The sequence below is a fragment of the Megascapheus bottae genome, chromosome 30 (assembly GCF_031878675.1).
Source record: "Megascapheus bottae isolate mThoBot1 chromosome 30, mThoBot2.hap1, whole genome shotgun sequence".
NCBI classification, from domain to species: Eukaryota; Metazoa; Chordata; class Mammalia; order Rodentia; family Geomyidae; genus Megascapheus; species Megascapheus bottae.
The window spans coordinates 13,932,206-14,074,408 of record NC_143538.1 but is presented as its reverse complement, the minus strand read 5'-3'; the positions used below and the strand labels follow the sequence as shown (position 1 = coordinate 14,074,408).

Sequence of the window (142,203 nt, the reverse complement as noted above, 5' to 3'; positions counted from 1 at the left end):
TCCTGGTGTGGTCCTCAGGTCCTGGGGTAGTCTTCACCGGTCCTGGTGTGGTCCTCACAGGTCCTGGTGTGGTCCTCAGGTCCTGGTGTGGTCCTCTGGTCCTGGTGTGGTCCTCACAGGTCCTGGTGTGGTCCTCAGGTCCTAGTGTGGTCCTCAGGTCCTGGTGTGGTCCTCACAGGTCCTGGTGTGGTCCTCACAGGTCCTGGTGTGGTCCTCAGGTCCTGGTGTGGTCCCCACAGGCCCTGGTGTGGTCCTCACTGGTCCTGGTGTGGTCCTCAGGTCCTGGTGTGGTCCTCAGGTCCTGGTGTGGTCCTTACAGGTCCTGGTGTGGTCCTCACTGGTCCTGGTGTGGTCCTCACAGATCCTGGTGTGGTCCTCACAGGTCCTGGTGTGGTCCTCAGGCCCTGGTGTGGTCCTCACAGGTCCTGGTGTGGTCCTCAGGTCCTCGTGTGGTCCTCAGGTCCTGGTGTGGTCCCCACAGGCCCTGGTGTGGTCCTCACTGGTCCTGGTGTGGTCCTCAGGTCCTGGTGTGGTCCTCAGGTCCTGGTGTGGTCCTTACAGGTCCTGGTGTGGTCCTCACAGGTCCTGGTGTGGTCCTCACAGATCCTGGTGTGGTCCTCACAGGTCCTGGTGTGGTCCTCAGGCCCTGGTGTGGTCCTCAGGTCCTGTTGTGGTCCTCACAGGTCCTGGTGTGGTCCTCACAGGTCCTGGTGTGGTCCTCAGGTCCTGGTGTGGTCCTCAGGTCCTGGTGTGGTTGTCACAGGCCTGGGTCCTTCCCTCAGGCCCCAGATCCCTACCAGGCAGTGAGTGGTGATCTGGGGCCCCTCTCAGGAGTAATTCCACATTTAATGCCTCTTTATGTGGCTTTAAATTTGCCCTTGGTAGGTTTTTCCTAATGCTTTTAGACAAGCTTGTTTTTCTGAAAATCAACACATCTCTTTTGACTGTTTCCATTGTCTTTGTTACTGTTTTAATTTTAAAATAAGTTAAGCTTATTCCTGTCCCCTCCCCAAAAGCCGGCGTGGGCCCCCTGCCACCAGGCAGACAGCTCACTTCACACCTGTGAAAGCTGCCTCCCCCCACCCCCTGCTCCCGCTGGCTGGGGCTAACCCCCCACTCCAGCATGGGCTAACTTCACCTCCCCCTCTGGCACGGGCTAACCCCCTGGCGGACCCCAGAAGCTCGTGACAGAAATCAAGGCGCCACACCACAGTACTTCCTTCAATATTTTATTTATATAGAAATACTTAAAAAATGAAGTAGCACCAGTACTTATGTTTTACCTTTATTATGTAGAACTTTAAATGTCAGAAAAATAAAACTCTTGATACAATTTCAATCTTGTCTCAGCAAATATAATATTAGTATTTGACCATGAGGTTAGAGGCCCTTTATCATAAAATAAAATATACTTTGTTTTTAAAACTTTGCTCCGTAAAGTACATTTAAGCTCAAGTAACATCACCTACATATACATAAACAAGTGGTAAACAAATGTATTAAAATAGAAATACTAAAACTATAGTGGTGCAACAGAACTTTTGTAACTTGCACGGAATTCTATTGATACAAATGTTAGAAAGCATCCACAGTTCTTTTTGACGTGTTTATGTTTCCATTTCGTTCTTTTTCATTTTGTAATAATATAGAATAAAATATGCTTTATATCACGGAATAGAAAATATGCTGGGTGAAGATCTAGAAGGTTTGTCTGAACTTATAAAAATCCCCACCCCAACTGAATACTGTTAAAACGTGACATCATTTATGGTTTGCAATCCTGTCACAATTGTGTTGAATATTAAAATAATACAGTGTTGTTTGCCATTAAGGCCATACTAAAAATAAAAAAGATTTAACCCAGCTACAAAAAGTTCACTGAACTTAAATTAAAATACTTGTAAACATCTTTGCAATATGAAATATAATTTTTCAAGTCAAAAAAGAATAAAATACTTCAATCTGTATTAATGCAATTTCTTTTTAAAACTTTAAAGGTTCTTCTTCCCTTTAATATATAAGAGATACGGTTCAGTTTTTCACTCATAAAGCTGCAGTGCCCTGTGTTCACAAGGAATCCTGGCCCTCACGGACACGCCAGGTGTCCGCGGTGTCCGGCAAGCGCATGGAGGAGCACCAAGCCCCCAGCACTCAGGACCCACCACCGAGCCCCCAGCACCAATCACCGAGCCTGAGCCCGCAGCCCAGACTCGGCTTCTCCGCCACCACCAACCCCTCCTTCCCGGCTGCTGTTCTCTGGATGCCGGGGTGGACGCAGGGGTGGACGCTGGGATGGACATGGGGGTGGACACGGGTGGACTCGGGTGGGCACCCAGGTGGACAGAGGGGTAGACACAGGAGTGGACTCAAGGGTGGATGCCCAGGTGGACTTAGGGGTGGACTCAGGAGTGGACTCAGGGGTGGACACAGGGGTGGATGCCCAGGTGGACTTAGGGGTGAACTCAGGAGTGGACTCGGGGGTGGACGCTGGGATGGACATGGGGGTGGACACAGGGGTGGACACCCAGGTGGACTTAGGGGTGAACTCAGGGGTGGACACAGGGGTGGATGCCATGGTGGACACAGGGGTGGACTCAGGGGTGGACTCGGGTGGACACCCAGATGGACTCGGGAGTGGACGCCCAGGTGGACTCAAGGGTGGACACTAGGGTGGACTCAGGGGTGGACACCAAGGTGGACTCGGGGGTGGACTTACGGGTGGACTTGAGTGGACTCAGGGGTGGACTCGGGTGGACTTAGGAGTGGACACAGGGGTGGACTCAGGGGTGGACACCCTTGTGGATGCAGGGGTGGACACCGGGGTGGACTCACGGGTGGACGCCGGGGTGGATGCAGGGGTGGACTCGGGTGGACACCCAGGTGGACTCGGGGGTGGACGCCCAGGTGGACTCAAGGGTGGACACCAGGGTGGACTCAGGGGTGGACACCGGGGCCCTGTCAGTTCCCTTGTTTAAAAACCAAAAAAGTGGAGCGGGTTCCACAGCTTTCCCAGCTCCACTCGGATCTCAGAGTGTGGGCGCCGGGGAGGGGGCACCGGGAGAGGGGAGGAGGGGGAGGAGGACGGAGAGCAGGACACGGAAGGGAGGCTGAAGGGTCCAGAGGAGGAGGCTGGAGGGAGGAGGCCAGAGGAGGAGAACGGGGAGGACGGCGCTCAGGAGAAGATGCGGATGGCCTGCGTCACCGCCGCTTGGCAGGCCGCGGGGGAGGAGGAGGGGGAGGACGGGGAGGAGGAGGAGGACGGCGGGGAGGACGGCGCTCAGGAGAAGATGCGGATGGCCTGCGTCACCGCCGCCTGGCAGGCCGGGCAGCGCGGCTCGCGCCGCTGGCAGATGCGGTGCGCGCACTCCAAGCAGAAGAGGTTGTGGCCGCAGGGCACCAGCGCGGCGGTGACCGCGCTCTCCAGGCACACGGCGCAGTCGCGGCTGCCCTTGCGCCGCGGGCCGGAGGAGGACGAGCAGGAGGATGAGGAGGAGGACGAGGACGAGGAGGAGGACGAGGACGAGGAGCTGGAGGCGGAGGAGGACGCGGCGGCGGCGGCGGCATCGCAGGTGTCCCCGGCGGGCGGCAGGGCGGGGACCGGCGCCCCGAGCCCGGCGGCCAGGGCGAAGGCCAGGCCCGCACCACCCGGGTCGCTACGCACGCGGCGGGCCAGGCGGTGCTCGGCGGCGGCGGCTGCGCCCGGGGCGGGGAGCAGCGGCGGGGAGCGGCGAGGGCCGGGGCCGGGGGCCGGGCGGCGCGGGCCGGCGGGGGCGGCGGCGGGGAAGGCCGGGGCGGCGGCGGCGGGGGCCGGGGCGGGGGCCGCGGCCGCGCCCGGCGAGCGCTCGAAGGGCGCCCAGAGCAAGGGCGCGCCGGGCGGAGGCGCGGGCGCCGGGTCGAAGGCGGGCGGCGGCTCCGAGCCGTCGGGGGACGGCGCTGCGGCCTCCCCGGCGAAGGCGAAGCCGAGCGCGGGGCTCGGGGGGCTGAAGTCGGCCAGGCGCGGCGTGGCGGCCGCGCTGCCGCCCGCGCCGCCGAAGTAGGAGTCGGTGGAGGCGCTGCCCAGCGAGCTGGAGCTGTCGTTGCGGAAGCTGGCAAAGGGCCGGCGGCCCGGCGAGGCCTTGCTCCAGAGCGCGCCCGCGCCCAGCGCGTCGAAGCCCACGTCCGTGCCGTTGGCGTGGAAGTCGTTGCCGTCGGGCCGCTCCACCAGGACGCCGGTGCGCAGCGCGATGTGCGCCTCGATCTCCTCCCGCGCGCGGTCCACGTTCTCGGGCATGCCCGTGACCTCGAACACCGGCTCCTTGTCGCGGCTGGGCGTCACGATGTAGGTGTGCGTCTGCTGCTGGATGCGCTTGATGGTGGCGCCCTTGGGCCCCACCACCAGCCCCACCACGCGGTAGGGCACGCGCACCTGGATGGTGGTCTGGCCGGGAAGTGCGGGCGGCCCGGGCGCCGCGGCCCCGCTCAGCGCTGCGCTCTTGTGGCGCGAGGCGCGGATCATGGAGAAGTGCTCGGCCGCCGAGATGATCTCCCGCCGCGCCATGGCCACGTCCTCCTTGCGGCCGGTCACCACGAACACGGGCTCCTCGCCGCGCACCGGCGTCTTGATGTACGTGTTGGTCTTGGCGCGCAGGGCCTTGATCTTACAACCTGGCGGGGGGGGGGGGGGAACGGAGAGACGCGCGGGTCAGCGGGGCCGGGCCGCGCCCGCGGGGCAGCCCGGTCCACCGAGGGGGCGTCGCCCGCGCCCGCCCCGCGCGCCCCGCCCCGGCCCCGCCCCGCATCTGCAGCCCTCGGGGGGCCAAATCCCGGAGATGCGCTGGGATCCGGCCGGGCGCCCCTGGCCTTGGAGACCGGGGGCTGCAGAGAAGCTGGGCGCCGCGGGGGACCCCGCGAGGGCCGGGGCAGCGGTCCGGGACCCATTGTTCGTCCCGGACCCGGACGGCGCGCCGCCTCCCTCCCCGCTGCCCCCGCCCCGGGCCGGCCGAGCCCCCAGGAGCACAGACTCCGGCGCTCCTCCGGGGGGAGGGCGCTCCGGGGCCGGGCTGGGGTCCGGGCAGGCGGCGGCGCGGCTCCCGGGGGCCGCCCGCCCGCACTTTCTTTGTCTGGGGCCCCGCGCCGCCCGCCGTCCGTCCCCGCGCCCGCCGCGCCGCGGACCCACCTTGCCGCCCCACGATCTCCGCGACGTGCTCGGAGCTGGGCACCGGCACGCACTCGGTCATGTTCACGCTGCGCCGGCGGGGCTCGCCGTAGGGCGCGGCGCCCTCGTCGTCCAGCCCCAGCAGGGACAGCTGGTCCAGCGCCAGCCGCAGGGCGCTCTGCTCGTCCGGGCTCTCCCCGCCCCCGCCGCGCTCCAGGTCCGCGAACAGCGAGCTGGGCATCGCCGCGCCGCGCGCCGCCGGCCCCGGCCCCGGCGCCGCAGCCACAAAGGCAGCCGGGAAGCGGGCGGCAGGGGCGGGGAGGCCGCCGGCCGCCCGGGGCTCCGCGGCTCCCTGCGCCGGCGCAGCGGCAGCCCCGCCGGGGTCCCCACCCCGGGTCTGCGGGCGGTCGGGGCGGGGGCAGAGCCCGAGCGGCCGCGCGTGGCCCCGAGCGCCCGGCTGGCTGGCCACAAAGCCGCGCGAGCGGAGCGCGAGCCGGGCGGCGGCGTTTCTTTAAGGCGCCCCTCCCCGCCGACCCCTCCGCGCGGCGCCCGCCGCCCCCTCCGCTCCCGCAGCCCCCTCGCCCCCGCCCTCGGAGCCGCCTCCTCCGCCTCTCCGCCGAGCTCTGGCGGCCGAGGGCCTGGCGGGGGCCGACGTCGCCGGCACCGGCGCTGGGGGAGGCGATTGGCGCGCGCAGGGCCGGGGGCGGGCGGAGGCCGGGGCCGAGCTCCGCGCGCGGGCCTGGCGCCGCCCCGACGCCGCCCCGGCTCCGCGGGCCCCGCCCGCCCCACGCCGCGCCCCCCGCGGCCGCGCCCCGCCCCACGCCGCCCGCCTCCCTTTGTTGTCTGGCGCGGGGACTCGCGTGCGGCCGCCCGGGGTCCCGGCCGTCCCCGGGCCCCGCGCCCCGCCGGCTCCGAGCGCGGTTCCCGCGGCCCCGCCGCTCCCGAGCGGGCCTCCCCCCACCCCCCGCCGGCAGCCGCCCGTCCCCCGCCCCGCGCGGCCGGAAGACGACTGGAGCCCGGGCACTCGGGCCCGGGCCGGCGCGGGGCCACCCGCGCGGGAGCGCACGAGACAAAGGCGCGCGCCCCCGCCGCCCGCCCCGGCCCCGGCCCGAGCCCCACGGCCGCGCCCGCTCCGCGGGGCCCCGCGGCCCGGCCGGGCATGCGCGCTGCGGAGCGGAGGAGCGGGCGCTCTTTGTGCCGGGGCCCAGGGAGGGCGCGACGGGACCCGGCGAGCTGCGCCCCCTCCCGACCGCTCGGGCCCCGGGGAAGAAAGGCGGCTTCGGGCCAGCGGGGCTGCGGCCGGCCGCGCGCGCCGCCCCCGGTTCTGGACGCCGCCCGGCGCTCGGCGCTCGGGGCGCGGGGCGCCTGCAGGGACAGGGCCCCCCTCAGTGCCCGCCGGACCCGGGGAGTCGCGAGCCCGGTGAGGGGGGGTAGAGCCCGCCGCCCGTCCTGCGCAGAGCCGCCCGCGGGCGCGCGCGCCCGGCCCGTCTGCACAAGGGAGGCTGGTGGATTCCGCCACGCGCGGCGCCCGCCGGCCTCCTGCTGCCCCGTGGGCTTCCCGCGCCGGCTTCGCTCGGGCAGGCCGGGCCTGTGGGGCGTCCCGGGTCCCCGCGCACCACCAGCAGACACTCCACACCGCCCCGCCGCTCGTGACCCAGAGCGCAGGGAAGCCGCCCTCGGGCCGGCGTGAAGGGAGGCCCGTCCTGGGTGTCCCCGGGCCGGAGCCTGCGGCCAGGTCTGCCGAGATCGCTGTGGAGAGTCTCCGCGGGCCTCCGTGGGTCCCCGAGGGCCTCCTTGGGTCTCCGTGGGCCTCTGTGGATCTCTGAGGGTCTCCGTGGATCTCCATGGGTCTCCGCGGGCCTCCGTGGGTCTCCGCGAGCCTCTGTGGGTCTCAGTGGGCCTCCGTGGGTCTCCGTGGGCCTCTGCGGGCCTCCGAGGGTCTCCGTGGGCCTCCGTGGGTCTCAGTGGCTCTCCGCGGGCCTCCGTGGGTCTCCGCGAGCCTCTGTGGGTCTCAGTGGGTCTCCGTGGGTCTCCGTGGATCTCCATGGGCCTCTGCGGGCCCCCGAGGGTCTCCGCGGGCCTCCGTGGGTCTCAGTGGGCTTCCGTGGATCTCCGTGGGCCTCCGTGGGTCTCAGTGGATCTCAGTGGGCCTCTGCGGGCCTCCGAGGGTCTCCGTGGGCCTCCGAGGGTCTCAGTGGGTCTCCGTGGGCCTCTTCGGGCCTCCGAGGGTCTCCGTGGGCCTCCGTGGGTCTCAGTGGGCCTCCGTGGGTCTCCGTGGGTCTCCGTGGGACTCCATGGGTCTCAGTGGGCCTCCGTGGGCCTCTGCGGGGGAGACCTCCGTGGGTCTCCGCGGGCCTCCGTGGGTCTCCGCGAGCCTCCGTGGGTCTCCATGGGCCTCTGCGGGACTCCGTGGGTCTCAGTGGGCCTCCGAGGGTCTCAATGGGTCTCCGTGGGCCTCTGCGGGCCTCCGAGGGTCTCCGTGGGAATCCGCGGGCCTCCGTGGCTCTCCGTGGGCCTCCGTGGGTCTCCGTGGGCCTCTGAGGGTCTCCGTGGCTCTCCGTGGGCTTCCATGGCTCTCCGTGGGCCTCCGAGGGTCTCCGTGGGCCTCCGTGGGCCTCCACAGCCCCAACATGGTAAAAATCGCACAGCCCAGTCCTGTTTTTAAGCAGGCAATCCCTCCTGGCCCTGCGGTCTCCTTTAATGACTTTCCCTGACACCAGGCAGGTGCTCTAAGGATTTGTCCTTGTGGCCACCCTCTCTCTGTTTTTTATTAGTATAAGGGAAGAGTGTGCAGTGTGATCTGGTGGTACAGAATTTTAAAAAACAGTCTTACAATATTAACCCAAAAACCCCACTGTTTTTTTCCAGATGCCTAGAATTATTCCATACAAATTTTGCAAAATAGCTGGCAAAAGAAATAAGTTGTCCTGGCAGAACAAGCCCCCCTCTGGGGTACCGAGCAAGAGGAATGCCCTGCGCAAAGGAGCAGGTGATGGGGAGAGGGTCTGTCCTTCTGTCCAGTCCAGCCAGACAGCTGCCCTCCTCCCTCCCTCCCCTCTTCTCTTCCTTGCTCCCTGATTCTCAGAGAAAGCCCTTTGTGCCAGGCACTGCCTGGACCCTGGAGTTGGGAGTTATGGAGACAGCTCTGGGGCAGTGGAGAATCTAGCCAGCAGAACAGTGCTGACGGCTCACAAATGAATGACAAGGAGGAACAAACGCACGCGGCAGATAACATGTGTGGATTTGTGGGTTTCCTGCTGAGATGATGAGGAATGCAAACCTGGTTTCCTCTTGAAGCCAGGCCTGTGTGTTTCCAGACTCCCAAATGGATGCATTTCCTGCAGCTAACCAGACACTCATGAAGTCAACTCCGCTGCGTCACTGTTGCAGTAAAATGACTTAAGAACTTCATGGGCGCAAGGCCTTGCAGGGTCCCAACACAGTTGTCCCAGGGTAGAGCCCCAACTCACACCTGCGCCCAAACGCCCCTTTCCTCTGGCCCCACACCAGGTACTCAGGATTTCCATGGCCCCTTCTCATCAGCTTCAGAGGCTGTGAAGGGGAGATGTGGAGCCCCCTGGAGCTGGCAGGAGAAGGGAAGCCAGGTGAGATGGCACCGTGACAGGCCAGCTCCACAGCTGACAGCATTGGTGAGGGGGTCCAGGTGGGGCCAGCGTAGGCATGTACGTACTCAGCAGTTCTGTGGCTCCACATCACACAGAAGCTGTGCTGCCCTCCAGCTGTACCCCGCTCCCCCTTCCCCCACTGCAGCCACACCCCCACCACCCAGTGTGAGACAGAGCACAGACCCCATGTTCTCATGGCTGCCTCAGACCAGCCACCACCAGCTCCTGCCCAGAGGAAACCACGGGAAAACCACATAGCTGCCTCCTCCAGGGCAGGGCTCTGTCCAGGGCTTGCTTATATACATCCATCCACACACACGCACGCACACGCACACACATGCACACACTTTTTCACTTAAGGAGTTGTGGAAATAAGAAAAGCACTCCTCTATCCATCCGTTTGTCCCCTTTGCTCTATCACTGGCTCTTCTGCCCCTGCCCTCTGGCTCCTCCCCGCTTCCTTCCTGTCTCTAAACATAGACGTGGATTTACATGCACACGCCATTGCGCTCTTATTACTTTTTAAATTTAGTGCCTCGGTTGCTCTTCTTTTCGATTGTTTCTACCGTAGGTACGTGTATTTAACGTTGGGGGTTGAGGGCCTCATCTTGCCAGGCAGGGGCTCTACCACTCAAGCCACACCTCCAGCCCGTCTGATCTGGTGAACATCTGGGAACGCGTGTCTATCGATGTCCTCTCAGCAGGGTTCTTCGTATCCACTGCCTAAGAGCGCAGACCTGTCCCGAAAAGCCATGCTCCGTGACCAGCTCAGTGCTGGTAGCAGACTTTTTTTTTTTTTTTTTTAAGTCAAGTGACCTGGTGAAATGCTGTCAGCACTTTGACTCTTCTGAGGAGCAAAAATGACGATGTCAACACCCTGACCTGTGACATCAACTTCCAGACCTGCATGGTCTTCTGCCACAGCAGCATGCTGACTCCAGGTACTAGCCAGTGCTCCCTGCTCCCTAGGCCTCAGGCCAGTCCACACCTGCACCCTTCCTTCAAAGGCCACTGCCTTCCAGAGCTGCTCAGAGGATGGCAGCCACCAGGTGGTGACAGAGCCCCGGGACCGATGGCTTCAGCCTCCTCTCCCTGTCTCCTGCCCCATGAGGTGCTGAGTCCTCAGGGACTCCCATCTGACACTGAGGCGTTTCTCACTGTGGTAAACATCAGCATTCCGTTCCATCAGTGTGCCCCACGCTCTCCTGAGCACTTGCCCCTCACAAGGGGTCATGTTTGGACTCGCATTGTCCTCCATCTCAGGGGGGCGAGGCAGAGATCCTGGTGGCGTGGCCGGGAGCAGGGAGCGCAGGCCTGCGTGGAGCCGGCTGGCTTCCTCTCCCCAAAGTCCACCAGGCCCAGGCCCCCCGCCCCGGAAGCCCCTCACAGCCAGCCCAGAAGGTGGGTCAGGTAAACCCGGGGAAGCACAGAGGGGCCTGGGTGGGCACACTGGACGTGGTCAGCTCCCGGGTGAGGACGCCTGGCAGCTGGGGCCTGGGGTTGGAATTTCTCACAGGCCCCTCAATAGTGCCCAAGCCCCAATGCCCAGTGCTGCATCTCACCCTGGAGGCAGCCATATGCAGTCTGTCACCAGCTCTTACATGCCTTCTGTGTGACACCAGAGAGGCGAGGACCCCAACCCCAGGCTGTCCCTCAGGGGGACCACAGAGGCGAGGGGTTGGATAGTTCAGAACCTTCTTAAGGCACTCAAAATGCTAAATCCTATTTATTTTGAAGCTGATTAAGAGGTGATAGGGACAAATTGGAGCAGGGGAACAAAGCTTCTAAAAAGCAGCCCAATAAATTCACCACTGACATTCTTGGAGGTGAATGTTTTAATAAAAGGCCGTGACTTTGAAAAGGCAGCCTACAAAACGAATGGCCTTGCGTGGTAAGTACAATGAAATATTCCCCAGTACTTGAGTTTTCTAGAAGCTTTCTTGGAGACAGACATGGGGAAAAAAAAGTGGGGAAAACTCAGAACATGACATAAGGTCATGTCTTTTCTTTTTCGAATTTGGGGCAAATAAAAAAAGAAACATCTAAATGTGATGTTCAAACAACGCTTTCCAGTTTGATCCAGTGCTTCCTCTCTGCAAGTGTGCCTGCCGGTGAAGCTGCGGGCTCACTGTCCGTCCTCTCTCTCCACTCTGGGTTGGAAAGGCCACGGTCCCTCTCCTCACCAGTGCTCTCCAGATGGACGCGCCTTTCCAAATGAAATCTGGTTTCGTCAGTTCACTTCTTCCACCTTTAGTTTAGAATTAGCTTGTGACTCAAACCTAACAAAATACACAACTGGAACACTAATTTGTACACCCGCCCCCCAAAAAAATCCCACATCCATTGTAAAGTGGAGAAAAACCCATCACAGCAATGCCTTGTACCATTTTTCTGAACATTATTAAACAATAGTAATAGTTCACAAGTGACAGATGCATTTTCATCTATAAATCACCAAGTAAATAAACACTCCAAAGGGGAATATATGTGTAATTCTGAGCAAAGGCTGGGTATAACCTCAGACATGTGTCAGAATCGCCTGTCATCCTAGCTGCTCAGGAGGCTGAGATCTGAGGGTCGCAGTCCACAGGAAAGTCTGTGACACTCTTTTCTCCAATTAACCACCGAAAAAGCTGGAAGTGGAGCCGTGGCTCAGGTAGTAAAGCACCAGTCTTGAACACAAAGACTCAGTGACAGCACCCGAGTGCGTGCTTGCTCACACACACACACACACACGCGCGCGCGCACGCGCACTCACGCGTGCGTACATGCGTGTGTATTTTGACTGGATTTTCATTTGCCCCTGGGATGGGACCATGGAGGTGATCTGGGAGAACACTGACGGTGTAGCATGAGCTCAGACACCAGCACCCACCCCCAGCAAAGCTGAGAGGAGGCAGTGGAGTGACTGTTCCTGGAAAGGCTCAGGCAGGACTGATATGGAAGGCACCAACGGGGCTTGGGAGGAGTGTGAGAGCAGATGGCTTAAAGGCTGGCCGGGTCCCCAGGGCAGCTGCACTCAGAGCTGTGTGGTCTCTGTGGTGACTCAATCAGAAACTCCGGTGCTACAGGGAAGACATCCTAGGGGTGGACCTGCGGTGACCAGGCCACCGGATTTACTAGTGGAAGAGCCAGGGAGGGGCTCGCACGGTGCAGTCTCCGCACCGAGTCGCCCTGACCACACACATCTATTAGTGTTGATAGACAACTTCTCGTCTGGAGCCAGGATCAGCTAAAAAAAACTGTGTTTGAAAATAGGTTCTTCAACATTCTCTTTAAAATATTTCTAGGAATCAACTTTATTGGAAGGGAGTTCTCAGAAAGATCGCAGTAGATTAACCTCGCAATGGCACTTATCCAGTAGAAAGAGAAGGGATCTACCAAGAGGAGGAGCTACTTATTTTTGCTGAGGGTTCTCTGCTTTTCCGCGTGCTCCACAATCTTTTCTTCCACGTAGAGGCCTTTCCGCTTCCGCACTGCGTTCATGTACTTCCGGGCCTGGTTCTCGGAGTCGGCCTTCTCCCCAAAGTGCAGGTACTCCTCCTCGGTGGTGGGCACCCAGAAGGGGTCGCTGGGGATGACCTGGTAACAGAAGGCCACAGGGGTTGGGTCAGGCACGGGCAGCTAACTCCATGAAGTCCCGGTACTGCAAGATCAGGCAGGACAGGTGACAAGGACGGGTGCACAGCCATGGCCCAGAGGCAGAGGCCACATGCGGTGCTCCTTAGAGCCAGCTCACAGCAGCAAGCAAGCAAGAGCAAGACCCCGTGTGCTCTGACTGTGATCTGACAAGCCCTCCCACTGCCTACAGAGGCCAGACGCCACGAGCCGCCCTGTGGTCAAGTCCAGTGGAGGCGGGAGGACCACAGGGATCAGGGGTGCTGTCTTCCCCCCTGGACCAGGAGCCCTGTGCTTCCTGAGGGGCAGGGAGGGAGGAGGGAGGAGTGCCACGACACTCCTGCTCTATTTCAGTGGCTTGTAGAGTCATGGCCTCACTGGGTAGCCCAGGCTGCCTCTGAGTTCGGACCCTCAGCCTCCCAAATGCAGCACTGGAGCCTGTCCAGTCAGAATTAGAAAAACTCATTGCTCTTAAGAGCAATGAGTGGCTGGGCAAGAGACAGCAGAGGCTGGAGCCCTGCCCAGGAGCCAGGAACACCCTTGCCCCGGCCTGGCTCTGTCCCACCAGGCAGATGCCTGGCTTTCCCTCACCCCTCCCAGCCTGGGGACCCTGGGGGGCCTCCCGCCTCAACATGCCAAGAAGCCCCAAGTCCAGGGGGTGGCATGCACCTTCCTGGGTCTGTGGGGCCAGCAACCCCTCAGGCTAGAGCAGGGCTGCCGGCTGACTCACTGGCTCACAGAGCTCATGGGCCTGGAGCAACCCAACAGGCTGACACAGATGCCATCTTCCAGTACATAGGAAGCTCCCAAAGCAACCACCTGCTCTCAGCATCAAAGAGCAAACCCCAAGCGCCAGCTCCCGAGTTCTGTTTTCTGCCCATTTCCACTGTGATTGTGCGAGCAGGGGCACACCCTGTGCACATCTCTCCTCAATGCCCATCTAGGGGAAACACGGGTTGAGTGGAGTGCCGGGAGCCACGTGAGCACGCATGTACACCAGCACTGCACATGCCGTGTTCTGGGAGCAGTTTTCTTTCTGTGCCTGCCATTAGCCCCCCTTTCCTTTTTTTTTTTTTTTTTTTTCCCCAGTCCTGGTCTTGAGCTCAGGGCCTGAGCACTGTCCTTGGACTTTCTCAAGGCTAGAGCTCTACCACTTGAGCCTCAGCACCACTTCTGGCTTTTTTCTATGCATGTGGTGCCGAGGAATCGAACCCGGGTCTTCATGCATGCTAGGCAAGCACTTTAACCACTAGGCCAAACTCCCGGCCCCATCTTTTCCTTTTTTTTCACAGAAGGGTAAAACTTAGAAAGAGAACTTATGGGATTGCTGACTTCAAAGGTTTCTTCATGGAAAATGCCTGTAATTTTATTTTCTCTGTATTTTTAAGTACTCTTTCTCAAAAGCTCCTGATTGTGAATTATATGGCGTGGGAGAATACAAACGAACCAAAGTGCCTTGGAATGAGAAGCCAGATCTCAATACCATGTTATTTCTAAACTTATCTGAGGAGGAAGAATGGAGACAGCCAAGACATCGCAGCTCAATGACATTTAGTTATAATGTCATTTTTAAGACTTTCACAGGCTTGAAGCTTCTGGAAACAGGGCTAGGACAGGTGGCCAAGGAAGACAGAAGGATGGCGCAAAACTGAAGCAAGACCTTTCTCTTAAAAATATTTTTTCCCTACAATTATTATTAAGAGGCTGTTTTTTAATAACAAGCTGTAGCTAAGCCAGAAACCAACATTTAAAAAAAGCTAGTAGGTATATAAGATCAATTTTCAGCCTTTTTTTTTTTTGCCAGTCCTGGGCTTTGAACTCAGGGCCTGAGCACTGTCCTTGGACTCTCTCAAGACTAGCACTCTACCACTTGAGCCTCAGCACCATTTCAGGCTTTTTCTATGCATGTGGTACTGAGGAATTGAACTTGGGTCTTCATGCATACTAGGCAAGCACTCTACCACTAGGCCAAACTCCTGGCCAGCTTTTTTCTTTGTATTTCTGAGAGCTAAGGGAAACTGCAAACCACTATTATGCCACATAACAAACTCCATGAGGAAGGCCAGCCAGTTTTACACAGGTGGCCCTGGGCCCACTCCCGTTTTAGACGGATGGGCACAGGGATTCCTGGGTTCGGGAAGCCCACAATCATATGGCAAATATGCCACACCATATTCCCTCCCAGCCACCCCAAAGTCCCTGGGGAGGGTCATTGAGGGGACGCTGATAATTATGGCTCCATGCCAGCCCTCGTCAGACTACATTTCCCAGTCTCCCTGGAGGGTGATATGGGCACATGACTCGGACGAAAGTGCTAAGTGTGTGACAAGTTTGTGCCTTAGAGGGAGTAATTCAGGTGTGAAGGAAGGAGGTGGAAGATCAACTCTTCCCGACCCATGTTACAAGGTGATACATCACTTTCAATGATAAAGTTAGCTATAAAATGACCACTCATTTATACAAATTCAATCGAATCATTCTAACAGCGACAGCTCTGGATGTTTGTGCTTGCAGACAGTCCCCAGCATCACACACCAGCACCTCTTCGTGGAGATCACAGGTACTGTATGAATCAGGAACTAGTGGCTCATGCCTCATCCCAGCTACGCAGGAGGCTGAGATCTGAGGATCCAGATTCAAAGCCAGGGTAGGCAGGAAAGTCCATGAGAGTCTTCTCTCCAATTATCTCTGTACAGGCAGGAACTCTTCCTCCTCCAACTCCCTGCCCTGGAAGGTTCATTTTCCGAAAGATCTGTGCTTTTGGCTTAGGAATCTAAACTATGTATTTAGAGGGGAAGAAAAGAAATCCTCTGTCTTTGTGTTCTAAGCCCCACACAGTCTAAGGACCAGTCAACCTGGATAAAAATATCATTGCAAGGCAATGGCATGGCAAGCTTGGCCTGCTCCTCTACGCCTCTTTGCAGGAAGCAGGTCTACAAGAGGAGGGAAGGAGGATGGAGACTCCTCGCCTTACCTCCCAATGGCTGAACACCAGCTGAGGGCTGGCCAGGCCACTCGTCCTCTTCCTGATTTCATCGGCAAAGCCAAAGCTCTCAGCCACGGGCAGCACGGCTTTGATGATGAACATGTCAGTGCCTTCTTTCATTTCTTCCTGAAGCACTCGACCTTCTCTCTTTGACAAGACAGCATAGACACGCCCTGCAGAGCAAAAAACACTTCACATCCATCAACTGGTCATGCAGGTGGAGGCACACAAAGATATGACTGCTGGCACCACTAAGGAATACATTCATTCTCCTTGATTTTGGGGAGCCCAGTAAAGCATACTTGTAGAGAGAGACCTCGGAAAAGAGTGTGGGGCTGGCCCTGACTTTCCATGTGAGCTACTGCTACAGTGCAATTCCCAAACACTGCTGAAAGAAGATCAGCATATCTCTGCCTCGTGAGAGGAAACGGTGTCTGTTCAGTGCCGTCTGAATGACCTCTAGGGCCATTTGTCCAAACACAATTGATGCATTTCAGTGGAATGCAGAGCAGGAGGTATGTCCACAGGACAGCAATGGAATGGTGAAAAGTCAACCAATTCTAAGAATGGCTGAAGGCCTGGGTTTGTGGACAGATTTCTACTGGGCAGAAAACTAGAGCATGGTGGTAATAACATGCAAGGCATCTCACCCTCACTAACTGGATGTCAAGACCAGGTAAGATCCTGTTTTCTCCTCAAGAGTCTCACACGTGGGGCCTGCCTTCACAGACCCTCAAGGCCCCGCCCCACCCCCCCTTACCGAGGACATCGCTGGTGGCCATGATGTCACATGTGTACATGGCTGCCATCAGACGCTGCGGCTTCACCTGCAGTGCATAGCGACAAGCCTCTTTCATGGTGGCAATCAGCTGCCCTGAGAAGGGCCCGTAGCAGTCCGCGGCCACGGCGTCCCCTTTCTGGGAGGCCGTCTTCTCGGAGAGCTCCCTGCAGCCATCCTGCTGCTCCTGATCTGGGTCCCTGCTGAGAGGGGTCTCACCTTCCCCCTGCCACTCTCCCGTCACCACATCGTCTTGTTCTTGACTCTGCTCCTCACTCGTTCCCTGGTCCTCGAATCTACTCAGGTCCCATTTCTCTAAGACAAAGCAAACACCCATGAGGGGCTCCTCACACATGGGGCCGGAAAGGGCTGCCAGCTGGAAGCCACTCACGATGCTATTGCCAAAATCCCGGTATCTCCTGGCTTCCCCAGAGGCTCTGCCTGCGGGGCCTGTCCAGACCGAGTTCTGAAAGTCCTCACTCTGATTGACTAGGATGTTGGGCCCACATTTTCTTGGCCCGAATGACCAGATCTGGTCCACGGTATTCCGCCATTTCCTTCCTGTTAAGTGCTGCTCCAGTTTTCCTTTGAACTCCCGGATTTTCTCTTGAGTCTTCTGATGAATCACCTGGGTGTTTTTGCCCTCATTCATGGCGGAGGTCAAATGCTCCATGGAGCGAATCAAATCACAGTTTTCTTCCAGGAGCTGAGTGACCTCTTCTGGAAGGGGCAGGGCTCGCACGCTGAGCGTAGCCAGCTTGTTGGGCGTGGTCATGGTGATCAGCCCGTCTGAGTCCACTTGGATGCCTTCAGGGACTCGGTTCTGGTCCTCTCGGGCTTGGTGTATGACAGCAACCTTCTGTTGTTTGCCTATTTCTTCATTGACCATGTCCACCTTTGGGGGTTTGGTGATTGTTTCTCTGAATGGAATAATGGGTTCAGACACGCTGATGTGAATCTTCGCAAACCTGCAAATCCAAGGGGAATGATGGATGGTTATGGTTGACATGGCAGCAAACCCATCAAGGATGGCACGAAACACGGAATCGTAAGAATTATTTTACATACACAATTTGCAACTCAAAAACTCCTTTCCCTTGAGGTTGAGAAGATGGCCTCTAACAGAACTCACCTTCTGGGAGTACTCTGCCTGTTCTGGAATTGCATTGCTTTGTTCACAAGCTAAACAAACCATTTCCTTAGATAAAAATGTTTCAAGTGGAAAATGAATGTTGTGATGGAATTCGACAAATGAATTCTCTAAAATGAAATTTGTCAACTCAGAGTCTAGAGAACAAAGGCCCAGAGGTGAGAGCCCTTGGCCCGTGAGGCTCCCTGAGAGGGAGCGAGGCCAGCATAGTGCATTCCAAATGAAATCAACAGAAGCGTTCAATGTCTTCACTGTGACCACCACGAACCACCCTTGAAATATGCCACCTGCACCTGCAAGGATTTACCTCACTTAAATCTGCACAGCCACACTACTGAGCATTTGGAATGCAACTAGTATGCCTGAGAAGTCGATTTTTAAGTTTATTTATTTTAACGAGTCCGATTTAAACCACTTCCTGTGGGTACTGACTGCTGACAGCACAGAGCTTAAGCTCCACCTGGTACCAAGTTGAGAAGGCCCCTCACACTCTCCCTCCCCAAGTCAGGTTTAGCTCCAGCCCTGCCTTCCTTCCAAGTGAAATGCTAAACTCACACCAGGCAGAGTCTGGAAACTGACCAGCTGCTGTGTTTGCTCTAGTTGTTGTTGGCTCTTGGCAGTGTCATTCTGCGTGCGTGCGTGCGTGCGTGCGTGTGTGTGGCAGTGCTGTTCTGTGTGCATGCACACACATACACAGGGAAGTATTACTCAAAATGGATATGTCTGACTACTGAAAGTTTTTTAAATGTTTACATTTGATTTTAGATTTCTCTTTTCTCCATTTTGTAAATGCGGGGCAAGAATCTTATTATTGGGTTTTATGTCTTTTGATCAATTTGAGACGTTTTGAAGGCTGAGCTACAGATACCTTTCTGAAAATGACTCGGATTGATTTTAGAATACAGAATCTGAAAGGGTATCAATGTATGGGAATTAATGCACCATTTATCTGGCAAATATCATGTAATCCTTCTATTAATTACAATAAAAAATATATTAAAAAAAAGAATACAGAATCTGAGATGTAATATAATATGTGGAAGAAAAATAAAAACATGAGAAAAGGTGACTTCCACTAAAGTATGGTTTTGTGCTGTTTTCCACTTTCAAGGATTAGCTTATTGCAATGCTATGCAGTTATAGAACATACAAGACAGATTTTGCCTGATATTATACTGACTTGCAATTACTCTGATACTCAAATCTGGCATCATGACAGAGAACTATATAGTTCAGTCTCGTCAAAGAATTGGACATAAAATCTAATCATAATGAGGATGATAAAAATAAGAAGTGTATGTGCATGCGTATTTTATTTGCTGATGATCACTTATTACGTATGAGGTTTTATACTAAGAGTTTTTACCTGCCTTATTTCTTTACAGTACAGTAGGATCATGACTGAGTTTAGGGCAACCCATTTCTCTCCACAAAGTATTCCCTACATGTAAGTGGTTTGGGCTACACTGAAAATTCCCATAGACTTCTCTCTCCACCTGGAGAATTTTAACCAACCTTTCCTTTAAGTCATCCAAGCATCGCTGCAGATGGACTTCTCCTGCTGTAACCAAAACGTGTTCTCCTGTCTCCTGAATTAAGATCTGCACGCAGGGATCTGCTTGGTTCAGCAGCTTCATTCCTTTCACGAGCTGCGGCATCTCACCTATGTCAGCACACGAACACTGGTAAAACACATTCCGAGGACAAAGATATGCCAAAGACCGTGGCACTAGATATCAAGGGGACATGACAGGAAGTAAATGCTGAATTTTCCTGCCTGGGCTGGCTGCACACCTCCATCCTCTGGATCTCAGCCTCCTGAGTAGCTGGGAGTACAGGCCATTGGTGCCCTCCTAAGAAGTAAACTCGGTGAAGGCCGAGTTTTCTTCCTAATTTTGCAGTGATGCGAAGAGGCCTTCTGGTACCTGATCCGAACATACACTAACAGAAGACGCTCACTAGCTCATGCCTGACTCCAGTGCTCACTTGTCTTACTGCTTCAAATCCTCAGCAGACAGAAAGCACCAGAATTATGCTTATGAATTTACTTCTTAGGATAAATGTGACAGAACATTTCCTTAAAGAGGATGCTAAAGTCATAAGCCGGCAGAAGCAGTATTAAACTGTTGCGAGACTTCCACAGGGCTGCTTATGCAGGTGCGTCTGTGGAGCTGCTCCGTGCAGGACATCGGGTCCAGGGGGCATCAGTGTTCTCAGGGCACGCCTGAGCAGTGTTAATGAACCTGGTCTCGGGCTCTCCTAGGGGTGACTACTGTGGCACGTGTTCCACTAGTCTGTCCTGCCATCCTGTAATGGCACGCTGCCCAGATGTACTACTTATGATCTGCAGCCATGGCAAATGGCTCTAAGACGAACCCCAAGTTCAGAGTTCAGTCCTCCAACCATCTGTAATAGGGTTGGAGGGACAGGGGCCTTCAATGGCTAAGGATGCCTTAGAACTCGAGGGGGGATGAGACGAAACACACAGGTCCAGACGCAGTCTATGGAGAAACACCCTTTCACACACTGCTTCTTTGGTTCCCTTAAAATGAGGCCTGAAGCTTCCTCCCAGGAACCAGAGTGGCAAAAGCACAGGAAGGAGGGTTCGATGGGTGAAGTGTGGTCAGAGGAAACAGACGGAATGGGACAAGCCTGAGTCTAAGGGTTCACTGTCATATGGCCAGGCACATAAGTGCTGGAGCCAGGGGCTGGCACAGAGGGGCAGAAATTGGATTCCAAATAGAAAACGCTCAGTACAATTCCAGAACAAAGGGCAGAGGACTCATCCTGAATCGAAGAGCCAGCCCAAGGAAGAGGTAGCCATAATCAACAGAAGCTTTGCTGAGTACATCCCCAAGCCAGGATAGCAGAGATATAATGGAGACCATCTCCATCCTCAATGAGAATGAGGTCTACCTAGACACACAGTACCTAGTCATGCAGGCCACACACCTAAGACAGAGTGAGAGGCCCTTCTATGGGCTGCTGCTTCTACGCACGTGCACACAAATCACCACAGCCCCGCTGAGAAATCCTGAGACGTGCGGTCATGAATGCACACATTGAAGTGAGCGCACTCTGCTCCTCTTACTTGGATGTTTCGGCTCAACGGCCACTCTCACGATCGGGGCGGCTTCAAAGCTGAGTGGTATGAATGGAGGACAGGACGGCAGGCTGCACAGGGTGGCAGACTTCAGCACAAAATCCTGAAGGCCTCCTATCCCTAGGGGAAGAACAAGACCCACAGTGTGAACTCAGTGCACCTGTCCCAGAGCCAAATACTTCCAACATCCCCTGGCTACAGAGTGGTTCACTTAGTGCAGCTTCACTGTAAGGCAGGTTAAAAAAATGTAAATAGCGACCCCTCACTCATTGTGGGAGCTCTGGTCCAGAGACTCCACGGTAGATGAGAATCCACAAAGCAGCAACAAGCAAACCGCTGCTGCTTCAAGGATCCTCCCTATCGTGGGGGGATTCTGGACCATACCTTCTGCCATGGGTGAGGGTCACTGTACTCACCTGTGTAGTGCACTCTGTAAACCTGGATGCTTGACTGCTGTCAGGAACATAAATGCTGCTATAGTTTCTGTTGGCCAGCATCAACTTAGTTACAGCACACCTGCTATGTGTATTGGCTGTGGGGTGGCGAGAAGCTGGGAAGCAGGCACCAGGAGACACAGAGATAAAATCTAGACTCCTGGTTTAGACACTCAAGCCTTTGTATTTATATGGTTTTAAAATATTGTTTATATTATTTATGCAATAAAATAATTTTTCCTCCAGATGTTAGTTTCCCTTCTTATTTTATGCTCTCGCTCCTCCTCCCCTCCCCAGGTAGAACTTCTTGGAGACTTTTCTGTTTGGTATCTAAGTTTCAAAAGCTTAGGAAGTTGGGCTTTCACAGAACTGACTAATGTTCACCCAACTTCCCATGAGTCTTTCAGTGACGTGGTTTTAAGGGTAGAAACACAAAGCAAGTAGGGGTGGGATGACAAGGCCAAACGGATAAGCAATCTATATATTACAGTGCAACAAGCACTCCAATAGAAAAGCCGAGAGAGAGCCTAGGAGATTGGGACGGGCTGTGGTGGCAGAGGGCGTGGAGGTGGGAGTGGCATCCAGTCTGGGCTGAAGTCCAGTGCACAGGGGCACACAGGCAGGACTGGAGCTGCCTCCGCTCTCTGCTTGTCTCTGGTCTTGGGCAGGAGAACCTTGGAAGTACAAGGACCTCTTGCTCAGTAAGGGGAACTGTGGTGGTGACGGTGGTCACAAAGCAGTCATTTTAATGGCAGCTTCATTAATATCTATCAAAATTACACCTGGAATGTGGTATACATCCTGTATTTGTGTGTAATAAGATCACTGTAAAGATTGTACTTCCTCGTGAGCTTTGTCTCCTGTCCAGTGACCTAAACTTGTATTGTGCAGCATGCTGCAGGCTGTGGTTTCTTTCAACTCTAATGACTTAAATAAACTGGGAAAATGTGTCAGCACACAAGAAACACACAGCACTTAGTCTAGTTGAAAGCAATGTTGGAAACGTGTTTTAAGACAAAAATTTGAAAAAGGAAAAAAAAGATTTGGCTTTGCAAGAAATAACAGCCTTAGCCTACCTGAAACCTAAATGTTTCCAATTAGAAGCAGGGAACAATGGCTCCTGGATGAGATCAGGGCAGAGATGATCAAAGGAAGAGGAGGCCAGGAGAATGGTGGGGGGAGGAGGGGAGGAGGGCACCAGAGGAGGCCCCTCCCACTGAGAGCTATTTTAGTTCCCTGTGGATCCCATGAAAGGAAAACACAGAAGGGTCAGTTCACAGCTCCTTTCTCCAGAAAGCAGCATAGGCTCAGAGGATGCAGGGAAGGCAGTGACTGTGGGTGAGGCGACAATCAGAGATAATAAAGGGAACCACAATGGAGACCTACCAATGGGGCTAGATTAACTTCATTTAAAAAGTATGTCTCCCACCTTTTACAATGTATGTTCTTTAAGATTATAACCTGCCATATAGGAAGGTAGTAGATATAGGAAAGAAGAGACCGAAGATGTACCCCACAAGCCAGTGGTAGCTATCTCTGGACAGAGGGACAGTGGATAGCTCTCATCATACTGTCTTCCAAATTTAAACAAATGGTCTCAATAAATATACTAATATATGTGCGGTTTTTTGAAGTGTCCTTCCTGGGGCTTGAACTCAGGGCCTCGGTGCTATCCGTGAGGTTTGTTACTCTACCACTTCAATCACAGCTTTACTTTTGGCTTTTTGGCAGTTACCTGGAGATAAGCATCTCATGGACTTCCCTGCCACCCTAGCTTTGAACTATGATCCGCATATCTCAGCCTCCTGAGTAGCTAGGTTCTAGGTATGAGCCCACAGGCACCCAGGCACCCAGACTACTTTTATAACGATTTTCTAAACAGATGCCTAAAAAGCAGTCTGTTGTGGCCTGAGTATCATGTCACCCTGTGTCACTGATCAGGGAGCTGTAAACCCTGGGATCATGCTGAAAATGGGTCACATTAGCATTTTTCAGCTCAGGCCCCAGAAACAATCTATGGCTTACTTGGTTCCCTGGGTGTCTGGTGTCCACAGAGGGAGTTCTGAGTTCCCAGCTGACAGGGAGCTGGAATGCTTCTTAGGTGGATCACGGTCTAGAATGGGCACTAGGCAGCCTGACCCTGAGTCCCCAGTCTCCACTTCATACACAGGGCCCGGGAGGGAGGAGTCTCTGCGCTTTTTTCTTACTATGACAAGAGGGGTGGGGAGGGGAGTTGGTTTTAGGTCATGGAAACCATCTAAACTTCATTTCCATCCCAGCTGTCTTTGCCCTGTCTCTTTCGCTACTTTCCTAGCTGTCCTTATACATAATATACTTTCTACACTGTGGCAAGTCACACACATTCGTTATAAAAGAGAAAGAAGAAAAAGAACAAAGTTCTAAAATTTCCAGGGCTGCTAATTTCTTTTTTTTCCTTTTATTCATTTATTTATTTTATTGTAATTAGTAAAAGGGTTACATGATATTTGCCAGATAGAAGGTGCATTAATTCACATAGGGCTGCTAATTTCTAAGATTACTTTGAGTAGTAAAGCTCTCTTTTAGGGAAAAGAAAGTTTAGAGTTTCATCATTCAAAGGTAACCTGTCTAAAAAACACCTGGAAATAATTGCCTACTCTAATAGACATTACTTCCAACTTACCTATTCTTAGCCTTTGAAATAGAGAAGCAAGAAACAGACTGGATGGATCAAACAGTACAGATAAAAGCATCTGAAAAGCACGCAGTGCTATAAAAATACAAGATGGACCTGGTTTTACCAAGCTCACTCATTTCAACAATTCCTTAAGGCTTACAGGAGGGCAGAAAGCAGGGACCAGCTCAGCGCCTCTCAGGAATCAACTCTTCCCATCACACTCCCACCATAAAGGAGGCTCAGACAGTGGTCCAGGTCTCACTACAGGCCACCACATGGTTTCCTAGAGGATGTTCTGAAACCACGTGGTCAAGTCTGAACATAAATTTTCAAGTTGGGTGAGATCTTTCTGGCAAAGAACTTTATATTTCTAGCTGAGTTAAAAGATACTACTCATGAGAACTTTTTGAAAAGTCTGTTGAAGTAAAGATAATTAGAAGGGCTGCTTTCTAAAATAACAAATACAGTAAGAATAACGATGTGTTCTGAGGCCAGGAACCTGATTCAACAAGTCAGGCACAAGCAGAGGAACTTTCTTTAGTGACGACAAAAACCAGAATCTCGTGCAGATAATTAACTGTTAGTGATTACCACGATCACATGGAACTGTGCTTTCATAAGCACTGCTTTATCTGGGTTTCACCACATTGTAAGCTGCACAGCCTTGCATATTATATACAGATAGAGGGCTCAGCAACAATAATGGGCCTGAGAATCTGTCAGAAGAGAAAGTGATAAAGTGTCCAAGTGCAGAGACTGCACATATTCACAGTGCACTGTGCCTTTCCTGAGGCACTGTTATCACACACCCCGTGTGTAAGTGGAGAAAACCCCAGAAGGACATACAGCTGGCCTACTTGTGAGACGAGAACTGGCTGCAGACATGTTCCTTCATTTCTGTTAAGTGTCTGGATTTTGCAAAGAGCATGAATTACTTTAGAAACTCATGAGTGAAATAATGTAACAGATACACTTGTCAACAAAGAACTGGTATTACTTTTACAACAAAAATTCAAACTATGTAACTGCTTAAAAAATAAACAAGACAATCCAGAACTGTGCTAGGATGCGCCAGTGCTGGATCTAAAACTCAAATGGTGGGCCTTTTAAAGATCAAGCACACTTGACAGAGGCCTCGTTGCAGGACAGAAACCTGACTCAACTAGGGTTTCTTGAGCACCCGCAGATGCCATGTTAGTGTAGACACCTTCCAGGATCTCAGCACTAGAGTGCCTAGAGCCACCCTGACATCATCCTATTAAAAACCCATGCAGCTTTGCCTACAGACAGCCTCTGTGCTTGGAATACAAAGTAAAAAATAATGACATTTTCTAGCTATCACAGATTTTTATCATGGTGGCACTTTGCATGCATCTATGAAAACAGAATAATAAGATGGATTAAAACAGCATATAATTTATGTTTGCTACTAAAAAACAGGGGAATCACAGGAATCTATAGCAGTTACATTTAACAACAGTTAACTTGTCCTCATTTCACCTAACCTGAAGATACCTAGCTGTAATAAAATTTGGCAGAGGAAAGAGACTCATTTTATCAAGCACTATGAATAGTCTATCACAGTACAGACCGTATTTTGTAACTTGAATTTTACAAAATGTCATTCTTCCCTCCTCTGGCTAATAACTGACAGTTACCGAACACACCTAGCTTTCCACAATGCTGCAGTGTTCAACATTAACAGCACAAACCCAACTCTTTGGAAACACACAGCTTTGTCCACTACCTGTGCTCACAAACCCTGTGGCTTCCTTCAAACTCTTTGCATTGTCCAGTCACCCCCCTGAAGATGCCCTCTCTTCCTCCCACCCCAGAGCAGCGCCATGCAACATGGTCTGCCTCCTGGATACCGGGCCGGCTACTCAGCCTGCCTGTCTAGACACTGGACCTCTGGCAACCCCTCTGCCTCGGTGCTTTGACAGCTGCTGTGTGGTCTACTCAAAGCACAGAAAAGAGGAGGGTCTCCCCGAGTTGGGCACGGAAAGCACTGGTGCCAGGCAGACTGAACCCTGGACCAGGCTCAGTCTCAGTTCATGCCACAAAGATTTTTCTTGAGCCACTGTGTTTTTTTTTTTTTTTGTTCAGAGACACAAAAGTGAAGCAGGGTCATTCTCTAAGAATTTACAGAGCCCAAGTCTTAAATTGGTGGAATACAAATGATAACATCTTAGTGTAATGCTTAAAGAATGAGATGAAATAAGAAAAAGGCAGCTATTAACAGAAGCAGAAACGGGAAATGCCTTCCAAGCCATTAGAGAACTGGTATGGTCAAATATATACTTTAGCCATAAAATAAAACCAGGACAAACTCATATCCATTACAACAGAGACCAAAGAATTCACCATCGAACCAGTGTTTGTAAGAGTGAAGGCAGGGAGAGAAACTTCTCAGCGTTACAAAAGAGACCACAGAATCCACCATCCAACCAGTGTCTTAAGTGTGAAGGCAGGGAGAGAAATTTCTCAGCGGCGACAGCAGGCACCAAGCAGGGCATCCTGAGTAAGCCAGGCCAGAAGCCCCCTCACTGTAAACATCAACACCCTGCTTTTCCAACATGGAGGAATGGGGAAAGCAGCTGCAGCAGGTGGCTTCTTCTCCACATCTTCATGCTCAGTTTTTAGGCCTAAAACTCAACAAGGCAGCGAGACACAGAAAAAAATCAATAAAAACAGGGTACACAGAGTGTCCCATGCCTGCACAGAACAGAGCTGTGATTTGGCCACATGCTCCCCCGGGAATGGGGACTGGAGCTCAAGGCCTGGAATTCATTCTTGGCCTTTTCAGCTCAAAGCTGATGGTCTACCAGCTGAACCTCTCCTCTGAAGTTTGGTGGTTAACTGTAGATAAGAGGATCCCTGGCAATCCCCATTTCCTGAGGAAACAGGATAGGACTGACAGACACGGGACACATCAGGGCCTGCCACATTTCTGGTCATGGCACTGAGAAATAACTTTACATCCTACAGAATTCAATATAACACATCTAAATTACCTATGACTGTGGCAACAACGGTCACCTACCACCTAATGGTTCTTTTTTGTTGTTGTTGGTTGTGGGACCTGAACTCTGGGCCTGGGCGTTGTTCCTGAGCTCTTCGGCTCAAGGTTACCACCATATCCCTTGAGCCATGGCGCCACTTTCGGTTTTCTGATGGTTAATTGTAGATAAAGGTCTCACAGACTTTAGTCCTACCCTGTCTTTGAGCTGTGGTCCTCAATCTCAGCCTCCTGAGTAGCTAGGGTTACAGATATGAGCTACTGCATCTGGCCCTGCTGGTCCTTTAAAAAAGATAATTTTTTATTTTAGCATAACCTCAACCTAGTTCTAACTATAAATTTCTTTAACTACATATCTGATTTTCAAACTTATTATTATTTAAGCCTACAAGTATGTCAGAAATGAATAGAAATCAGACTTTCATGGGCCAAACTCAACTCTAGTAACTATTGAAGGTTAAAGAAGGAAGATACTTTGAAAGTCTAATGAGAGGCAGACTTGCTGGGCAAGTTAAAATTCTCTCAATCTTAGTTTTATCATATGCAAGATGAAGATGAAAATTTATCATTTTGTCATTTCCTTCTTTAAGAAAAGAAAGGAAAAGAAACATAACTGGCTGAATATCTGACATGCAGTAAGTGCTGGTGAGATACAGTTCAGGGCCTATTTTAAGTACACTGGTAACGTGGCATTTCTATACTACCAATTAACAAAGGACATACAACTATTATATAATAAGTCTGCTAATTATAGCTTTCTGTTGAGACCTAAAAGAAAATATTCATTTTTCCACCCTTCCTTGGGGGATTGGGAACCTGCCTTTAAATTTCAAAACATATCTAATTTCTTCCAGCCAGTAGAGAGTCAAATAACAGAATGAATTTAGATATGATGGCAAAGGAATAACAACTTTGCTTCATTTGTGTACTTGAATTTGACCTAAGTTCTTTGAAATACAATCATCAATGCAATTATGTGCTGAGCTGCTGTACACAAACGTACAGCCAAGTGGGAATATAAAACAAAACTCTTGACAAGTTGCTTCTAATTGCCAGAAGATTGGGGTATTGGTGATATTTCATATTTGGCTTTATTACACTCTGGGCAGCACATATTTGCATAACAATGTGCTTTCCACCTAGAAGCTACCAAACCCAGAGGAAACCAAAGGGAGAAAACATGCAATTGCAACAGGCCTTTAGTACCTGCAAGAAAGGTAGGAGAGGAAAAAGGGAAAACAAACAGGGTGAGGGGGGGGGGGGCGGGCAAAACAAATAGACAAGGGAACTTCAGCTTCACACAAGCTGAGCTGATTTCAGTTTTCCAGCCATCTTTCTGCCTCCAATAACACAAACTGCCTGCTACCATGTGCAGACCTTGGGCTGACAAGATCTCAGACTGTGGCCACAAAACTTCAGCCCAGCCAGCTGTAAAATCCACTCAGCAGTCCAATCCCTTTCATGGTGGCTTAACACTCTCACAATACCCAGTTGGAGGACATACATCTCAAATGTGGATACTGGGATGCAGACCACTGGCAGAGGAACCACACACAGCCTTTGTCCCTTCTGTGAGTCATGGGGAAGGCTGCCCCCTTGTGTTCAGCCCATGAAGTTGCAGCTCTTGCAAGAAAAGAGATGCAGATGTCTTTTATCATCCAGAGACAGAGAACAGGCAGCTGGCTCAACCTCTGCCAGCCCAACCCAAGCCTATGTGTCAATAGGACTGCCCCTGGCTTTCCAACAAAGAGCTAGTGCTTCCAACCTGCCCTGAGCAGGAGCTGGCTACGCTGGACCTCTCAGAGGCACAGCCACGTGGACCTTCGGCAGCCAATCAGATCAGATCAGAGCTGCTTACACTCCTCATTGTGTGTGGAGAGCTCTGGAGAGATGAGATTTCTGCTTGGCTGTCTGAATGTCACCTACAACAATCTACAGATAGGTGTCTGGGCAGAGAAGGCACTGAAACATCAGAGCCACTTAGAAAAGTGTGGGGGGGTGCAATACATGAGTAGTAGAGAAGACAGGGAAGACCCTGGACAGCCAGCCTCCAGGGAAGGGAGTCAGGGGGACCAACAAAATCTGACGTGGAGGTGGATCTGGTCAGGAAACTCCACAGGAGCAAAGCCGTGGAAGCTCCTCAGGGAGGAGCAGTGCTGGTTCAGAAGTCAGTGTGCTCGTCTGGGGCTTAAATCCAGTGCCTGGACACTGTCCTTGAGCACTCTACCAACTGGAGCCACAGTTCTTTGGTTAACTGGAGATAAGAGGAGGCCCATGGGCTGGCTTTGAACTGCAATCCTCAGATCACAGACTCCTGAGCAACCAGGACCATATGTGTGAGCCAGCAATGCCCAGCTGGCTATTTAATTTAAAAATTATTATTTTCTCTTTTCTCATCAACTGAAACTATTAAAATTACAGGGGACTAGCAAAACTGCTTGTTTTTTTGTGGATTAAAATATTGTCTGCAGGGGAAAATGTAACAGTCATTAAAAATAAATTCTCAAGTAAGTAAACTATGTATTAGAAAATATCATAGTCTTTAAGGGCCATACACTGCTGAGATTTCTCTACAAATAAATCACATCAAATTTGCCAATAAAACTCTTCCAACCTTTTCCTCCCAGGCCACGCCTCATAAGGACTTTCTCCCTGTTCTATGTTCACACTCACACAGCTTCAACCCACACTGATGTGACCAGCACTGAATTACTATTGGCCCAACCAACCAGCCAGGCAGAACTCAAATCCACTCACTAACATACAAATTAATATTCATTATTCTCCTCATGCTGTGAAAAGAGGAATGTCATGTTCTCTCAGAATACATCCACGAACTCCTAAAGGTTCAGCCATATGGAAGAGATCTCAAAGTAGATAGGAAAAGGCTAAAGATTTGGATCCTAATTGAATTTTCCCTCACATTTTCTCAGGAGCCAGTAGCAAACACGTATTTTAAGATATTCCCAGTCAGAATTCAACAAAAGACTATTGTGTGCTAAGCACAATGAAGTCTCTAGTTACATCCAAACATCAGGTTGGAATTAGATGATTTTAAACTTTAAATCAACTATTTCCAGACCACAAAATCCATTCCATACTTATCAGTATTCCAAATGAGTTATAGTTGAGTTCAAATGTGAAGTCTGCATTTCTCAGGTCCTTTAGACATGGACTACGTAACACTAAACAGTCTAAGAATGCCATATAATGTTCTCATTTCCTTCTCCAATGATTCTTTTTCCATTTGCACTGGGCAAGTTTACCGACTCTACTGTTTCTGATGAAAACCATATGGGCATCCGCCCTATTACTTTCTACTACTCTCTTCTGAGCAGCCTTGCAAGGCGCTCGCAACCACTGTGAGCATCTCTGCCTTCAGTGTGATGGGCCTGCATGACCGGCGCGTGGCTGCTCCAAACACACCCCATCAGAAGGTGGAGCTGCTGGCCTCCTCTGAGTCTGGCCCAGGCACCGGGACTCACTTGCGGGAGGCAGCACAGGAGATGGGCTGCCCTGGCCCCCTGGGAGTAGTTACCTGGTATCCTGCATGCCAGGCTGGAAGGAAGGCCTCGATTCCATTCCTAACCAGGGTCCCAGTGTTCATTTACTTGTAGCTACAAGTCTTATAGGAGATACCTGGCCTTGCTCCTCACTTTGTCCTAAAGTGGTATGATGGACATACCACTTATTCTTACATGGTAAATATGCCTAACAGGGAAGTGTCTAGTCACTTCTGCCCAGCTCCCACCATCACCCCACTATTGCTGCAATAAGCACTCAGTTCATAGAAAAAAAAATGAATAGCTGATAAACTGGTAAGAGGCAATATTCAGAAGACTAATTAGAACATGGAGGAAAAGCAATGAGCAAAACACATTTCTGCATCAAAGAAGTTTAAAATTTGAGACCAGAAATGTCTTAGTCATCTGACAGACTTCAGAGAAATTCCCTCTCTTTTTTCCCAAATATGTGGACCCCCAGAGGCCAGAGTGTTAATGAATCATGGAGCAGGAAGTATGTGTACAGAATAGGAAGTAACTCATTCACACGCTGATTGGTCAAACACCCAAGTTCAAGAGATAAGAAACTAGTGCCAAGTTACATGCAAGATCAAAGCTACTATCTACAATAAAACTTCTAGAGCCATGCTGGGAAACGTGGGCATGTGTGGATGTGACACGGGGACATACATACCGAGCACATTCCCAGGGGGCACCTCCTCCAGCTCCTCTAGCTCCCGTCCCATCAGGAGATACAGGTGCTCCAGCACACAGCATGACATGTGTGGGACCGGAGGCAGGTCGTCCAGTGGAGTGGAGAAGCCAGACGGTACCTAGGAAAAGAAAAGTAAGGAGGCTTTGGAGACCAATAATCAGTATCAGTTAAGATACGGTGTAGCTCCTTTTCATGTAGACCTGAAACATGTGATTTGAAATGGAGTAATAAAAAAATGCCTCATTCTATGAAGAAAATTTGCAATACTAAAACCTCTCTAATACAAAACAAACACACACACACACACACACACACACACACACACACACCCCAAAATCTGTCTAGACTCATGCTTAATCATCAGCTTTAAGTTAGCGTGTCTTGAGAAGGATGTGTTTGCTAGTCCCAGAGCCTAGTATTTATGAGAACCACTGGACAGTTACACCAGTTCTGGAGGTGACTGGGCTGCTAGGATAATTCAGTATTGTCATTATAGTTTATATATATATATAAGTTTTGATCTTATGATAATGTTCATGCATTCAACCAGGGCTGGTGGCTTAGTAGCACATAATCAGCAAAAATGTCATGAAAAAAAGCCAAACACCTGCTGAAGTAGAAAGGGACATGTGGTAAAATATTAGGAACATTGAAAAATGGCAGAGCTCACACAGCAAAAATGTGCTGCAAGTGTGGTAGATTTATGCACTCCCCCTACATCACATTTAATCATAAGAAGCTATCTTCTGGAGTGATTCAATATTCTTCAAAAAGATACCCTCTATATAAATTCACATGTCCAAAAAATACTTCAATCAACCAATGTATCTTTGGTACCCAAAGGCCCTCGGCATACTGCCAATGCTAGGAAGAGGGAAAAAAATGCCTCAGACACAACTACTATAAAGATAACTAACTAGCATAGAGTGACTGACAGTTATAGAGGCAAATAGTCCACGACGATGCAGAGGACAGAGCTTACTGTGCTAAGGTGGAACAGAAAACCTCCTGAAAGTGGTGGTTTTTCCAGTGCCTGATGATATAAATGTGCATGTTCTGATATAAATGCAACTCCACAAAGTAACTCTAAAGATACATAAGGGGGTTTACACCTAGAGACTCACACCAGGGGTTTCACACCTACAGAGTCATACCTGGGGACTCACACCTGGAGGTTCATACCCAGGAATTCATACCTAGGGTTTCGTACCGAGGACTTACACCTAAGGTTTCATACCCAGAGAGTCACACCTGGGGGTTCACCAACTCTCTATTCACTGCACAGCAACTCTGAAACGTTCTCACAAACAGCAGTCCAACATTTAACTTTTAATCCTTACCTGTTGCAAAAATTCAAGTGGACTGTACTTGGGCCCCAAAACAAAAATTTTCTTTCCTCTTCGAGCCACACCACTGAACACCCGAGCAAATGCAATGAAAGACTCTTGGCTGCTCTCTTCCTGGGGCACGGAGGTAGGAGCCTCACCCTCCCTTTCCTGTTCACCAACTGCCAGAAACAAAGGTACAGTAAGTATCAAGCCCTTGTCTTCATTATGCAGAGACTGCTGCAACAGTGAAAACACTGGGTACGTTGGCTTCAATGACATGAAAGAACACCAAGAACGTAAAGAAAAGTGGACAAAAACTATGATGAAGCTAAAGGGTACAGGTCCCAGCTGGCATGAAGCTGAACACTTGCACCCAGCCTGCTCCGAAAAGCTGTACGTACCTTTTGGCTCGTCCCCCTGTGGGCTTGCTGGACGGGTGCCCCCGTCTGGACTGGGCTCTGCGGGCACCTGGCCCTGAGTGGCGAGGAGCCTCTCTGCATGCCTCTTCCTCGCACGCTCCCGTCTCTGAGCAATCTCTTCTTGTGTGAGAGGCCTAGAGGACATCACCATGCCACATCAAAAGAGGGGAAGCCGCAGGGACTGTGCGGCTGGACGAGTGCGGATTGGCCCCAAATGACCCAGGCAGAGGCCTCTCCAAGGCTCTCCCTGGCTGGGGCAGACAAGGGCCAACTCTGTAACATGGCACCTTTTGTAGACACCCAAGGTCCTCAGAAAGAGTCAGAGAGCAGAGGGAAGGAAGGGAAAGTGTAACAAGGCGTGGAATACCATGTAAAAAGCCTCCGTAATAAATTGGCATTTTCCCCCTACGTGTGTGGAGAACAGCAGTTAAAAGGAAGGGTAGAAGGCACTGATTTTAGGTTCAGAAGTACTCAAGCAGGTGAGGCTGTGTGCAGGAGGACGGGTTGTCGGTGGGGTAGTCAGCAGCAACCATGTTTCCTCTACCTCCTCCCCCTAGGCTTAACAAGGCAGCCGTCCTTCAGGCAGCTCTCCACGTCTACATTCTTGCTAAAATACAAAGAGAGGATCTGCAAGGGTGAGCACCACCTTCCATGAAGCTTCCTACACACATTCACCACAGTGCAGCAAGGTACACAGAGCCCTGGTCACACTCGGGAAAATTTCAGTCATTTGACCCAAACTCTCCCAAACACAGATCTCAAATGGAAGTGCCAAATTCCATAGCTTTCTAGCACAGCCCCTCTGCTCCTTATCACCAAGTCTGCAGGAGACGACCAGGACCTAAACTAGTCAGGGAGTCATAAGAGATGAGGAGAAGGATTCATATAAAAGACAGGTGATGCAGGGCACAGAAAGCCCTCAGTAAAGACTTGGAATGTGAGAAGAAATCCCATGCCACACCTGCCACATATGCATACCCAGTACACACAGAGGCAGAGGTTCCAGACACTCCAGTCTCACTGAGGTAAAGGAGAGGAAACAGGAGGCTTGGGCTGCACCCTTCCCAACATGCTCCTAATGCCAACTGTTGTACACCACTACTGCCACTCTCCAAGGTTACATCAGCTCCTGGGGGGCAACCCAGGGGAGGTTTCAGCAGCTGTCTCCCATACACACGTCTGAACTCCAAGAACAAGGACTATTTCTAACTGGCCCGTTATGAATGCTGTGAAGAGAAGCGGAGGCATCGCTGTGCTCCCCGACTCCCTCAACGCCCCCTTGGCCCAGCCCTGCCCCCTCCCCCCACCTTACCTTGGCTTATTCTGAGGCAGGGCCTTTGCATCCACTGCAAACATTTTGGAAACGAAGATAATGACTGGAGCAGTGTCCTCATGCCCACAGTTCATAAAAGCTAAACAAACAGCAAGCAAAGACATCACCATTTTGTCCCAGCATCAAAATCCCAGATTTTCTGTGGTTGAAGCAATTGAACTGTTTAGAATATAGCATCACCTGAATATGTGACATTTTACAACTACAATAAACGTCCACTAGAAAAGACTGCAAGTAATGAACAGGAGAGAAAGAGCAAGGGCGTAGAGAGAGATGAAGAAAGAGAACCAAGCAGACCCGGCTGGAGACACTTCCCTCAGACTAGAGCCATGGGTCCACCCACTAGGTACCCCAGCGAATGGGCCCCTGGTTCCAGAAAGAACAGATGTAATTCAGAATGATACCAAAGGTCAGAAGTCAATAAGGTAGTTAAACAAAAACCAACAGTGTTTCCAATCCCTTACCACACAGCACATTAAGAAAGAAAATAGACAAAACTAATATGTCAAAATAGAAATAAAATGTTTTAGGAATAAATTTAAGGATTCGGCACTATAAGATGTGAACTCTCTCTAAATATTTAGTTTAATACAAGTTTATATCAACACAGTGACTTTTTTTTCCCTTAATGTATACCGAAGGCACAAAGCCACTGGCTAGTCATTTTTTTTAACCCATTACCCCAAATCAAAACAAAATTCACACACACACACACACACACACACAGAGTAAGAAAAACTCCAGGAAATAAGCTTTGCCAGGAAACCTCTGGAAGGCTCTGAGGACCAGCACCCTACTTCCTGCAATACACAGAAAATACCAAAGGAAGGCAAGAGCAGCAGCTGGGGCTGTAGTCAGAATACATTACACCAGCTAGGTGAGAGGTGACAGTTGCTTGGCTCAGGGAACCAGAAGCGGAAATGCAGGGAAATAAATGGATCCTGGATGTTTTTCAAAGGAAGAATAAATAGGCTTTGCTGATAAGACTGGGTGGGTGTAGGCAAGAATGAGATATGAGCCACGGTGGATGCCAACATTTTTGGAGGATGGAGGTGCCTCCAAGATGGGAATAACTGGAAAGGGTAGGCTTCTGCTCCAGGTAAGATGGACAGGTCGGTTTGAAGTATTTCTTAGACTGCTGAGGGGAAGAGAGAGCATTTGCCAACTGGACATAAGAAAGGCATTCAGGGAACAACTGTGTGTTGCACACAGAGGTGTGGGAAACTATGAGCTTGTTAATATCCATTCAAGTCTTGAGACTATATGAACTCACACAGACGTGACTGCAGCTAAAGCAGGTGAGGTACAAAGACAGTATGCTCCTGGAGAAATCCCAAAGTTCAAGGGCAAGCAGACAGAGAAGAAACAAAAGGCAAAGAACCAAAAGAGATAAAGGAGGTAGAGGAAAGCATGCAGAAGTGATTGACTGGTGGCAGTGGAGCAGACTGGGGAGCAGAGCTTGGGAAGAAGCGAACATGCCCAGCACCCCAGAGCCTGGAGAAACCCCAGCTTCCCGCTCAGGACATCCAATAAGCAGCACAACTCCTGACCCCAAGGACACAGCTGCAGCAGCAATCACAGTTCAGGGATGCCATTCCTGCTGACAGGAGGAGAGGACAGGGTAATTATGAAATGAATTGAGCTCAGAATTGGAGTTTGGTCACCTACCCATGGCCAAGCAAAGGGCTGGGTGAAGAAAAACTTTGGTGGTGGTGGTAGAGACCTGGAGAAATGGCTGTCTGTGAAACTGCCTACTTGTGGACATGTGACAATTCAAGTTTCTTTGTAGTCAGTGAGTTGGGCTGGAGCCCCCCCTCCCCGCCCCCCCCCTCCCCACCCCGTGCTGACAACAGTCAACACACGGTTCACTCTGCATGTTCATCACCACCTCACCTGCTTTTAGGGCTTGGGTTTCTGGTGGAAGGGAGTCAAACGTCTGCGATCCCGTGCATATTAGCCTCTCCACTCTCTCCGATGTCATCTCAAGAGGACTGGGCAGTTTCTGACACACCATTGCTGAAGCCTGTCATTAAGGACCAATACTGAGGCAGTACTCTGGACTGGAGTGTGTTATTTCTTACTTGGACTGGGACGTAAAGCAAAGGATACCGAGGACTGCGTGGGATATGGGGAGCCACTGGCTGCAGATGGCATTGATTTGGACTTTTGGGTCTGAGTGTCGTGCCTCCCGGGCTCCAAGTTTTAATCCTAAAGAAGTCACTATTTTGTCAATTTTTTCCTTATCCCTGCAGTAAAAATGAGATGGAAAAAGGTATACACAACTATGAACAAGAAGTAACAGAGCTCAGTACTAATTTGACATGTTATTCTTCTTCCCTAATGTGCTGCTTATCTGTCTGCCTGCCTGCCTGCCTACCCAGCTAACTACAATAAAAGGATCCTGCACAGCAGAGGCTTCCTATCCTCTCCTGTGACCCTTCCAAGTGAACTCCTTTAAAAGTGCCCTGGAGTACTCTTCTGCTAGGTTAAGGGGAGTTGCTTCACCAAGGAATGGTAAGTTACAATGCGACTGTGGGAATAAATGAGAAAGTCAGTCATAGTTTTTTCCATGTTTCTCATTAGCAACTTAAGATGTCAAACACCTTTCTTCTACTACAATTACTACTTTAAAAACTGGGTTTGTGCTGGCCGCCAGTGCCTCACGCCTGGAATCCTAGCTACTCAGGAGGCTGAGATCTGACGATCAAGGTTCAAAGCCTGCCTGGGCAAAAAAGTTCGTGAAGACTCTTATCTCCAATGAACCACCAGAAAATTGGAAGTGGTGCTGTGGCTCGAGGAGAGCAAGTGACAGACTTGAGCTGAAGAGCTCAGGGACAGAGCTCCAGGCTCAGAGTTCAAGCACCATGACCAACCAAAAAAAAAAAAAAAAAAAACCAAAAACAACTGCTTTTGTAAAAGCAAAAGCCCTCTGTCTCTGCCCTTTCAACTCCTCACCTGAGCAGGTGTAGACTATTTCAGTTCAGCCCACCTCTGCCACCCTTCGCTGGGGCCACATGTGTACCGTGGGCCCTGTCATCTGCTCAGTGTCCCCATCTTTCTAAACTTCCTAAGACTGATTCATCAGTGTGGAAGGAAACCAAAGACCATTTCACAAGTCTTACTTTTTCAAGACAGCATCATACAAGCTCCATATATTTTCCAGGATCAACTGTACAAATAAAGGTTTTTTTCCTTTCGCCTGTACAAAAGAATACATGGGTTTAGGTTATTGAACTCTTATTAGGTATTTTCATACTATCCATGTTAGCTCATGTCAGTTCAGAAATGTCTATTCAATAATAAGATGAAAGTAGATGTAAGAATGCTGTAAATAGTTATCTACATTCTATATCAGACCTGCCTTGTCCTCTGGAAAACAACGTAACTACCTGGACCCAGGACTCTATTCAAATAATTCTTATATGTAAGATTCATAAGCCTTTCTCAATCAAATATGACTACATATAAATCCCCTCATGGACTCACCCCTGAGAACTAAAGCTGAAGTTATATCCACTGAAGGTGTTACAGCACAGGGTTTGATGAGGAAAGGGCCCCATACCACATTACCTGGTCAGCCTTCATAATCTTCTTAGCTTTCATGTTTATGTAATAATCTCCCCACAAGGTCTTCAAAAGAACTTCCTTTTTGATGCCAATTTTCTGACTATAGATTTTGGCAAAGTGCTCAATTCTGGAAGAAAACCAAGAGCTGTTATTAATGACAACCATAAACCTAGATAACACTTGAGTGTTTCTGTGCCATGTATTGTCCACAATTCTTTCCATTTATTACAGAAAAAAATAATAGCATTTAAAGATATTACACTGGTACTGCTATCAATTATAGCAGTGCTCAGGTCATTCACTGTGGGCAAACACATGCAAATGGGCACAAAACAAGCACAAACAGAAATCTTATCTTTTATCTTCAGAAATCTTATCTTTTAGCTGGTGGTGGTGCCATGTTGCTCATGCCTGTAATCCTAGCTACTCAGGAGGCTGAGATCTGAGGATCAAAATTCAAAGCAAGCCCAGGTACTAAAGACCCAGAGACTCTTATCTCCAATTAACTACTAGAAAAGTGGAAGTGGAGCTGTGACTCAAGGGGTAGGGCGGTAGCTTTGAGCTGAAGAGTTCAGTGACAACACCTAGGCTCAAGGGTAGGGCAGTAGCCTGGAGCTAAAGAGCTCAGGGACAACCAACACCTAGGCCCAGAGTTCAAGCCCCAAGACCGACAAAAAAAAACAAAAAAAACCTTTTCATTCATTCATATGTGTATACTGGTCCTAAGCCTAGAACTCAGGGCCTGGGTACTGTCCCTGAGCTTTCTGCCCAAGACTAGTGCTCTATCTCTTGAGCCATAGCTTTTTCATTAACTGGAGATAAAAGTTTTATAGAGTCTCATGCCTGGGCAGACTGTGAACTGTAATCCTTAGATCTCAGCCTCCTGAGCAGCAAGGATTGCAGACATGAGCACAGGCGCCTGGCCTTTTTGTTCCACATGTTTATTCACATCAACCAGTCCCTTCTCGCACTATTATTTAGCGCTTTTACTAATGCATCTGTCACTGGTTATAATTTTTCAGTAATACTGGCATTTGAATTCTGGGCCTCGTGCTCGCTAGGCAGATCTGATACCTAAGCCATGACTCTAGCCCTTTGTGCTTCCCTTATATTTTGAATAGTCTTGTGCTTATGCTGGGGTAGGCCTAGACTGTGAGCCTCAATCTATTTACTTCCCACAGGCTGATAGGTGGGTACCACAACCAGCTCATTTTTAACTGGTAGAGAGGGGATCCAGCTAACCTTCTCTCACACAGAAACAATGGCAATCTGTAGGGCAGCCTCTCCATTCTTGAATTCTACTTTAATTCATTTATCCCACAGAGAAACTAGGTTTTCACAAGAGACTCGAACCATTTTATTTATATTCCAAGAGTTCACTAATGTAGTGGTTACCATCTTCCTAAGTGACAACCTGTCCCTTCTCTAGCCCTCCAAGCTGTCAGGGGACCCTATCAACTATGGAGACAAAGTACAAATCCTCTGAACAGATTCTTAATTTCTACTTCAATGTATGTCCATTGCATAAATTTATTAAACTTTGGTATAAGCATTCAAATACTAAGGAGACTGTGGTTATTTAACACTTATTACAAACATGTCTGTTGACATATGGAAGTCAAACTGTCTTTGATAAAGGGGCAAAGGCAGCCTACAAAAAGAACCTTTTCACCAGAGGATGCTAGAACAACTAAACAGACACACAGAAAGAAAGTGAACCTAGATACAAACCGGGCACACCCTAAAACTAAGTTAATGTGGAACAGAACTATGAAATTTCTAGAAGATGAATCAGGAGGAAGTCCAGGTGACCGGAGGAACCGTGATGATGCCTTAGAAGACGACAGGAGCCATCCACGACCACTAAGTGTATAATTACCCTAAAATAGGAAGTCTTAAAGAATCAGGTATCTACACAGTGCACAAAGAGATGTGGATTTTTGGATTTTGGTTTTGTTTTTGTTTTGCCAATCCTGGGGCTTGAACTCAGGGCCTGGGCACTGTTCTGAGCTTCTTTTGCTCAAAGTAAGCACTCTACCGCTTGAGCCACAGTGCTACTTCTGACCTTTTCTGTGTATATGGTACTGAGGAATCCACCCAGGGATTCATGCCTTCTAGGCAAGCACTCTACCACTAGGCTGCACTCCCAGACCCCAGGGAGGAATGACCATGGCTGCCAAAGGATTACCCAAAGCCCCAGCCGTCGATTGCACTGGTGAAGACTACGTTGCCCTGCTCTGGGGAGAAGTACAGGTGCGAGTCATCGGTGTCCTCCAGGCCAGTGCTCCAGTCATACAGCTGCTCCCCAGGTGCGGAGCCGGCATCCATGTGGGATTCCACCTCCCTCTCCGCTCTTTCTTCTAGGACTTTAGATGTAAAAAGAGTTCCTGTCAGTGCATTAATCTAGGAGAGAGGGTGAAAGGGCAGTGTCATTCAGATGACTGACAGGCATCCTCACCGTGGGAGCTGAGCGGAGGTGACATTTACTGCCAGTGGATATCATACACACCCTAACTCTAGCAAAACCAGCTAACACGTCACTTTTGCAATGCCTGCCATTTCAATGTAAATACTAACCTGTGCCAACTGGCATCCCTAAGAGCCCAAGGTGTCCAAACCCTGAAACCCAAGTTTTTTTGTTTTTTTTTGTTTTTGCCAGTCCTGGGCTTGGGCTCAGGGCCTGAGCACTGTCCTTGGACTTTCTCAAGGCTAGAGCTCTACCACTTGAGCCTCAGCACCACTTCTGGCTTTTTTCTATGTATGTGGTACCAAGGAATCGAACCCGGGTCTTCATGCATGCTAGGCAAGCACTTTAACCACTAGGCCAAACTCCCAGCCCCTGAAACCCAAGTTTTAAGGTGAGTCACTCTCCTCCCTCACTCCTCCCATGGGCTGTCTAAAATTCCCACCACTCTACTCAGGCTGTCGTCTAACTCCAGTAAGTCATCTTATTTCTTACCTCAGGGAGCCCACTCGCAATTCCTGCCTGACCCCACACCCCACACCCCAACCCCGAGTCTATACAGAGGGCGCTTGCCAGGTGGGTTTTCTGTACCTCTACCCCATTTCCAGAAGGCCTGGGTCCACCTGTCATCCTCCTCTGCCCACCTCTGCCTTTCCCCCCTCGAACCCTAAACACATTCCAGATGACGAATTACACTATGGCTTCCCACTACCTTGAAGAATTGCAAAACTTCATGCATCGCGTAAAATCCAGGCCCTCAGAGTTCTTTCTCCATCTCCTGCCACTGCTTATCACAATTCTTCAGCTGCAGTAAACGACTTCCTTGAGGGAAACTCTGTGCCATGCTCTGGCTTGCCTCTGGACGTGGCACACCACATTCCTTCTCTGATTCTCTACCTGGTCTCCACTCTCTTCCTTCTGTCTCATACTGCTAAGTGGCTGTCTGCTGTGCTCTCCAGTCATCCCCAGAGCATGGCTCATTCCTTACAAACATTTCCTCAATTATGCATCTTCTTTAAGTACTGAGAGCTCCTCGAATAGGAAACTTAAACTGTCCAGCTAATATTTACAACTTCCTGCTAAAAAAGGACACTTGGTCACTTGGCTCTTTGTCATGCATCTAGAAAAATATTTTCTGAATAAATCCCTATGTAAGATTTCTTCAGAAGGTAGGTAATAGAACACTACAGAGCCTCCTAATATTGCTTCACTCAGGAACTGAACTACGAACCTTTAAACAAGAGCATCCACCAGCTACCCTTCACCATAGAGAGCTAAGGGACCTCCAGGGTGCCAGCTCTGCTGCCTCGATCACAAGGGAGAACCCCACCATGTGGGAACTGCAAACAGTTGCACAGTCTTCCTCAAATGCTTCTCTGACCCCTAGAGTTTTTAAAATACTGAAGAACACACACCTGTTCTAGAATATTCTTGAGATGAGAATAGGCCTCCTGTGGGGTGAATTTTAGTTCCACTATCAAGCGGTCCAGCTTATTAATCACCAATACTGGACGAATGTTTTCCAGCCAAGCTTGTCGCAGAACAGCCTGTGTCTGATAATACAAAGAAAGATGCACCACTTAGGAGATGCGCTTGATCTTGATCATCAACCAGCACGGCTCACCATCCCACGGCTGCAGCAGGCACACGGTACCAAGGTACTACCGACAGAATTACCTTTGCCTATAGGACTGACAGTTCAAGGATGGGATGCACACAGGAAGTAAAGAAGGCAAAGTGACAGTGGAAATTGTGTGTCTACAGACCTGCCCTCAAGGAATTAAACAAATGATTACTCCCACACTTATCTTTCAGATCACAACCTCTTCTCTTAGAGGTAACCACCAGCTTGCTATTCTATGGTGGTCAGATGACTCATCCTGTCAGGATACTCAAGACCCCACATAGACCGAGGCTGTACTTCTTAAGTTAGGGCACTTGTGGCCCATTTGCTGGGAATGGATGAATAGAAACACACACTGGATTAAGGACACGGAAGATTAGGAGAGAGAAGGAAAAGGTACATGTGGGGTGGGGGACAACTGCAGATTTAGGAGACAATTTCTTCTACCTATGACATTCCTTCCAAAGAATCACTGCCACCATCACAATCTCTGTCTCTAAAATCCCTTCGGAACTCTGAAGACCTAACTCTATTACTAAATGTGAACTAGAAAGCCAACTTTGTAACTGTTGGGGTGAAGTCTAAAACTGCACAGTAATCAACAGTTTCTCCTCTTTCCCCATCTTCTCCAGTCAGGCAACTGTCTCAATGTATACCCTTTACCTGTGGGCAGACTCCTTCCACCGCATCCACCACGATGATGCACCCATCACAAATCCGGACAGCAGTCGACACTTCAGAAGAGAAATCCACGTGTCCCGGGGAGTCTATCAGATTGATCAGGTACTCCTTGCCATCTGGAATGACATTTCGAAACATGCAGTTTCCCAGGCATTCTAGGATAAAGGAGACTCTAAGAGAAGTCTGAATAAACTGAAGGAGCCCCAGGCTGTAGTCCTCCCGACAGGACTCCAGACAGCAATTATACAGCTCTATCCCAAAACTTCACACTGCACTGCGTTCTAGTCAGAAGTTTTAATTTTTATATGATCCCTATGTGATACTATTAATGCTCATGTTATTAAGAAATTGAGACTCAAAGAAATGGATGACTGTGGGCCGTAAAAGCTCAAGCATGAAGCTCATAGAAGGGCCGCTGAGCCAAGTGCCAATGGCTCACACAGTAAGCCTAGCTATTTAGGAAGCTGAAACCAGAGGACATCAATTCAAAGCCAGCTGGAGCAGGAAAGTTCATGAGTCTCATCTCCAAACACCCACTCCACTGTACCCTTTGGGTGTTGGTTATATTCAAGATAGGGTCTGCTTTATGCCCAGGCTGGTCTGGACTTTGATTCTCCTATTTAGACTTCCCTTCATCACCACAGATGCACCGCCACAACCACCTGCCGGTTGAGATGGAGTCTCAAGGGGCTGGCTTCCAACTGTGATCCACAGATCTCTGCCTTTCAAGTGGCTAGGCCTATAATAGGTTTGAACCACCACTTCCAGACCATTAATGCTGATATTATTTTTAAAGGTAAACTATTTGTTTGTCCATATACATTTATTTTACTTTGGCACCTCCCTTTAGCTTAAGAATTACTATGGTGCTGAATCCATTTAAAGGATTCTCTCCAGTGTGCCCTAGGTGACACCGAACAGTAGCCACAGCCTCAGCTGGTATGTGGAGACTGCCATTGGTGATACAGCAGCAGATGCCACCAGCGCCATGTTACAAAGCAAGTGACGAGGTCAAAGAGAAGCTAGGGACCTTTCTCAAGGACATTTAGCTAGAACTCAAACTCGGAGCTTAACTGTCTTAAGATAAAATTCAAATTGGCAGAGAAGTCCAAACCTTCTTAACTGCAAAGACCATGCCTTCAAGCACTCTATACAGCGTGGCAGTAAACGTGATCCCATCTGCCAAGATCCCACAGGAAGTGAACTCCTGAAAGAGCAGGGGAAGGATTCAAAAGTGTGTGGGGTTTGGTGGGAAACATCGCCATCCATTAGCACCAGGCGGCCTGGCTCAGCACCGCTGCCCCTGGCTCAAGGTCTTTCCAAGCAAACTTCTTTCTAAGGCATGAGGCTCAGGTACACGGAGCACAAAAGGCCAACCAGAGGGGGCTGAGAACATTCCCAAAGAAAGCTCCACTTAAAGGGAGCAGAACCTTGTCTCCAAACAAGTTAAAAACAAACGGCCTTGGCCTATGCTCAAGTGGTAGAATTCTTGCCATGAGTGAGCCCCAGGATCAGAAAACAAAACAAAATGAGAGAGAAAAAAAAAAAAGGTACAAGAAAAGCAGTATGAAGATGCGAGGACACAAGAGAGAACACCACCATAAAGATAGCGTGGATGTGGCGATGTTTACCTTGGAAGATCTTTAGCCTTCAGTTTGTCAAGAGAATAAGGAGTCACAAAGAAACACGGTGTCTTTACACCATAAAAAAGGCCACATTGTGTGGTTTACGTCTTGGGCAGAAACCAAAGCCAACAAAGATGTGGGACATGCTGGCCCCACATGAGCAAGCCCAGGGGCTGTGGTGGGATAGAACGGCTGTGGGAGGAATCAGTCGTAGCCTGAGTCAACTGACTTCTAACAGATGCTGAGTTCAAAGGAATGGGCTGGAAATGCAATGGCTTAGTTCCAAGAACTTGCTCTCATTAGAGGGAAACAAGGGCCATTCCATCTCACAAGGGTATGTGGACTGACAGCCACACACAAGACACCCTCAGGGTCCTACTCCTCAGTCCTGGCCCCACCTGAAAGCTCACAAGGTAAAGCCTTCACTGTCCTGAGAGAATATAACCCAACCTTTTAGTAAAACGAGGGCTTCTGTCCCAAAGGAATAATAGCCAGGATCACAGGGTCATGTCCACACAGACAGAAGCAAAGGACAGCTATTGCCCTAAGTAAGGAGGACTTTCTTGGTACTCGATGGCTTGTGTGACAGGGAGTCCTCTGACCTGTCTTGAGAGAGTATGCCCAGAACCCCAGAGCTGAATCCAGGGCATGTGTGAACTCTCTACCTGCTCATAACCAGTAACTCAGGTGTTTACAAAGAAGAAACTTAACTTGGTATCTGTGCAGAAAGCTGCTCCACCATTCTTCCTTATGTTTGGAGTAGCGCCAGGCTATACAGGTGGTAGGGGCCCTAGGGCAAGTCCTGAGAGCTCCTCTGAAGTGTCTAACAGTCCATACCTCTGAGTGACACTGACGCTCACTACATTCATTATATCTGATAGCATTTCACCATTTTCAAAAAGGCGCCAACATGTCAAAAATTATACCAAATCCTAAAGAAACAAATACCCCCAGGGCAGCTGGAGCTGAGCTGGAGTGAGGCCCTGCCCTCATGCTGGTTGGGGAAGATAAGCTGGGGTGGTAAAACTTACATCCCACCCAGACTACCTCATGTACCAGCAGTGGCTCATATCAACATCCTGCCAAGAACTAATATATTAATCATATTTGACAAGACTTGGAATAAACTATTTCACAGTGTGGGTACATTTGCACATATAAAATTACATGTAAAAGCTACCTATAAAATTGATACATATGAACTGGTGGTAAAAGTGATTTATTTTTGTGTTTCACTATCTATCCTATAATGAGACCTACTGGATTTTCTATACAAATATAAACTGACAATTTTGTTTTTAATCTTTTCAGAAATCAATTGGAATGAAGCCCAGTGGCAGACGCCTGCAATTCCAGCCCCTCAGGAGATGGGGTCAGAAGGCCTGCCATTGAAGCCAGTGCCAGAGACTCAACACTAACAAGGTGAGCCACAGGCCAGTTCATTCGGAAACAAGTCTTTATTGTTTGCTTCAAATCATGAAAACATACATGTTCATGCACTTTTCTAGCAGTGTAAAAGTAAACATTCGGAAAAGTACAATGTTGCCGCGCTCCAGTTCCTGGAGAGGACGCTGCTATGGCTGCTCTGTGCCCTTTCAGTGCCTCTATCCACACACGTCTTATTTAAACCACTCGTATCTCACAGGAAAATACTCTCTTAACACGCTCCATCTTCTTTGTAATTACTCACAGATTATACATAATACTTCATCGCATGCACATATCCATTTACTTAGCCGTTCTTCCACTGGCATTTATGTGGTTAGCTACTTGTTTTTTGGCAATAGTAAGTTTTTGGTGTGCATCAGTGAACACAGACCTCACACACTCGTCGACTACTTCTACCCGAGAAATCCCTAGAACGTCACTGTCTTCATTCGGGGATGGCAGGCTACCACTACGATGGCACGCCACATGTACTGTGCGGGCCATGGGGCAGAACAAGCGTGCTGCCAGGAAGTGTAAGGCCGCGGGCGACCAGCCAAGTCCCAGGCTCTTGACTCCTGGTGAAGAATCCACAGGTGTGACCTGCCAGTTCTTCTGCCCTCCAGAGGTCCCCATCTGCATCCCAGCTTGGCCAGCCTGACTCCCACAATACACTGTCTGGAGAAGCCAGAATGAAACACAGGGAGTATAAAGCAAAGAACCGGGGCATGCAATTAATTCAGAGAAGACACCTGAGAACACACAGTGAGTTTTCTTCAGAACAAAAGCTGGATTACCTTGGGCGTAGTGCAGTGAAATGGCGCTGGACTTCATGGTGATTCCTCGGACCTGCTCGTCCTCCCTGCTGTCCAGGTACCGCAACTGGAACAACACAGCAGTTACACCTTACTTTCCAAAGAGCTAAAATGTCTCAGATCATGTTCCGACTGCTTAAAATACACACTGCAGAGCTTCTTGTTATGTCATTAGGGGATGGGGCTGAGAGGAAAGCTAGCTGCGGGGAAAAGGACACACACGTCACAACTGATGGGTCAATCACGAAACATCGTTAGTTCACTTTCAAGTATGACATGTGCCTACAATTTTTATGCTTGGTTGCTATCATTCACTGATCCTTTCTATAAAATTTGTTTCATATTTCACTGACTTCTGCTTTCTTGTTATTTCATTTTCTTTAGTTATTGCAATTCTTCTAACTTCTCCCAGAAAGTACAGGTGCTTCATTATTGTACTCAACCTTGAGCTAGCTCCCTAATGCAAATGATCTCATTGCAGTTATACCTGCAAATCTCAGCTGATTCCACTTGCTTCTCCTTGCTCTACCATAACTGTTTACTGGTAAATGTGCAGATTAAATACTGGATTACCTGAGATTTAGTAAAGATTAAAATATCTCCTTATTTTTCTACTGCTAAATTAATCATTCCATGTCCTTCCAACTCACAACAGACACAGACCTTTTTTGCCAGTCCTGGGGCTTGGATTCGGGGCCTGAACACTGTCCTTGGGCTTTCTCAAGGCTAGAGCTCTACCACTTGAGCCACAGCATCACTTCCAGCTTTTTCTATGAAGGTAGTAATGAGGAATTGAATCTGGATCTTCGAGTATGCTAGGCAAGCACTCTACCACTAGGCCATACTCCCACCCCTGAAACAAAGATCTTTTAAATCCATTTTCAAAAGCACTAGTTTCAGTGACAGCTGAGCTTAACAAACCTTCCTATGGTACTTAGAACTTTGAACTCTAGTTTTCCAGGCATTGTATAATTTGACAACCTATCAGCTTAATTTCTCTCCCAGCAGTCCCTGGGCAAATGCTTCATCCTAATTAAATACAATGCACAAATTAATCTTTATCCACCACTTGATGACTCCAAACCTCCCAACTCACTTTGTCAGAAATTTCTCTCAATGATTTAATAGTTAACTTGTATGCACTCATCCTTATATATTACTAATAAATACCAGCATAAAGCAATACACAAATAACTATCAGCATCTACTTCATCTAGTTTAATGGAAGGGCAGCTCCTAAGCTGCAAGAAATATGTTTTATAATTTTTTAGATCATCAAAGGACACATGAAGTGGCTCTAATATTCCAACAAATAGTCATCAAATGCAACAACATACCTTGCCTGCCAGGCGGCTGGAGATGATTCCATTACTAGATATAAGACAATCAGCAAGAGTCGTTTTTCCTGTTGAAATAACATTAATTAAAATCTGTGTTTTAAAGAGGTTGGAGACTGATTCACCTATGGATTTAATGTCATGTCCTAAGAATTTATGTAGCAAGGATTTCTTATTGCCATATGACACAAAAGGGACATGTTATGTTTTACAGACTTTTGTGCAGAATATTACCTAGGACATGAACTTTACAGTTCTATATAATCTTATCTCCTTGTGGAGCTCACAGCCCTATCTGGATTTTCTTTTTTTCTTTTTCTTTTTTTTCCTAATGGTTCCCTACAACCAAATAAAAATGTCAGATAGCACATTCACAATAAAGTATTTACCCTCCTGCCAAGGGATTCTCACATCATATTTAATCCTCACATCTTATAAGGTAGCTGTGATTTCAGTTCTATTTTACACATGGTATATATTGAAGCCCCAAAATGTAGACTTCAAAATGAGACTTTTTTTTTTTTTTTTTTTTGCCAGTCCTGGGCTTGGGCTCAGGGCCTGAGCACTGTCCTTGGACTTTCTCAAGGCTAGAGCTCTACCACTTGAGCCTCAGCACCACTTCTGGCTTTTTTTCTATATATGTGGTACCAAGGAATCAAACCCAGGTCTTCGTGCCTGCTAGGCAAGCACTCTACCTCTAGGCCAAACCCCCAGCCCAAAATGAGACTTTTAGGGCCAGGAGTGTAGCCTAGTGGTAGAGAAAAGATTGGAAGTGGTGTTGTGGCTCAAGTGGGAGAGTGCTAGTTCTGAGAAAGTTCAAGGACAGTGCTCAGGCCCTGAGTTTGAATCCTAGGTCTGGCCAAAAAAAAAAAGAGAGAGAGAGAGAGAGAGACTTTCAAACTCAAGTTGCTTAACTGCAGAGCTAGAGCACATGGCTTCTCTTCCCACTTGCTCACCTCGAGGATGGTAAGTGAGCTTTACTTCCCTCACTCATTGCAATTGCTGGGCTGTGGCCAGGGGAAGGAGGAGGAGCCTATGCAGGAGCAGGCTGGGCAGGAATAATGCTGTGGTGGTACAGCACACATGACGACTAGTCATCTGTGCCCTGCTCCTAGGCTGCAGCTCCTTCTCCCTCTGCCACTTACCATGAGGCCCCTAGCCATCCTCTTGAGGTGGGCATCGCTGACGTCAACTGCTGTGTCAGGCTTTTTCTAACCCACCCCAAAGCTCTCCCTCCTCTGGTTCTTCCAGTTCATACAATCCACACTTCCTTCATTCGTCTTTGTCACCTCTAAATTCTCCTCTAGAAATGGGCAGTGATCCATTCATAAATGTCTGCCTCCTCTGTACCTAACAAAAGACCTCAAGCTTGGCAGATTTTCAACCAATGCCTGATAAATTAAAAAAAAGGATACATAGAGGCTCTGGGTGCACTGTTGCCAGAGCTACAGAGATTCTGCCCACAAAGCCATTTAAGGAATGTCCATAATTTTAACCGAACATCGAGTTCTGGTTTAAATCATGGCATCTTTTATGGAAGAACCCCACACATTAGCTCACTTCTCTGACATGGAAAACCTTTGGAAGGACTCAGACTCGCATCTTCACAGCAGCCTCCAGGGCCCAGCATCAGCAGGAGGCGCAGGGACACAGACGTCCTCTACCGACCAAGGAGACGCGGTCGTTTAGAGGGCTGCTCACCGTGGTCGACGTGAGCCAGGACACAGATGTTCCTGATGTGGGCGGCGTGCTTCTGCAGCTGGACCGTCTTCTCCACGCTGGTGAGCACCATGGTTCCTTACTTCCCCTGACTCGGGAGGGAGCGGCACAGGGCGGAGGGTAAAGGCCGGGCTCGGGGTCCGGGGAGCGGAACCCTCCTGCCCCGCCGCCGGCCGCCTCACCCGGCGAAGGTCCGGCGCTCAGCCGGGCGAGGCGGGGCTCGGGGTCCAGGGAGCGGACAGCTTCCTCCTCAGCCGGGCTCGGGGTCCAGGGAGCGGACAGCTCCTCGCCCGCCGCCCGCCGCTCCCCGCCCGCCGCCCGCCGCCCCTCCTCAGCCGGGCGGGCTCGGGGGCCCGGCAGGTGCGGCGCCTACCTTCCGTTCCGACCCCACCCAGGGCGGCCTCGGCTCCGTTCCCCCGCCCCCGCGGGACCCGCGCTCGGTTCTCGGAGAGCCCGGGCTGGAACCCGCGGCGGCGGCGGCGAGCCCGGCCGAGCCCCGTCCCCGTCCGCCGCCCCCAGCGCCCCACACTCACGGCCCCCGACTCCGCGCACGTCCGCCGGCAAGGCCTCCGCACGCCCGGAAGCAGGGGCGGGGCGCGCGCACGCACGACCTCTGACCCGCGCGCGCCGCGGACGCCGCCGGAAGTGGGCGCCGCGTCCGTCTCCCGGGAGGCCGCGGTCGCCTTGACGACGGCAGGCGTGGAGGACGCGCCGAGCCGGAGCCGCGGGCCGACGCCATGAGGACGCGGTGTCTGTGTCAGATTTGTACCTGCGGGTGAGGACGGGCCGGGCCCGGGGGCGCAGGGGACGCGGGGACGCGGGGGTGAGGACGGGCCGGGCCCGGGGGCGCAGGGGACGCGGGGACGCGGGGGTGAGGACGGGCCGGGCCCCGGGGCGTAGGGGACGCGGGGACGCGGGGGTGAGGACGGGCCGGGCCCGGGGGCGCAGGGACGCGGGGGTGAGGACGGGCCGGGCCCCGGGACGCGGGGACGCGGGGGTGAGGACGGGCCGGGCCCCGGGACGCGGGGACGCGGGGGTGAGGACGGGCCGGGCCCCGGGACGCGGGGACGCGGGGGTGAGGACGGGCCGGGCCCCGGGACGCGGGGACGCGGGGGTGAGGACGGGCCGGGCCCCGGGACGCGGGGACGCGGGGGTGAGGACGGGCCGGGCCCCGGGGGGCAGGGGACGCGGGGGTGAGGACGGGCCGGGCCCCGGGACGCGGGGACGCGGGGGTGAGGACAGGCCGGGCCCCGGGGCGCAGGGGACGCGGGGGGTGAGGACGGGCCGGGCGCGGGGGCGCAGGGGACGTGCGTGTGAGGCAGGGCCGTCCCGGACGCTCCGGTCCTCGACGCCCCCCTCCTGGTCAGGCCTCCCGGCACGTCCTCGCGGTGTCCCCCGAATGCCTGCAGGGCCACGCAGCTGGGCCCGGCGGGGCGGGGTGGACGGATGGAGGTGTAGCGCGCAGCCTGTGCAGCCCCAGTGTGCGCAGGCTCCAGTCTGCGGCCTGGGGACCAGACCCGCCCCAGGCGCAGCTCCGCTCCCCCAGCCCCCCAGTCCCCATGCCTCTAGCCAGGCTTCTCTGCCCTCCGCTGCACTGTGGACCCAGGGGTTACGGCTTTATTCGCTGAGTAAAGATGAGCAAGCCCAGCCCTTCCTATGTGCAGTCCTCTCCCAAGCATGCACACACACGACAGGATACCTGATGAAAAGATAAATTTACTTTTGAGGTGCAAGAAGAACAGCCCCAGGAAATCTTTTCAGTTATGTGGGGGGTGCCTGGGGGAATTCCTTTTTTCAAGTGGTGGGAAATAAATGCTAAGAGCCAAGCCTTGGGCTGTGCAAGGGGAATCTCTTGGTGGGCTTTGAACAAAGGTAAAGATTTCCTCCAAAAGGTCCCTCACTGCAGCTCAGTGTCTTCAAGAGTATGCCTCTGCTACTTTGTCGTCTTAGCTTCAAGAATCTCTGACAAAGCTAGAAATCCCGAGTTATTTGGAGTACTCTGATTAAAATGCAGTAACCACACAAAATATTTTGCGAAGCGGAATAATCTTTTTTGCACAGACGGCATCACTGTCCGCAAGGAGCCACAAGGATTTACGACTGTGCTGACGTGTCATACCCCACAACTGAGTATGTGGAAAAGTACCCCACACATGGCAGTGTTCTTCCTCCTCCGAGCCTTAAACCCAAGCAACAGTTTCAAGGATACCGTGGTAAAATGGAAGGAGTAACTATATTTAAGTAAATATTGAGCAACTATTTTGCTTTACATTTCTCTCAACTCTCTGATCTTAATAGTTTTCTTACCATTTAAATTTAGCTATTTAGGTGATTTAAGATGAACCAATCCAAGAAGCAAGAAACTAATTAAACCACAACCTGAGGGAAAAAAAAGAAAGATGAGAATTAAGTTAGGCTTACAAAAACAGGAGTGAAAAAAAATATTGTGCTCGTGTGTACTTTCTGATCTCACAAATACCTATAAGCTTGTGAGAGCTCCTGACCTGCTATGTCGGTGTCTACTCTTAGTATCTGATCCGTTTCTGTCCTCGGGCATATCATGGTGCCTTGACAGCTAGTACAAGAGGCTCGACTCTATCAAGAAAATGAGAGAAATGAGCAGTTCATGAGGTAGAGGTACATTCCAGAAGAGTAGCATACAACAGGAAAGTAGCACAGGGAAGTTCAGTTCACCTTTTGACAACTGGTCACTAAATAGGACCTTTTAAATGAATTCAGTGTCTTCTTTCAAATTATCAAGTATGAGCATTTTACTATGTTCTTAGACTTGTCATGTAAGAAAAAAAACTTAGCAATTTTCAATACTAAAATCATTGAAATAAAAGAACTTGTGAGGCTATGTTCCAAATGTGTAAATACGTATTCCAGGTCAGACTATCGTCGTCATGATGTAGTCCAGCCACCTCGCCGCATACCAGAAGGATATAAGCCGAAGCAGGGGAAGATGGATTTTGGTACTACCTATAAACAAGATTTTAATTATTACAAAGTGCAGCCTGCGGCAGCAGTCCAACCCTTGGAAAAACAACCTAAAAAAGTAAAGTTGGATACGGTCCTTAAAAAAGGAAAGTTGGATACTGTCCCAACCTATAAAGGTAACTTACCATTTCAAAATGGAGTCCAAAATCCTAAAATCTCCGGATTTGACATTTAAGGTGAACTTAGCTACCATGGTATAGGGAAAAAATTTCTTCTCTTTGGTCAGAGTGGTATTGTATAGCAAACCCTGAAATCAACCAGTCAAACACCATCCCCTAGTAGAACTTCTCCACATCTGGTCCTGTCTACATTTTCCCATCTCATTGAATGAAGAGATGGGTTGACAATATGTTGGCTATGTTAGCTTAGTCGCTCTGAGTCACAGTTCCTTAATATTCCCCTAGAGCAGACACCAGTCTCCCACTCAGCCCAAGATAATGCCAATGGAATGAGGTGAAGGTGCCATAGCCACCACAAAACCCAAACATAGCCTACTAGGATTGGACTGACTTAACTGCCAATCCCTGGAGCCCTGCAGGTGATGATGTGTGCATTTTTGTATATGAATAACATCTGTACTACACATGATGCCTATAAATTATACAAAGAAGAAAAAGGCAAGAATGAGAAGGGAAGGAGGGACAAGAAGGCAGGAGGAAGTAGAAGGAATTGCCAAGAGACATGTCTACAGCAAACACTAAGCCTCAGCCTCTCAACTATGCAGTGCGGATCCTGGCAGAAACACCTGCAGACGAGCAGTTGTTCTTATTAAAGAAGACCGTATTCCAGTAGACATCATGGAGACTTCAGCCCATACTCTAGTACATCATCCATGCCAGGGCCTGCGTGTTTATTTTAAGCCCAGGATTTTTGGGCTCACCTTATCATTCTGTGAGTTATAGTTAAAGCCTAGCCAGCTTGTGGAGATGGAACTGTAGTTTCCTGCACTGTCCCCACCTGCCACATAATGTGACTTCCACAGTGAGGTCAGAGGGGCCACTGTCTGGAGGTGCGGTTACTGCAGGTAAGAGGGTAGATGGACAGAGGGAAGTGGAGATGAAGAGAAAAAGGAGCAAATACAAAGGGAAATCAGAAATGCGGCACCTATGTTCATGTTTAGATTTCCAGGGGAAATGAGTTGCTTGACAAGAGACCGATGTGGTTCTCAGAGGATGTAAAGGTGCTTTGTTGTTTGCTTTGTTTTTCAAGATGACTATAGACATTGGGACCTTCAGAAACAAGAACTCTGTAAGCCGGACCACACCTACCATCCCCCGACAGAGAAGTTTGGAAACGCAACTACGTTCCAGGATGACTTTGTTCACCACCCGATGGAAGCCAGGCGGAAGTGGGCACACGGGTCCCCGGTGAAGCCCAGCAGTTTCAGCAAGCCCTTAGGCCCTGGCTTCTTCCAGGGTTTCACCAGCTACTCGCTGGACTTCACCCCAAAGCATCCAGAAGCCTGCCCAGCCAGTGACCTCTGTCCCCAGGGCTACAAGTTTGAAACCACAGACTCCCGAGGTCATAGGTTCTTTCGCAAGGTCACAGGGTAGGGAAATCGGGTCCATTTAGGGAGGCCCCCAGGAGCCTGATTTTTAAAGCGTAGAAGGTATTTAGATGTTTAAACCAATTGGGAAATGTATTATAGGAAATCAGAATCTTAACAATTCACTTGAACTCCTGTCTCAGCCAAGATTGCCCTCCCCGAATTCCTGCAGGTGCAGTCTGCACAGTCCAGGTTGACCATCACCCCGCCCAGCAGTCGCTCGTCCTGGGAGGGTCAGCACCCACCCTGCACAGTCACTCACCAGCTGCACTTGGTCAAGACAGCACCTAACAGGCACTAAAAGGGATTTGTGGATTCCTCTTCCAAGCAAACAGGATTCGCTTTCTTCTAACTTCAAGGTCTTGCCCAGTGTCAGCCAGGTCAAACCACTGCTCTGCTCAAGTCAGAGACAGGCTTCGTGTGGCAGGGCTCAGCTCTGAACACGCGGGAGTCAGGACTCTCAAGTTCAAGTTCTGATACCATCACTTCTAGTTCGTGCCACCATAGCCCTGTGGTCATGTCTCCGAGCTTCTGTGTCTTCATTTTTAAAAGCAGACATCTTCTGCCTACCTCACAAAAAGTTTTTTCCAGACTCAATTCTATGTCTTAATCCATAAAGTAAACGTACAGATGAAAGGATTGGTAAATCAACTGCCTTTGCCATCTCAAACTGGGATACTTACCATCTCAGTCATTTCCTAGCTTGCAGCAAGGACTGTAAAATAGCCTGGCTTGCAGTTTGCTCTGGGCCTATGAATTGTGTGGATGTGTGAGTGGAGTTTTGCCTCTCCCGCTTCACAAACACATTTCACGGCTGCAGAGAAGGCCTTGGGGTGGATGACAGTGTGGGCAGAGAGGCCTAAGTGCTCTCTGCAGTAGTTTTAGGAGAAACCTCAGGGGCTGCCCTGGCATGTCCAGAGTCACTGTTTAGAAGCAGCACCACGCCCAGTATGGGGCAATGTCACCCTCGTTACCTTCTGTATGAAGGTCAGTGCTAATAAGGAAGAAAAGGAATGAGGGGAAAATATTACATTTACAAATGCTAAAGAGTTCCCAGTAAGAACAACTTTTAAATCAGTGATTGCACTGTGGTAGAATGTGATTGTTTTTAAGTGAACCTTAGTCTTTTATGACTTCAGAATTATTTCAAAATATACTTTATTGAGAATAAATTCATATTTGTTTAAAATATTTCTAATTTGAAAGTAATCTGCTCTTGTGCTTACATTCACTAGTGAAAAGCACATGAAATTTTGTATTTCTACATGGCAATAAAGCACTAATTAAATGAGTTGACTGTAATGAAATCATTTGTGTCTAGTTTTCTTCAGAAAGAAAGCATTTTAATAAATTCCTATGTTGGTTACAGCTATGCTTCAGTAGATAGTCTTTAGTTTAAATAGAAAACCTTGCTATGTAATCAAATTAACAGCTGGGTACTATTCCAGCTCTCTCACAGTGCAAATGCTGAACTCACTGAGACTGCCGCTGGCCCAGGAGAGGGTGGTCAAGGCAACCCAAAACAGACAAGCCACCAACATTTATGAGGTGCCACTAAATGACCAAAGGAAATTTATTTCAGAGTTTCTTAAAGATCATAGAAAAAGGAATATAACTCATCAAAACAGTAGTAAAAATACAGTGCACGGGAATGTCCTTTGAAGGATACTAAAAGCATATAGCAATTGAGTTAGTTACTTTTAACCTGATATACAAAGGCAAAGCAGTGCAACAAGAAATTTTGTTAGTAATAAAAATATATGTTCCATGTCTTTATTACATATTGTACAAAATAAAATCTTGCACCTTTAAGTCATATAAATATGTACAGAATATTTCACACATGATCTTTCCTTGAGCTTAATAACTCCTTCATCAGTCCAATGTGATGGGTGACTACCGAATCCTGGGCTGTGTCCTCCTCCTGTCCCTGACCCCTGTCCACTCCCAGCCACCAAACCTCCCCACCCGGTAGTGCCTGCCCCAGTGTGCGTGCAGCTGAGGTGAGAATGAAGCAACTCCAGTCAAACCTAAAGCCACTGCACGTGCTCTTATGGATGAGGACAGAGGTCCTAGGAGCCTGCCTGCCCCCAGGCAGCTGGCTGGGCACTGAGGAGGATGCATGGCTGCTTGCTTACGCCATCTGAAGTCGTAACTGGCAGAATGCCAGCCAAGTTCCTGTGACCACACTGGCTTTAGAACTCACCCTTCAAAGCTAACCTGCCACACATGGACCAAAGGGGCCTCAGCCCTTCACCTGTCAACACTGCACTGACCTCAGTCTAAACCCAAACCCACCCACTCCTACCTGGTCCTAGCCCCTAAAGCCAACTCTGGCCTTAACTCTAGCTTTACTCCCTTTTTTTACTCACCCAAATCCAAACCCTGAAACTAACCTTTAACCCTTTTCCCTAAAGCTTAACCCAGATCCTAAAAATATAACAATTCTTAAGTTCTCTAACTTCCAGACTAACCCTAATTCACTTTGGATTTCTTGGAAAAATCAGCTCAAATTAAATATCTGCTATAAACAAGCTTTTCAACTATGTTTCCTAATATTTACTTTCTTATAAACTTTCCAAAATAAAAATCCCCAAGACTACTATTTTATCCATAAATTAGGTCTAATAAGACATGTATACTTTTTTTAGTACTTAGAGAAATTCTGTTCACAGCTCTTAAAAACAAAGCGTTGAATATATTACAAAATCAGTAGAGAAGGCTACAGTTTCCTCTCTGATTTCCAAGACATCTCATCCTCCACAGACAGGCCGAGCCGCAGAGTAGCAGCCACAACTACTCTGCTTGTTCCCAGGAATGGCCTGCACACATGCCCAGGAGACTGTTCTCTTTCACAGCTAAATTAAGGATCTGTCAGGGAGAATGTCATTAGAGCCAATACCCAAAAAGCTACTGGCCAGAGCTTATGAAGCTCTTGAAACTCCATAGCCTGAGAGTAGAGGAACCTGTGGCTTGCTGAGCTTCCCGAGTCTTCCGAGTAGATTACTCTCTGCCAGTTCACAGCTCCCAGCAAGGCCTGCCCTGCTTAGGGCCTTGGCCACTTCCCAATCACACAACTTGCTGAGGGCCCAAGTGCATGTGGCATACGCTGTGATTTTTAAGAATTCACCCTGAAACACGTCATTTACAAGGACTGAATTCAGAATTGGTGGTGGGAAATGTCTCCACATTACCCAATCTCAGCGTTGCTGTTTTCTCCTCGGCCCCTGAGCATGGAGTCTGGAGTCTTCAAGAAGGGCAACGATTGCTCTTTGGTCCTCGGATCCTCACACGGCATCGCACCACTGGCGGTTTAGCCGTCTTGGCACGATCTGCAGCAGCTCTGTTTGTAGAGGTCCAGAGAACACAGATGAAGTTGCTTCACGAATGAACAGTACTGAGTTGTGTCGGTGCAGTCTCCTACAAAAACAGGAAGAAACGCACTGTGTGTGGGCCACCAGAAGTCCAGTAAATGGCTTTTCTGGAAACCATAAACTGAGGTCACAGTGTGAGAAGAAGCCAGACTGTTGCTGGTTCAGGCTACTGGAGTCAGAAATGCACCTGGCTCCTTCTCCTCTCAGCCACACGGCACCTGCTGGCATGCTAGGTGCCCCCCCCCGCACCCCGTCTGCTGCTGCTGCTGCTTTGAGAGCTCAAGGCAGTACGAGATCAGCTTCCGCCAAACCCCAGAACCCCCTCCCCCAAAGTTTACAAAAGCTGTGCACCTGCTGCCTAGAAAACAACCTGTATGAAGCCTGACAAACTATTTCAGGACACCTGCTGTCCTACACAGGCCATGTACTCAGCTCTGTCTCGCTGGAGGAGACAGCCAGGCAGGAGGGAGTGGGTGGAGAGCCACCTTAACAGAGCACGTCAGAAAGTAGTGACGAATGCCACTGGGCACCCCCACTAAATCAGCCTCTGCCTCCCTAAGACCACTGTGTCTGAGACGCTGCACCCAGGGAGGCGCTGCTCTCCTAAGCTCTCACAGCGGCCCCTCCCAGGACCCAGAGCAGGCTGGCACCAGGTCCGGTGTGGAAGCAGCATGGGAGGGCAGGAGGGCACGTACTGTCACAGGTAGGTCCCAGGCAGTGCCTCCACGAGGGTGGTCTGCGTGTCTGCACACAGTGTCCCTCGGCCACAGGTTGGCAGGTCTTGGCATGGACACAGTGGACTTTCCGAGACTGGAAGCCACGGCCGCAGGCTGCAGTGCAGGGTTTCCAAGGTCCTGGGCGCCAGCAAGCATCACAGGCCCCCACCGTGCAGTTCCCCCTCCAGGGCGGTCTGGAAGGGAACACAGGAAAGGAGAAGGGGCAGGTGTCATGGACTTTGGGGGATGAGGGAAGAGAATGGGCGAAGCATAGCCAGGGTGCCAAAGTAAACATTCAAAGATGCAGGGGGAGGACCGCAAGTGATTGACGGCCTGGCCCAGTGCAGGGGGCTGGACCAGTAAACCACGCACCCCCCTCCCTGGACAAGCACCTCCCTAAGGGAGAGGTCACAGGGTGGAAAGCAGTACTCCAACTCGCCTGCAGGGGGAGACTCCATCCAAGGGTTAATTGAAGCAAGCCAGGTCCCCCCACACTTCCTGAGGGATGGAAGTAGGGGAGGGCTGCCCTGTTAACAACGGCTCTGGGCTTTGGGCCCCAAGATGAGTCACTCTAAACAGAGACCAATCCTCACACCAGAAGTCAGGCTGAATCAAAGGAGCATGTCGAAGGAGACTGCGCATCGTCTTATTACCGAATGTCTTCCCTTCCTTGCGCCAGCCTCTTCAGGTTGAGTTTTCTTTTATGCTAGCTAAAAGCAGCCACCTCCCTGCTTTGATGGAGGCCAAGAAGTCAAAGGTGGTAGATGGGGAAATAGCTGCCCTTTTTCAATGTTAGCCTCTCCCTTTTTGGGTGCTTTATGTTTCACACTCAACTGTATCAGAAATACCACATGTTGGCTCACATGTACTATTGAGGAGAACATTGGAAGTCATAGTGGGGCTTTTCAATCATGAGAAGCAGCAGGAAGGTAGAGGATTGTGCCCTGGGGTGGGTCTACCTCTTCCTGGCATCACAGTCTGGCCCGGAGCTGCTGTGGGGTCCACACACAACATGACGGCGTTGCGTGCCCCCGGCACGGCCCATGCAGCGTGCAGGACACTAGGAGGAAAGCACAGGCGAGTTGAGCTGTCGGCTTATACTGAGTTGGGTGGCTGCACACCAGCAGCCAGGGACCTGCAGTCCCACAGGCAGTTCAGAGGCTCAGAGCACAGCTCTGCATCTGCAGACCCACAACCCGCCCTCAGAGCTTCCATTCCCCGCTTAGCTCCGCAAAGAACGTAAGGTACTGCCAAGTCCTGCCTTTTCTGCTCTGTGCAGTGTTACACTAAGGTCAATTACAGGAAAAAACATGTAAAGTTTCATGAGCAGGTCTTAAACTTTTACATAGTCACAATACCCATTACTTTTATAATTTATTTCATGTTTGGAAAGGTCTTTCTTACTTCAATAGTTCTGTTTGCACTTAAAATTACTTTTACAATAGGCTGTTTAGTCAGGTGGACATTTCTTCTGGTATGCATTGGTTTCATTTTTCCTATAGGAGGCAGCTCCTCTCATACCATGTCTTTGTCTAGCTCTGTAATTCATGTGCCGTACAAATCTCCACTTAATAAACGCAACATAATGGTTTTCAGAGTTGCCTTACCAGAGTAGATTTTATAAGATTCTCCTCACCCCCAAACAGCGCTAAATGCTCACCCACAGTTCCTCTCACCAGGTCTGCTTCCAGGCTACAAGTGGTACAAATCAACTCTACCTCTAGACTTCCTATTCTGGACACACGGGAGCGATGTAAATATGGCCCCTTGGCCGGCCTGCCCTGGTGGGGAGGATGGTAGACAGACGCCGGCTGACCTGGCTCTCCAGCCTGGGAAGCTGTTGGCCACATGGACGGAGGGAACACGGCCTCCTCCCTGGAGGCTGGACTTTGGAGCCGCAGGCCTGGGGTGGCACCACCTCAACGGTGCCATTGGCTCTCTTCCTCTTGCAGGTCACCTGTCGGCTGTGGAACCCCTGGCCGCAAGGCACGGAGCACTCTGACCATGCGCTGGTAAACCACCTAGGAGGGAAGAGGCCAGCGCCTTCATGAGGCTAAGCACTGAGACTTCTAGGGCTGCGGGAGGCTCCAGGGCCTGGGCTCACCCCAGAGAGACCCAGGCGAGCAGAACCCTCTCTGGGAGGCTCCGTTGGGATTCAGAACACAACAACACTGAACCTGGGTGCGGGCTGGGTGCTGGATAACCTTTGTGGCACCTTGGCAGCAGTGAGGGAGAGGCTGGCATACCTGGCCGGGCAGTCCCGGGCGTCACAGGGCCGAAACCGGGGCCGTGGCTTCTGGAGGTGAGCACAAAGGGCCTCGCTCACTGCTTGCCCAGTGGCCCCCACACACCGGGGCCTCTGAACACGAGCTCCCGAGGGGCCACAGCTGGTGGAGCAGGGTGTCCAGGGACCAGACTCCCAAAAAGGCTCTGTAGGAAGGAAAAGAAACACTATGACAACTCCAAATAAGAAAGGATGGAGAGGGCAGCCCTCTGCCCTCTGGTGAGCTGCCTGTCTGCACTGTGCAGCACACACAGAGGGCCCAGCAAGGGGCAAGGGGCCCTTCACATCCTGCTTTCTCCCAACCAGCTTCTTATAACAGCAGCAGGGCGGTGGACAGCAGCTGGGAGGCGTGGGGCTGGCAGAGGTAAAGGAAAAAGAAAAAGAAAAAAATCCAAAAGAAATGATGTTTCCTTTAGAAAGGCGGAAGCTAACCCTGCCGACAATCACAGCTTCTCTGTGTTGGACTTCTTCTAAATAGCCATTCCTCCCCTGCTGACACGTGCTACAAGACAAGACCGGACACGACGATGACAGGTGTGTGCAGGACCACAGACCGTGATCACCGCAAGGAGTGGACAGCCACCGGCGGTGCCTAAGTCTCCTTCTTGATTTACTTTGTCTTACATGGCACATGGCACCATTCAGAACGGTGAAACAGATCCTCAGGATTACAGAGAGGGAGGAGGGAGGGAGAGAGAGAAAACAAGCAAACGAACCTCTTGGTACAAGGTCAGACATTCCAGAACTCATTTTCATCTAATTAATCTGTTCATCCCGGAAAGTAAGTGACAGTGTCCCCGGACGTCTTCAAGGATAGAGCTCTACCACGTGAGCCACAGCAAGGTGGTTTATTTTTTATTTACAGAGGTACAAACTGAGCGAAACCAAGTGCCTTGCCTAGCTCCTGCGACCTGCCAGCCCGACTGGAACCTACATGTCGGATTCCAATTTATGCAACATTTCACAAGAACACTTGGGTATTCAAGGTAGGACACTTCCACTTTTCTTTCAGAATGTGTTGCCCAGGTGTATTGACCCTCCACATTTCCTTCCTTCACAAGGACTCCATCCTCTCTTCCTTGTTTGTCTCTACTTTTTCATCCTGCACTCACATTCTTTCCTTCTTTTGCTCAGAACCAGGGAACACACCTGGAGATATTAAATGTTTTATGAGGTGAAGAAATAAAAATTTAAAATGTGCCATCTTTTTAATAATAAAACATTCATATTTCCGATGTCCAGTTTTATGAGGTTTCACAATTGTACGAACTTAGTAAGTGAATCTAAGCAAGCTGCATAACATTCTTCTCCAATCTAGGAAGTCTGCTCAATCTGCAACGACCGTTGACAAGTACATAGATATGGGTGCATATAATAATTAGTGGTAGCATTATGTCCAAAACAAGGATATGAGTTCCTCTAAGCCAGCAGTCCTACCACGTGATGCCATGTGATCCGCAGCTCAGTGCGGTCCCTCCTCTTTGCTCCTGTTCCACCCTAGGAAGTGGGGCTGGAAATCAGCTCCTACCATTGCTCCCATGTCATACAAGAGCTCAGAAGGACGCCCCGTGCAGATCATCCCAACGGAGCAGAATGTGCAGTCTCAGGGCTGTGTCTGTGTGGTTTCTGTGCACTTTCTGCTCATGCGCTACCCGGAGCTGAGATCAGCAGGGAGGCCTTCCTGTGAATCTGGCATTTTGGACTTCCTTAGCAATACCTTACTATTTCTGCCTTCTGAAGGGTTTTGCAAGCTTGGAATACTCAGATCGGACTTCCGCTGCTCCATGATACATGAAAACATGGATATGTAAGGGAAGGGTTTTTGTTGGTGGTGGTGATCACCATGGGACTTGAACTCAGGACCCAGTCACTGTCCCTGAGCATTTTTACTCAAAGCTAGTGCTCTACCACTTTGAGCCACAGCTCCATTTCTGGGTTTTTGGCAGTTAATTGGAGACTTTCTGCCCAGACTGGCTTCAGACTACAATCCTCTGATCCCAGCCTCCTGAGTAGCTAGGATTACAGGCGTGAGCCATCAATGCCCGACTAAAGGGCAAACCTTTCCTCAGTGTTTACTGGGTTGGCAATAGTTTTAAACTGGAAAAAAAAATCAACATCCATATCGCACATAGCAATGCACACCGGGGTTGCAGCTCTGGACCTCCTCAGAAGCAGACCCCCCGCCCCCAAAAATGCTTTAGTGTGGAAGGAAGAAGCCACAGCACCAAGGACTGAGGAGCATGAAAGAAGCTGGCCACATGCCTAGGAATTATTTCATGTGTTGTGGAATGCAAGACTCAGAGGGCCTTTGACTTAAATCCCTTTCTTTACATGTCTTACAAACAGGAAATCATACACACACATACACGCGCGCGCGCACACACACACCGCCCAAACTTCTCACCTTGAGGCGGGAGACCGGTTGGGTCACTGCTGTTGGGTCTGTGTGTGACGGCCAGGGGAATTTCCTTTTGATGTCCTTTAGGAAACACAACATGGCTGCTTGGCCATCTTCCTTCTGAGAAAACAAGAAATAACACAGTACCAATTATCAGTCATCTACTTTTCATTCCAGCCCGAGTGTTATACAGACAACTCCTGGGAAATAAATCCTTTCTGCTAGAACGCTGTGGCCCAGATGCTATGGTGCAGGTCTGCAGTATGGACGGAATTGGAGACTGTGCACACGGGGGGCAGCTGAACCTTCCCACACTTCTAGTCTGAAAGGGGAATAAGAATCCTCACTTGCCAGGCACGGTGGCTCATGCCTGTAACCCTAGCTACTCATCAGGCTGAGATCTGAGGACTGAGGTTCAAAGCCAGCCTAGGCACTAAAGAACATAAGACTCTTATCTCTAATTAACCACTAGAAAATGGGTTGAGGCCCAGAGTTGAAGCCCCATGACCCCCCCCAAACACACACAAAAGAATCCTCACTAGCACTCCAGGAGAGCCTTGGAGGAGCCAGACAGGTGGCAAGAGCCTCCCACCACCCATCTCACCTGCACCCGAGTACCAGGTACTCCCCTGAGCCCAGGACAGCAGCCCTTGCCCAGCAGATGGAGCTCCCCTGAGCCCAGGACAGCAGCCCTTGCCCAGCAGATGGAGCTCCCCTGAGCCCAGGACGGCAGCCCTTGCCCAGCAGATGGAGCTCCCCTGAGCCCAGGACGGCAGCCCTTGCCCAGCAGATGGAGCTCCCCTGAGCCCAGGACAGCAGCCCTTGCCCAGGACAGCAGCCTTTACCCAGCAGATGGAGCTCCCCTGAGCCCAGGACGGCAGCCCTTGCCCAGCAGATGGAGCTCCCCTGAGCCCAGGACGGCAGCCCTTACCCAGCAGATGGAGCTCCGTGGCTGCCGTGGCCTCACCCAGGGCATTGGCGGCTGTGCAAACGTAGGTTCCTTCATGCTCAAGTGAGATGTTCTGCAACAACAGGGAGCCATTGAGAAGCAAGGAAACACCATCGCCCAGGGGTCCTCCTCTCTTCAGCCACGTGACAGTGGGCTGGGGGACACCTGCGGAACAAATACAAACACGACAGAAGCAATGCCTTTAAGAACAGTGCCACAGAGTCACGTGAAAAATACATTGACCATGAGCCTGCAAAATGCGATTTCTCCCTTGGGTCTCGTCCCTGGGTACCCAACCCACTGAGGAACCAATGGGGATGGAGCTGCCTGCCTGGGAAAGCAGTTGGGCAGTGAGCCAAGAGTTGCCAAGTAGGAGCTGGTGTAGATGAGTGAGCCCGAGGCAGAGCCAGAGAAATTTCTCTCCTGTGGTCAGTAAATCTTTGGCAAACAACTAACTAGAAGTGATCTAGGTATCTGGAAACATGCAGCCCAAAGGAAGACTTGCAGTCTCTACAGAAACGTGTTGCTGTTCGCTGATGCCTTTGTGAAAGGGTAATTTCAGGAGACAAAAAGAAGCTGTGCACGCTGAGCCAGGGCCACTGTGGAGCAGAGCAGGGGAACAGGAGGCGGCCAAGCTAAGTCTCAGCTGGGCATCAGCTCCCCCACAGTTCTGTCACCCACACCCAACAACCACTGACTGTGTGACTGTCCCCATCCAGAACTCCACACACAGTGAGGACAAAGGATGTTTGGAAACTGCAGCTTCTGGCTTTTAGGAAAATGTACAATCTTCACATTCTATTATTCAATAACATTTTTAGAGTAGCTAGGTAAAATCACTATTGGTATCTTTGTGGGTTGTGCAAAATATATTTGGCTATCACAACAAAAAAAAACCATGAGTCTGTCTGGAGTTGTGACTGTTAGGTATAGGGTCTACAGAAACAAGTTCATTCAAGAAGAGGAAAGAAGCACACTACGGAAAACAACAAAATGGCAGGAAACATGATACAGTTCTCCATTGTGATTTTAAATATCCACAGGCTTAACTGCCAACCAAAAAAGACAGGGAGGAGCAGCAGACTGCAATAAAAACCAAAATCCAACTAAATGTTATATCCACAGACAAAAAACAAAACAACCGGGGGCCGGGAGTTTGGCCTAGTGGTTAAAGTGCTTGCCTAGCATGCATGAAGACCTGGGTTCGATTCCTCGGTACCACATACATAGAAAAAAGCCGGAAGTGATGCTGAGGCTCAGGTGGTAGAGCTCTAGCCTTGAGAAAGTCCAAGGACAGTGCTCAGGCCCTGAGCTCAAGCCCAGGACTGGCAAAAAAAAAAAAAAAAAAACCAAAACCACCTAAAGCTAGTAAACCCATCACTAAATGGGCAATGGAGCTAAGGCCAGACTTCTCAGAAGAGGTGAGAATGCAAGGAAAGGCATGAGGAAGTGCTCATCCCGCCTGTCCACAAAGGAAATACAAATCAACACAGCTCTGAGATTCCAGCTTGCCCAGTTAGACTGGCGAACATCATGAATTCCATCAACGAATGTTGGCAGGGACACAGGGGAAAAGGTACCCCGTTCCTTCGATGGTGGGAATGTAAATTAGTACAACCACTCTACACAGCAGTTTGGAGGTTCCTCAAAAAACTAACCAGCCCTTCCTTCCACCCCAGCCACGCCACCCCTGGGCATCTACCCTGAATATCACAAGCCAGGATGCCACAACTATAGACACGTCTACCTCCACGCTCACTGTCACACTGATCACGGTAGCCAAGCTGTGGGGACAACCTAGACGCCTTACAATAGATAAATGGGTCCAAATCATGTGGTAGCTATTCACAATGGAATTTTACACAGCCATAGGATACTAATGTCATTTGCAGAGACATGTCTAGAACTAGAACAAATCAGGTTAAATGAGGTAGCCAAGCTCAGACAAATGGCACTGTTCTCTCACAAGTGAAGTAGCTCTAACATGCACCAGGACATGACGAAGTGCACAGGATTCCTGGCACTCACCCCTGTGAGGCCCAAGAGGGGCTGCTGGAGAGGAACACCCAGGGCAGCGCCTCTGTGCATCTGTCCACACAAACTTACTTATCAAGATGAGCTCCAAGAAATGGAAGCAAGAGCCCTTTGTTCTTTTTTGTTGTCTTTCTCATGTGTCTTAGGGAGGGCGAGGAGAGACCCAGAAAGGGAGGGACCAAGGTGAACGGGTGCAGCAGGGACACTTCACAGTCACTACGTTGAAAATGAACTACACGACTTGTGGGCGGGACTGGAAGGAAAAACTGAGGGTGAGCAACAGGAAAGTACTCATCACCTGACTTCATCACCGCAACGCCCTACTTCACCTTTATAAAACCATAAGAAATAATAGGAAGCTGCTATAATTAGGGGCAAGTATTTCAAGAGCAACTGAAAAGCTTTTGAATTGAATATACCACTGATGGTCAGAAATTCCCATTTGCAATATGAAAACGTACTTTTTTTGTGGGTCATGGGGCTTGAACTCTGGGCCTAGACACTGTCCCAGACTTCTTCAGCTCAAGGCTACAGTCCTATCCTTGAGCCAAGCCCCACTTCCCATTTTTTCTAGTCATTCATTGGAGATAAGAGTCTCATGGTCTTCAGTGCCTGGGCTGGCTTTGAACCTTGATCCCCAGATCTCAGCCTCCTGAGTAGCTAGGATTATAGGCATGAACATGTACTTCCAGCTTGTGAGCGAGGTGACAGGTATGTGTCTAGGCAATGAGGCCTGGGCAGAGAAAACTGAGGCAGCCTTCTGTCCCCTGAACTTCCAGCCTCAGGCGTCAGGGAAACACGATGGATGACCTGTGGTGAGCCTGTCAGGAGCAGGACTGTCTCCAAGACACGGGCTTTCCAACGCTGCCTAACCTAGCGAGGTTCTTAAAGAGATGAACCCCACAGAAGTCTGAGTTGACTGTGGCTACTGGCCACGAGAAAACACTAAATCCATCAAAGCTTTGTTTAGAATGGCACACAACTCCAAACGCCAGTCGTACAGCCTGAGCTGCCGAGTTCCTGGGCTCTGAGTGCCTGAAAGATGGCAGCCAGGTGAGGCACAGCCTGGTAGCACAATGTCCAAGAAGAGCTGAAGCTGTGTGAGGCAGGGGGGGGGAAGCACCCTCAACCCTCAACTTTATGGAGAAGGAGGCGAGAAAGGAGGAAAGACGAAGGTGGAAGAGATAAAAAGGGGGATAAGGGAAAGGATGAGAAAAAGAAGGAAGAAAGAGAAGGGGGAGGGAAAAGGGAGAAGAAAGGAGGAAGAGGAAAAAAGGAGAGGAGAGAAAGGAGGAGAAAATGAGGAAGATGCAGAAGAGGAAAAGGCGGAGGGGCTCCCCCTCTTCCCGCTGCAGCTCAGCCTGGCTGAGAGACAAGACTGGAGCCAATGGCTCCGGGCTTGTAGTCCCCATAGGTCCTTTCTGGAGGCCGTGCTCTCAAGAACAGTTTTGTTAAATCCAGGCCCTGAACCCAGTCTTCTCATTGGCTTGCCTCTCTTCAAGCCCGACTTTTATACCCTGGGGAACCAGGAGGTTTGAGGAAAGGTTTCTTCCAGTAGAAGTCTTTGTTTCAAAATCCTCTGTGGGTGGAAGGCAACATAAACTGGAGAGTTTGTAGCAAGGAACCTGCTCTTGTGGCCATCTGCTTTTCTCCTAGGCTGCCTACAGAGCCCTTGGCTGCCTCTGTAAGGAGGGGTGGTCTTGGCCTAAAACCCTGGTCGCTGTGGGTGGAGTCATTTGGGAGGCTAGAGAGGTTTGTCAAAGGTCTGAGTATGCCGAACGTGGCAGGACTTCCAGGGGATGAAAAGTAACGCCTCAGGGGCCAGCAAGTTTCCACGGCTGTGCCCTGGATAAAAACGTCTACAGGAATGGAGGGGGGGCAAGGGAGGGCTGAGGCGGGTGCAGCCTTTGTCCCCAGGGTGTGTCCTCCTTTCTCTGCACCCTGCTGTCGGGGAGAGAGCGCTCATCTCATGGGGCGGCCCCTCAGAACGCAGGGATCTGGCCCCCCACCCCCCCGCAGTCGAGCCCAGTCCGTGCAGTGGAGGTTGAAGGCACAACCCATGTTCAGCTCGTAAGACCTCAATTTTGAGTTCTACGTATCTATAAGGAGCTGATAAAAAGCCATTCACCCAACTTCCTCACCCTGCAAAACGTACACAAAATACCAGTTTCCCTGAGCCCAGGTTAGGACAAGGACCTAGAGTGTCGCTGGCTAAGGTGAGGTGGGAGAAAGCAGGCTGAAGGGTGAGGGCTGAGGCTGGAGGTTCAGCAGTAGCTCAGCACATGCAAGGCCCTGGCGCTACCAGAAACAGAGGGAAAAAAAAAAAAGGAGAATCTGTCAGAAAGATGTGTCCTGTTGTAAACCCATCAAAGACCCACTGAGGACAGCAGGACCCCCAGCTTGGTCCAGCCCACAGCCAGTAGCCAGTCCTGCCCTCCCCTGCAAGCTGCCCTCCCCTGAGGCCTGCCCACAGCCAGCTCTGCCACTCAGAACAGTTGGCTGATAGCCACAGTCACAGGACACACTAGACTCAGGAAGTCCTTTGTCCTGCACATTCTCCTCACAGGCTGGTGTGAAGTCACTCCTGGGAGTTAACCTGTCCGAGTGCACTGAAAGTGAAGTTTCTGAGCCATACGGTTGAGGGACCAGGGTACCCTCATTACCCGACAGCTGGCCACATGCCTCCCTCCTGGCCATGGTCACAGTCAACTCTTTCAGGACGCTGTAGGGTCACACTGGTCTCACGGGACACTGGAGGGTCACACTCACCTCTCACAGGACACTGGAGGGTCACACTCACCTCTCACAGGACACTGGAGGGTCACACTCACCTTTCACGGGACACTGGAGGGTCAGATCTGCTCCCAGGGCTGCCTCCACAGTGCTGCCGACCACAGTTGAGAGGTCACTTTGTTCTGGTTTGGTGACATTGTTCTTAGCAGATGAGATGACAGGTGCCTCTTAATTCAAAGGGAGCAGGGGACTTGTTAGACCCGGCTGAGCTTTGCCCGGGTTTTTTTTTCCCCACAAATGGAGGCTTTCAGGGATTATTGCAACAACCCTAGACACAGCGGGGATGGTTTGGCTTTATAGTTGACATTAAGGATGACTCCCCTTTGGTGGTTTGAAAAGAGCAGGCGCTCAGTTGAGAAGAAGCAGAGACGTTCACGCAGGCAGCCCTGGAAGAGCTGAAGCCCAGACAGAACATCCTGGGGATGGGGTTACGGCCTTCTGGGCCAGGATGGAGAGGCAGCACTGGGGGGGGAGAATGGGGAGCAGACCCTCCCATCCATCGTCTCCACTTCCAGGAGCCCCTCACGCGGAGCCCAGAGCCAGCAATGAAAACATCTCCCAAGTGTGCTCCAGGGTCCTCGGGGAAGTCTGAATTAAGCATTTTAATTAATAGGAGACAAATGCCCATGTGAAAGTTTCATGGAGACAACGATAACAAAATTACAGTCAAGAATCCACCCAAAGACTTTTAACTCCCATGTGTGATCCTTAGTGAATAAATTTGTTCACAGACTCCCTCGGCAAGCACACTCTGCGTGTAACGCACAATTGGTCTGTGTGACGCAGACAGTGGGATGTGGGGTGGGGTCCAAGGGGGACATATGATGTCATCTCATACCTCCTGAGGCAGAGGTCGGGGTGGACTCCAACAACCTGCCTCAACAACCCTGCCAGAGGACTGTGACAGACTGTCACTCTGTAAGAACCGTCACTCTAGAGTTCAATGGAAAAAAACAACAACAAGGCGAACGGAGACACGTGAGCATCACCTGCCCAGAGCACAGGAGAGCGCTCCACGCCCGAGCCCAGACGAGCAGCCACGAAGCATTCGTATAGCCCTTGTTCTGTCCTGGTCGGGTTCCTGATCTGAATCTTCTCAGCTCCATCTATGACTATCCTGTAGGACAGTAGGAAAAAAAAAAAACCCGCATTATTCAAGTAACTGCAGGGAGCTGCAGCAGGTGTGAATGGAGAGCAAAGGTGGGGAGGTCTGCAGTGATGACACGCCGGCAGAGGGTGGAGAAGCTACATGCCAGGCCAGCAAGGACAGCCAGCCCCGCTCCTCACGGCTTCTTGAGTACCAATGATCCTGCAAATTGCACTCTGAGAATCAGGTAATTAATGATTCGAATCTGCTCCTAAACCTGGGTTGGGTCATCCATGTATTTTTCTTTACCACTCCATGTGTGGACTTAACGACAGGGCTGTTCCGACCTCTCAACCTTTCTTCTTGACTCGAGTCCTGTCGTCCCTCACTTCCTGTTGCTTCAGCCACAATGAACTTCCAGCTGTTTCCAGAACATTGATCTGACACTCTTTCATCACCCACATACTTCTGTATGTACCGTGTATTTCGTGTGGTGAGGCCATCTCTTTCTGGAAACTTCCTGAGTCCTGGATCAAAGGTCATTTACCCAGCATTCCTCTGTTTATGTTTGACCCCCTCTGGCTTCCTCTCTGGTTCATAAGGAGGTTTTATGAATACCTATTTATTCCCATTGGGAAAGGCCGGATCTTACAGCTGTGGCTTCTCAGTGCTAAACACAGTGAGTTCTACATAGCAGGTTTCCAAAAACCTTGAGTAACTCCATGCGTGAGTGAAAGGAACAAAGGAGAGTCCTGGTACCCAGTGCTGGCACAAAGAGGACGGGAGACACCCAGGAAGCACACTTGCAGGAGTGCCCACAGACATGCAGGAAGCTCACCCCCATGCCAGCACAAGGACGACGCACGTGTCCGACAGGAGCCTCACCCCTTACTCACCGTGCTGAAGGCTGCAGCGGCACCCCGTCCTTGGTCCACGTGTACGTGGCGTCGGTGGGGACCGGCAGGCCGCACAGGAGGGTGATGGCCTGGGTCATGTTTGTGATGTACACGGTGTTTCCCATCTGGGCAGTGATGGTTTTATTGAAGGAGACAGCAGAGGGCTGTGTCCGCCTAAGAATGGGCCCTCTGGGCCTGAAGGTCAGCCTGCCTGAGCGGGGCCGGGTGAAGCTCTGGGGCCCACTTCCGGCTTGCCACACGTCCGTGGTGGCCGAGGGCTCCTCTTCCCGGCGGCGCCCCTGCTCGGCAGCACGTTGCGCCCGGGCCAGCTCGGCCGCCAGCTGATATATCACCTGCGACACGAGGTCCTCGCTGACCTCTCCCATCTCCAGCAGCTGACTCATGTTCCTTCTCAGCTCCTCAAACTGAGCTGCATCCATGCTGTAGGCGCCCTGATGCACTGCGGCTTTCAACCGTTTGTCCTCCAGGCCCCAGGCATCACTGCCACCCTCAGAGCCGCGGCCACAGCGGCCCAGCAGAGCTCGCAAGAGAGGCTGGTGCTTGATTTGGCCATCGGGTGGGTAAAGCTCATCTTTGTGACTCCACACTTGCCACATCTTATGCCATGTGGGTCCCAAGCTATTGGCTTCCCCGTGGCCTACCCGGGAACGTTCCCTGGCGTGTTCTCGCGGTGCCACGAGCTGGCTGTCTGTGCAGATGAGCTGGAGAGCCACCGTTTCCCGGGCAGGGCCTGCCACGCACCGGTACACCCCGACGTCGGTGGCCGTGAGGCAGTGGATCTTCAGGGAGCCTGACCTGGAGATGCGCACTTGTCTGGAATCCTGCAGGCGAAGGCCGTCCTTCTCCCACTGGATCAGAGACTTCTGGAATCGGCGCACCGGGCACTTGATGATCACAGACGTGTTGGGCAGCAGGTAAGCCCGGCTCCCGACAGTCAGGTTGATCCGCTTCTCCTCCCGGGTCTGGATGTAGACTCTTCGCACGCTGAGAATCTCGGGGCCCTGACTTCTGAGTCTTGGCTTTGTCTCTTGCTTCATTTCTAAAGGGGGAAAAAAAAGGATAGAAAAGAAATGCAAAAATAAATACTTTTTGACAGTATCCTCCCAGACTAATAAAAGCCTACTTTTTCTATTAAAAAAACAACACATACTGGAGTGAAATGAAAGATGTGTTCTTCAATAGCAAGGAATGCAGGTTTAAATGAGTGGCTTTTTACAAAGCCCTGGTCAGGGGAGAAGTGAAGGGAAAGGCTCATGAAATGTGGGTGGTGGTTATTCCTACATTTGACACCTGCTCTATGCCATAGCCCTGTGACAGCTTCCTAATGACTCAACTTTGGGGTCACTGCAGAAGCTGGTCGGAGCTTCTGGACCTCCACCACCATCAGGCAGGGTGGAGCCATGGCTACCGCAAGTCTGAGGGAGGAAGAGAGAGTAGAGATGTGAGTGGATGCCCTAAGGGGTCTGCGGAGAACATGACATGGGCCCCTGCACACGGCGCAAGGACACGGCTGCTGCAGCCCGCGGTGGCCCCGTGGTGCCTGGAGATGGGGTGCACTCAAGACAGAATCGTCGTTTCTGTGGTGAGAGCACGTTCCACAGATGTAGTTGGTCCAGGCCTCCTGCTCTTGGCTGAGGGGGTGGGGGGAAAGTGTATCTTAGGGTCTGCTCAGGAACGTTCCAGCTCATCCGGTATAGGGTCCTGACCTGCTCCCAGCTGCTGCCCACAGAGGAACGCCTTGCCTTGTCCAGCCAGGGTGCACCCAGTGCTTTCCACTGGTGACAAGAACTGAACTTACTATTGCACAACAGTGCTCTAAATCAGAAAAGAATATCCAGATGCCTGGGTCACGATATACTTCATGGGACGGTCTGAAAGCTTAATCTGCACAGCACCAGTTGCCTGTCACTCCAGTCTATCCATCTCTCCTTACAAATGAATGTACACACACTCCCTATCTTACCTATGTACTATGTGTCTATCTAACCCCTCTGGCATCTGTCTCTCTCCCTGTCTCTCCCCCACGCCCCCCAGGCCCTCACAGGGACTTTCCTCGCGTGCTTCTTTGGAGATTCCCACGCATGTGCCATGGGCCTCAGCCTCCAGCACCCTCTACAGCTCTCTAGGATTTGCATAGTGCGAATCCACATCTCTATTTGGTTTTCTAGCACTGGAGTTTGAACTCAGGGCCTCTCAGCAAGCTGACAGGAATTCCAATCCCTGCACAAGTGAGGTGGGAGAATGTAGAGGAGGCTCTGTGCCGTGTGGAGAGCAAGCAGTCGGCCTCCACGATACAGATGTTTGGTGGGCTCAGAAACAGGATGGAGCAAAGAAAAACCTACTCATCTTATTTTCCTCATTTTATTCTCCCTACAGCTTGAAATTCTACTCTACTGTCCATGCCATGCCGTACTGATGTGTAATTTTTTATTCTGCACCACCCTGCATGCTCCAATAACTTCAGTGCACTCCCACGCTATTCTCTTGTTATTTTAGATGAAGATGCCAGTGCGACACCAGCTGACCTCTCCTCCAGGCCAATAAGAGCCCCTGTGCCCACTCTCAGTGAAAATTGGGGCACACCTCCCAAGGCATTCCCACATTCCAGGGGACTTTGAAACTTGGACTCTCTAATCTTGGGAATCTCAAGGTTCTCAAAATACTCTCAGGAAAAAAAATCTTACATTGCCATGGATCTGCCAAGAGAGCATCTGAGTGTGGGATCAAGAGGCACACAGAACGAAGGCTCCACTGGCCACGCGGGCCTGGGGCTCGGGCCAGGCCTCCCCAAGGTCCTGATTTATCATCTTAAAATGTGGACAGTGTAATGCAGGGAGGGGAGCTAAATGAGATAATGCATTCAAAGAACATTTCTCAGTAAGAGCTCCATAATCTAACTTTGCTTTTATCACTTTATTTTGCGAGTTTCTCCAGAAAGAGAGCCATGCTACATGAAAACAAAAAAAAATTGTTCACGTATAACTCCATTCTTCCCAGGAGCAAGGTGGAGGGCGGGGCAGAGGGGTGAGTGCTATTTTACCGAGGGAAATTCAAGACAGCAGAAACATAGAGAAGGGAATTGACCCAGTAACCATTACTTCAATCCCCTCCCTGTCTCCTCACCATTTCTCCACTGCCAAGTTTCAAACCAATATCAGGCCAAGACCGATTTCCTTCTCCAGGACCCACACATGTGAGACACACACACACACACACACACACACACACACACACACGGTGGGATCTACAGGGTGGAGGTGTTCATGACCTACAGGGTGGATGTACTCATGATCTACAGGGTGGATGTGTTCATGATCTACAGGGTAGATGTACTCATAATCTACAGGATGTATGTACTCATGATCTACAGGGTGGATGTGTTCATGATCTACAGGGTGGAGGTGTTCATGATCTACAGGGTGGATGTACTCATGATCTACAGGGTGGAGGTGTTCATGATCTACGAGGTGGATGTACTCATGATCTACAGGGTGGATGTACTTATGATCTACAGGGTGGATGTACTCATGATCTACAGGGTGGAGGTGCTCATGATCTACAGGGTGGATGTACTCATGATCTACAGGGTGGACGTACTCATGATCTACAGGGTGGACGTGCTCATGATCTACAGGGTGGAGGTGCTCATGATCTACAGGGTGGATGTACTCATGATCTACAGGGTGGATGTACTCATGATCTACAGGGTGGATGTACTCATGATCTACAGGGTGGATGTACTCATGATTTACAGGGTGGATGTACTCATGATCTACAGGGTGGAGGTACTCATGATCTACAGGGTGGAGGTGCTCATGATCAACAGGGTGGAGGTGCTCATGATCTACAGGGTGGATGTACTCATGATCTACAGGGTGGATGTACTCATGATCTACAGGGTGGATGTGTTCATGATCTACAGGGTGGATGTACTCATGATCTACAGGGTGGATATGTTCATGATCTACAGGGTGGAGGTGCTCATGATCTACAGGGTGGATGTGTTCATGATCTACAGGGTAGATGTACTCATGATCTACAGGGTGGAGGTGTTCATGATCTACAGGGTGGATGTACTCATGATCTACAGGGAGAATGTACTCATAATCTACAGGGTGGATGTACTCATGATCTACAGGGTGGAGGTGTTCATGATCTATAGAGTGGAGGTGCTCATGATCTACAGGATGGATGTGTTCATGATCGACAGGGTGGATGTACTCATGATCTACAGGGTGGAGGTGTTCATGATCTACAGGGTGGAGGTGTTCATGACCTACAGGGTGGAGGTGTTCGTGATCTACAGGGTGGATGTACTCATGATCTACAGGGTGGATGTACGCATGATCTACAGGGTGGATGTACTCATGATCTACAGGGTGGATGTGTTCATGATCTACAGGGTGGATGTACTCATGATCTACAGGGTGGATGTACTCATGATCTACAGGGTGGATGTACGCATGATCTACAGGGTGGAGGTGTTCATGATCTATAGGGTGGATGTACTCATGATCTACAGGGTGGATGTACTCATGCTCTACAGGGTGGAGGTGTTCATGATCTACAGGGTGGATGTACTCATGATCTACATGGTGGAGGTGTTCATGACCTACAGGGTGGATGTACTCATGATCTACAGGGTGGAGGTGGTCATGATCTAGACGGTGGAGGTACTCATGATCTACAGGGTGGATGTACTCATGATCTACAGGGTGGATGTACTCATGATCTACAGGGTGGATGTGCTCATGATCTACAGGGTGGATGTGTTCATGATCTACAGGGGTGGATGTACTCATGATCTACATGGTGGAGGTGGTCATGATCTAGAGGGTGGAGGTGTTCATGATCTACAGGGTGGATGTACTCATGATCTACATGGTGGAGGTGGTCATGATCTAGAGGGTGGAGGTGTTCATGATCTGCAGGGTGGATGTACTCATGATCTACAGGATGGATGTGTTCATGATCTACAGGGTGGATATACTCATGATCTACAGGGTGGAGGTGTTCATGATCTACAGGGTGGATGTACTCATGATCTACAGGGTGGAGGTACTCATGATCTACAGGGTGGAGGTGTTCATCACCTACAGGGTAGATGTACTCATGATCTACAGGGTGGAGGTGTTCATCATCTACAGGGTGGATGTACTCATGATCTACAGGGTGGAGGTGTTCATGATCTACAGGGTGGAGGTGTTCATGATCTACAGGGTGGAGGTACTCATGATCTACAGGGTGTATGTACTCATGATCTACATGGTGGAGGTGTTCATGGATCTACAGGGTGGAGGTGCTCATGATCTACAGGTTGGATGTACTCATGATCTACATGAGGGAGGTGCTCATGATCTACAGGGTGGATGTACTCATGATTTACAGGGTGGATGTACTCATGATCTACAGGGTGGAGGTACTCATGATCTACAGGGTGGATGTACTCATGATCTACAGGGTGGATGTGTTCATGATCTACAGGGTGGATGTACTCATGATCTACAGGGTGGATATGTTCATGATCTACAGGGTGGAGGTGCTCATGATCTACAGGGTGGATGTGTTCATGATCTACAGGGTAGATGTACTCATGATCTACAGGGTGGAGGTGTTCATGATCTACAGGGTGGATGTACTCATGATCTACAGGGAGAATGTACTCATAATCTACAGGGTGGATGTACTCATGATCTACAGGGTGGAGGTGTTCATGATCTACAGAGTGGAGGTGCTCATGATCTACAGGATGGATGTGTTCATGATCGACAGGGTGGATGTACTCATGATCTACAGGGTGGAGGTGTTCATGATCTACAGGGTGGAGGTGTTCATGACCTACAGGGTGGAGGTGTTCGTGATCTACAGGGTGGATGTACTCATGATGTACAGGGTGGATGTACTCATGATCTACAGGGTGGATGTACTCATGATCTACAGGGTGGATGTACGCATGATCTACAGGGTGGAGGTGTTCATGATCTATAGGGTGGATGTACTCATGATCTACAGGGTGGATGTACTCATGCTCTACAGGGTGGAGGTGTTCATGATCTACAGGGTGGATGTACTCATGATCTACATGGTGGAGGTGTTCATGACCTACAGGGTGGATGTACTCATGATCTACAGGGTGGAGGTGGTCATGATCTAGACGGTGGAGGTACTCATGATCTACAGGGTGGATGTACTCATGATCTACAGGGTGGATGTACTCATGATCTACAGGGTGGATGTGCTCATGATCTACAGGGTGGATGTGTTCATGATCTACAGGGGTGGATGTACTCATGATCTACATGGTGGAGGTGGTCATGATCTAGAGGGTGGAGGTGTTCATGATCTACAGGGTGGATGTACTCATGATCTACATGGTGGAGGTGGTCATGATCTAGAGGGTGGAGGTGTTCATGATCTGCAGGGTGGATGTACTCATGATCTACAGGATGGATGTGTTCATGATCTACAGGGTGGATATACTCATGATCTACAGGGTGGAGGTGTTCATGATCTACAGGGTGGATGTACTCATGATCTACAGGGTGGAGGTACTCATGATCTACAGGGTGGAGGTGTTCATCACCTACAGGGTAGATGTACTCATGATCTACAGGGTGGAGGTGTTCATCATCTACAGGGTGGATGTACTCATGATCTACAGGGTGGAGGTGTTCATGATCTACAGGGTGGAGGTGTTCATGATCTACAGGGTGGAGGTACTCATGATCTACAGGGTGTATGTACTCATGATCTACATGGTGGAGGTGTTCATGGATCTACAGGGTGGAGGTGCTCATGATCTACAGGTTGGATGTACTCATGATCTACATGAGGGAGGTGCTCATGATCTACAGGGTAGAGGTGTTCATGAACCACAGGGTGGATGTACTCATAATCTACAGGGTGGAGGTGCTCATGATTTATAGGGTGGATGTCCTCATGACCTACAGGGTGGCTGTACTCATGATCTACAGGGTGGATGTACTCATGATCTACAGGGTGGAGGTGCTCATGATCTACAGGGTGGATGTGCTCATGATCTACGGAGTGGATGTACTCATGATCTCCATGGTGGAGGTGTTCATGATCTACAGGGTGGATATACTCATGATCTACAGGGTGGAGGTGCTCATGATCTATAGGGTGGATGTGCTCATGATCTACGGGGTGGAGGTACTCATGATCTACAGGGTGGATGTGTTCATGATCTACAGGGTGGAGGTGTTCATGATCTACAGGGTGGATGTACTCATGATCTACAGGGTGGAGGTGTTCATGATCTACAGGGTGGATGTACTCATGATCTACAGGGTGGATGTACTCATGATCTACAGGGTGGATGTACTCATGATCTACAGGGTGGAGGTGCTCATGATCTACAGGGTGGATGTACTCATGATCTACAGGGTGGACGTACTCATGATCTACAGGGTGGACGTGCTCATGATCTACAGGGTGGAGGTGCTCATGATCTACAGGGTGGATGTACTCATGATCTACAGGGTGGATGTACTCATGATCTACAGGGTGGATGTACTCATGATCTACAGGGTGGATGTACTCATGATTTACAGGGTGGATGTACTCATGATCTACAGGGTGGAGGTACTCATGATCTACAGGGTGGAGGTGCTCATGATCAACAGGGTGGAGGTGCTCATGATCTACAGGGTGGATGTACTCATGATCTACAGGGTGGATGTACTCATGATCTACAGGGTGGATGTGTTCATGATCTACAGGGTGGATGTACTCATGATCTACAGGGTGGATATGTTCATGATCTACAGGGTGGAGGTGCTCATGATCTACAGGGTGGATGTGTTCATGATCTACAGGGTAGATGTACTCATGATCTACAGGGTGGAGGTGTTCATGATCTACAGGGTGGATGTACTCATGATCTACAGGGTGGAGGTGTTCATGATCTACAGGGTGGATGTACTCATGATCTACAGGGAGAATGTACTCATAATCTACAGGGTGGATGTACTCATGATCTACAGGGTGGAGGTGTTCATGATCTACAGAGTGGAGGTGCTCATGATCTACAGGATGGATGTGTTCATGATCGACAGGGTGGATGTACTCATGATCTACAGGGTGGAGGTGTTCATGATCTACAGGGTGGAGGTGTTCATGACCTACAGGGTGGAGGTGTTCGTGATCTACAGGGTGGATGTACTCATGATGTACAGGGTGGATGTACTCATGATCTACAGGGTGGATGTACTCATGATCTACAGGGTGGATGTACTCATGATCTACAGGGTGGAGGTGCTCATGATCTACAGGGTGGATGTACTCATGATCTACAGGGTGGACGTACTCATGATCTACAGGGTGGACGTGCTCATGATCTACAGGGTGGAGGTGCTCATGATCTACAGGGTGGATGTACTCATGATCTACAGGGTGGATGTACTCATGATCTACAGGGTGGATGTACTCATGATCTACAGGGTGGATGTACTCATGATCTACAGGGTGGATGTACTCATGATCTACAGGGTGGAGGTACTCATGATCTACAGGGTGGAGGTGCTCATGATCAACAGGGTGGAGGTGCTCATGATCTACAGGGTGGATGTACTCATGATCTACAGGGTGGATGTACTCATGATCTACAGGGTGGATGTGTTCATGATCTACAGGGTGGATGTACTCATGATCTACAGGGTGGATATGTTCATGATCTACAGGGTGGAGGTGCTCATGATCTACAGGGTGGATGTGTTCATGATCTACAGGGTAGATGTACTCATGATCTACAGGGTGGAGGTGTTCATGATCTACAGGGTGGATGTACTCATGATCTACAGGGAGAATGTACTCATAATCTACAGGGTGGATGTACTCATGATCTACAGGGTGGAGGTGTTCATGATCTACAGAGTGGAGGTGCTCATGATCTACAGGATGGATGTGTTCATGATCGACAGGGTGGATGTACTCATGATCTACAGGGTGGAGGTGTTCATGACCTACAGGGTGGAGGTGTTCGTGATCTACAGGGTGGATGTACTCATGATGTACAGGGTGGATGTACTCATGATCTACAGGGTGGATGTACTCATGATCTACAGGGTGGATGTACGCATGATCTACAGGGTGGAGGTGTTCATGATCTATAGGGTGGATGTACTCATGATCTACAGGGTGGATGTACTCATGCTCTACAGGGTGGAGGTGTTCATGATCTACAGGGTGGATGTACTCATGATCTACATGGTGGAGGTGTTCATGACCTACAGGGTGGATGTACTCATGATCTACAGGGTGGAGGTGGTCATGATCTAGACGGTGGAGGTACTCATGATCTACAGGGTGGATGTACTCATGATCTACAGGGTGGATGTACTCATGATCTACAGGGTGGATGTGCTCATGATCTACAGGGTGGATGTGTTCATGATCTACAGGGTGGATGTACTCATGATCTACATGGTGGAGGTGGTCATGATCTAGAGGGTGGAGGTGTTCATGATCTACAGGGTGGATGTACTCATGATCTACATGGTGGAGGTGGTCATGATCTAGAGGGTGGAGGTGTTCATGATCTGCAGGGTGGATGTACTCATGATCTACAGGATGGATGTGTTCATGATCTACAGGGTGGATATACTCATGATCTACAGGGTGGAGGTGTTCATGATCTACAGGGTGGATGTACTCATGATCTACAGGGTGGAGGTACTCATGATCTACAGGGTGGAGGTGTTCATCACCTACAGGGTAGATGTACTCATGATCTCCATGGTGGAGGTGTTCATGATCTACAGGGTGGATATACTCATGATCTACAGGGTGGAGGTGCTCATGATCTATAGGGTGGATGTGCTCATGATCTAGAGGGTGGAGGTGTTCATGATCTACGGGTGGATGTACTCATGATCTACATGGTGGAGGTGGTCATGATCTAGAGGGTGGAGGTGTTCATGATCTGCAGGGTGGATGTACTCATGATCTACAGGATGGATGTGTTCATGATCTACAGGGTGGATATACTCATGATCTACAGGGTGGAGGTGTTCATGATCTACAGGGTGGATGTACTCATGATCTACAGGGTGGAGGTACTCATGATCTACAGGGTGGAGGTGTTCATCACCTACAGGGTAGATGTACTCATGATCTCCATGGTGGAGGTGTTCATGATCTACAGGGTGGATATACTCATGATCTACAGGGTGGAGGTGCTCATGATCTATAGGGTGGATGTGCTCATGATCTACGGGGTGGAGGTACTCATGATCTACAGGGTGGATGTACTCATGATCTACAGGGTGGATGTACTCATGATCTACAGGGTGGATGTACTCATGATCTACAGGGTGGAGGTGTTCATGATCTACACGGTGGATGTGCTCATGATCTACGGGGTGGATGTACTCATGATCTACATGGTGGAGGTGTTCATGATCTACAGGGTGGATGTACTCATGATCTACAGGGTGGAGGTGTTCATGATCTACAGGGTGGATGTACTCATGATCTACAGGGTAGAGGTGTTCATGATCTACAAGGTGGAGGTGCTCATGATTTATAGGGTGGATGTCCTCATGACCTACAGGGTGGCTGTACTCATGACCTACAGGGTGGCTGTACTCATGATCTACAGGGTGGAGGTGTTCATGATCTATAGGGTGGATGTGCTCATGATCTACGGAGTGGATGTACTCATGATCTACAGGGTGGATGTACTCATGATCTACAGGGTGGAGGTGCTCATGATCTACAGGGTGGATGTGCTCATGATCTACGGGGTGGATGTACTCATGATCTACATGGTGGAGGTGTTCATGATCTACAGGGTGGATGTACTCATGATCTACAGGGTGGAGGTGTTCATGATCTACAGGGTGGAGGTGTTCATGATCTACAGGGTGGATGTGTTCATGATCTACAGGGTGGAGGTGTTCATGATCTACAGGGTGGATGTACTCATGATCTACAGGGTGGATGTGTTCATGACCTACAGGGTGGATGTACTCATGATCTACAGGGTGGAGGTGCTCATGATCTACAGGGTGGATGTACTCATGATCTACAGGGTGGAGGTGCTCATGATCTATAGGGTGGATGTCCTCATGATCTACGGGGTGGATGTACTCATGATCTACATGGTGGAGGTGTTCATGATCTACAGGGTGGATGTACTCATGATCTACAGGGTGGAGGTGTTCATGATCTACAGGGTGGAGGTGTTCATGATCTACAGGGTGGATGTGTTCATGATCTACAGGGTGGATGTACTCATGATCTACAGGGTAGAGGTGTTCATGGACATACAGGGTGGATGTACTCATGATCTACAGGGTGGATGTGCTCATGATCTACAGGGTGGAGGTGTTCATGATCTACAGGGTGGATGTGTTCATGATCTACAGGGTGGATGTACTCATGAACTACAGGGTTGAGGTGTTCATGATGTACAGGGGGGATGTACTCATGATCTACAGGGTGGAAGTACTCATGATCTACAGGGTGGAGGTGTTCATGGATCTACAAGGTGGATGTACTCATGATCTACAGGGTGGATGTGCTCATGATCTACAGGGTGGAGGTGTTCATGATCTACAGGGAGGATGTACTCATGATCTGCAGGGTGGAGATATTCATGACCTACAGGGTGGATGTACTCATGATCTACAGGGTGGAGGTACTCATGACCTACACGGTGGATGTACTCATGATCTACAGGGTGGAGGTGTTCATGATCTACAGGGTGGGTGTACTCATACCTACACGGTGGATGTACTCATGATATACAGGGTGGATGTACTCATGACCTTCAGGGTGGATGTATTCATGACCTACAGGGTGGAGGTGTTCATGATCTACAGTGTGGAGGTGTTCATGATCTACAGGGTCGAGGTGTTCATGATCTGCAGGGTGGATGTACTCATGACCTACACGGTGGATGTACTCATGACCTACAGGGTGGATGTACTCATGATCTACAGGGTCGATGTACTCATGATCTATAGGGTGGAGGTGTTCATGATCTACAGGGTGGAGGTGTTCATGATCTACAGGGTGGAGGTGTTCATGATCTACAGGGTGGAGGTATTCATGATCTACAGGGTGGAGGTGTTCATGATCTACAGGGTGGATGTACTCATGATCTACAGGGTGGATGTACTCATGATCTACAGTGTGGATGTGTTCCTGATCTACAGGGTGGATGTACTCATGATCTACAGGGTGGATGTACTCATGATCTACAGGGTTGAGGTGTTCATGATCTACAGGGTGGAGGTACTCATGATCTACAGGGTGGAGGTGTTCATGATCTACAGGGTGGAGGTACTCATGATCTACAGGGTGGATGTACTCATGATCTACATGGTGGATGTACTCATGATCTACAAGGTAGATGTTCTCATGATCAACAGGGTGGAGGTGTTCATGATCTACAGGGTGGAGGTGTTCATGATCTACAGGGTGGATGTACTCATGATCTACAGGGTGGAGGTACTCATGACCTACACGGTGGATGTACTCATGATCTACAGGGTGGAGGTATTCATGATCTACAGGGTGGAGGTGTTCATGATCTACAGGGTGGATGTACTCATGATCTACAGGGTGGAGGTGTTCATGATCTATAGGGTGGATGTACTCATGATCTACAGGGTGGATGTACTCATGATCTACAGGGTGGATTTACTCATGATCTACAGGGTGGATGTACTCATGACCTACAGGGAGGATGTACTCATGATCTACAGGGTGGAGGTGCTCATGATCTACAGGGTGGAGGTGTTCATGATCTACAGGGTGGATGTACTCATGATCTACAGGGTGGAGGTGTTCATGATCTACAGGGTGGATGTGCTCATGACCTACAGGGTGGATGTACTCATGATCTACACGGTGGATGTGTTCATGATCTACAGGGTGGATGTACTCATGATCTACAGGGTGGATGTACTCATGATCTACAGGGTGGAGGTACTCATGATCTACAGGGTGGATGTACTCATGAACTACAGGGTGGAGGTGTTCATGATCTACAGGGTGGATGTACTCATGATCTACAGGGTAGATGTACTCATGATCTACAGGCTGTATGTACTCATGATCTACAGGGTGGATGTGCTCATGATCTACATGGTGGAGGTGTACATGATCCACAGGGTGGATGTGTTCATGATCTACAGGGTGGATGTACTCATGATCTACAGGGTGGAGGTGTTCATGATCTACATGGTGGATGTACTCATGATCTACAGGGTGGAGGTGTTCATGATCTACAGGGTGGAGGTGTTCATGATCTACAGGGTGGAGGTGTTCATGATCTACATGGTGGAGGTGTTCATGATCTACAGGGTGGATGTACTCATGACCTACAGGGTCGATGTACTCATGATCTACAGGGTGGAGGTGTTCATGATCTACAGGGTGGAGGTGTTCATGATCTACAGGGTGGATGTACTCATGATCTACAGGGTGGATGTACTCATGATCTACAGGTTGGAGGTGCTCATGATCTACAGGGTGGAGGTGTTCATGATCTACAGGGTGGATGTACTCATGATCTACAGGGTGGATGTACTCATGATCTACAGGGTGGATGTGTTCATGATCTTCAGGGTGGAGGTGTTCATGATCTACATGGTGGATGTACTCATGATCTACAGGGTGGATGTACTCATGATCTACAGGGTGGAGGTGTTCATGATCTACATGGTGGATGTACTCATGATCTACAGGGTGGATGTACTCATGATCTACAGGGTAGATGTACTCATGATCTACAGGCTGTATGTACTCATGATCTACAGGGTGGATGTGCTCATGATCTACATGGTGGAGGTGTACATGATCCACAGGGTGGATGTGTTCATGATCTACAGGGTGGAGGTGCTCATGATCTACAGGGTGGAGGTGTTCATGATCTACAGGGTGGATGTACTCATTATCTACAGGGTGGAGGTGTTCATGATCTACAGGGTAGAGGTGCTCATGATCTACAGGGTGGAGTTGCTCATGATCTACAGGGTGGATGTACTCATGATCTACAGGGTGGATGTGTTCATGATCTACAGGGTGGAGGTGCTCATGGATCTACAGGGTGGATGTGTTCATGATCTACAGGGTGGAGGTGCTCATGATCTACAGGGTGGATGTACTCATGATCTACAGGGTGGATGTACTCATGATCTACAGGGTGGATGTGTTCATGATCTACAGGGTGGAGGTGCTCATGATCTACAGGTTGGAGTTGCTCATGATCTACAGGGTGGATGTGTTCATGATCTACAGGGTGGATGTACTCATGATCTACAGGGTGGAGGTGTTCATGATCTACAGGGTGGAGGTGTTCATGATCTACAGGATGGAGGTGTTCATGATCTACAGGGTGGAGGTGTTCATGATCTACATGGTGGTTGTACTCATGATCTACAGGGTGGATGTACTCATGATCTACAGGGTGGAGGTGTTCATGATCTACAGGGTGGATGTACTCATGATCTACAGGGTGGATGTACTCATGATCTACAGGGTGGATGTACTCATGATCTACCGGGTGGATGTGTTCATGATCTACAGGGTGGAGGTGCTCATGATCTACAGGGTGGAGTTGCTCATGATCTACAGGGTGGATGTGTTCATGATCTACAGGGTAGATGTACTCATTATCTACAGGGTGGAGGTGTTCATGATCTACAGGGTGGAGTTGCTCATGATCTACAGGGTGGATGTGTTCATGATCTACAGGGTGGATGTACTCATGATCTACAGGGTGGAGGTGCTCATGATCTACAGGGTGGATGTGTTCATGATCTACAGGGTGGATGTGTTCATGATCTACAGGGTGGAGGTGTTCATGATCTACAGGGTGGATGTGTTCATGATCTACAGGGTGGATGTACTCATGATCTACAGGGTGGATTTACTCATGATCTACAGGGTGGATGTGTTCATGATCTACAGGGTGGAGGTGTTCGTTATCTACAGGGTGGATGTGTTCATGATCTACAGGGTGGATGTACTCATGATCTACAGGGTGGATTTACTCATGATCTACAGGGTGGATGTACTCATGACCTACAGGGAGGATGTACTCATGATCTACAGGGTGGATGTACTCATGATCTACAGGGTGGAGGTGTTCATGATCTACAGGGTGGATGTACTCATGATCTACAGGGTGGAGTTGCTCATGATCTACAGGGTGGATGTGTTCATGATCTACAGGGTGGAGGTGTTCATGATCTACAGGGTGGATGTACTCATGATCTACAGGGTGGATGTACTCATGATCTACAGGGTGGATGTACTCATGATCTACAGTGTGGATGTACTCATGATCTACAGGGTGGAGGTGTTCATGATCTACAGGGTGGAGGTGTTCATGATCTACAGGGTGGATGTACTCATGATCTACAGGGTGGATGTGTTCATGATCTACAGGGTGGAGGTGCTCATGGATCTACGAGGTGGCTGTGCTCATGGCTTCCATGTGGCAGATGTGCCCATGCCTTCTACAGGTGGATGTGCTCCTGACTTCTGGGAGGAGGGTGTGCTCAAGAATTCTGTGCAGAGAACAGAAACCTCCTTAGCACTGGTGAAGCAGGGCACATTTCCTAAGGCTGGTTTTTCTCAGAACTGGCCTCTGTCTCCAAGCTCCTCCCAATGGATGTTAGAAGCAGTGCTGCCTGACCTGGCTCCCTCTCACAACTGGAACTGGAGGATAGTCGGGGCTGCAATACAAGGGACTGCACTGGGTGTCAGTGAGGGGACCACACACAGGGGACATACTCACCCCCGCACACACGCATCTGACAAGCTCTCATGAGAGGGGGCCCAGTGAGACTGTGGCACGCAGCCTCGCCGAGTGGGACTTGGAGACCCCTGGCTGTCAGCTTCTGACACACCTGCCTCCTCCTCTGAATCCCAACGCCACAGCTGACGGAGCACTGCAAGGAGAGCACATAGCTGTCAAGTAGGGCAAGAGCTGAAGTCAGTTCCAACCTAGCAACAGCACAGCCTCATGTAGGCAGGGGAGAGCGGTACTCAAGGCAGGTTGTGGGAGGCAAGCCTCTCCCCAGTCTCCAGTGTCTTCTGATATTTTCATGGCTAGGGGGGCTAAGCACCTTCTTCTGTAACTGGTTCTCTGCAATGACAGGCAGCTTTTCTCCCCTCCCTCAGGCCATGTGGCCTCTTCTGCCCTGGCTGGAGGCCGGAAAGCCCCCTTTCTCCTTCTGCTGTTTCCTGCCCATGCTCTGCAGGAGCACACTCTGCAGACCCACGCTCCAGATTCTCAGGGGCAGCGTGATCTGAGCACTCCTCTCCTCCTCCTCCCCTGGTCCCTGAGCCACAATCCAGGCTTCTCAAGATGGCCCCTAACTCCTGGGGACTCCCATCCTGCTCGGTGTTCGAGGAAATGTTTCTTGGCCCTCAACCTTTCCTCTCATTTTGGTCCAGAGTTCATGGTCTATGGCAGTTATGCTTCATAATTTATACTTTGGACTGTGGCCATTCACTGAAGTCAGAATGCTCCCTTTTCCCATTCTCCTTGGGTCTTTCTTTTTAAAACTAGATTTCAAAGGAGGGGAGCACAAGTTTTAAAAATGCCTTCACAGCCATTTTGACAGAAGCTCTTAATGATTACTTTTCTGGATTGAAAAAGACTATTTGCTGGGTTATGAACAGATATTCTAAAACTACCACTCACCAAATGATCGTTTATCTTTTAACAAGTCTCCCACATATTAAAGTCAATACCAAGGTTCAACTATCTCCGAACCTATATTTGTTCATTCACAGCGATCAAACACTAAGATTTCTCCAACCACTACGGTGCTTTTCCTCTCTGCATGAAGCCTGGCGTAGCAGTATGAACCATTGCTGGATGGAGATGAGAGGGCTGGTCGCTGGTCCGAGGTGGAGGTGAGGGATGGCTGCCGTCTGAGGGCGGAGGTGATGAGCGTACCTTGGACCAGTCCCCTGCCTCCAGGTGAGGCGGGCAGTCAGTTCTGGCGCAGGACTTGCGAGTTGATACCTTGGGTCCTTGGCACAACTTATCGGAGAGGCTCAGGAAGCTGCCGTCTGTTAACAGTTGCCGACAGGCAACTCTCCGGGTCTGAGTGCCCCCACCACAGGTCCTGGAACACTGAGAGCAGGGCAGGGTGAGGTGTGGCCCACTCCGTGCAGGCACCTAAGGCACGAGGAGGCCCAGGCCTGGAGTCAGCCATACCTGCTGCCACTCTTCAATATACCAGCGTGGAGGGCAATCAAACTGGTTGCATGCTTGCAACGCGTGCGGCTTCTCCCCGCTGCACTCCTCTGGAGGGGCCGGGGAGGTCTCTGGATACAGACACTGCACCTCCCGGGTCTGGATCCCCACGCCGCAGGTGGCAGAGCAGGGGCCCCAGGCTTCCACGTGCCATCTGGGTAGACAGAGACAGACAGAGATGGGCGGAAGGATGGATGGATCAATTCACTCACTGATGGGCAAAACTAAGTGGGAAAGACGGAACGAGACAAGCATGACCAATTCCAAGTGCTCTGAATATGTGGACACCAGACTCCACAGCCTCAGTGTTTCCACCACAGTACGTAATTAAAAAGCAAAGCAAAACAGAAAAACAGCATTTTAAACCAGGAAACATTAGGAACATGCTACAGAGCATGCTCATTGGCGGAAAATCTCTAATGGAAAAGCAGCCAACCATTTCCCCATCTTACCCATGCCGTCCATGCACAAGGAAAGGGGGCTTGGTTTTGAGTAAACTCCTAGAGGCAATGATGATTTATGGAAGCATCAAAAGAAATTCCAAATGCTGGGGCCGGGAGTTTGGCCTAGTGGTTAAAGTGCTTGCCTAGCATGCATGAAGACCCATGTTCGATTCCTCGGTACCACATACGTAGAAAAAAGCCGGAAGTGGTGCTGAGGCTCAAGTGGTAGAGCTCTAGCCTTGAGAAAGTCCAAGGACAGTGCTCAGGCCCTGAGCTCAAGCCCAGGACTGGCAAAAAAAAAAAAGAAAGAAATTCCAAATGCACCTCAGGAATCTTTGGAGCACCTGGATTTGTTATTTAGAATACCCCTAAGAAAATTCTTTTATCTCAGGACTGGATTTACAACACATATACAAAGTAGTTCCTTTCCAGGAAGATATTGGAAAAATCAGGTTTCCTCATGAGACATCTGTGACAATGAAAAGCCAGGCAGCTGCTTCTGATACACATTTGCAAGGTAGACAGATGCTGGCTTGGGGCAGGGGAAGAGTGCACACTCTCAACTCCACCAAAGGGAAGTCCAGTACACACTCAGCAATAAAGGCAGACGTAAATACTCCTGTGCTCCAGGAGCATCAGGAGTGGCTACTGAAATAGTAAAAGTGAGGGCCAGGGTGGCGGCCCATCACTCTAAGCCCAGCTTCCTGGGGAGGGGTAGTAAGGGTTGCTGCCGAAAGCTAGCCTTATGTCTCAGCGTCTGCTTCCTACTGGGACGGCTTTTCCCGTTCTCTGGTGAACGTCTCGGGGAAGGCTCTTCCTACAGCTCTGGGTGTGAGGAAAATCACCAGGAACACTGTGGTTGCCACATTTTTGGTAGCAATCTGATGATGCGGCTGAATGTTTGGAAGTGTCCATTGCCGCAGTGCCACATGACCTCTGCGGCAGCACTGTGGCCCACCATCCTCCAGTGAGTGCACGGTAGGACCGAGGTTAGCAAGGAAAGGGCTGCCCACGAGCTGCAGGTGGTGAGGAAGTGAGCAGCCGGTCCTTGCTAGGTGAGAGTGGCTACAGAGCGCCTGGCTCCTGTCTGCTCCCCCCGCAGCACTGAGCTGTGAGAGCGGAGGAGGCTGTCCTTAGCCCAGCCTGCACATTTTCCTGGAAAAAGCAAACCCCATACATAGCCGACACTGGGAGGGATAACCCCAGAGGAGCACATAAACATACAACACCCCACCTCTCCAAGTCCAGGCCAACGCAGCAAATGCATTTGCCTTAGGGTAAAGAGAGATTCGCTGGCTCTCCACCCACCTCAGTGGCAAGTTCTGCCCTGGGGTGACATTTTATTGCTATTGCCCTTGGAGTCAGTAAATATTTGTGTGGAAAATATTACACAAACCCCGTTTCATTCTTTCCTGCAGCACCAGTTTTCTTGAACCTAAAGCATTTTTGTAAACTTACCTTTATTTTGGCATCAAATCTTTGTCTCCCCTGGGCATTTTCCCATCTAAGGCTCAGTCTTGGAAATGATGAATGGACTTTGAAATGACAAATAGCATTTCCTTTCACCTAAAAACAACCTTCATTTTGCAACGCAGCCCGCACATGGCCGCTGTGGCGTTGTTTCTAGTGGAGCGGCTCTGTGTGGAACGATGGCCGCCCCAGGCTGCATGAGCACCCGCTCTGCACCTGGGAGGGTGGCAGGCATGCTGGACGTGGCTGATGGGTGAACTAACCAGTGTGCCTTCCCAGAGGCCCTAAGTGCCAGCCACGGCTGTGCTGCCAGTCTGGCCGTGGTGTGGTAGGATAAAGAAAGAGCCTGGCCCACACTGTGCTCCATCTGTGACCTCTTGGGCAGGTCAGCTTTGCCTGGCCCGTCACTCTTAGAACCCTGGCAAGCCTTCACATCCTATCCCACCATCCTCCTATTGAATGCTTCTCATGCAGCCAGGATGGCAGGTGCGTGCCACCATGCCCAGCTCAGAGCATGCGTATTGATTCATCATGACGTTTCTGAACAAATTTTAAGTTATTGGTAAGAATGGTAGGACAGCTGGGCACTGGGGGCTCCTGTCTGTACTCCTAGCGGCCAAGGAAGCTGAGATTTGAGGGTCACAGTTCAAAACCAGCCCAGGCAGGAAAGTGCCTGAGACTCAAGTCCAATTAACCACTCAAAAACCAGGAGTGGAGCCGTGGCTCAAAGCAGTGGGGCTCTAGCCTTGAGGGGAAAATGGAGCTCAGAGACCATGCCTAGGCCCTGACTTGAAGCCCCATGGCTGACAAAATAAATGAATAACAATAATAATAACGGTAATAATAACCTACTTTTCACCAAGTAAGAATACTTAGAGCAATAATACTCAACACTTTGCAGACTTCAGGCCTCCCTACATCTAATTATACCCCATGATGCAGCAAACTCCTTGAACTTGAAGGCACCTTTGCACACAGAGTGCCCTCTGCCTCTGATGCGCCTTCCTCTACATCAGTGCTCACTGTACTTCAGGGCCCCACTACGTAAAGGGGCAGGGTAAAAGAAGGCAGGAGCACAGCCAGCGAGGAGCTCCAGGTCATGAACAGTCATGCTCCAGAGTCCCACTCAGCATGGCTGTGAGGACCCCACGGGCTTGCAGATGTCTGCACACAGCTGCGGGGGCGGGGGTTACCGCAGGCAGGAGTACCACACAGCGCTCACCTGGGCAGGCAGGCCTCTGTGTTGCACACCTGGCTACTCACCTAGGCGGGCAGGGCTCCGTGTTGCATGCCTGGCTCATGACCGGAGGACGGTGGGTCTGGTCACACAAGCTGTCGTTGACAGCCTGCTGCGTCTGGGTGTGTAAGCACACCGCTATGGCTTCTTGATGGCCTGGGGTAGAGAGAAGACGGACGCAAAGAGCTCTGAATGGTGCACTGCGGACAGGAGGAGAACAGGGCCCCCAGCTGCCACCCGTTAGATACATATTTACTTTTGTTGAGCATAGAATTCCACCACCCACAACAAAAATCTCACATAAAAAAGAAAGGCCCAAGTGGTAGAGCTCTAGCCTTGAGAAAGCCCAAGGACAGAGGTTAGGCCCTGAGTTCAAGCCCCAGGACTGGCAAAAAAGAAAAAGAAAAAAAAAGGCCCAGTCTGCCGCTGAATAAATGTACCCCATTTAGCTTTGTTTTCAAGCTTGGTTGGTACAAGTGATCATTTCTTAGGTCACTAGCCAGGTTCCCCAAACCCCGCCTGGGCTGAGGCTCAGACACCTCCAGGGGACCCCTAACCCCGCCTGGACTGAGGCTCAGATACCTCCAGGGGACCCCTAACCCCGCCTGGACTGAGGCTCAGATACCTGCAGGGGACCCCTAACCCCGCCTGGACTGAGGCTCAGATATCTGCAGGGGACCCCTAACCCCGCCTGGACTGAGGCTGATACCTGCAGGGGACCCCTAACCCCGCCTGGACTGAGGCTGATACCTGCAGGGGACCCCTAACCCCGCCTGGACTGAGGCTCAGATACCTCCAGGGGACCCCTAACCCCACCTGGACTGAGGCTGATACCTCCAGGGGACCCCTAACCCCGCCTGGACTGAGGCTGATACCTGCAGGGGACCCCTAGCCCCGCCTGGACTGAGGCTCAGATACCTGCAGGGGACCCCTAACCCCGCCTGGACTGAGGCTTAGATACCTCCAGGGGACCCCTAACCCCGCCTGGACTGAGGCTGATACCTGCAGGGGACCCCTAACCCCGCCTGGACTGAGGCTGATACCTGCAGGGGACCCCTAACCCCGCCTGGACTGAGGCTCAGATACCTGCAGGGGACCCCTAACCCCGCCTGGACTGAGGCTGATACCTCCAGGGGACCCCTAACCCCGCCTGGACTGAGGCTGATACCTCCAGGGGACCCCTAACCCCGCCTGGACTGAGGCTGATACCTGCAGGGGACCCCTAGCCCCGCCTGGACTGAGGCTGATACCTGCAGGGGACCCCTAACCCCGCCTGGACTGAGGCTCAGATACCTGCAGGGGACCCCTAACCCCGCCTGGACTGAGGCTGATACCTCCAGGGGACCCCTAACCCCGCCTGGACTGAGGCTGATACCTGCAGGGGACCCCTAACCCCGCCTGGACTGAGGCTGATACCTCCAGGGGACCCCTAACCCCGCCTGGACTGAGGCTGATACCTCCCAGGCACGTGGCTGTGCACGGAGTGAAGCCGGCGTACTCCCAGCCATACATGGTCTCGCCGTCCCGCAGCGCCAGGTCCAGCGCAGGCCCCGCAGGGCCCGGGCCACAGGCCTGCAGGAGGCATGGTCGCTGGGCGGGCAGCCGGGGCCCCTCGCACTCCTCCTCCGGAAGCTCGGCCTCGGCCTGCGTGAAGGTGAGCAGTACGCGGCACTTCACCTCTCGCACCTGCACACCCGGGCCACACGTGGCGCTGCAGGGTGACCAGGGGCCTGGGACGAACCTACAGGAAAGCAGGGGCCAGGAGAGGTTACTGGCGGTCATCACAGACCAGCACAGGAGTGATGGCAGCATTCAAAGACTCAGCACCAACCCCACACATCCAGAACACCGTCATGGTGATCCACGAAAATGTAGGGCTTGGAAACTGAGGCAGAGATCCCGGTTGAGGACTTACACCATGTTTGCGCCCATCAGGCCTGACCAAAAACCTTCACTCACAGGTCCTATTGGTGAGTCAAGTCCCACTGGCCAGGAAGCCGGTGGAGGCCAAGGGGCAGCCCTGGAGCTCTCCGAGGTTCTGACGGCATCGCTGGACCAGCTGCAGGCCTCACGGGGTGCAAGGGCTGCTGCGAGTTCCTGGAGCTCCTAACACTGCAGACGAGGCAGGGGTCCTTCCAGGGAGGAGAGAGGACGTTCCTGGGGCTTGGGAGGGAGGGATCTTTGTCCTCTAGACTGTGGTAGCACTCAGCACGGCTCATGCTCACTGTGCTGGCTCGGCTCCCGGCCTCTGTTTCCAAATCCTGTCCCTGCCCTCAGTTCTGTGCGTACAGTGGCTTGGCACTGCCCGTGATGAAGTGACCTTTTCTTCCTCTGGTCTGCTTTCCAAATGTTTCTGCTTTTAAACTGTGGTCTGTTCGCTACTGACGAGTGGGACAGATGGCCTGCCCTAGCCCCCATGGTCTGAACGTACCAAGCAGGTCCGTCCCCATGAGACCCCGGGACGTGCCACCCTGGGCTGCTGCACATTTGTCACAATGCACACTCAGACACACACTTCAGACAGCCAGAAAAAACATGCTCTATGCTGTAGTAGCAAGGTCATGGTCGCACGGACCACTTCTAGAACTTTCCACAACAAGGCAAAGTACGATTGTTACTTCCAGATTTAAAAAGTCGTGACTGCATCACTTTAAAGAGTGGTGATGACATCACGTCCAGAACTTTCTTCAGCTGATGCCATTCCATCTCCAAAACAACCAGCAGAAATTGGGCCCGGGCACGCCACAAGTGGTGGGGTGCCAGCCAAGGCAAGTCCCTGGGTTCAAACTCCAGGGACTGGAGGCCCCTCCCACCCCACAATAAAACCCCAGAGATCCCTTGGCTCCGCTTCAGATGAAACATCCACCCTCTGTGTAAACGCAGAGCTGGGGTGGTGACAAGCCACAGGGGCAGTCATGTATCTCCTCCCGCCCCTGCCTGCTGACAGCAGCCAGCCTCCCAACCCTCAAGGACAGTGCAGGAAAAGGATGGTCGGAAGCGGAGATGGGCTGTGGTTTTGTTTGGAAACTGAGAGGGGATAAACTCTGAAGTAGAAGGAAACTATAAACTTCACACCAGCAAGCAGCAATGGCCCAAACAGACTATCTTTGAGAGGCTGCAGGGAGGCCTTGGAGGAGACGGGCCAGGCTGCTCAGCCAAGGAGCTGGTGCTGGGGGAGAGGGGGCGCAGCGGTGCTTGGGAAAAGAGCAGAGCCCTGGAGGAGTAATGTAGTGGGAAGTAAAACTCCAGGCAAAGTGGTGGGCCTGACAGAAAATGCAGGCAGGGAGTGACAGTGGCCAGACCTGCCGCAGCTCATCTCCTCAAGTTCAGCAATAGTCAGAGACTCTCAAAGTCAGTGACAGTGAGGCTTCTAACTCAGCATCCACTGGCCTGGATGGAACCGAAGGGGCCACCCCGGGCAGGAGGTCACTGTGCAGTAGCTCAGTTTCTGAAGGTGACGAGGGAAAGCTGAAGGTGGGTTGAGCAGCACGGTGAACAAACTTACCTCCCCCACACTGCAAGCGCTAGAACAGTTCATTCTGCATTGTGAAGTCTTCCAGAATAAAGACTTACAGGTCCACAAGACAAAATCTACTCCGCGCATCTGGATTACGCAGTGACGGACTTTGATTAAGTCCGATGTGCTGATCTAGGAATCACACCCCTCCCTCCTGCCCTCCTCCTGTCTCTGACTGACAGAACGCAGGCCACAGGCACTGCCAAAGTCAAGACAGCCGAGTGGTGAAATAAGTAAAACTTCTAGCCGGCTCAAGCTCTCCCGGGCTGCAAGTCCAGCTCATGTGGACACTAAGTGAATCCCTGTACTCCAAAGAGTAAACAACTCTCACAGATGGCACAGCTGGCCGTGCCCTGGGTTCTCCCGACAGGCCTCCCCCCACCCAGGGCCTGACTCACGTGGGGTCTTCAGTTGCTATCCTCATCTCCTCTCGCTCTTGGGCTTGCTTCAGCCAAGGCAGGGTAGCTTCCACCGGATTTCTTTCTAAGAGAAAAGGAGCGTCAACAGAAGCTCAGCGACTGTGACGCTGAGAAGTCAGATGCTCCATCACCGCTGCTGAGGTTCCACCAAGAAAGAAGGTCAGTTCTTTTCAAACATGAGCTGAGTCCTTCAGGTGCCTTCTGCAATGAGTAAACATTGATACACCGGATACACCCCAGACACAACCGGAACACTTCCTAGGGTGCAGCAGGCGGCCTCGGGAGTCAGACTCCAAGCTGCCTTTGTAAAAGGTGCTCTGGCATATCAGAGTTTTGCTTCAAGAGCAACTGTGTGCTTTCCCTTGCTGTGAATTCTTACCCATGGAATACAGAAATTAGCTGAGAAAAGCAAATAACATGGATGTCGGTAAAGCAAGAGGGTGAGAGAGTCCTGTCACAATTTACCCAGACCTCTGGGTAAATGCGCGGGGAGGGGAAGCACCTGGGGGCTCCCTCCACCCTGTGCAGCCCTGGAGGAGGGGAAGGGGGAGGGAAGTGGGCTGCCGTGTGGCAAGTCCAGGGTGGAGACTACATCTCAGGTTCCTGCACATGGTGAGAGGTCTGAGAGCAGGGGAAGGAGAGTGTTTGGTGATGGGCCGTGGTTCTCCTGGAAGAGTGACTCAGCCAGTCAAGTGTGTGTTGAGCTGTTTGACAGTGAACCCAGAAGACTGCAGGGGGATTGCCCATCCTCCCTGAAGATCTAGGGGGAGATGCTGCCAGGAAGACTGCTGTGCCATGGAAAGTGTGCAGAGACGTCCATGCCCTGGGCAGGCGATGGGGGACACAGGTTCTCCTGCGGATTCGTGTGGAGCCAACCCAACGAATGCACGCACACATGCATGCACAGACCCAGCCTGGGGACTGGACACGCACACACCTCGATCCACACAGCCTCACACCAGAGGGAAGGATTCAGCTCCTCCTTCCAGAGCATCCATGCAGGGAGAAGGGGCAGTGACTTCCGTGGGAATGAAGGTGGATGAGAGCTGAGCGGACGGAGCGGCTGCCTCCGCCTCTTCTTCCTTTTCCTGGTCTTCTCCTCCTCTTCCTCTTCCTCCTCCCTCTCCTCGTCCTCCCCGTTCTCCTTCTCTGCACTCCCTCCTCCTGTTCCTCTTCATTCTCCCTGGAGCATGGACTATGTCCAAGTACTACATGCCCACCATATGATACTGGTACAGCCCAGCCAGATGCCACTGGACTCCATGTACACAAAGCCAACAAGGGAATCACTCCTCCCTTGCTCACATAGGCAGGTGGGCTCCATTTCAATAAGGGCGGAAGCCACCAAAGTGGTGCGGTGCTGATATGGAGCTGGCTTGAGCACATCCCTCTCTCCCCTTCCCACTCACCTTTAGGCTTGTAGCAGGGGACGGGAACCACACACTCCTCCTTGATGTGCAGCTTCAGCTGTGGGTTGCAGCCGCCAACGTGCTGCCCGCGATGGTTGATGCACAGAACGACTCTGTAACGTAGGCCTCGCCCACAGGTCACCGTGCACTGTAGAGAAAGGAATCAGAGGCCAGTGAGGGTCTTTGGCAGAAAGGGGTCTATGAGGGAATCATTGTGTCTGTCATATGCTAAGGAATCATCATGTTTTTCCTTATGTGTACCAGAAACATTGAACAAGGTGTTCTAAGTTGCGAGAGAGTTTAATTTTGCACCTATCTGTAAGTCTTTTCTGTTTTGGGGGTAGGGAGATTGGAGCTTGTATTGAGGCTTGACCTCAGTGCTCTCAGCTTTTACATTCACAGCTGGCACTCTGCCACATAAGCCACACCTCCAATCCTGAGCAATCCTTCTATCCGGAGAAACCTGGCACTACCCAGCTTAGTCGCTCCACGTCCTCCTTGCCTTAGCTTGGCCGTCTCTCTTGGCTGTCAGCCGAGGCAGTGTGTATCTAGATCTTGCTTGCTTTTGAACTACAAGGGCAGCAGAGCTGTCCTATGGATACTGCCTCAACACCTGCTCCTGTCCCAGCTCCCCAGCAGGAGTAACCCATGCTTACGCCAGTGCCTGTGGACTCTCCCCCACTGGGCTCTATCTTCCAGATCTTTCTGGAAGCAGGGACTGTATCTATACACACTTGTGTCTGGTTACATGCGGGCCCTGGTGAAACTCCCCTGAGTTCTGAAGTTTAAAAGTGGTGCACTTGCGTTCCTCAAACCTCACCTCAGACCAGTCCATGGCGACCCACTTAGGGCAATCGAAAAGGTTGCAGGTCTGCATCACCTTGGGCTTGGGCGCGTACATGCATTTCCACTCCTCCACCTGCAGGACCTCAGCGTGCAGGGATTCCTCCACACACACGAAGCTCCGCCGCTGGGTCCCCCCTCCACAGGACACAGAGCATGCCGTCCAGGGGTTGTGCTCCCAGCTCAAAAACAAACAAAACCACACCTCGCTCACTTGGCATTGGCCTGTCTCCACACGCAAAGGTGTTGGGAAAGGGAAACATACTGAAGAATCAGTTTGAAGAGCAGTGACCTGTACTCCCAAGACTCTAATCTCAACTGCCACACACAGCCAAAAATCACAAGGGACTCGCTGCTTTGGTGAACCCAAAGTTTCTTTGGAATGAGATTAATACAACCGCCCACCCCTGTCTTATCCTCTCCTGGGCCACTGTGAGAATTAATCAAAAAATTCCTTACACAGGGTCATGAAACCACAAAACACTAATGGAACATACTGCTGAGAACTGACAGCAAAGCCAAAGGCAGGAGTCACCATTCTGGTGTCCTGGTGTCCTGAGTATTTGTATTCCGATCAACTGCGTGACTTTCATTCCTGCTATGAGACCCAGCTGTCCAAGGAATGGCCCACCCTGAGAAACTTGGCTGTCCCAGGCAGTGCAGCCCAGGGCTCCCTAGAGAGATCTCCCCGCAGAGCCCTTGCTCCCCTAGCTCTGGGAGGGACATGGCCACCACCGCAGGTACAGAGTCTGAACTTGCCGCCTGGCCCAGAGTGCAAACACCAAAAGGAAAAGGAAATGCACAACTCACCGGGGAAGAGGCTGGAAGTGGTCGTAGGGCATAATCTCCTTAAATCCATCGCTGCAAGCAAAATCATGGAGAGGATGTCCTACTTATTAATCAGCTAACACACCTTTGACAGGGCGAGACAGTGCTCTTTCAACTGGAAACTAAAAATGTCGAGTGTTGTAAACTACTCTCCAGAACCCCGAGAGCCAGGTATTGGGGACATGCCTATGGTTGCAATGACTGGTGAAGTTACCCAGAGTTGGAGAACCAGTGTCTGGGGCTCTTCTACCTACCTGGAAACGAGGGGGCTCAAGGAGTTGAGCTCCTGCATAGCAGGTGTGACTCCAAAACTGCCAAGGAGGAACACAAACAAGACCCAAAGTGTCCCCAGTTGACTAGGACACTACGGGAAACCGATCTGGGGGTATGTGCTCCAAAGGGAGAAAATACCGTTATTTGGACCAGTCTATTCCCTTTTATCACCATTATTCTGAAGAAATACACTGAGGATACAGACACACTGTGTCCTGGAATCCTGCAGAACACCCATCCCCTGAAAGCTCCCTGCTAATCATCGTGTTCAGGAGGGCTACTGGAAGCAGTATAGAGCAGGGCAGGAAATGGAGTCCACTTGTACACTGGCCACCGCCAGCTGGAGAACGTCTGATAGCGGGCTATTATTTTAAGATGCTGCAGCAGAGCCAGGAAACTTCCCGGGGCCATCCAAGCTAGCAGGTAGTAGATTATGCAACAAGCTCTCTGCTTTGGCATGAAAGCATCTTACTTCCTTCCACCACGCATTGTTTATACATGAGAGCACTTCTTCAAGTCGGAAGATGGGTGGGTCTCTGGGTTGGGCACTGTAGGGATTTGGGTGACCCTTAATACTGGATTGTAAGAATTGCCCGGAAAGGTTCATTACAAAGAGCTGGGGACCCTCACCACGAGAAGGAGCTGGCCCAGATGACCAGACCAGCAAAACAGGACCAGGACCAGTGCCATGGCAATAAATGTTTCATTTCAACAGTAAAGGCTGAGAGTGGTAGAACACCCACCATCTCAGCCACGGTGGAAAGCTTAAACAGGCAGATCAGGGTCCAGGCTGACCCAGGGCCAAATGTGAAATCCTACCTCAAAAACAGCCAGAGCAAGAGAGGACTATAGGCACAGCCCGAGGGAGAAAGCTCACCAAGAAAACACCATAGCCGAGCTCAAACCCCAGTGTCATGGAAAACATTCATACACAAAGAAAAGCAAGCAACCCAGCAGATGACTGGACCACAGGGCAGGTGGCGCACGGACCTGGACGGGCAGGGGTCCATGGCGCACTCCCTCAGCTTCGGCTTCGGCTTGACATTCTCGGGGTAGTAGTGGCAGTAGTGGTCGGGGACCACCCTCCTCAAGCGGACGTCCACACACTCCGCAGAGTTGAGCTGGTAGCCTGTGGGGAGGGAGGGTGTCAGGGCACCCCACGACACGTGCAGTGTGTGCGGCAGCCCTGGCTGTGCCATGCTCCCCACTTTCTCATCACACATGCTGCACCCACAGCCGCAGCAGCAGCACTGAGCCGCCTCCCTGCCACCAGTCACCCCAGCTCCACTGTGGACACCCAGGGGAGGTTCCAGAGTCTCTGAGGAAGAAATAACTGGAGTCTGGCTGGCCCAAGGAGGCTTTCCTCCAGCTCTGTGGCCTGGCCCCCAGTGTGGTGGACAGAGCGGGGGACACAGCACAGGGGAACGCTGCAGCGGGGTGACTTGTGCTGTGTGCAGCACGTGTGTGTGTGATGCACCACAGTGAAACCCCTTGGACATGAACACCACACACTCCTGGAGCTCGGGCTGCCTGGGGTCGGCCACAACGAAATGTCCTCTCCACACGCATGCTGCTGTCAGATATTCATGGCGAGCCAGCCTCACCTCCGCCACACGTCACGGTACAGGGGAAGAAGTCAGTCTGCCTCCACTGGTGACTGATGGGCTGGTAAAAGAAGAACTGGACGGTGCTGTCCTTGGCCACCGTGTACCTGGTCTGGACAGAGAGAACTGGGGTGACATGTCTGCACACGTGTGTGCATGGTTCTGGACAGAGAACCATGACGACACCTTTGGAGTAGACGGTGCTTCCCACACCTCCCAAATGAAATACACTTTCTCTCACTGCAGCCTACCTCTCCCGGGCTCCACCAACCCCCACACAAGGACCCAAGGGGTCTAGACGGTGAGGGCAGCTCACTCAGACTGGTCCCAAGTGAGGCCCCAGGACTCTTCCACAACCCCCTGCAGCCATATCAGAAAAATCCTCGCCTGCGGGTTGTGGAGAAAAAGGAACCCTACTGCACTGCTGCTGGGATTGTAAGCAAGTTCAGCCACTCTGGAAAGCAGTGCCACGGTTTCTTAAAGAACTGAAAAATAGATCTTCCCTACGATCCCGCCATACCACTCCTGGGCATCTATCCTGAACATCATAACCACCCAGGATATGATAAGGACACCTGCTCAGCTATGTCCATCTCTGCACTATTCACCATAGCCAGGCGATGGAAACAATCCAGATGCTCTACTGCAGATGAATGGATACAGAAAGTGTGGTATATATACACAATGGAATTCTACATAGCCAACACACAAGATAAAATAATGGCATTCGCAGGGAAGAGGATGAATCTAGAGCGAATCATGTTGCATGAGACAAGTCAAGACTAAAGGAACAAAAAGCACAGGGTATCCTTAATATGTGGCTATCAGATCCAAACAGTACAAGAGCGAGGACTCATTATTCACGTACCCAATACTATGGACATGATATTGGAAATATAAACACAACTACATAGACATAAAAATTTGTGACTCTTTTGGGGCCGGGAGTTTGGCCTAGTGGTAGAGCGCTTGCCTAGCATGCACAAAGACCCAGGTTCGATTCCTCGGTACCCCACATATATAGCAAAAAGCCGGAAGTGGTGCTGAGGCTCAAGTGGTAGAGTGCTAGCCTTGAGAAAGTCCAAGGACAGTGCTCAGGCCCTGAGCTCAAGCCCAGGACTGGCAAAAAAAAAATGTGACTCTATAGATATAATGTTTATTGATATGTATCTATGACATAGAAACCCTCAGCCTAATTTCAACTATGTTCTAAAATCTAAGTGCCAGTGATTGTGTACAGAGATTCCCTTCTTGAATACTTACTTGTTAAATATGTCATTTGAAATATGATGTAAAAATCAATGTTAATAAATTCTTTTATTAAAGAAATATCCTCGCCTGTGAGAGGATTCACCTGAATGTATGTGGATTAATTGTTGTTTACATATTTAGCATTTTTCCTTTCTCAAATACATAACTTTACTTCCCAAGCCATGGAGGGTGAGCCCTTCATATGGGGTTGCCCATGGCATGGTACCAACTGGGATTCCTGTCGACTTCAGAGTAACATCTTGAAGCAGCTCTCTGAAAAACCCTCTCAATGGCACAAGAGGAGACAGTGACTGGAGAGCCGGGCTCCCCGGGGTATCTGCTGCCTCTGGGGCGCAGCCATGCCATGGGGAGGCATCCTCTGACAGAGACCTGTTTATGGGGCTCAGACAGTTATCTGCAGTTGTTCCTGGTTCCTTTCCCTATAGGAAAGGTAATTGTCTTTCCTTCATCCGCATTATTCTACAGAGAGTTTTCTGGAAAGGAAAGTAGTAAAAAATCACCCATAGAATTGCTGTTTCCTTTTTGCTTCTTGGCCATTTTCACACTGACAAGAGTTTCAAGTTGTGGGACTGGGAAGACTGATAGGTCCAGTCGACTTGAGGCCCAGATCACAGACTTGTGGCTACCACAGGGCACAACCCAGGGAAGGAATCTCAGACTGAGAATCCGATGCAGCGAGAGGATGGCCGAAGGGCTGAGGGTAGAAGGGGGCACCTGGCCAGGCCTCACTAGTCTCTGTGGCCTGCAAGGACGGCTGAAGGACAGCCAGGTCCCTGCCACCCTCCGGCTTCATTCCCAGACTCACAGCTAAGCAGGGTGTAACGACAAAATCCATGGGGTCCTTGCTCCCAGGGCCTCCCTACTTGGGAAAGACCAGTGATTTTCAGGGTTAAATTACTAGGGTGAAATTACCATCACCGACCTCCTGCTAAACAAAAATAAAAACAAAACAAAACCAGGATGCTGGGGGCCTGGCGTGTATGCAGGTTGTGTGGAGGAATGCCGGGCCTACCTTGAAGATGAAGTCGGCCATAAGAGGACCCGCAACCCTAAAGCTCTGCCTCTCCGCGCCCTTCTGAAACTCCACTGTTGTGTTTTCTACGGTGAAGACTCCCGGGCTGCTGAAGCTATGCTCTCCTTTGCTTCCCTGAAGTGTTTTTGATTCAATAACTGAAATTAAAACACAGAACTTTAACGACAGAGCTATCCCAAAGGCATTTTATTAAATGCAGTGTCAGCATGCTGTGTCAACACAGTACCAAAACGTCCACACAATGTATATATTTGTAATTATTTAGCAGCGTTCAGTTGCATACATGTGCTAGGAAGTTCTTCCACTTGAACCGGGTCCTGGCCTTTTTTATTATTACTATTGTATTTCAAGCAGGGTCTCATGAGTTATTGCCCGTGATCCTCCTGTCTGCCGTCTGTCATGGCTCAGAGGCCACTGTACTTGGCTCCTTGATTGGGATAAGGGGGGGCAGGGGTTCCTCATAAATGTTTCCTATACTGACCTTCAAAGTTGACCCTCCCAAATTCTGCCTCCCAAGTACGTGGATTGCAAGCATGAGCCACTCTGCCCAGATCCACTGTCTCCATCAATATTCATACTGGAGGAACAGATAGGCCTAACTTCTAGTTGCATAATAAGGCACTTAAAAAAAAAGGTGTGGGTGGGGAGAAGTTAGGTCCAAGTAGGTCTACTTGATTCCTTAGAGACATTGCTACTAGTTAGGGAAAAGACATTTTTTTTTTCCTTTCTATTTTTTCAATGGGCAGCCAAAAACGTAGTGATTAAAGGCTTGCTTGCTTATGCAGAAGAGATCAGGTCTACATCCTGGTCTTTTATTCAGGAAGAGCACAGTGAAAGTCTGGGCCATTGCTCAGGGACTGCGTGTTTGTCTGGCATGCATGCCACTAATAAGTAAATACCAACCACAGGTGAAGGAGCTTGTGCAGTCCTGCCTGGTAGTTTTGGTGACAGTACAATAGCCAGACAGAAGGTGACCATCAAAGCCATGCTCCGGCCTGCCGACACTGCATCAAACAATTGCCACTCTATAGTCCAATTCTCTTTTGCAAGATCAGAATCGCTGTGAAAGATCTCCCAGAAAAATCCTTGCCCACAGCTGGAGCTGCACACCACTTCTCCTGTGCTAGTGACTTGCCTCTCCTCTCCTTTCCTGAACGGGGCTAAGGCTGAGGAAAGCAATAAGGAGATAAGCAGCGGGGCCCTGGGGACCCTCTGCTCCTGGCCCCCCTCCTTTTCTAACACCACCGTGAGTTCTCATTGCCTCACAGCAATCTCCCACACCCAACTCTGTCTCCGAGGCACGTGTTCAGGTTCCGAGGTGCGGCGTTCAGGGGCGCCCCTGCCATCTCCAGTCATCTTAAATAAAAGACCTGACAAACTGTCACCACGGCAGCTTTCATCATCGTGAACAAAGAGCCCAACCGCAGCTCAGCTACACACTTAAAAATGGAACGTGGAAAGGCACCACAGAATCGTCTGGTGCAGGGGGTGGGGGCGTCCCCCGCCCCCAGGCCTAGGCTGCTGGGCTTGGGCTGTTTTCATTTCCGTGGTTTTCTCTCTGCCAAGGAGTCACTCACTGTAGGGACTGAGGGCCAGGCAGCCCGCATGCCGGTGGGAGGAGGAGCTGCTCCCTGTGATCACAGACAGGCAGGCAGGGAGCTCTTCTGGAAAAAGTCAAAGGCTAGCCGCGAGCTTCAATCCGGAGGAGTCGTTAGCAGGCCAGGATTATGTGAACAACTTCAGGCACGAAAACCCCAACCACTTTGGCTATGGTCTCCTGACCGCAGTCGATTTTTGTCAAGTGTGAGATTAAATTCATTTCCTTCTCCAATGAAGACATAAAACTGAGCATCACAGAGTGAGTTGTCAGGAAGACAAGACGGGAAATCTAGGAAGCAAGCAGGCCCTGCCCTGGATGAACTTGGGTCGCTAAAGAAGACAGATCCGAACACACACGGAACTGGTGAGATGGGCCCATTCTCTCAAGGGCAACAATCTCGAGTTTCTAGGCCAAGGTTTAGTGTGGAAGGCAAGACTCTCTATCAAAAATAACCCATGTCAAAAAGGGCTGGCGGCATGACTGGGGTGGTAATTTCCATGACCAATATCTTGCTGTTCTCACAGCTAAGAAAGTCCCTTCCCTTTAGTGTGCCTGTCTCCCTAGATCAAAGGCAGAAAAGGAGTTTGTGGATTTTCCATCAAAACGCAAGAGGTGTCTGACTTTGTGGAGACTGTTACAAAGTACTCATTCATCCCTACAACTCCTCCGTCTCTCCTGCAGCCTTGGGCAGTGACCTGTGGCGACCTCTTTAGTTCTCAGAGAGCACACACAGAACCTTCCTGGCTCACCTGTGTTTGGTCATCCAAGAGAAAAAAATACGCTTCCAATGGACAGCACAGGCTTTCTATTTGTGGCTTCCTGGCTTCCCACATTCATTGCTGTCCACAAACATTTAATGCTGAAGTTTACCACAAAAGAATTCCTTCTTGGGGATCCTTCTGGCACTCCCATTCTGAGGAACTGCCCGACTGCAAGCTTTGGGGCAGCATGAGTGGGGCCCCTGGCTGGCACTCTGTGCTCTTTACCTAACAGCCAACCTGGTGCACTTCTGTGGCACAGGATGGGTTTTCTTCTCAATGGCACTGCTAGAGGCCTGCCCAAGCACAGAAGGAACTCGTCCGGAAGAGTAAGAGGACGGGTGATGTCCCTTCAGTCCCAACAGGTCAGGAAACTAAGGCAGGCACAAATCAATACGCAGTCCTTTTGGTTACTATCAGGGTCCTGGAACTTGCACTAATTTCAGTGCCGATCGGCCAGGCCTGGACAAGGGTCTGCACTGCAGTCTTTGTACATCCCAAGTTCTGTCAGCTGCAGAAGGCTCCTGCATGCCATTAGTCTCCATATAAACACAGGCTGCTGCACACAGTCTGGCTTCCCCTCTCCCAGGTGGATGCAGCCCAACTTGACATCCTCACCCCAGTGTGAGGGGGAGAAATTCAACCAAGAGGTAATTTCCCTGTGACTAGGGCTGTTTTAGGCAAGTGGGCAACAAATCCCTGGGCAGTTTACCTACCAGGAACATGGGGAAAGCTGCTGCTGAGAGACTTCCAAGGAAAAAAAAGTTAAGGTTCATTTCTGCTTACAGAGATGAGCAGGTCCCCTCACTGTGATCCTCACGCTTCGGCTTCCCAAAGGCACAGCAATCACGTTTTCTTCTCCTGGGGAAGAATGTTAGACACCATAAACAACAACAACAACAACAACAACAAAAACCTAGAATCCATGAGCTAACAGGAAGAGAGCTCTCTGTGGAGTTTTCTCATTTCTGTGTCATGGTGAAGAAATCTTTGGGAGGCACCGATGACACACAAGGGGCCTTGGCGCTGCTCACAGAACTGCGCCATCTTTGGATGACGTTACAGAGCAGTGTGGACGCACTGGGCAGTCGCATCCACTTCCTCCTGTGTCCTTCCAGGTGGCCCTCAGGGGACACTGGGCACTCTACCCAGTTCTATTTTCTACTCTTGCTCTGTAGACTCAGACACGGAGCCAGGGAGCCCGTGTTTCCTGGAGCTCACTCGCTGGCCTGCCAGCTCTTCCCACCTGGAGGAAGGGACTTGGGGAAAGGGAAGGAGGAAACTGCGGTACAGATTTTCTGGCCGTGGCTTGTTTTTCAGCCTTGGGGATCAATGTGCTAGGTGAGCACTCTGCCACTAAGACACATTGTTTACATGAGAGGGGCACCCCTTAAGAGGGGGAGACCTGGTGGAGTTTGTCCTGTGGGGTGGGGCATGGGAGAGGAGTGGTGGGCAGGGAAGTCCCAGAGGCAGCCGATGGAGGCGCTCATCCTCCCTGGGTGGGGAGGCAGTGCTGAGGCCTCACGGGCAGAACACAGCTGGCGGGCGAGGTCTCTGCTGGCCTCTGTCTTCATTGGGAATTGTATTTCTTATTTATTTATGGGTGTTTGGGGGTTTTTTGCACTCCTAGAAACCAGTTTTCATCAACGGTCCCCGCACACTTGGCGGGAAGGCGCAGTGCTGGGCTTGCGTTCCCTGCGTCATCCCTGGTGCTGTGCTGTGCTGAGCGGGCTGACTTCGAGGGACCACTTCAGGGCCATCCAATTTCTGACCATACCCCTAGGCCATGTCCACAGTGGGAAAACCAGTGGACAGCGAGGATGGCTGACTTGGGCTCACAGGCCAGAGATTCTGGTCCGGGGGCATTCGGCACAGTGGTTCTGGACCTGGGGCTGGGGAGGTCATGGTGATAGGGAGCCCAGAGTGGGAATAAAGGGATAGAATAAAGGTATAGCGTAGACAGAAGGATGGATGGATCAATGAAAAATTATGATGATAAATGGATAGATAGGGTGATAGATTAATGGAAAGGCCTTTGGTTCATTTCTGAATCATGCTGCTCATCAGTGGACATAAAATTCATTTTGCCTGAAGTGCTATTCATTTCGGCATTGATGTATGACTTGCACAATTTTTCTCCTGCCTGTCAGAACAGACCACTTCTGAATCATAGATAAATGGCCTCCTGGGTGTGGAGCTGGGGCCACAAAGAGGCCAGGCCACTGTGGGCCACAGCAGCAGCAGCCTTTGGGGCTTGGCACAGGCTCAGCTGAGGCCCTAGAGACCCCATCTCAGGTGTAGGAGGTCACTGCACCAGGCAGGTCACAGCCTCTCTCCCAACCATGCAGAACGCCATAGACCAGGCACGAGGGCAGAGGAGAAGGGCTTCTCTGTCCATGCAGCAGGGCTGAGTGTAGGAGGCCCCCATCTGCCCCCATCTAAATGTGGTGGTGGTGGAATGGTGACAACTGGTCCCTGCTGGACACTTAACTTGGAATCATTCCAGAATCCTCTAAAGGAGATTTGTGGGAGAAGAGCCCCAACATCCATCTTGCAGGGTTCGGTACCCTTCGCTTCACCGTAGAGGTGAGGCTGACTGCAGTGTGTTCACTCAGACTTTGCTTGTATTGGTTTCCCTTATTAGCGCTGCCATCAGTGCAGCGACTTAAGAGTGAGTTTTCTTACCACCGGCTTCCCTCCCACGTGGAAACGCTCAGGTCCAGCTGCTCTGTCATGCTTTCCATGTCTCATTTCCTGCTGCAAAGCAGCAAAATGTACAGGAAGTGAGTTACTTACTCATCAGCGGGCAGGGGCCTGGACCAGGAGGGGGGAGCAGACCACAGCACCCCTAAGTCCTCCGCTGCCCAGCAGGCTCAGGCCGGGCCCATGTGGGAAGGAGTGGCCCCGGGGGTTGTGTCGTCATAGCGGTTTTTAAAGATTCACGGGCTTTTCCTGACTAAACACAATTTCATTCTACGTTTTTTCATGCTGCTTTTCTTAACCCTTCACTTATTCTCTTCTGTCACCTGGGCACGTGCACGTGTGTACACACATGCACACACACACACCATTATCAAGGGAAAGTGAATATTAGGAAAAGGAAGAAAGGTCTGGAAGCATTCTGGAATGGGAGTCCTGTTCTTCTTGTTCCTCTTTTCCTTTTTTTTTGCAGGGGGAGGTCCTGGGGATCAAACCCAGGACGTTACACTTACTAGGCAAGCGCTCTGCCACTGAGCTATATCCCAGCCCTCATCTCATTTCTCACCACACAGAGCAGAAGATACAAAACTATAAACATGTAGATCCAGAACCCACGGCCCCCAAATTCGTTCCAGGATCACTCTTTGGGCTACCCTGCCTTGCCAACTTAAGGGAAGGAAGAAGCCCCCTGCAAGGAGCAGGGCCTTTGCTGTGAGCGGGACCAATGTTAGAATCCTGCTGTGGAGAGATGGAAGCAGGAGCAGAAGAGGTGGTATGAGGAGGCAGGAAGGAGGAAAACCACAACGCCTGCCCTGCTGCTGAGGAACCCGCTGTACCTGACACATTCCACTAGTCATGGGGGACTTAAATCTACTGATTGCTTGGAGAGAAATGCACATGTAATGAGAGGGAAACCCTATCATTATGGGGGTGGGGGCCTCTGGTCCTCCCAAGCAGGATTCATCCTCTTGCTGGAGAACCAAGAGAGCTGTGGGTAGGGTTCCAGGTTGGGGGGGGTCTTTACAACATCAACTGAACAGGCGATGCTCGGTTTACAGCCGGCTTAGTCACTGGTGTGCAAGGATGGACAAATGCTGAGCCACTGTGTGTCCCGTGTGGCAGGACGGAAGCAGGGGACAAACCCAGACTCGTCACTGGATCTAAAAGCGCTGAGGCAATGCTCAGCACAACATGGCTCCTCCCCTGTGGCAGCTTCACTTGCTTTAATCACTCTGCATTGTGCGTCTAAACACCGAGTACCCCATAAACGTATACACTGGACATTTGCCCAGGCAAAGCTTTTTCTGTGGGTGGTGAGGTTAGTCCCACTCCTCCTCTTCTCCCGCTCCTCCTCTTCTCCCGCTCCTCCTCTTCTCCCTCTGAATAGGAATTGGCGTGGTGCATCTGGACTGGGGTCCAGAGCTTTGGCTCCAGGCTCTTCCACCTTGTGTCTGCTTCGCTGCGGGACAGAAATCATATCCCTGTGTGCAACTTTGGGCACTCCTCTAGCGTGGCCCTGCCAGCAGCATCTGGTGCCTGTTCTTCCTGGGGAAAGCCCCTGGGGAGCAGGGACGACGGCTGGAAAGGCATGGATGTGGACGAGGCCCAGCGACATGCACCGGGGAGTCATGGTGCTGTTTCCCACAGTTCTTTCGCACAGCCTGGTGATCGGGAAGTGCTTCCATATGGCCTGGGGGAGCCCCAGCCAAAGCCGGCTTGGGCCGGCCAGTTTCAGAGCTTACCAGACATCATGGGGCCATCATGAGAATCCAGGCCAGAGCGGAGTGCGCCATGCTTTCATGCAGGCAAGATTCTCTGCCACTTTGCTTCAGCCCAGAAATGAGTAAAGAAGCAGAAAGACCTCAAGCCGGCTGGTGGCACATCATTCACCCCCCACCACAACTAGAGTGTCTGGGCACCACGTCCTCCTTTGCAGACTTTGTTCAAAACACCCACCATTCAAGGGGTGATAACAGGCACTGTGAGCCTGAGAACTCCCCAAAATCGAAATGGAAAAATTGGAAGCTTTTAAGCACAACACACATTTTCCTGGAAAGAAATGTCTAACTCTTGGTAAATTCCCAACGGATCTATAATCCAAAGCTGACCAGAAACAACAACAACAAATCAATAGAACTGAGACACAGATAGAGAGAAGAAAGGGCACCAAGGGCAGAACAGCCGGCGAGGACCTGGGTGGCACACAGCCCTCTACCACCCTCCCCATCCAATCCAGAAAAGATCTGGATGCAGCTTCCCGGGAGTCTACCCCGGTTCCATGGAATTATCTTGGTCTCCCACCTCCCTTGGACTCTGGTAAAATGAGATCCTGCTGAGATTTCCAAACTCCCCAACTCTAGGCCCAGCCTCCACACAGAACTGAAGCACCTGTGGGGGCCACGGAGCCTCCGGGAAGTGACTTCCCGCCTTCCCTCTTCTGCAGTAATTCCACCGTCAGCCACTCCACGCCAGCAAGCCTCCCTTAAAAAACGAACCTTAGACGGCAAATGCCACTTTAATACTCTGTTTACAAATGTCCACATGGAAAAGCTGGAGGAGACACCCCGAATGAGTAAGGATGCCAATAAGAATGCAGCCCGAATTTTCTGAGCAGTCCACAGGTGGCCTGCTCAGCGTGGACCAGCTGACATAGGAGAAAACTGCAATGCACACGGCAGCTAAGTACCTCGCCCTGCACACAAAGCCAGGAAGCCACAAACCCAGGACTGAAACGTAGGCTGCCTGGCCCCAGCACCTCCCTTCCCAGCCACTTCCCAGTGCCACTTTCCATAACGAACTTCCAGAGTCCTTCCTTAGCATCCCTGGGTCCTCAGCCGCTGCCTCCACGAAGCAGATTTGATTACATGCAACTGGAATGCAGCCCTGGCTGCACAACTGCAAGGTCCTATGCAAAAACAATGAAAGCAGGGGCTAGGAGCTTGGCCTAGTGGTAGAGTGCTTGCCTAGCATGCACAAAGACCTACGTTCAATTCCTCGGTACCACATACATAGAAAAAAGCTGGAAATGGTGTTGTGGCTCAAGTGGCAAAGTTCTAACCTTGAGAAAGCAAAAGGACAGTGCTAAGGCCGTGAGCTCAAGCCCAGGACTGGCTGGGAAACAAACAAACAATGAAAGCAAAAACAGGGCTGGGGTAGATCAAGTGGCTGAGCACCTGACTAGCAATCACAAGACCCTAAGTTCATTACACTAACACCACCCATGCCCACACACACATGCACACCCAGACACAGACAAAGACACACATGTGCGTGCATGCACGAATTCTTGCTGTACTGTCTTCTTCCCGATCATGGAGATGTAGGCGTGGCATCTAAATGTGTAGTCACTGAAGCCGTGGAAATGACAGCCACATGCTCAGGGTAGGCCAAAGAGAAACCTGGACCTCAAAGAACACCGTGGGCCACTTCCCCAGAGGTGGCTCCCTGTCCTGAGCACAGACTCCAAGCTTGTCCGCTGGGTTTTCCAGGATTCTGAGAGTGCACTTAATGCCGACGTTCTATGGGAGCTGCCCGCTCCACGAGGACTCCAGACTGAACCTCCACTGATTCGTGATTTCCCATCTCCCAGGCCTGGCCATGCTCCAAGGTGCTTCCATCACTGCGAGGCCTGTTTTCTCTTCCTCGACTCTCTGAGAGCCTGCATTCTTCCCAGCCATGAAGACTCCGACACAGCCCCTGCTGTCTCTCAGGCCCTGCCGCTGTGTGGGCTCCTGGGGCAGGAAGCCCCCGGTCCTCTGCATCCTGCGTGTCGCCGCTCACTGCTCCAACTGGAAACCTGCAGAGGCAATGCTGGCAGGCATCACAAATAGTCTTCAAGTTGTCAACGTGAGGATTTAGAGCCCTGGTTGCAGCTGCCCAGACACGCACATTCTGCAGCCTGACCCTTCGTCAGGGCACTCATTCCTGAGGCTTTCCCGGCTTCATTCCTGCTACGTTCCCTGCATTCCTGAGAACTCCTTCTGCTCGTCCTGGGTTGAGTCCCAAGCCTTCTCCCAGGTTGAATGCCTTGACTCCACTGGCTTTACTACATTCTAAATTCTACCTGTGTGTGGACTTACCTGCAGCTATCATTAAACATCACACATACGACTGGCTGGTCTCAGGTCAACCCTCCAACCACAAGCAAAACACTCTCAACTACCATCCAAAGGCACCAGAAAGAGGTCGGGGAATTGAAACTTGGGACCAAAGCCAACTGGGGGAGAGGGCGTCCTCACCTGTGGTGTATGTGTCCTTTCCATAACTGTCTTTCCCCAAACAAGAACAAATGACACCAGCCCAGACACTCACCCTGGAAACCCTGCCTTGCCCCGGCCTGGTCTGGGGTTACCTTTCAATGTCTCCCCCGCTGCTCCGTCCTCCCTGGTACTCGCACAGCTGTTACCAGCCTACCTGAGTGGTTTTTTTAAAACACATTCCCTGCTCTCAGGTTTGCCCCACAGAGGACCCAGCCTACACAGACTGTGTGCACTTAAAAAGAAAAAAAGGGGCAGGGAACATTTTTCAGTAGTGATGGAGGTACAGGCAGTGTCCAGGGGAAGGAGCCACAGGCTCTGGGAGGAATCTGGCTTTTAGAGAACTAGCGAGTACTTTCCAGCCACCAGAAAGGGATGCTGGCCAGGTAACTACTGCTGCCAGCATCCCGCCACACCACAGAACAAGGTCCCACACCTACTTTTCTCTGGAGACACGTGGGACTTGGCCTGGCCCCGAACCAGCCTGCAGGTGGAGCCGTCGCCTGCACAGGCCCCACAGTTGTCCTCCTTGGCCTGGCTCCCCAGCTGCCGGTCGCAGCCCACAGCCTGCAGGGAAAGATGGCAACTGAGGCGCTGGCCTCACTCCCTTCCCTCCCTCCCCTCCTGGATTGCCCAAGCGCTCTCTTCCTTGCATTCATGGACGTTCTGTTTGTTTGTTTTGAGTGACAGCATGGCTGTGTAAATCTGAATGGCAGAATCTGACTCTACAACCATTTACAGGACGATTCTTAGCAGAGGGAGTGTGTCAGGGCTGCTCTTACATCATAATCCCCCCACGGCTTTGCTGTGACCCCGGGGTGTCTCATGCTTGGCTAGAGGTATCAATGCTACAGCAAAGGTGCTGACGAGAAAAACAAACTGGGCAAAGTTCAAACCACATCCTTACATTATCCTTTCCAAAACTCTGGTGTTGACAGAAAGAAGGCACACTGGCAGCGCTGGGGGAGGTGAGCCGAGCTCATGGAGCAGCTTGCACTCAGAGGTGCTGTCAAATCCACACAGAGCTGCCGCAAGGAACGAGCCTGCCTCTAAGAATTTCCAAATACTGAGCCCTACAGGGTGAGGTGTAATTTAGACCAAAAGGAGAAAGCTTGAAAAGCCAGGAGTTATCTAGGGTAGCGGAACTTCACAGGGAATTAAATCATTGCCCAGAAATCCAAAGTTTGTTTTTTTTATATAGTCTCTGGATTGATTCTATACAAACAGAATAAAATACTAAGTAATAAAATGTTAAAAGGGGATGGCCGGTTTTTTAACTGGATGTTTACCCTGTGCCTGGCGTTACGGCAGGAATGCTACACATTGCTTCACCTGCTCTCTGTAACCATGTTCTGATCTAAGTGAGCCCCTCTGTGGTCCCCCTTTTATACACAAAACTTCTCACCACTGCCAGAGCTCAATGCTTCCAATGGTCCAGCCAGAACACTTCTCCCCACTCCACTCCGCCTCCTCACTGTCACAACGTGTGGAGGGACAGCCACGGCCCAGCGACACGGGCTGCTCCATGAGTGCTCACAAGGACATGTGGAACAACTTAGGGTAATGGATTTTGGAAACACATCTACGTGGTCGGGATTCAACCACTGAGTAATGGTGCACATAGGACTTCCTGTGAGGGGAGAAACTCTCCCGTGAGATGACAGAAACCCGCCTCCCGTGTCCAGCTCCATCCTCCCCCACCTGGTCCCTGAGCACCCGCCTGCCAGAGAGCCAGAATGGCCTCCATCTGGTCACCCGGGAAGGGCGTGGCTCTGCCTGGAAGTGTGTTCAGGGCCTTGAAATATTTGGGGCAATGGAATTCCTCTCTGATGGCTTATATTCCCTGCATAGCGATGTTAAGTTAAAAGCCCTCCAAATCTTACAACCAAGTGAAGCCTGCGAAAGCAACACAGAAAAAAATGGCACTTGAGAAGGTCTGGCTCTGCTGCGGTTCACGGAGGTTAGGAAGCCGCCCTGGAAGGCGAGGACAGCTGTGTCCTCGACGACCAGTGACTCCTGAACTATCGGCTGGGGCTGTGCAGCCCTGACAGCTCTACACGTCAGGATCCCTCACTGCGGGGACCGACGAAGCACTCCCAGACACAGACATGCTTTACGAAGCATGCTGCCACTCACTAACCAGCCATTCTCCAGAATGACAGCTGCAGAGCACAAGTCAATAAGACAGTGCCTTCCCTCACAACGCAATGAACTACGAGGGAGGGGACGGCGAATACTTGGCCTAGGCCTCTGAGGAAGGCATGCTCAGCGACACGGCAGCCCTGCATCCAGGAATGATCTCTCCACTCCTGCATCGGACTCCCCAGCCGGTAAACCAAGATAGAGTGCTTACGTAAGTGCCACAAATTCAAATTAGGAACTTTCCAGGTATTATGAAATCAAGTCCTTCAGAACCAGTGGAACCATGGAGAAGCGAGACACCGCCTTCTTCCACTATACGCCGGGGAAACGTGTGCCACTGTCAGCGAGTCAATCACGAGTTAAAGACTAGTAACATTCTATAGCAGACTTTTTACACACTAAAAGCATCACAATCTGCATTCTTAGGTGCATGGACACAAGCACAGGGGGAAGAGCTTCTCTTTGTGTGGCGTGAGCATGACGTGTCCTGAACCAGTGACCGGTAGGTCAGGCGTGCTCACCTGGCAGACGCCACTGATGCACATATCCAGGGAGTCCGTGTTGCAGCGAGTTCCGTCGAGGACTTTGGGTGCCAGCTCCACAACCAAGCTCTGCCCTCTGGTGTGGCACTTGAGTGCACAGGGGGCCACGGGGTCGTTGTACCGGGGGAGCCACTCGTAGTAGTGCCCCTGGTACTGGACATCATTGTAAGCTGAGCACTGCTGGGCTCTGAAGTCATCAGCATCAGCAGGGCAGTCCTGGAGGTGGATCGAGAAGCCACTAGTGCATCATCACAGGCAGAGGCCGGGAGGGGCCACCCCCACCCTGGAGAACCCCCCCCCACCCTACTCCTGCATTAATTCTCTCTTATTAAATTGTCAACTGAGCCCAGTGCAGTGGCTCCTGCCTGCAATCTCAGTTACTCTAAAAGTAAAGATTGCAAAGATTGAGGTTCAAGGCCAGCCTGGGCCAAAAGCTAGTAAAACCACAAGGGGAAAACAATGCCATGCAAACGCTCTGAGGACCTCGCTCAGCTCAAGCACCTGCCCAGAACGCATGTGGCCTGGCAGAAGGAAACCCAGAACTATTTTTTTGAAGATTTTTTTTAAAGATTCTTGTACCTAAATCTTTTTAAAATAATGACGACCTTCTTAGGAATAAAAAGCCTGAGTCAAAGCACACAGCTTTTATTACCAGTCGTCAACCGGAAATTCGAGAAGCTTCCCCAAGTCCTTCCTGGTGGTACAGACGCCATCACTTCCCGAATCATCTTTCCCTCAGACTCACCTGGCTTTCCCTGGTCTTTACTTTTTATTACTTAGGTTTAGTATTTCTCCAAGCTTATTTCTTTCTATACCAACTCTTCAAAATTTTTTTTTGCTTTCTGTCTTCCGTTTGCCATCCATTGGAATATTTGTCTTTCACTGTTTTCATTACATAAAACTATTAACCATTATAGTAAAGCTACCGAACTTTGTCATTTGGGTGGGAACTACCTTCCTTGCTTATTTTTGCTTTTGGTACTTTGTAAAGGCAAAAAGTTTTCAACTTGTATGCAGTTGCTGTCTTTTGTTTTTCTTCATTAGTGGACTGGACATGCTTGGTGACTATACTGTGAGCACAGACAAAAACTTGCTGCATTGCTGTCGTTCTACAGATCAGAGAACATCCTTAATTCTCTGCTCTAGTTCCTGAAATGAATATCATCAAGTCAAAGTCTATTTTTCCCTGAAAATTATTACCAATAAATTCAGGGTTATAGTTTTAAAACACTGTCTTTCATTTCTCCCTTTTACTTTTTCTGCGCTTAGAATGTGCCTCAAATACTGTGAAAGTAGGTAAGGAAGAGACATGATATTTTCCTCCAAATTCTACCTTCATCTGTGTTTTTGTTGTCTGAGCTGCACCAAGTCTTGCCTCAGCTCACACCTGTGGAATCAAGAGGACATGAAGTCTGAAGGTGCATGGGTCTGATGCCCTGGGGTAAGGAATCTCTCCTGCTTTGGGCTATAGCAAAGCCGCAGACTCTCCACAACCACAGCTATCTGGCAAAGATCTAGGATAAAATGACATCACCTCCCTTTCCTGTACCCGTGGCCAGACTGCTCTGCAGTGCACTCGTTTTGCAAGCTCCCCGCAGAGGGGCAGCTGTTAGGGACAGCTCCTGCTAGTGGGCTGCCCTGCCCTGCACAAGCCAGACAAGTGTCCACGGAAAGTAACGAGGCTGAGCAACAGAAGACAGCCTAGGCGGCCAACCTAAGTGCAGTCCCTGCGGAGAGTGGCAGCCTCACCTTCCCTGGGTGGCACTGACTGCCCCAGGCAGACCTGGCCCCTGCCACTCAGGCTGAATCAGGAATCTGGAATGGTAGTAAGAACCGGAGGTAAGGACCCACCTCACTGGGGCTGGGCAGGCCATTTCCTTCATGAGATGAATGGAAAGCAGGGCAGCTCCCAAGACAAGAAGAACACATTAGAACAGGAGAAGGAAAGACAGCGAGCCAGCCTGCCACTGGCTGCGTTACCATCCACCTTTCCAGTCTAATCTGCAAGGTTGAACTGGAAGCTGCTGGAGTGTCTCAGGGGGAAGAATACAGGCTGGGGATACAATGTCTAGCATATGCTAATTCAAAATGAGACACAGTTTAAAAACACAGCCATGCTACAAAGACACTCCCAACAAATTGTGGTGGGCTTCAAGATTTAAAGGTATCTTCCCCTTCGTCTGTCCCAGCCTTGCCTTAGTCCTGCAAACCCTGGTACATGGATTCAGCCTTTAGGACTTGGGGCTGATATGCTCTAAGCTTCCAAGGAAACGCTTCCCTGATTCACCGCTGATAAGGAGAACTCTATTGAGGTAAGGGTAGACCCAGGGCTGATCCAAGCCTACATGAAGCCACATGGCTTGGGCACATACTGAGCACAGGCCTGCTCTTCTCCACCATTTCCCCAGCTCTCCGGACAGATGGTACCCCGAGGCCAGCCAGGTTCAGACTGGAACAGAATTTGCAGTGGGTACAAGAGGTGGTTTGTAGAAGAAGGCACAGCACCAGACAAGCTAGCATATAAAAAGTACTCCTGCCCATTCACCTCAGGTCCCTAGTTTGCAGAGGAAAAACTCCATGCCCTCTGCTCCTCTGTCCCTCAGGGGCTGGCTGGTGGTGGCCAGAGGAACTGTGGACATGCAAAAGATGGAATGGTAGAGATGCTTGTAGTTGTCATGTACTGTTCCAGTGACTCTAGAAACTGCTACATATTTAACACATCATCTACAGTCCAGGATGGCCTTAAAAAGGGGAGCAGAAGCCAGGTACGGTGGCTCACAACTGCTACCCTAGCTATTCAGGAGGCTGAGATCTGAAGATCTCAGTTCAAAGCCAGCCCGGGCACTAAAGTCCATGACACTCATCTCCACTAACCACCAGAAAACCAGAAGTGGTGCTGTAGCTCAAAGGGTAGGGTTGCAGCCTTGCAGTTCAGGTCCCATGATCCACCAAAAAAAAGAGAGTGGGGGAAGCAGAGGGACCGGGACCACGGCCTAGCGCTGGAGTGCCTGCCTAGCATGCGTGAAGCCACACTCACAGAAACAGCCAGAAGTGGTACTATGGCCCAAGTGGTAGAGCACTAGCCTTGAGAAAGCTCAAGGACATGCCCATGGCCCAAGTTCAAGCCCCAAGACTGGCAAAAAAAAGGGCGCAGCAAAAATGGAAGGTGCCCCCTAAACTGCTACCAACTGAAGAAATAGTCAAATCTTCTACCAAGAGACCACGGTTTATAGAACATGTGGCCACAGCTTAAACCAAGAGCGCTCTGGATTAAGCATTGCTCAAGGACTCACCTGATTGCTGCAGGTCTTGTAGCGGATATTCTGTCCTTCACAGTTCCTAGGGAGGGTAGGAAAAGAGAGACAGTGACTCTGCAGGGGTGGCAACATAACAAAGGCAAAGTGTGGCGGGGGGGGGGGGGGAGGTGTCCCTGTAGAATTTTACCAGGGCACCCATCTCAACACTTCAAGTTTGCATCCTAAGGCACCGACTTCCTGAACCAGGAAGGCTCTAAAGGAGAGCACTGGACAGGGAGAAAATCCTGTGGCTAATTAATACAATAGTTCACAAATTTATTATTCTCACACAACCTTTATGCCAAGGTCCTGTAGCCACCGAGATTACTGTACCATGTGTATGTACAACGTGTGCAAATGTGTCAACAGTGGACGTGGCACTCCTGCCCTCTTCTAGCTGCCTCGATAAGAGTTTGCTGGAGGCATAACCTCTGCTCCATTTCTACCTTCACCTTTCCGAGTCTCCCACTACGCAACAGTGTGGAGGCTGCATTCCTGGAGGCCAGCCCTGGGGGTCTTCAAAGCCCCTGCCTGGGGCTGCCAGACGAGCTATCCGTGGCTGAGCTGTTTGCCCCAGGTCTGGCCCTCACATGCCCGGTAGGCCTGGTGGGTGCCAAATGCCCCACCTAGGGCAGTTACAGCACATTCTGGCCTGCCTGATCACGTCAAGGGGCTGGCCAAGTCTTCATATTTTGGTAACTGTGATTTTTTTTTTACTTGTAGGGAAATTATTGAGATTTGTTGAAAAAAATCATTAGATTCCACCAAAATGTTAAGGATGGAGGACATCGCTGGGGCAGAGTTGATGCAGGGAAAGAGCTGCCCTGGGCTAAGGTCATCCGCAGGCTAGGTCCACTGCATTCTGCCTCATGGTGGAGGAAAGACAAGAAAATAACTAGGAGGAAAGGGGCTGCTTTCATTACTCTCGCTGTGTGGAGGGAGTCTCAAAGTGAGTAAGCTGCTGTTAGGTTAGAAAGCACCCCTGCAGCGGCTGGGGCTGAGCCATGTCCTAACAGGCTCCCATGTCTCACTTCAGGTCCCACAGACCAGGAGGTGGCAAGCAGGGCACGCGTGCACAGAATATGGGTCCCTAAACCACCGAAGCAGACAGAGAAGGGAAACTGCTTTACGAGGGTTTCAGAAAGTCAGAAACACTTCTCCAGATGCACTTGTGGTAATTATGCCATTTCAGCCATTTTAAATAAAAACTATTTTTAAAATAAATAAATAAAAAAGGGAAGGAAGAAAGCAGCAGCTCACAGCACTGCAGGCCTGGGTAGGCCAGGCTGTGCCCATTCCACTGTGGTGCATGGATGCTGGCGGAGGCCAGGCTGTGCCCATTCCACTGTGGTGCATGGATGCTGGCGGAGGCCAGGCTGTGCCCATTCCACTATGGTGCATGGATGCTGGCGGAGGCCAGGCTGTGCCCATTCCACTATGGTGCATGGATGCTGGCGGAGGCCAGGCTGTGCCCATTCCACTATGGTGCATGGATGCTGGCAGCATGGGCCATTCACCTCATCTTCAGAGTGAAGCCTGAAAGTCTAACCCGAGGACATAAATGCATCGTCCTTACACATCCCACCGCAGTGTCACAGAGGGCACGGAAAGGCATGCATTCCATGTCACGAATCGTTCTTTCTTCAACTGCCTTCTGCGGCATAACTACTATGTGTCTGGATGCAGACACGAAGGTGCAGGAGAACCTACGTGTGCTGGGATATGGAGAAAAAGACACAGAGTTAGCTCGCCGCCGCCTTCAAGGCAGCAGCAACGTTTACTTAAACCCAGGGTCTGGGGGCCATCTTGAGCATTTGGCCTCCCTCTGTGCAGTCTCACACACGCTCGGCCTGCCGCGGGGGCTCCACTGATGTGGCAAGGCTTCGGTTACACTCTGCTATGAAAATGAATGACTGCTTTATGAAAAAGGCATAAAGTGAAATGCAAGTTGCTTTAAAGTTAAGGACAGGGGAGTCCTAATTCCCCCAGCAAGAACTTGCCAGTTTATTCTGGAAATCACTCCTTTGGCCCACAGCAGGGAACTGCAGGAAATATTACTTGCAAGTTTTAAAAATATTATTGTAATTAGTATATCCAAGGGCTGATGGCTATTGAGAGTATATGAAAACGCACAATTATGTGTGTTCTATGCATTACAACATTCATAGCACCCTGAAATGAAAATTTTAAAGCTGTAAATTTACAAATGTATAAAAAACATACGTTGATAGAACTGGTGCTGTGGCTCGAGGGATAGAGTGCTAGCCTTGAGCTGACGAGCTAGGGTTCAGCGCTCAGGCCCAGAGTTCAAGCACCAGGACTGATAGAAAAAGAAAGTTGATTCCGCATGAGGATATGCTAAAACAATAAAATTTCCATACACTTTATAGCACTCCTTATATTCATCTGATGAAATACTGACGGAAACATTAGTGTCATAAAGACTGAGAGGCATGTGTTTGAAGAATAAAAATGTAACTTTTAAAAATAAGTTAAACCTGGGTTTCCCAGGGGGCATCTAACTAGAATACCAAGTTACAAGTTTCTGAGAGAGACAGGCAAACAAGATAAGCAGACCTGCTAGCTAGAGCATGGTCCTTCTGCTGTGCAAAAAGACCTGAACTGCAATGTAAATGTAATAACATTTTGAAATAACTTTATCTATGAAGAAATAAGTAAGCAAAATAGCCTCTTCCATCCTCTTCCCTAAGCTGGGAATTTAAAGGCGCCTAGCCCTGGGCCTGCCCCAGGCTCTGGGATGGCTCTCTGCTGGGTTCCATGTGTGAGCAATCCCCTCACAGGACTCCTCCCCAAACAGCTGACCACAAGTGCTCACTATTGGTGAAGATTTCATGAAAGAACTGATGAGCCTGCCCAAGGAAGTCTGTTTTCTCCTTGGAAATCTCAGAGTAGTTCTGAAATTGCAATCCAAGTTCTGAACATTGGGATAATGAAGCTGAAAGGCAAGATGAGAACCAAGACTCCTTGAATTAGTTTAAAAGTTATATTTTTGTTTTTTACTCAAGAGAAGGAGATACCGCCTGTCTCATAAAGTAATTTTTTTTTCTTAAACAACTTGTAAACCACAAGCTTCAGTCAGAAAGTAGGAAGAGAACTCAAAGGACTGCTGCTCCCCTTCTCTCCTTGGTGACATCCGGCACAGTAAAACAACCCCGAGCCCCTCGAAGTGCTGAGCAGAGTCCTGAGGGTCAGTACCCGGTGGCTCTTCCCCAGCTGTGAGAGCCAGGCCTCCCCTCCCCACCCCTCCCTACCCCCCCCACCTCCAGACACAGACACCAGGTCTAGAAGTGAGGCTTGCATACACATGGTTAAACCAAGGATTCTAAACCACAAACCTAAAATATGGGAATGAGGAAAAATATCTATCCTCCTTCATCTTACACAGAACAAACTCAAAGGAAATCCTTATAGACACTGATTAAACAGTTAAAAATAGTTTTCAAACAGCACGGACTTAGTCCTTAGTAAAACAAAGACATGAAGTATGTAGTTTACAAATAACTGGAAGTACACAAAAAATTCTGAGAAAAGCATTAAAGAAAGGAGATTGTAATTTAAGCTCTCCTTTCCTATTAAAATTCCCAGTGAAATCCTTGAACAAGGCACATTAGTAAGAAGACTAGAATGGGATGTTCCATGGTAGTTTAAGGGAAAAGGTTTGTTGGAATTCTCAGGAGTTGAAATTTGTATAAAATCATGCACAGTCCTGTATCACCTGGAAGCTCCGAGAACATGGAGGGGCCAAGCACACCGGTACTGTTTGTTCTTTTTAAGTTAAAATTGAATTAAAGTTGAAACACATGCCTCACTGTGCAGAAAGAAGTCTGATTTGATCCTTGAGAGAACCGACTGACTGTCCTGTGGCCAAGGCCACTAAACCATCCACTAAGTGACAGAGACAGCCCCGTGGCCACAGCCATAAAAATCATCCAGTAAGTGACAGGGACAGCCCAGGGCTGTGGCTCTCATCCGCCCCGCACTGCAGGCCCGAAGACGTCACGTCCAAAGACATCCCATCATTACACCCCAAAGCTATCAGGGTACTGCTTAATATGCCACTAAACAGTGGTCTCCGAGAAACAGACGAGAGCCTGGGTGCCCCCCGAATTCCTCCTCCGTGCCTGCAGTGCGCTCACTCAGGGCACGGGCACCACTGACCCTGGAAGCAAAGCTCCTGTCCCGTGACTCTAGTGACAGCACTAGCCAATGTGTGCACACACACCGCCACCACCACCCCTACCACCACCTTTCCGGGGCATGGCAAAGTCCTGTCTTCTCCCACCCTGGCCGCCTGGCCCCAGCTCCCTCCAGCCACACTGACCTGCCCGTCAAACACCTCCGCAGGGAGTAGGAGGCGCCGCCCCCACAGGTCCGGGAACAGTCGCTCCAGCCTCCCCACGCGTCCCAGTTGCCATCTCTGTCCTCCTCCGAATCTGCACTTCTTGAGGTCTAGGTATGAAAAGAGGACGCCAGTCATGGACCAGACTCATGCACCCTGCCAGGCCCATCGGCAGCGGGCACCTGGCAATCAGCCTGGCTGGTACACCAAGGACACGGCCAGAGTTACTGCCCAGTGGGCCTGAAGCTCTAGCCAAGGAAATCCACAGAGACCTGAGTGTGATGCAGACCACTGCTGGGCTTTGGTTTTTATCCCTCCTTGTGAGTTACAAAAGGACAACTTATGTCTGCCCGATTAGGTAAAATGAGAGCCTGCTAAGCAAGCACAAGGCCCTGCGCTCCAACCCCAGTACTCCCAAGACACGCAACAAACGAAGACTGAGCGCAGGAAACATTGCAATTGGAGCATCACACTGATAGAGCCATAAGTAATTGTTAAGCTTTTCTTATAATACTTTACTATTAGTAGATATTAACTACATAAAAATAACAGATTTCATCGGAACACTGTACGCATGCAAATCAATATTTTGGTCATGCCTATTAAATTTTTGATAGAGACCAGAAACAGACTCAAGTATAAGGACACAGTGTAGGATATTACAAATCAATGTAAAAAAGTGATTTATTTATTTCATTTTGAGACAAGATTGCCTATGTAACCATGGCTGTGCCTGAACTTACAATCTACCTGCCTCAGTCTCTAGAGGACTGGCTTAATCAGGAAAAAAAAAATCACAAAACGTCATAAGATATAGCAAAATGGAATTCCAGATACATCAGGAATTTGTATTAAAATACTAAGGTTATAAAATACCAGAGAATGATGAGCTAGTCATTACCCAGAAGTACCATAAGGAAAGATGTATCAGTGAGAGCTAAAACTCCAAAGGAGAAGACTAGACTAACTGCGTTGGAACAGAAGCGCAGAGCCCTGCATGTCCGTCTTGGGTAAAGAGAGGCTCTGGGCGAGCTGAGGTTCTGCATATGCACATGGAGACAGCAGAGCCAGCACATGGCTGGGAGGACACCAGGACACGTCCCCTGCAGGCTGCTGAGGAGGAAGAGGCAATAGGAGAAACAGGGAAGGGAGTGGATGTGGAAAGTGAATGGGTTAGCTTCCCCTGGCCCTGGCAGAAGGATCTGCAGCAAATTTGACAAAATGGCAAATTCAATAAAAGCAGGGAGGGGACGCTCTTGTGGGTGCCACTTCTCTGTGTCTTAAGTGTTCCTGGCTTTGGGCACTGCTTTTGAAAGCATGTTAGAGTAAAAACACAACATTGGCTAACAACCCACTATTTACGTACAAGTCCATCACACTGTCAACTTGGAAACATGTCCATGAGAAAGGAGAGTTAAAACCACACACACACCAGTCCATGGAAGGGAGGGCTTGGAGCAGTTTTCACCATCTTTTACTTTCTGTTTTTGTTTCAGAGCATTTTTTAAGAATAAGAATTAGAATTACAATATCTAAAATAAGCAAGCAGAAAAAAGCCCCACATCTTCCTGACATGCGGAAAAGTTTGAGTCAGACAGAACTTAAGAAGGAAGTCCTGGTTACAGACCAGAGAAGCGTGATGGGCACTACACCACACGGGCCTACTGAGCCGGAGACCGCACTAGACTAGACATGGCACAGGTTTCCTTGCATCCTGTGGCAAGCTGCCTCAGCCAGACCTTCCCAAAAAGGAAAGAATAATAATTCCATTAAGAAAGGGATCGCAGAAAAGGCCTTCGAAAGAAACTGAAATGAAAAATAAGAACTGGGAGCACAGGAGTTTTCCAGTCCTTTTCATGCTGGTCTCCTCTGTCAGCAAGCCCCTGGCCTCTGGCCAAACCTCCTTTCAGGGCCCAGCAGCGGTCCAGCCAGAGGTAATACTTAGCAGAGTCTCTCTGACAGTGGAGTGGAGGGTCAAGGTAAACACCTGGCACCTGGTCAGCTCTGTCGGTAGCAGTAGCGACGGTGGAGCCTCTACTGCCCGGCTTGTCAGCAGCCACGCTGGTCCTCCTTTCCTCTGTGTAACATGAAACACTGTTTTTATTTCGTAAAAATACAAGAAGCAGCGGAATACAAGCATCTGGACTTTCAGATGGGGGTTACTCTGAATCATTTAGGCAATGTTTAAAATACACAGTTGAAACTTGATTTTCTTTCTTTCCTTTTTTTCCCCCCTTTCTTTTTGGTCACTTAATACACTGACAGTTTGAATGTGAAAGGTTGAAAAACATCATCATGTATTTTCAGTATGAAAGTGGAGAGGTCTTTGCAATTTTGTTCTAATTTGTTTTTATTTCCCACTATCCCATCTGTTTCCCTTATAGTTAGAATTGGGTTCTGCAGAACTATATACAGGTCAACTCCTGGAGTCTCCTCTGGGCCTGCATACCACTTCTTTTTTCTTTTCCTTTCTGCTTCTTTACTTTTTAATTGCTATGGAATTTGGCATGTTTTTTATGCTTGCTTTTTGCTCATCTCTATTTCCTGAGGCATAGCTTGTAGACTAACACAACCAACATTAGTTCTTTAGTTTAAGAAAAAAAGAAAAACACTGAGAAGAAAAGCTATGGAACCATAGCCAAAGACAGAAGAATATGCTTGTGGTACTGTTTGGTTTAAACTAGCAGGCTTAAAGATCTCTCAGGAAATTCTACTTTTTTCCCTAAGTAAAGTCCTAGCTAGGGAACACTTTGGATGAAAAATTCAAAGGAGATGCAGTTTACTCATGTGAGCGCTGGCAAAGCCGGGCGTGTGGCGGGAGCTGAGCGCTCACGGGCTCCCTCGTTCATGGGCTCCCTCGTTCACGGGCTCCCTCGTTCACGGGCTCCCTCCTCCCCGGGCACCCAGCATAAATCAGATCACACAGCATTTCCCTGGCAAGTTCTTGAGTCTACAGCTTGTAGTGAATGGTGCAGTTTCTCTTAGCCCTGCTAGAATACAGCATATGAAACACAGATTTCACATATAGGGTCAGGGACTGGAAATACTGTATTAACAGCTCCATATTAAAAACAACCCCAATCAACCCAGGTCCCTGTGGGCGCTGGCGGCCCAGACATCACTTGCAGGCCTTTCCTGTGGAGGTCATTTTAGGAGACCACTCCGATTTGGGCAACTGAAGACAGGTTGTTCTGGGTGAATGGCGCCGTAAGATCTTGAGCAACAACAAAAATTTTAACGGAACTGTGAAAACAACATTTGAAAAATGTCACTTGGGCTGTTATTCTGTGATTCAGCCAACGGCTCCACAGGGGCTGGACACTGCAGGGACACGCCCGCAGCTCCCGCCCAGCCAGCTCTACACATGGGCCAAGTTCATAGACTCACCCCCCCCCACCCCCTTGCACGTAGGTCCCAAGCCTGGCGACGCTGGCTCGGCATCAGATTCCACCTGCCTTTTCCTTGCCAACATCTTCCCAGAGGTTCCACCTCTGTTCACGTGGCTCACTATCTCCTGGGGACACGACATGTAGCCACGGTGCTTGGCAATCCATGGCCCGCCCCATGTACAGAGAGTCAGCAGGGCCTGCAGCTAACTGGACGTGGGGATGGGAGGGCTGGGCCGATTGCCAAACTTCGGGGCCAAGAGAGCTCGACAAGCATAGACCTCGCTCAGGCCTCTGCACACGCAGCCCCCTGTGTGCCCTTCTGTACGCACACATGCACACACACCCGTGTGCATACACAGAGACATGTGCACACACACACAGACACAGGCCACACCAACATTTTCAACTATTTAAAAACCAAAAGAAAAGCAAAGAAAAATCTGAGGAAACAAAAACGTTAAGCAGTTGATGATGAAATCCCAGGAGCTAGGAGATGGTTCAATGTCTTAAGAACAAGCTTAGAGGGTCATATGAGGAGAATGGCCGTGAGCACGTAACCCATTACATACTGAACCCTGAGAAACCACTGAAAATCGGGTGGCAGCACAGACACCCCCCCCACTAACTTAGCACAGATAGTAATACGGTATCGCTTACAAGGGAACACGCAAATAGACTTCTTGCATGCTACTCTCCTCAGCCCACTCCCAGGAAAACCAAACACGCAGTGCTCCCACACAGTACCTCTCCCCACTGTCCCTCACATAGGGATGACTGCGTCACAGCCATGAGGCCCGAGTGCCCACTGAGGTGCACACTGCACAATCCCCAAGAACCCCAGGCACAGGTGTGCACTGTGTGACCCACGTCCGACGATGCTCGCCCTGCTGCAGCTAACATAACCACAGAGACCACGCAAGCCATGCCGAGAAGTCATTCTTCTCTCTCCACGAGCAACAGAGTCCTGGAGGGCAGGGCTCTCTCCGTGCAGAGCTCAATCCCCTGGCTTCACAGGGCAGACATGGAATAAATGGCCAGGGAACCGCTGAGGCACGCTGCCCTTTGGGACAAGGAGAGTAAGTTTATTTCATAGCCTCAGATGTGGGAGAGGTGGTGAGGAGAGAAGGGAAGCAGAGAAGTGTTTGGGTTAAGGGGAATGACATGTGAGGAGCACCGCACCAGAGCTTTCTCCCGCCCAAAAGGCGTCTAGGAGACGCCAGGCTGACACTTGCTGCGGGCAGCTGCTGGTGCCAGCCAGTCTGGGCTCTCAGGACTGACGGTGGCTCCCTCTCGAGCGGCCCTCATCCAGCCAGGGTGGCACACCACACCACTCGCGTCTCTGTCCCTCGCAGCCAAGCAAAACCATCTCTGTTCCTTTCTCATAGAGAGCAATGAATGCCTAGGGGACGCGGACCTCACCTCCACGAAAACACAACTGGGCCTGGCCACTTGCACAGAAATAAAAAACGAAAGCAAGCGTCTGCCACGAGCAGGGAGAGCTAAATTTCAAACATGTGGCAAAGGAACCCATGCTGGACTGGAAGGAGAATTAATTCCCTGGGCTGCCTCCTCCTCCAGGGGCCGCGAGCCTGAGGACGTCCTTCAGCCAAGGTCATTTCCACTCCTGCTCTTGTGGACAGCTCTGGCCAGCACCTAACAGAAAATCTAATGCACAGGAAATGGAAAAAGTTACTGAGGCCATTTTCCCTGCCAGTGGAGAAACAGCACAAAGTGGGATGTTGCCCTACCACTGCTGTGGTGCCAAGTGGTGAAATGTTGCCCCAACACTTTCCAAGGGTAGAAAAGGAAGAGAGAGATGAGCAGAACAGAAGTGGGAGGTTGGAGAGGCCAGGGGAGGCCAGGGGAGGCCAGGGGAGGCCAGGGAGGCCAAGGGGGGCAGAGACTCCTCAGGAATGAGCCGCCAAGCCCTCGGCTGCCAGATTTCAGAGGCTGACAGAAGTGGGCAGCCAGCACTTCCTTACCCAGATGCAGCTCCAAATCTCACCTGCCTTGAGCCCTCTTGGCAGCTCCCTGAGCCCAAGCTGGTTGTCAGCTCTGGCATTTTCCTGTTTGTGGTGGCACAATGCGATCCATGGTGCTATCTGCATACACACATGTGGTGTACTTAGCAAATTCACCTCTGCTTACGGTTTCCTATACCTTCCGTTCATGTTTAGTGGCTCCCCACTACTCCCACATAAGCACATAACGCACTTCATGCACGTTCTCCTCCCAGAGCTCCCTCCTCTTTCCCTCTCTCCCTCCCTGCTGGCTTGCCCTCCTGGACAGTCCTGCCTCCACAAGCATGTCTTCCGCTGTGGTGGTCGTTGTTTCCAATTCTGCACATGAACACAAGCATGTGGTTTTGAGTTTGGCAATAATCATAATAATCAGAGAAAAAATGCTGGGAGCTCGGGACCCTAAGTTTTGGTGGTCAGAACAAAATTGGTTCTGGCAGCAGACACAAAAGGCCTGGCATCCCCCCCCCCAACACACACACACACACACACACACACACACACACACACGCGCGCGCGCGCGCGCGCCACCCTCTGTCATCACCAACCACGATGGAGAGTGACCACGGAGGGCAGCTGGGCCAAAGGAAAGTCATTCTCTGCAGCTCCAATGGTGACTTACTTGGAGACTCTGAGAGAGAAGTGGTTTAATTCCTTTGTGTGTTAGCATCTGCATCTGTAAGGAGAAGACTCTGCTGAGCACTTCCCTCTCCAAAGCGCTGTCTGTCGGGTGTACAGGCCGGGACACTGACCACTAACAGGCCCCGTGCTTTGGACAGCCGCCACTGGTGAAGAACTCCTAGAAGGGGCTCCCTGTGGGACCCAGACTTCCGGCCCTGGCTGGAGGCCCAGCTCAGCCTTGGTTTCGCCAATAACAACTTGGTGACAACTAAGAATACTTAAAAAAATTAAACTGACCTAATGTGACCATTTTACATCAGAATTTGTGGCAGGACCTTAGCTTATGGAATAACGCCTACGAATCCCACTTGGTGTGACAGGTGCCTCGATGACACCCTTGTAATCACCGTACTGTTCACGTTCTGTCATTTGCAAATATACACTGAACACTTCTCTCTTTTAAAGGAAACATAGTCACATCATAAATGACCACTGGGAGTTCATAGTCTGCATTTTATATTTATATTGTTTCAAACCATAAAGCATCATTGTAAATGTGTTTAAACCACTTTTTTTCAGAGACGCACTATTTGCTTTGTGCTATGGGGCTTGGCATCGTTCTCTCTGGTCTGACCCCCAGCCTTCAATTAAACGCCTGCCAGCAATGTCCACCCCTCATCTTCCATTCCGGACTCTTATCCAGTGCATGGGGCCCTGAGCCATTTTGCGGTTGGTGTCTAAGTCACTTGCCCACTTTCACCGGGCACTAAGCCAAATAAATGCTTTAAGGCATTCAAATGACACCCCAAGACTAATCATTTTTTTTTACTCATAAGAAATGCAGGATCATGAACCCTATTTTATGAACTATGAGTGCCATCAACAAACTAGACGAGAATTTTAAAGAAAGTCATAAATTGAGTCATCACTAGCTTCTCCAGACGGTGAGACAGCTTCCATCAGACAAAGCTTAGCTGGAATGGCGCAGTCTACTCAAAAGATCTATGCAATAGTGGCGCACATTACAGAGCAGGTTGTTTTCCAAACCTCCAGACCCACAGACTCTCTCTGGTGAGTTAAAATGATATTAAATTCCATCCACGTAATGTGAACAGCCCACAAAAATGCCAAAGGACAATTAACTTAGCACCAGCCCAGAATTCCGATCGCTCTAAAAAGCTGTGGCTCAGTCAGCACCCAATTTGTAGACACCCACGAGAAAGTCTCTTACGCTGTGAGAACGCCCCTCCCTCTCCCCTTTTCTCTATTGCCCCCACGGGCCAGCACCCTATTAGAAACACAGCCCCTCAGCCCCCACAGGACCAGGGCCCCTCAGCCTGCCCAGCTGTTTTCTCCCCCCAGTATTCCCATCAATTCGTGCTTTATCCCGATGGGCACCAGGAGTCACTCCATGTGAAAGGAGATGGTCTGGAACACCTTTCCCACCCCACCCTTGTGACTGCCCCTCACCCGTAGGTTTCATGAAACGCCGAAACGGAAAGGATGTGGCAGGACAGTGGCTCTGAGTGCCACGACACACCAGGTGTTGGGGACGCTGCTGAGGAACTCAGGCTATTGGACACAGAGTTTCCTGCACCGAGGGCAGCCCTGACAGCATCCTGCCTGACGGACAGAGCTTCAGGACAGCTCCCCGCAGCTCCCTTAAACATACAGAACTCCTGATGTCTCTCAACAGGCACTGTGTGCACCTGACCAGCACACCACCTGTGGGGGCCAATCTCAGCCCCACCAGCCACACCTCAAGATCCCCTCCACTCCACACAGTGCAGGCTCCAGAGAACACAGCTCCATGCACAGGCCAGTGAGGATGTGACCCGAATAGGCGACCTGAGCGGCCTCAGCTGGCCAGGAAACCTGGGCAGCACGCCTGCACTTTCCCACCGAGACCAGTGGGGGCCAAGCAAAAGGCAGCATTCTCAGACTCCAAATAAACCAATCCAACTCCGGGCAGGGAACAAATGCCCTGGCTGCTTCCAAGCGGAGCCCTTCCCAGCTCAGATGGGAGAGGGTGGAGGCAGCCTTCGCCTGATGCATGGCTTTCCTTTACCTGACCAGAAGGCTCTAGCAGCTCCGCTGGCCACTGCACCGGGCCTCCATGAGACAGGGAAACAAGAGTCTTCTTGCCATCCCCCACTGCCCCTTCTTGTCCTCACAGCAAGCCCACAAGCCCACACCCATCCCAGCTGGCCAGGGGATTCCTACTTCGCAAGGTCCCGCAGAATATGCTAGAACTCACTGGACAGAACACAGATTCCAGAGCTGAGAACTTCTCCAACAGAGCGATGTTGAAATAAAGGGCTGCAGACGAGCAGAAGCAGTGGCTCCTCCACCCCACAGCCGAGGGACAGCTTCCAGCAGAGCCCAGTGCAGCACAGGTACAGCTGCAGGTCAGCCAGGATGCTGGCCAGGGACATCCAGGGCTGGAGGACAGGGCACATCAGTGCCCAGGGACAGGAGACCTAGAGGTGACTGAGGAGAGCTGTGGGCTCTCCTGGCCAGGAGAGATCAACAGGCAAACGGAGAAGAGAGAGGTGGGGAGGGATGGCCGCGTGTGCACGGCGTTGGTGAGCTCCATTCCGCCCTGGTGTTTGTGGAGCATGAGTTTGCTTTCTCTTAAGAACCCTAAATACTGGGAGTAATTTTTTTTTTGCCAGTCCTGGGCTTGAGCTCAGGGCCTGAGCACTGTCCTTGGACTTTCTCAAGGCTAGAGCTCTACCGCTTGAGCCTCAGCCCCACTTCCAGCTTTTTTCTATGTATGTGGTACCGAGGAATCGAACCCGGGTCTGTGCATGCTAGGCAAGCACTCTACCACCAGGCCAAACTCCGGCCCAACACGGAATATTTAAGGAACAAACGACACTGATCAAGATTACTCACAGGCAAAGGAATGAACGACTTAACTAATGGGGCTGGCTGCTTAAAAACATGACCCACACCCAGAACCCTCTGTGTGAAGAGCACAGGGCTTCGTTTTGACCCACAGAAAGGAGACACAAAAGTTGTAACCCCCGGCTGTGTCCATCTTCCTGACCAGAAGCTCTGGAAATCAATATTTACTTCCAAGCTAAAAACTATTACATAAATAACTTGGAAACCTCAAGTGATATTTTCTGAGGCTTGCCAACAAGGTAACCGCGGATGAAGCTCCTGGCCAAGGCATTCATGAAAAGCCGGGAAGAAGTGACTCTGGGAAGATGCGCCCACCACACCAAACAGACTGCTCCTCCCCAGAAAGAATGCATAAATCAATAGTCACATAAAAAAAAGAAAATTAGGTCTGGCAGTACCAGCAGACAAAGGAACACTTAAGAACAGTTAAGGAATCAGACAACACGAAGTCTTTGTTATTGTCATGTTATTGTTATTGCTCGTTTTAAAAACGCATTTGAACATTTCTCTCATACTTTCCCTGCCCACAGATTAGCTGTAAAAATGTCTTCACTGAGCTAAAGGGCAAAGAAAAGCCACTTGGCTCGGCGCCCTCCTGGCCGTGTGATCTGCTCCTCTCAGTTCACACTCCACCTGACAAGCCAGGACCCCCGTCCTTCCTCAGCCCCAGCATGTGGCCATTGCAGAGGCCTCACCTCCAGCCCTATGCCTTCCTGGCAACGGATACAGAAGAAAATATGAACTGGCAAGGCATTCCAAGGTAAGGCACAGTGCCCCCCAAAGCAGGAGAGAAAAGCGGGTGAGGACATCTCTACCATGATTCTATCTCCACGCCCACAGACGACTACACGCAGGACCGGTCACAGCGGAATCGAGAAGTGATTTCAAGCGGGTCCTCTCAGGACCGTTTTGCTGCCTCAACCCACATTCTCCCTATCTTAGCTCCTAGGGCGTTGGGACAGACGTGACCCTGCGTCACCTGCATCCTGTATGTCTGAGGGAAATAAGGAACAGTGACCCCAGCAGATGCTCTACGCAGAGGCAGAGCAGCCCGCCGCGGGGAGCCAGAGGCAAGCAAGGCAAGCAGGGATGTATTGGCATTGCCCCGAGGAAGACACAGTCATCCCGAGAGGGGGCCAACCCCTGTATTCTGCCCACCGGCCAAGGACAAAGACCAAGGCAGGTTCCATCCCTCGCCCTTACCTGGTCATCGTAGCGGTAGGTGAGGAACTGCTCCCCCGTTGTGTCTTCCAGGAAGCTTCCCTGAGGGGAGAGGGCAAACTCGGGAAGGAAGTAGGCGCCCGGAGATTTCTCAGAAGCGCTCTGTAAGGCAAGGTCCCATAGTCACAAACAGGGCTCTGGGAACCACAAACGGGGCTCCCAAGAGCACTGGCAGGGCAGAGACTGGGAAGGATGTTTCAAGAGAATCTGCCAGTGCTTCTGCCTGACCAAGCAGAGGACAGAGAGCTGACCTCTCTGGCAATGACCTGGGTGAAACCAGGCGCAACAGGCGTCCGCGCAGGGCACTGTGAAGGGCCACCTCATCGGTGCACCAACAGAGCATGCTCTCATGACCTGACACCGAACCTCCTCTCCCACGCCTGGCAACCCAGCCTTCCTTCCTCCCTGGCTTCCCTTTTCCTCTATCCTCTCCTTCTTTTCTTCCTTCCCCTCCTCCCATTCTTCCCCCCTTTTCCTTTCTTCCCTCTTCTTTCTTTCCCTTCTCTCATCCCTCCCTTCTCCTCCTCCTCTCATTCCTTCTTCCTTTAATTCCTCTGTCCTTTTATTTGGTGAAAGACTGTGTAACAGCTTTTCCCCCACACTACCACAGAGACACACGTTCATTATAGAAACTTTAGAAAATCCAGACGATCACAAAAGGCAACCCAGCCTGTAAGCAGTCGTGTTAAAGTGTACTTCCTTAGAAGCTTTTTCTCATGTTACTTGTTATGTCTTTAGAAAAACCCACGATTAGAGAAATCTGAGTTTTCCATGGGAAGCTCGTGTATTTGCATTTGAATCACTACACATTGAGTCCCAGTTGCTGGGCCCTGCGGGGAATCAGGGAGGACAAGTGGTGGCTATGAGGGTCCAGGGACCTCTCCACCGTCACGCACGCACGCACGCACACACGCTCCAGTCCCAGTGGAAGTGGCAAAAATGGAGTCATAAAGATCAGCTAGAACTGGGCCAGGCCCTGTGGCTCTTTGGCCATGGAGGTACCCAGGAGAACAGCAGGGCATGCACTGGGGAGGAGGAGGGCAGGAATCCAAGGCCGCGCCCGGAGTCAGGTTGCAGTGGTGGGACAGTTTAAAGAGCCATATTGTGTGGCTGTACACTTGTGGAAGCCAGAGGAACCTTCCCTGAGCAATCCTGCAGCCCCTGGCCAGGCACTTTCAGGGCAGGAAAGCAACAGCGTCATGTAGCCCCGGGGCAGTGTATGGAGGGTGAAGCACCCTGACTGCTCTCCAGCTCAGGTGCCGTCCAGCAGACCTTCTGCCAGGCCTTCTGCCCCTCATCCCCACACACGGCACACACATACACAGCAGAGTCCCCACACTGAGCAGGACGAGACCTGAAGCACAAATGTCCCCAAAGAACTGGACAGGCTCCTCCTCACCCCGCCCTGACCCGCACCCCAACATCCAGACACGACAGAGACCCTCCTCCTCAGGACAGAGACCCCCTTTCTTCACAACCAGTTAGGTACCCAGGCAGGTTGAGCTTTGTTATCAAGCTACACGAACACGACAGATAGCATGCAGGTCTATGTTTAGGATCTATAGAAATTCAGTAGCAAAAAATAAAGAGCAGCCCTCGCCAGCCCCCATTGGGCAATGACACTGCCCAACCTGACAAAGTCCAGAAACACACTGGAGACATATTCATGTTTATTCAAGGTCTTTCTCACCCCCACAGCTTTCTTGCTTTCAGGAAATGGCCCGTCTGTGCAGCTGAAATCATGCAGGCTTCCAAAATGCAGCCTTCCAGAGAAGAAAAAGACAGAAATAGGCTGTTTGCATGTACTCTGCAAAACATTTATATTCATCATAAGCTTGTGTGTTTTTCTAAGCCTTACGGGGCAGGAAGTGTTCGGTGTGAACGCATGGAAGCAGCTGCTGGCTTCCCTACCAGGACAGGACTTCAGTATGATTAGAAAAGCAAGACGATGAGGTGCTGAGGAGGAGGCGACTCAGGATGTCTCGCCTCGTCGGTGTGAAAGTGTATCACACCAGTCCCCAGAAACCGTAGTTACCCTGGGACTTGGCCTAACATAGAAGGGACAAAAGGTGATGCTTTTCAATATATCAAGATATAAACACCAACCCTTGTCGTAGAATGGTAACCGAGCCATAAATAAGCAGAAGAACCACAGTGTCTGGTCTTTCTAAAAAAAACAAAAAAGGAAGAATGCAAACTCTAGTCTTCATCTAAGCTGTGTAAGGACATGATCCAGGCTTATGGATTTAAGTAGATAGGTCTTTAGAGCATAATTTAAATGTCCTAGCAACATGCAGAATTATAAATAACGTGTGTGTTTAAAGTAGTGTCATACCCTTCTGTATTTGTTTGACATGAAAATGTCACTCAGATAAACATCAGGATTCCACCCAATAGCCTTTCACCACCGATGCCGGACTTGTGAAAAATCACTTGCATGAACGAGACACACCGGGAGACGCAGACACCTGTTACAATCACTGGTGTGCTCCCTGGCCCGCACAGTGGCTCTCAGCAGACCCCTTCAGGTCTTGTGTTCCACGCTGCCAAATAACAAGGACCGGCCAGGTGTACGCCAAAATCCCCAGGCAGGACGGAAGCCAGGCATGGGCCGGGAGCTGCCAACCGTTTCTTACTTTTCTTTTCTTTTTTGCCAGTCCTGGGGCTTGAACTCAAGACCTGAGCACTGTCCTCGGGTTTTCTCAAGGCTACGGTTCTACCACTTGAGCCTCGGCACCACTTCTGGCTCTTTCTGTGTATGTGGTACAGAGGAATGGAACCCGGGTCTTCGTGCATGCTAGGCAAGCACTCTACCACTAGGCCAAACTCCCGGCCCCATTTTGTTTCTTTACTGTGTTTGTTTGTGTTTTTTTAAATCAGTACATGAATACTGTTGGTGTAACCCGCTCCCGCATTGAGAGGACTGAGAGGAGAAGGCAAGAGGAAAGAAGAGATGACAGAGAAGAATAAATGCTTGGGTGTGCCCTGGGAGAAAGCACTGGGCTAGTGAACAATATTCTCTAATTCCGAGACTGCAACCAACTCCCAAGGTTGCTGGCCAACTTCCCAAAGGAGAAGCTGTAAAACACCCTCAAGACATATCCATAGTTAAAAGATCAAAGGCCATGTTGTCCAAAGACAAAGTAAGAGTTAAGTCACTTAAACTATGAAATAGTCGCCTTTGCTTTGCAATTATCTAGCTTCTGTTAATGCCAGAACATGCAAATAAGCTTCGTTTTAGAAGGAGAGACCAGGCATAAACAGTAATTGTATGAAGTTGTCAAAGCACCCCACCTCACCTCTTCCTGTGTCCTCTTCATCCCATGGGCCCCCCTTTCCCTATGAAGAACAGGCTATTTTCACGGACCCAGGGGAGAAAGGTCATAGAGAGTGCCCCAGTTCATTTGATGAGATTAGTAAAAACCAGAGAGACACAGGACACACCAGCCTCTCTAATGAATACAGATGTAGTGATTTTCAGTAAAATATCTGCAAACCAAATCCAGCTGAATATTAAGCAGAGACAGTATATCATGGCCAAGTCCAGCTGGTGCCAGGAACACAGGATGAGTCAATACTCAGAAACCTATTACTATAATTCTTCATGTTAAGACACAGTGAAAAAACTGAAGTCATCAAGAGAGTGTCGAAAACCCTGATGACTGAACACACTCGAAAAGCTGACCTTACACACACACCATTGAGCATCATGAGAACCCTGGCCCTGCACACTCACTATGAGGACCCTGGCCTTATACACTCACAAATGTGGGCCAGAGAGATTCCTGAGTGAACTTACAGCCACTACCCGCCTGCCCAAGAATCAGCTACAGAAACATGGCACAATGGGCTGGGAGTGTGGCCTAATGGTAGAGTGCTTGCCTAGCATGCACAAAGACCCCGGTTTGATTCCTTGGTACCACATACTTAGAAAAAGCCAGAACTTGTGCTGAGGCTCAAGTGGTAGAGTTCTGGCTTTGAGAAAAATCCAAGGAGAGTGCTCAGGCCCTGAGCTTAAGCCCAGGACTGGCAAAGAACAAAAACAAAAACAAAAAAAGCAGAAACATGGCACAAGACTATGAGTATATGAGATATTATTAGAAGCAAGTATTTAGTGGCATAAAAATTATCCCCAATTTGTCCAATTTTTAAAAATACTTATCAAAATAGAGTATAATTGTATCTTTTAAGATATATATGCGAATATTCTAGGAAATATTAGAAATGCATATGAGAAAATCCTGTCACAAGAGTTGGAGGTAATGTTGATTTTCATTTTTGTCCTTTATGGTATTTTTCCAATTTTAAGAACTATTTTTATCAGGACAAAAATCACAAAAGTAATTTCAAAAGAGAAGAAAATGTAAAGCTCTTTAATATGATAAGTGTTTTTTTAAACCACGAAGTAGTTATTCTATGATAATTCTTTCCAAAGTAAAACGCTATCATTTTTATAAATGAAAGCTTGGAGAACAAATGCATTTCTAAGTATTTGACCACAATGATTTATAGCGTACACTGGCTGGAGCCATTCAGTAACGACAAATTCCAGAAAGTAATTGCATAAAATGCTTGGAGAGGAAATGGTTTTATGCTTCCATTGCTATTTATGGAAATTTGCATCTTTGCAAAAAATAAACCTAGAGCAACCCAGACATAAGTCTTGTGATGTGTTTTCCAGGAGATGCCAGCTTTGGTGCTGGGAGAACTGTTACATGTGAGATGGAGCTGCCATGCCTCCTCTGCTCTGTAAGGGGCTGTTACTTAGAGGTGGTTTTTTTTCTTGCATCTTTAATATCACCCTTTCTCCTGGGCAGTGCATCCTGAATTACAGGAGCATCAAAGGACATTTTGCTAACATGAACCTTTTCTTGTGACTCCCACATCCCTCTCAAAATGTAAACAATTCTTTTTTAGTGTCTTAACCTTGTGCCGTCCACCCAAACCCACCACCTTTAAGTGAACCCATCACCGTCTATGGGCAGTGTGAACTTCCACATGGGCCCCTAAATCTGGTTCAAAACCTCCAGTGTCTTTCAAGCCTTCCATTCCTGCTCACATCCTCTGGTGACAACCAGCCCGGAACCAGGGCCTCCCAGGAAATCTCCTCCCAACCTAACCTGAGGGCGCCTCCACCATCTAACCCGCTCCCCATGGGCCCTGCCCGCCCAGCGGCTACTTGTGCTGCAGGTGGGAGCCAGACCAGGAGGACCTGAGGATAGCGGGCAGGAAGTGGCAGGGTGATTCCTGTGGAGCCATCGTGGTGTGTGGCTGGTGGACCAGGGTGTGTGGCAGAGGCAGTTGGAGGCTCACAGAGGTCCGTGGCTTCTCCCACTTTGGAGGAGCTCTTGGATTTAAAAAGAATTCTATATACATATATGTATGAAAACATGTGTGTACATATGTGTGTTTTATATATTTATGTACATACACAGACTCAGAGAATCACCTAGACTACCTGTAGAACATGAAATGATGGCTTCCTATGGGTTCTCTTGACGAGAACACCAAAGGCCAATCATCGTGAAACCGGAGCCTCCTCGAAGTAGACCAAGGCAGGAGGAGGCCAGGAGAGCTAGGGTGGCTGAGGAGAAATCTGGAAGGACAGAGGGAAGGCAGGAGGGAGGGGAAAGATCAGGGCTCTGGAGGTGGGACAGTTTAAAGGAAGGACTTCCGGCACTCAGCTATGATGACACAAGACCATGTCCTCACCTCACCATCCTCTCTCCAGCACAGCACCTTCTCCCCAGAGCAAAGGAACTCATGAGTCCCATGGGATATGACTGGGACATATTTGGGGGCCTCAGTCTACCACACACTCTAGTCAAAGCAGGGGTGTGGAGGCATCAATACACCCGTCCAATACACCTGCAGGCCCTCCGTGTACCGGTCTCCAGCTCCCCACCAGTGAGCCCTCCATAGCCTGGCCTCCAGCCTACCCCCAACCGTTGGCCCTCTGTGGACTGTGGCCTCCAGGATCCCCTCACAGGCCCTCCATGGACTGGCCTCCAGCCCCTCACCTGCAGGTCCTCTGTGGGACAGGCCTTCAGCCTCCAGGAAACCATGGTTTTCTCCATGTGCAGCCAGACCCAGGAGCCGGAGCAGAGCCGGCTCGGAGTTAGTTACATACCAGGTGCATTCCCACACCATGGATGCTTCCATCCACCCAGGAAGTCACCACAAACAAGACAATCCCCCACAGCCTGTCAGCCTTGGCTGTCACCAAGAGGTGACAGGGAGATGGTAGAGTACTAAGCCATTTTGGTGGTGCTCCCCAGAGCAGGAGAGGTAGGGCAGGGTGTGTGGGGAAAACACTGGTGTGGCTCCCCTGCAGAAGAGAATGGTGCCACACCGCAGCCATGAAGGAAGCCACTGCCCGGGGACTGCTGAAGAAAAAAGGTCACAACACTTCTAGAACAAGCCAAATGGCTTGGAACCCATCTTAATTCTATTCAGTTAACATACAGAGGAGATTAGTTATTTCTCTCCATAGGAGCTGTGAGCTCCCCCAGGAATGGTCAAGAACAGAGTCAGAAAAGCAAAGGACTGCAGCCTCGAGTCCCACCCTCTGTGGGACAGGTCATCACAACTGCTGGTGGGCAGTAAATGTAAGGCTTAAGAAGGACATCTCGGCCGGGAGTTTGGCCCAGTGGTTAAAGTGCTTGCCTAGCATGCATGAAGACCCAGGTTCGATTCCTTGGTACCACCTATATAAAAAAAGCCAGAAGTGGTGCTGAGGCTCAAGTGGTAGAGCTCTAGCCTTGAGAAAATCCAAGGACAGTGCTCAGGCCCTGAGCTCAAGCCCAGGACTGGCAAAAAAAAAAAAAAAAGAAAAAAAGAAGGACATCTCAAAATGATCATGTAATTACTCAATCTCAATAAAGGAAAAAATGAAGAAGGAAATCTCATTTCTGCCCCAAAACTCAGCCCCATGCACGTACTCATCTTCTACCAACTTCATGGCTACTTTATGACCAACCCTGGCTGAACCTACACAGAAAAGCTGTGGGACAGCCCTGTCCCCACCTGTCCCCACCCACCTCCCAGCCTGCAGCATCCTGTCCTCTCAGCCGCAAACACAGGCACAGCCAGCTTCAAACCGGGCCTGCAAGCGAGCAAGAGCGCTGGCACCCAAGGTGACCACCGTGTGCTTTCACTTCACAGCAGGTGGAGTGGTGCCAGTGGAGCAGGGACGCAGGCAGTGGGCGGATGCACTGTGGGGCTCCGCCATCTCCTTCTAGGGCCTTCTACGCACACGCTGCCCCAATCAGGGAAGCGGTGCTTCCCCAGGCACACAGGGATGGAAAAACCCAAAGGAGGCCGGTGAGGGATTCAAGCTGGGCAAACACTGTCCTTGGAGCCAAGTCAACAGACTGCCTCAGAGCACGTTTAAACTTTACAGGGTGAAAGAAGGGGAGCTGAAACCCTGCCTTGGCCTTGTGTATCCGGCACAAACGTCTGAAGCTCTGGTAGCTCATTTCCAATCTTCGGATGGGACAGAGAAGCATTGCTTTCGCCCCAACTTGCTAGCCAGGAAAGGCCTCACACACCACCCTCAAAAAAATACTTCAGTTTTGCTCTAACATCAAAGGATGCCTAGTTAGGTACGTTTATGAAGAAGCGTCAATAAAACAGGATGACGGGGAAGAAGCGGTTCCTAGATTACAAGCCCAGGAAGAGCCACATAAGTGAGGAGGCGCCGCTGGCGGGGTCTTCACCCTGAGACGCAGGGTGTTACAGGGGAGGCAGCGACCCTGGCTAGTGCATTCCAGATGGTCGCACCCTGGGTCACGACAGCCACACAAGCCTGGAGTGCCAGCCTCACTGCTTAGACCCCCACGGTCTGCAGGCCACTGACTAGGCGGAGGCTTTGTTCTCCTCGCTCCAGGCCCTCCTGGGGTGAGCGGCCATCCTCAGCCACAGGGCTGACTACAGGATCCCCGAGCCTCCATCAGCTGCTCCCACAGAGCCTCTGCCATCCACTCCCTGCGGACCTCGGCGGCCCAGTCCCCCTCCTGCCTTTGAGTCTGTCCAGGAAGCAGCTGAGGACGCAGGCACTGGGCTCCCGCCGTAACCGCGGCCGTGGGTTCACAGTAGAAACTCTACACCACCCACTCAGGACCTGGCTCTGCCCGGGCGGCACAGCCCCCCGGACGGCGGGGTCCACCTCGGCCTGCGCTGGCCTGCCGTGCCCCGAGGCACCGGGCCCCCCAGGACCCAGACTGGCCAGCATCCTTAGGGCTGGGCCCGCGGCAACCCCTTTCCCGGGCGCGTGTCCCCCGAAGCAGGCCAGAGCGGCTCCCAGATGGGACAGGGTGCCCCTTACCTGCAGGACCGTGGACAGCACGGCTGCTGTGCCCATCAGCAGGCGCCAGGGCCCCCGCCCGGAAGCCATGGGGTCCGCTGGCCCTGGGTCTCGGGGCCTCACTCGCAGCCTGCAGAAGAGAAAACACATTGGGTTCCTTTGGCCCGGGCGCCGTGCAGCCCCCACAACCGGAGCCCACGGAGCCGTCCTGGAGGAGGGGCAGGGCCCTGCGAAGCCGCCCACGGGGCAGGGAGGGCAGGGTGGGCAGGGCAGGGAGGGCAGGGCAGGGAAGGCAGGGAGGGCAGGGTGGGCAGGGAAGGCAGGGAGGGCAGGGTGGGCAGGGCAGGGAAGGCAGGGTGGGCAGGGTGGCAGGGAAGGCAGGGAGGGCAGGGTGGCAGGCAGGGAAGGCAGGTGAGGGCAGGAAGGCAGGGAGGGCAGGGTGGGCAGGAAGGCAGGGTGGGCAGGGAAGGCAGGGAGGCAGGGTGGGCAGGGCAGGTGAGGGCAGGGTGGGCAGGAAGGCAGGGAAGGGCAGGGTGGGCAGGGCAGGGTGGGCAGGGAAGGCAGGGAGGGCAGGGCAGGGAAGGCAGGGAGGGCAGGGCAGGGAAGGCAGGGAGGGGCAGGGCAGGGAAGGCAGGGAGGGCAGGGTGGGGCAGGGAGGGCAGGGAGGGCAGGGTGGGCAGGGCAGGGAAGGCAGGGTGGGCAGGGAAGGCAGGGAGGGCAGGGTGGGGCAGGGCAGGGAGGGCAGGGCAGGGTGGGCAGGGAGGGCAGGGTGGGCAGGGAAGGCAGGGAAGGCAGGGAAGGCAGGGAAGGCAGGGAGGGCAGGGTGGGCAGGGAAGGCAGGGAGGGCAGGGTGGGCAGGGAAGGCAGGGGAGGGCAGGGTGGGCAGGGAAGGCAGGGTGGGCAGGGAAGGCAGGGTGGGCAGGGAGGGCAGGGTGGGCAGGGAAGGCAGGGAAGGCAGGGAAGGCAGGGGAAGGCAGGGAGGGCAGGGGTGGGCAGGGAAGGCAGGGTGGGCAGGGAAGGCAGGGAGGGCAGGGTGGGCAGGGAAGGCAGGGTGGGCAGGGAAGGCAGGGAGGGCAGGGTGGGCAGGGCAGGGAGGGCAGGGTGGGCAGGGAAGGCAGGGAGGGGCAGGGTGGGCAGGGCAGGGTGGGCAGGGGAAGGCAGGGAGGGCAGGGCAGGGAAGGCAGGGAGGGGCAGGGCAGGGAAGGCAGGGAGGCAGGGCAGGGAAGGCAGGGAGGGCAGGGTGGGCAGGGAGGGCAGGGAGGGCAGGGTGGGCAGGGCAGGGAAGGCAGGGTGGGCAGGGAAGGCAGGAGGGCAGGGTGGGCAGGGCAGGGAGGGCAGGGCAGGGTGGGCAGGGAGGGCCAGGGTGGGCAGGGAAGGCAGGGGAGGGAAGGCAGGGAAGGCAGGGAGGGCAGGGTGGGCAGGGTGGGCAGGGGAAGGCAGGGAGGGCAGGGTGGCAGGGAAAGGCAGGGAGGGCAGGAGTGGGCAGGGAAGGCAGGGTGGGCAGGGAAGGCAGGGAGGGCAGGGTGGGCAGGGGAAGGCAGGGGAGGGCAGGGTGGGCAGGGAGGGCAGGGTGGGCAGGGAAGGCAGGGTGGGCAGGGAAGGCAGGGTGGGCAGGGAAGGCAGGGAGGGCAGGGTGGGCAGGAAGGCAGGGAGGGGCAGGGTGGGCAGGGAGGGCAGGGTGGGCAGGGAAGGCAGGGTGGGCAGGGAAGGCAGGGTGGGCAGGGTGGGCAGGGAAGGCAGGGAAGGCAGGGAGGGCAGGGTGGGCAGGGCAGGGAGGGCAGGGCAGGGAAGGCAGGCAGGGAGGGCAGGGTGGGCAGGGCAGGGAGGGCAGGGCAGGGAAGGCAGGGTGGGCAGGGTGGGCAGGGTGGGCAGGGGCAGGGTGGACAGGGCAGGGAAGGCAGGGAGGGCAGGGCAGGGAAGGCAGGGCCGGCAGGGCCGGCAGGGTGGGCAGGGCCCGCAGGGCCGGGCGGCCGGCGGCCGGGAGCTTCCTCCAGAGGCGTCCCGCAGCCCGCCGCCCTCCCGCCCGCCCGCCCCGCCGCCACCCGCCGCCCCGCCGCCCCGCCGCACCCGTGCGCACCCGCCGCGGCCGGTGCGGGGCTGGGGCAGCGGCGCGGACCCAGGGCGCGGCACCTGCCAGCTCGGCCCTGGAGGCCCCGCTGAGGGCTGAGGACGGCGGGACCGACCCGGAGGAGGGCGCCGGAAGGGGCGAGGCTGGGCCGCGGCCGCCCTTCGCCTCCTCTCGTCTGGAGAAGCCATCAGGCGGCCTGATGCGATCCGCACATGGGCGGCGGCTGGGCCCGGGGCGCGGGGCGGGACGCGCGCCCCTCTCGCC

General features: G+C 51.0%; 4 protein-coding genes across 7 annotated transcripts; 1 reads left to right on the top strand and 3 right to left on the bottom strand.

The window, feature by feature from the left end:
- Positions 1–3,277: 3,277 nt before the first annotated feature.
- Mex3b (mex-3 RNA binding family member B) lies at positions 3,278–5,375 on the bottom strand. Its single transcript, XM_090321560.1, has 2 exons — positions 5,156–5,375; positions 3,278–4,644 (listed from the first exon to the last, which is right to left on the bottom strand). The coding sequence occupies exons 1-2, from the start codon at positions 5,373–5,375 to the stop codon at positions 3,278–3,280; spliced, it is 1,587 nt and encodes a 528-aa protein (XP_090177686.1).
- Positions 5,376–11,536: 6,161 nt separating this feature from the next.
- Positions 11,537–49,674, bottom strand: Efl1 (elongation factor like GTPase 1). 4 transcript variants are annotated; one of them, XM_090321697.1, is made up of 20 exons: positions 49,593–49,674; positions 49,042–49,147; positions 47,341–47,408; positions 45,986–46,070; positions 42,121–42,254; positions 41,249–41,386; positions 39,558–39,772; positions 37,373–37,496; positions 36,925–37,001; positions 35,912–36,048; positions 35,696–35,818; positions 33,782–33,881; positions 32,452–32,603; positions 32,063–32,229; positions 30,702–30,840; positions 20,384–20,515; positions 18,808–18,955; positions 16,125–17,110; positions 15,353–15,537; positions 11,537–12,342 (listed from the first exon to the last, which is right to left on the bottom strand). In XM_090321697.1, the coding sequence occupies exons 2-20, from the start codon at positions 49,130–49,132 to the stop codon at positions 12,154–12,156; spliced, it is 3,390 nt and encodes a 1,129-aa protein (XP_090177823.1). In that variant the 5' UTR covers positions 49,133–49,147; positions 49,593–49,674; the 3' UTR covers positions 11,537–12,153. The 4 variants fall into 4 exon arrangements, with proteins under 4 accessions (XP_090177823.1, XP_090177821.1, XP_090177822.1 ...); XM_090321695.1 differs by having other exon boundaries at positions 49,042–49,151; positions 49,593–49,671; XM_090321696.1 differs by lacking the exon at positions 49,593–49,674 and adding an exon at positions 49,433–49,545 and having other exon boundaries at positions 49,042–49,151.
- Positions 49,675–49,729: 55 nt separating this feature from the next.
- On the top strand, positions 49,730–54,896 carry Saxo2 (stabilizer of axonemal microtubules 2). Its single transcript, XM_090321636.1, has 4 exons — positions 49,730–49,834; positions 51,121–51,300; positions 51,949–52,175; positions 53,269–54,896. Exons 1-4 carry the CDS (start codon positions 49,797–49,799, stop codon positions 53,610–53,612), a joined length of 789 nt encoding a protein of 262 aa, XP_090177762.1. The 5' UTR covers positions 49,730–49,796; the 3' UTR covers positions 53,613–54,896.
- Positions 54,897–55,924: 1,028 nt separating this feature from the next.
- Positions 55,925–139,961, bottom strand: Adamtsl3 (ADAMTS like 3). Its single transcript, XM_090321635.1, has 29 exons — positions 139,893–139,961; positions 131,549–131,668; positions 121,390–121,517; positions 117,045–117,090; positions 113,731–113,967; positions 111,508–111,634; positions 104,898–104,972; positions 101,733–101,890; positions 99,449–99,560; positions 98,835–98,973; positions 97,554–97,604; positions 96,721–96,925; positions 95,901–96,048; positions 94,471–94,555; positions 92,013–92,296; positions 90,582–90,711; positions 87,367–87,559; positions 87,103–87,282; positions 85,933–86,086; positions 70,137–71,196; positions 69,143–69,270; positions 68,192–68,320; positions 63,309–63,491; positions 62,384–62,497; positions 59,942–60,125; positions 59,512–59,716; positions 58,655–58,755; positions 57,675–57,889; positions 55,925–57,025 (listed from the first exon to the last, which is right to left on the bottom strand). Exons 1-29 carry the CDS (start codon positions 139,959–139,961, stop codon positions 56,919–56,921), a joined length of 5,067 nt encoding a protein of 1,688 aa, XP_090177761.1. The 3' UTR covers positions 55,925–56,918.
- Between the last annotated feature and the right edge of the window lie 2,242 nt (positions 139,962–142,203).

Coding starts and splice junctions, on each gene's coding strand:
- Mex3b (XM_090321560.1), bottom strand. CDS start 5,375: ATGCCCAGCTCGCTGTTCGCGGACCTGGAGCGCGGCGGGGGCGGGGAG. Junction 4,645..5,155: donor GGAGATCGTGGGGCGGCAAG/GTGGGTCCGCGG, acceptor CCCCCCCGCCAG/GTTGTAAGATCAAGGCCCTG.
- Efl1 (XM_090321697.1), bottom strand. CDS start 49,132: ATGGTGCTCACCAGCGTGGAGAAGACGGTCCAGCTGCAGAAGCACGCC. Junction 42,255..45,985: donor TTCACTGCACTACGCCCAAG/GTAATCCAGCTT, acceptor ATGTCATTCCAG/ATGGCAAGGAGTACCTGATC. Junction 12,343..15,352: donor TGGTGTTCAGCCATTGGGAG/GTAAGGCGAGGA, acceptor TTCTGTTACCAG/GTCATCCCCAGCGACCCCTT.
- Saxo2 (XM_090321636.1), top strand. CDS start 49,797: ATGAGGACGCGGTGTCTGTGTCAGATTTGTACCTGCGG. Junction 49,835..51,120: donor TGTCAGATTTGTACCTGCGG/GTGAGGACGGGC, acceptor TTTTTTGCACAG/ACGGCATCACTGTCCGCAAG. Junction 51,301..51,948: donor GAAGGAGTAACTATATTTAA/GTAAATATTGAG, acceptor TACGTATTCCAG/GTCAGACTATCGTCGTCATG.
- Adamtsl3 (XM_090321635.1), bottom strand. CDS start 139,961: ATGGCTTCCGGGCGGGGGCCCTGGCGCCTGCTGATGGGCACAGCAGCC. Junction 86,087..87,102: donor AGGCAGGGGACTGGTCCAAG/GTACGCTCATCA, acceptor CTCTCCTTGCAG/TGCTCCGTCAGCTGTGGCGT. Junction 62,498..63,308: donor CACGGAGCTCCATCTGCTGG/GTAAGGGCTGCC, acceptor TTGTTTTCTCAG/AAGGAAGATGGCCAAGCAGC.